This window comes from Phoxinus phoxinus (genome assembly GCF_949152265.1).
Source record: "Phoxinus phoxinus genome assembly, chromosome: 16".
In the NCBI taxonomy this organism is placed as follows: domain Eukaryota; kingdom Metazoa; phylum Chordata; class Actinopteri; order Cypriniformes; family Leuciscidae; genus Phoxinus; species Phoxinus phoxinus.
This window is the reverse complement of record NC_136891.1, coordinates 2,815,522-2,932,168: the sequence shown is the minus strand read 5'-3', so window position 1 is coordinate 2,932,168 and position 116,647 is coordinate 2,815,522. Positions and strand designations below refer to the sequence as shown.

Here is a 116,647-nt window from a genome sequence, read left to right as displayed (position 1 = left end):
CACATGACCTGGTGTAGCCCCGCCCCCCTCCCCCAGGGGGTGGAGTCACAGGCGAACATTTTATTTGAATATACTTTAAAAAGAGGAGAAAAAAAAAACAACAGCTTATTTAAGTGCTGACTGCCTTTTTAATCAACTACACAAAAATGTACAGTTAAAAAAAGAACAATTGAATTGTACAGATAAATGTGACCAGCACTCCTGCGGAATATGACCAAGCAATGAGGAGACATTGAACAAATCTGTATAATAACATTTTCTGTAATGATAAGAACCTAATGAGAGAGACTACAATAATAAAATCCTTGATCATTATATAAAAATAGCATTGTGGAATTTTCTTGTAATAAAATGAATAAAAACATAATTCCTTAAAATGTGTGTGATTATGGTCTACTAATTCACCTGTGCATTAGTTTTTTTTATTGTGTTTGTGTGTGTGTGTGTGTGTGTGTGTGTGTGTGTGTGTGTGTGTGTGTGTGTGTGTGCGTGCGTGCGTGCGTGCGTGCGTGCGTGCGTGCGTGCGTGCGTGCGTGCGTGTGTGTGTGAGGGGCAGGTTCAGGGGTCGGGTTAATGTGTGTGTGTGTGGTGTGTGTGTGTGTGGGTGTGTGGGGCAGGTTCTTCATTATTATATTATATTTGTAAATTACCAAAAAAAAGCATATGATTGGATGGATGTTGTCAATTTGCAGAAATAAAATAAAAATGCAGTAATTCAATTATTATTGAAATATGTTTTTTTTATGCAAATTACTATTTTATTTTTTCTCAAATTAAATTAAGGTACTGCTTCTTAATCTCATTTAATTAAATCATATGCTTTTTTTGGACTATATAGCCTATATATAATCATTTTATTTAAAAAAAAAAAATCCTCAAAGTGACTGCATCCATCCAATCATGCTTTTTGGGTGATTTAAAAATTTAAATAATAATAATAATATATGTAAATATTTACATTTTTGAATCACCAAAAAAGTAATTGGATGGATGCATGCAGTCAATTTGAGGATTTTTTTTTTTAATCAAATGATTATATATATAAGTAAACATGTATATAAACTTTTTTTACTACAAAGTTTTAATGTCAATTTGTAGTCTACACCATATGGGTTATGAAACTTGGAGAATAAGAAGAAGCGGATGGATTCTCTCAGTGATGAAGATGAAGATGAGATGTGGAAGCATTAACACCTGCACGCTCAGTCTCGTGTCTCTGACGGGTTTAAAGCAGATTACTGAACTCATGAAGTCACAGCTGATCAAGTTTATCCTCAGACACCTGAGCTGTGGACACTCACACTTCTACTGGACCTCAGTGAAAACACCACTGGAGTTATTATCACTCTATTGACCTTTAACAGCTGAGGGAGACCCGGGATCCATGCACACGGTGAGTAACAGCTGTAGGTTTCTTCACATTTATAAACAGTCGTTTACTTTTATGATTGCGTTGCTTTTGGTTCATGTTGGGCTGCTGTAGTTTAGCGTTTAGTGACCGAAGGTTCAAACGTACAAGACGGTACTAGAGGAAAGACGCAAGGTCAATTACTGCTGGATTTATGCTAGAAATGGTTGCAAGTAATATAATAACCGCATGGAATAAAGTGAGCTGACCAGAATTCAATATTTCACTCGATCCGTTGCAAAAATGCGCTATAGTATCCGCTGTTTCTGCCTAAATACCTTCGTTTTCTTTCTGTCATTTTATTTTTTTTACTTATTTAATTGATTTATTATGGTTTCAGACAGTAGCTGTGGGATTGTGTTCATGTTTGTAAGGGATGTTTGGTCAGCATGAAGTTATTTATAGGTTACTCTGTTTGTTGGTTTATTAAGTAGATCAACGGTCCCGTAATTAGATGTAAATAATCTGACGTTATTAATCGAGATTGACATTGGGTTTTAATGTGTAAAAGATACATGAACAAAACAGATGTTCATCTGAATCATCTTTAATGTGTAAGGGATAAGGAATTGTGCGCGTGCACGTGTGTGTGTGTGTGGCCTGGTGAACCCTAAATTATTGGGACAAAATTCCCCCACAAAAATGGCAAAATCTTTCAAAAAAGAGATGTTTTGCTCCCCATGAGGAAACCCGCTTATAAATCAGACTAGGTGTAAAAATGCAGAAAATGTTGTGTGAGGGGCAGGTTCTGGGGTCGCTGTGTGTGTGTGTGTGTGTGTGAGGGGCAGGTTCTGGGGTCGTGTGTGTGTGTGAGGGGCAGGTTCAGGGGTCGGGTTAGTGTGTGTGTGTGTGTGTGAGGGGCAGGTTCAGGGGTCGGGTTAGTGTGTGTGTGTGTGAGAGAGGGGCAGGTTCAGGGGTCAGGTTAGTGTGTGTTTGTGAGGGGCAGGGTCAGGTGTGTGTGTGAGAGGGGCAGGTTCAGGGGTCGGGTTAGTGTGTGTTTGTGAGGGGCAGAGTCAGGTGTGTGTGTGTGTGTGTGTGTGTGTGTGTGTGTGTGTGAGAGAGAGGGGCAGGTTCAGGGGTCGGGTTAGTGTGTGTTTGTGAGGGGCAGGGTCAGGTGTGTGTGTGTGTGTGTGTGTGTGTGTGTGTGTGTGTGTGTGTGTGTGTGTGTGTGTGTGTGTGTGTGTGTGTGTGTGTGTGTGTGTGTGTGTGTGTGTGTGTGTGTGTGTGTGTGTGAGAGAGAGAGGGGCAGGTTAAGGGGTCGGGTTAGTGTAAGTAGAGCGGAGAATATACAGTTTGTACAGAATAGAAACCATTACGTCAATGGTATGTCCCCATTTAGATAGGTGTGTGTGTGTGTGTGTGTGTGTGTGTGTGAGAGAGATTCTTAAGTAATCTCAGATGAACATATGGTCGTTTTTCACCGCCACCTGTTACTTTAAACACAACTGAAAGTCTGAACGTGTGACTGCTGAAACTTCATTGGTCCGTTCACAGGAAGTAGATTTCACCAACAGTTTTCAAAGTTGCTTGTATTGTGCAGTTTAGTGGCGCCAAAATCACACACTTCACCTTTAAAGGGCTCATATCTTCAGAAATCAAATTCTTCTTACTCTTTTGAGATCATCTTTCTCATCACAAAACCGTCCAAATCCAAAACAAGTTAGTTTTAATAGTAAGCATGTAGTTTTATGTCATATTTATATACAATAGTGGCCGAAAGTGAGCCAGCCAAGGAAAATTTCCATCTTTAAATATTATTAAAATGCTTATTTTGTAAGCATATTGCGCAGTTGTGCATTGATAACACGATGAAACATACCAAATTGTGGCGATATAATTTTTGGCCAGGCTGTCATATAAAGAACATGCAAAAACAAGAGAGAACCAATGAAATATGAATAACTGATTATGTTGTATTCAACTTTTGTTTTCTATGCATTTTTTATTTATTTTTTGCATAGTAAAATAAAACCTGTAGCTGTAATTTGCTAAATAATTTTGTGAGATTAAAACAAGTTTAGTTTAGGGTTTTGTTCTTCCCTCATACTAAAAAAAAAAAAAAAAAAAGTAAAAAAATGTTGCCTTCGTACAACACTTTTGGCCACTACTGTACAGTATGTGTGTGTATATATTGTTTCAGGGTATGAATATGCATCCATGTCTTGTGCTCTGAACTCTTGTAGTTTACTGTGTTGACCTTCACTATAAAACAGCCATGTTAACATTACACATGAACGGGGACATGATGGAGGACAGAGACGTGGACGCTCCCGACAAACTCCTCGCTCAATGCTGCCGTGACCAGACGGGAGATTCCCAAGACACTCCCGAGATGATGAAGGAGGAGGAAGAGGCGCGTGAGCAGGACATCGATGATCTGAAGTCTTCCTCGGGTCAGGAACTGACGCAGAGCAGCTTTGAGGGCAACAATCATCCCTTTTTTAATGCGATGGACGTTGGCAAGTCAAGCTCAGAAGTGGAAACTACCACAGGTGAGAGACACTAGACGGTTAACGGCAATTATCAAGCGCAGCGGCAGTTCTGGCGGGTCACGTTAGTCAAGCTCGCATCAGTGACTCTCATCTGATCCACGTCTACCTGTAGGAATACGACGCCTGTCACTGTATATATATACAGGGTGCGATTTGCCGGGGGGATGCGTGGGATTTCCCCCTTTCTGGTCAATGTATCCCTGCCTCTGCTTAATTATTTTTATCCCCGGTCCGGTGGGGATAAATGTATCCTCCCCTCAAAGTGATCATAGTGCTACTACACTAGTGGCGAGACGGATCACAGAACGTATCACGGATCCGTGCTTTGATTAAAGTAAATTTTATTTTAAAATGATTACTCACTCACTCTTGAGCGCCTGGCGCGAGTGATTTCAATGTTAAGTCAATGTAAAGACGCGTTTACGTGCGTCTAGTGGTCCTGCGGCGCGGTGTTTAGCGCGGCGCGGTAGACACCGCCTCTGTGTTAGCAATTCGCCTTATTCGTGCAAACTGGACGCGCGAATGAGGCGAATTGCTAACACAGATAATGTCTTTTCTATCATTTCACTGTAGCTCAGCATCGCGATGTAAAGTTAACGTTATTGCATGATCACAGTTCATATGTGTGGGGAAAGATAAGCTATTAGAGTAAAAATATTGCGTTAGGCTACTTCAGTTAATAAGAAAAAAGTTTTTACAATTCCTGCAAATGCAGTGATGAAGTTCATGTTCTCATGATTAATTTTTATGAATAAAAATGTTTCAAAACATCCCCCACCCCTGTTTTTTTCACAAATCGCACCCTGTATATACGCTCCTTCAGTATTATCAGCGGATTACTCTCCTCCCTCCCCAGCTCCACCTGTCTCCAGTCAGGATTTGCCGTTCTGATTCCCCTCCAATCAGAATAAATTCTCGTATTATGTTGAACTTTAAAATCTTGAATTAATGATATCTGCAAATACATTCATGTTGGTTCTGTTCTGTTAACCCTAAGGAGGGTTATTCCTGCTTTTATCTAGCCTGGAAATCCAGACCTAAAGATGAATGGTCTGGTGTCGATTAATGAAAATCGGCCAACTCGAGGGGCGGCACCAAGCATGCATTTGAAAATCTCACTGCACGCAATTGGCTAACACTACGACCAATCACAACAATACACGGGGTGACGTATGCATACGTAGTAGTAGTGGGAAGTTCAGATAATTTTACTGACTCGGATCTTTGAATCTCGTTCAGCAAAATGAACAAATCTTTTATCGAGTAATTTCGTTCACTTCAGCGTAATGTAATTAAAATGTCATGTTAAATAGCCCAACACATCTAGTACTTAGGAAAATGTTGATTACATTTGAAAAGTTGGGTCCAGCTTAAGTCCAGGCTATTGCAGTGTGTCAATCACCTCCTGATCCCCCCCATACGGAAATGTAATATATGACATATATGTCCCTATATCGCTAGTAACGCCGTCATATATGCTAAATATAAGACAATATATTGCTATCACATATATACATATCTCTACATATTTGTTGATATAGGTTTTTAACATATATAAATTTACCATATTAAATGCGTATATTGACATATATTAATATGATGTATATGATGATTATTATTTATATAATATTGTATGTTTTTGACCATATATGTCACCGATATGTTTAATTTATATATGCCAAACTATTTACTATTTAACTATTTATTTCAAGTCTACAGATCAAGTCTACATATCCACATTTCATTTCAATTTCTATCTCATTTTCGAATCTTTTATAAATAAAATGTATTATTTATTATTATTTAACCTCTTCTTGACCAGCTCATAAAAACAAAACAAATACTACACAAATTCTATTTGAAAACTGATAATTATATATGTGACATGTATATAAAAAACACTATTATACATACATAAAATATATGGGCTGGTTTTAGATGTCAATTGTTCCATTTTCTAATAGGTGTTATATATGGGCATATATACTTTATATATGTGGATATAATTAATATTTCCGTATGGGACGGCGTTCTTTCTTCTGCAACTTCGAATTTATCACGTCTACTCTGTTCCCGCCTCTCGTGTCTGTCTTCGGGTTCGAGCTTGAGCGGAGCTAACTGGTAGATTATACCTTTGCCGTATCCGGGCGGTATTCTTCCAAAGGAACGATTCGAGCGCCGTCTTCTGTTCCTCTTTTAGAGAAAAAGGCAAGTCTAAATCTTTCATTGTAGCGGCCAAAGCCGTTTCAAACAACTGGTGTTCATCCACAGCCATCCTGCAATGTTTGTCTACTAATGACTAATGTCATCTCACCTCTGGCCCGCCTATATCAGATAACCCGATGTGATTGGTGCAGCTCAGATAGAGGGGCATATTTAATGAGCATCATTACTCGACAGCAGAGTGAACTCGCTGAGCAAATTCAAATTGTGCTCTCGCGAGAACTCTGGATTTCCAGGGTAGCTTTTATCTATGCTAGGCCGCCCAGAACAGAACCATACCGCCAATCCAAACTGTATGCTAATGGTCAATCGTGTTTGACGAGAGTGATCCTGACAGAAACATGTTGAACAACCGGCAAAGGCATCATGTTCAGGAGTGATCTGGAATACTCTGAAAAAGCTGAAGTAAAAACGTGGGAAATTAGCAGAATTCACACTCTAAAAAATGCTGGGTTGTTTCAACCCAATTTTGGGTAAAATATGGACAAACCCAGCCGTTGGGTTAAAATTGTAATGTAAAAATTTAACCCAACGGCTGGGTTTGTCCATATTTTACCCAAAATTGGGTTGAAACCCAGCATTTTTTAGAGTGCAGTCAGTTCTCAAAAAGTACAGATTATTTTACAGACATACACTGCCGTTCAAAAGATTTTATAAAGAAATTAATACTTTTACTCAGCAAGGATGCATTATATTGATCAGAATATTCCATTCCATGATTGCATTTTAGATCATTTGAGCTTTCTATTTTTTATTTGAGTCATTTGTTTTTTTATCAAGGTTTCCACAAAGATATGAAGCAGCACAACTGTTTTCAACATTAATAATAATCATAAATGTTTCTTGAGCATCAAATCATCATATTAGAATGATTTCTGAAGGATAATGTGACACTGAAGACAGGAGTAATGATGCACTCTAAAACATGCACGGTTGTTTTAACCCAAATCTGGGTCAAATATGGACGAACCCAACCGTTGGGTTAAAATGTTTAATTAAAAAATGAAACCCAACGGCTGGGTTTGTCCATATTTTACCCAAATTTGGGTTGAAACAACCCAGCATTTTTTTTTTTTTAGAGTGTGCTGAAAATTTAGCTTTGATCACAGGAATAAATTACATTTTATAATATATTCGTCATAATTAAAATGTCTTAATAATATTTCACAATTTGTACTGTATCAACTAAATGCAGCCTTGGTGAGAAGAAGAGACTCCTTTCAAACATTAAAAAAATCTCACCGACCCCAAACTTTGAACGCTAGTGTAGTTCAGCGGGATATTATTTATTTATTTATTTTAAGCAGGAGAATCACATTGAGATATTACTATCTCTTCTTCCAGAGAGACCTGGTCAAGACGGCAGCACATAAAGTTTCACGCAGGAGAATCACAAAATGACAATACCACACTAAATATATAGTAGCAAATCAAGAAAAACAATTACAAGTGTCGTTTTAAACGTCCTGTGCAAGAGATGTTTAAAAGTGCTCAGGCGCATCTATCCATCACATGTGATTGTAGATCTCACCTCTGAACTCGTGTGCAAGACTCTTAACCTCGGGTTTCTCAGGATTGCCCCTGTAAGAAGTGCACTGCGCATCCCGCGGGATAAAAATGTCAATGACTGACGGCTTACTCGACACAAGATTATGTTGACTGGTGACAAATGTCCAGATTTCATTTCACAGTGTGGGTTTGAAAGTGAAACTTATGCAATGATTTTTAGGCAAAGCAATGGTATATATATAGCATGTAAATATGTGGTACAGTAAAAAGCCTTGAAGGTGAAGTGTGTGATTTTTGATATAATATTTTTTTGTCTTGTTTTCTGGACATCAAGAGAAATGTAAGAAAAAATGGGGTTTAGGAAATTAATCTTGTTTTCCCTTTGAATTTATTTTTTGACCCAGTTGTCAGATATTTTTTCATGCTTTCATTCCAAAATGTCATGAATTAACACTTCGTTCCCACAACTTACTAATAAGTTGGCATGTTTTACTAATTCATTCACTCGTTGTAGGTGAACTGTGTGCACAATATAATAATTTCTTTCCCACGTTTTAGTTAAATCGTGGCCATGTTGTACTAATTTGTTCCCTCATTTTGATTTAACTAAAAGGAACAAATGGGAACAAATTGTTAATACGTCACTTGATACGCTCCGTAGTATGTCACTTAATTTAGTTTTTTTTTTTCAGGAATTTTGAGTCATTTTGTTACTCAAGTACAGTAAATGTTGATTTAAGAATTTTTTGATATTTGTACTAGAAAACAAGACAAAAATTCTAAGCAAGAAAACATTTTTTTCTTTTTGCAGAGGTAATTGAATAGTACACATAAAATAGTTGTCATGGTATGTCATTCACAAGTTGTTATTGTTTTAGACAAACTATCTCTTAAAGCACGTTGATCTGATTGGTTACAAGGTAGTTTTTGACGTCAGAAACACCAGTGATTTTAAACCGCGTTTTTGAGACTCAGCAATGCTGTTGATTTATGAATTTACACATGGTTTGTCTTAAAGCACATTAAAAACAACATTTAAAAACTTGATTTTCACCACAGGAGGACATTAAGGAAAGCAACGTTTTCAAGATTGTTGAAAAGATTGCTGTTGTTATACAGGTGAAACTGGAAAAATTTAAATATGGTGCAAAAGTTCATTTATTTCAGTAATTCAACTCAAAAGGTGAAACTAATATATTATATAGACTCATTACATGCAAAGTGAGATATTTCAAGCCTTTATTTGTTATAATTTGGATGATTATGGCTTACAGCTTATGAAAAACACCAAATTCAAAATTAGAATATTGTGAAAAGGTTTTCATAAGCTATGAATTACTGAAATAAATTAACTTTTGCATGATATTAAAAAAATTTGAGTTTCACCTGCACTGTAAAAAAGTTCCAACCTCCCCAACTCAACATTTTCTAGTGACTGGTCACATCTAAATTTTTCAATTGGCCCGAGTGAAATTCTGCAAATTTTATTGTATCAATTTTGGGCCACTTGAAAAATGTTGATGTGACCAGTCACTAGAAAATGTTGAGTTGGGGAGGTTGGAATTGTTTACAGTGTGTATTAGAGACCCTTAAAAACTTGTTGTTTTAAAGATCCTTATTTAGTCATTTAAAAGTGACTGGAAAAGTCATTGAAATGCATGGGAATCCAAGGTCGTTGTTGTTGTTGTTGTAAAATCCTAATGAATGGTGTTTCCGCTGTGTCCTCAGAGCTGGAGGATCTGCTGGACTCTCTGCAGTGTCTTCATGAGTGTCTGACTGATGCTGAGAGCCAGGAGGATCTTCATCTGCTGCTGGAGCTCCTGCTTCAGACAGACTTCCAGCAGGCGTTCATCATGCACCGCAGCGTAGCTCTCGGCATGAGACGCCTGTGCCCGCCGTACCCGCTCACCACACACGCACAGCAGCTCCGAGACGAGGTACCACGCTACTGAACACTGGCCGTGTAGTGGAGTAGTGTCTCTCTTTTGTCAAATCACTTCTCAGAGATCTTTGATGCCAGAAATATTAGACTTTATTTTACAACAAAGCCGCGCATTTTCTGCAGATGATGACTCCAGATTTTTGTTTAGCTCACACATATATGTGACCCTGGACCACAAAACCAGTCACATGGGTCAATTTTATGCAATTGAGATTTATGTATCATCTGAAAGCTGAATAAATAAGCTTTCCATTGATGTGTGGTTTGTTAGGATAGGACAATATTTGGCCGAGATACAACTATTGAAAATCTGGAATCTGAGGGAGCAAAAAAATGGAAACATTGAGAAAATCTCCTTTAAAGTTGTGCATTTATGTTCACGATTGTGCTGCATTCACTCACAAAAATACATGTTTTATATATTTACGGTAGTAAGGCATTATACCACCCCTTTAATAACCTCATATGTTGACTTGATGCTGGAGAATTGCAGAACTGGTGTAAAAATATCCACATCACTGTGATCAGATGATTTCTGAACTGCTGTTTCTCACCGCTGTCATGTTGTTGTGTTTATTTTTGTTATTGAGAGGAAAGCGTGCAGCTCATATTTACATATTCATCTAAACGTCGCTCTCAGCAGCGTGGACGGCGTCTGGATGTTAACAGTATATCACTGCAAAGGTATTTCCAACTTATTTTTACTTCTAAGCAGGAAAAATAACTTTGCAGTGAGTATTTCGGTGCGTTGAATCACGCGCGGTACGTTACTCTTGCACGAGCTGTAAGTTGCAGTTCATTTAACGGCCACCGGTGTTGCTAATATCAAGGGTTATCTGTAATAAGGAGGTAAGGTGACAACGCCCTTCAGCCGTGACTTATTCACGATACAGCACTAGCCTCGAGTACCTTATTGCTTTTATAAAACGGTTACCACACAATACAACTATTAAAGCCGAAAAATATATATCTATGCAACTTTTTCTGAAGTAAAATCACTAAAAGCCTTCCTTCCGCTGGAAAAAATAGTCCCTGACCGGAAACAGAACATAACGTTACATTATTTTGCCAATAGATGGCGGCAAAGACTGTCTTTATGAGTGAGTCAGTCAGAAGACTTTTACCATAGATATCATATAATAAAGGCTAGATATCTCGTCCGCGCTGCTGGCCAATGGAGGTCGACGTCCGCACCTGGCGGCCATCTTGCTACAGTCGGCTCGCTCACTCGTAACATTGTGTTTTAATGGTGCATGTACTTTTTAAATAACCATAACTTGCTTAATTTTCTACCGATTTTCAAACAGGTTGGTTTGTTATAAACGTCAGAGATGTATTTATGACACTGCGTACTTATGAATAATTATAATGTTATATATTTCAACTTGTTCAAGCATCCAGACTTATAGCCACGTTAATAACGTTTGTAAGAAACCAAACCGTTTGTAAATCCGTCAAGATTTCAGCGAGATAAGAGTATTTGTGTTCGTGCAGATCACTCGCCTTACAGAAAGCTTGCCTGTGACAAGATGGCCACCGGGTGATGACGTAAGACATCTAGCCTTTATTATGTATATCTATGACTTTTACATTGAAAGGACTCAAACTTGTGATCACGGGGAAGGAAGACGCGACTGACAGATGACTATAGGCTCGGGAAAACCCCTTAACTGTTAAAAGGACAAGAAATCGCAGCGGACATTCAAACTGATTTTTTTTATTATGAATATAGGACTGACCTGAAGGAAAATGCTATATCTACTGTAAATGCAGGAACACTCGCTTACTCGATCTCTCACAATACTCGACTAGAGCTTCAATGAACAATATCGTTGAGATCAAACATTTGTTTGCGTTGCTAAGAGCGGTTGCTAGGGGTGTTGTGTAGTGATACATCGAACCGTTGGGTGAAGCGGTCATAGCTGTGTTTTATCGTGAATAAAACACAGCTATTGGCCAATCAGAATCAAGGATTGGAACTAACCGTTTTATAAGAATTCATACAGCCCCTTTAATGTTTTTAGAACATTCGCAAAAAATGTTTATATATTTTTTTTTACTTTTTTTATTTTTATTTAAATATACATGATATATATTTAAAATGTATATATCATTCATGGAACATTTTAATTGAACTTTAGTCTGATGTTTTGTTAAATGCTACTACTTTTTTTAAGATGGTTCAGACATTCAAAACGAACTTTCCCATAATACTTGCAAAACTACACTCTAAAAAATGCTGGGTTGTTTCAACCCAATTTTGGGTAAAATATGGACAACCCCAAATGTTGGGTTAAAAATGTAATGTAAAAATGTAACCCAACGGCTGGGTTTGTCCATATTTTACCCCAAATTGGGTTGAAACAACCCAGCGATTTTTAGAGTGTATATTATTTTCATTAATTGCATTAGTCGCTAGCGTGTCTCTTAGGATCAGGGGCGGGACGTTTACTTGTCCAGCTCTTTACTAGCTGGCCTCCGTTACACAGTGATGACGTATTGTTTTAGGCCATCCCGTAACTTGGCATCTCGACAACAACCCAACAGGATTTTTCCATTACCTCTTGGATTATTGCAGGAAATAAAGTCCGTGACTAACAAAAGCTTGTGAGTCTTGCACGTTTTGTGCATGACTTCAATGTCACCACAAGCATACTCACTGTAAAAAATATTTTCATGATTTGTTATCACAACTTTTTATCTTCTGTCAAATCAACTTTGATAACTAATGTGTGAAGATAACATACTATTTTGAGTTTCTGTTTATTAAACCATTCTTCTTCATTGTATTAACTAACATTTTTAATTACAACGAACTCAAAATTTTAAGGCAACGAGGTAACTTGCTTTTTTATGTTAAGTTTTTACAGTACAAGATCTCTTTCAGCCTTTTAAAAAAAAAATATATATATATATATATAGTCTATATAGTCATTTGCAAGAGCATGATTATGAACACTTTTGAAAGTGGACTAGTGATGAGTTTCCCTGTTTAATGTCCCGAGAGCCTCTCTAGTCCTCATTTAGACACTTGTGTTTTAAAAACCACTGGGTATTACTGATGTATTTTATGTCATAGAATAAAACGTGAAAGTGTCTTGAGCTTGTGTTCACCACAGACCTTATTTTTAAGCATTTGACCTAAACCCCATTTTTTTAAAAACATTGATTTCTGGATGATGGAACCGGAAGTGCTAAAATAATAACTCATTTATGGGTTTAGCCTACAAAAATACATCATCTCTGCAGCACTCTTTAAAGGGGTCATGACATGAGAAACCAAATTTGCCTTGATCTTTTGGTATATAAGAGGTCTTTGTACCATTAAAACGTCCTGCAAGTTTCATAGCTTAAGACGTCCTCCCCATTATAAACGAATCATTTATTTAATCAAGCTCTAAATACAGCTCGTTCTGGATCCATGGTAAGAAGTGACGTCACGGTACGAAGTGACGTACCAGCGTTTGCATAATGGCCGCCTCCAGCACAAGACAGCTACGCTTTAAGCGCAAGACAACTACGCTCATTTCGTATCGTTGTCGCGCCCGCGCCGCGCACCTTACAAGTGTTCAGTCGCCGGACAGCGAGTGGGTCTGTGTACAGGGAAATTACGATGCCGCAGATGTGCTGTTCCTGGCTGTGGACAAACAACATCTTTGAATACGCTGCGAAAGATCCAGACGTCAGGGAAAAATGGATGCACTTTATTTTTTGCGGACGTCCCAGTCACGGCAGTGTTAATGTAAGTGTTTGCTCTATACATTATTATAAGGATGACTGTTTTGAGAAAAAATCCCAATATGATGCTGGCTTTGCTAGAAAACTGTTGCTCAAAGATAAGTCCGTGCCGACTATTCTGGGCTCAAAACGACGTTGCAAACTTACTTTTTATCATGGCTAATATAAACACATTTGTATAAGAGAATCTTGAAAATATGTCGCTTGTCTAGTAACGTTACGTTGGCCTACATGTGATAGAAAATTAAAAATGTTGCCTTTATCAATGCTGCATCTTCAAATATGGCCTGTGCATGCATTTTTGTCCGTGGTACACCCTATCATGTCATTGAAATTAGTTAAATAATGTTAAACTGTTAGCAAATTAAGCTATAGGATAATTAGGCAACAATAATCCGTTTTCAAGTGTCTCGGGTTACAATTTTTTTATTAATTCAAAATAGTTTCACTTTCCATGTGGACACGAGCTGATCCAGTCTTCGTTGTTGTGGTCATGGTTCATTTTCCTCTGATTCCAGCTCAAACATAATAAGGTTTTATCATTGCAAGAGCCATCGCTTCGCATGCATCAACCGCTATTAAACAGTTGCGCCGAATCCGCAAATGTTCTGGCTGGGGTCGTTAATAATTGATGCATAGGCACTGACGTTAGCCAATCATATCAGTGGGCGTTAACACTGAACTCTTAAAGGGGAAACACCCCCAAAACAGACTGTTTGAATCAGAGGATGAGAAACAGGGTGGGAAAAGGTCATAAATCACTACATTTTAAAAGTTTTTTGTAAAAAAAACTATAGTAATACTATAATTACACCTAAGGGAACATAATAATAAAATAAAAAAACCCATGTCATGACCCCTTTAACTTCTAGATTATTTTTTCAATTGGAGAGTGAAGGTCAAGTAAAACATTGCATTGTGGGGCATGATATTCTATGCACTGTGATATAGTGTATACTATACCCTTGTAGTAAGTACTATGCATTTTATATTGCATTACTAGTAAAAATAGTAAGTTAGTATGTCATTCTGAACTTTTTTACCTTCTTATTCTGTGTCCCATTCAACTCGAAGGAATGCAATAGCGAACAACTCTATATGTCATACAAAAAGACTGCAGAGTTAACAGGTCACAAAGCTAACAATTCGCTATTTTAATATCCAAGTAACTCACAAATATAGTTTAGTTTACAAATTTAATTTCGTTTTTTATCTCTGTTTTTTAATTGAAAGTTTGAGGTCGGTTAGATTTTTTAAGGACCACAATGGAAATAAGTTAATGCAACTTTATTGTGTTTTCCTTGGCAAAGAAGTTGTAATGTAGTTGTATTGCTACTTTTTATGTCAAATAAGCTCCATCGAGAATGCAATTCCAGAATGCATTGCGTTTGAGTTGAAGTTATCTTAGAAGACAGCATAATTAAACCTTTGTGTTAGGAGCACACCAATGATGCCTTAAAAGTCTGTTTATTCAGGAAGCTCACTAGATTGTGCACCACAGCTTATATGAGACCCTGGATCACTAAACCAGTCTGGAGCCGCATGGGTATATCTGTGGCAATAGCCAACTATACATTGTATGGGTCAAAATTATAGATTTTTATTTTATGCCAAAAATCATGAGGATATTAAGATCATGTTCCATGAAGATATTTAGTAAATTTCCTACCGTAAATATATAAAACATGTATTTTTGTGAGTGAATGCAGCACAATCGTGAACATAAATGCACAACTTTAAAGGAGATTTTCTCAATGTTTAGATTTTTTTGCTCCTCAGATTCCAGATTTTCAATAGTTGTATCTCAGCCAAATATTGTCCTATCCTAACAAACCACACATCAATGGAAAGCTTATTAGTTCAGCTTTTATATGATGTATAAATCTCAATTTCAAAAAATGTACCCATGTGACTGGTTTTGTGGTCCACGGTCACGTAAGTGAATCTGTACTTTTTGAGGTGTTTGTAGTCGCTGTACTTGAGCAGAGACACCTGAGGTGCTTAATAAGGACGTGGTAATTGGTTGATCTGCCCTGTGCCAAAGCATGAAGCTGGAGGACGCCATTGGCTGTCGGAATGTAATCCGTCATTGGCTTACAGACTGAAGTGTGAAGCACTAAGACTTCCTGGAGGCCAGATCTAATGGATTATTACAATCACTGTGTGTGTGTGTGTGTGTGTGTGTGTGTGTGTGTGTGTGTGTGTGTGTGTGTGTGTGTGTGTGTGTGTGTGTGTGTGTGTGTGTGTGTGTGTGTGTGTGTGTGTGTGTGTGTGTGTGTGTGTGTGTGTGTGTGTGTGTGTGTGTGTGTGTGTGTGTGTGTGTGTGTGTGTGTGTGTGTGTGCGCAGTTTATTGTCAAATCCAACACAGAGAGGCGTTTCATCTCTTATTAATGAAACTGGCATGAATACATTTTTTACAATAACTATAGAAACATGTATTTAAAAAATTATTTCATATTGACTTTAAAATACAAAAAGTTTTTATCATGATTTGTGCCTCAACAATTTTGAAGGTTACCATATTATAATTAGATCTAAAAAAATATATATTTTTTTTTGTTTTAGAAGCAAACTGGAATTACCCTAATTTTACATTTTGGTTTTTCACTTCATCAGAATGGTACGAATCTTGGTAAAGGTTTTGGCACTTGTGAACACAAATAAAAAAATCATGGACATGATTTGAAAAGGTTAAATAGTCCTGAAAAAACTAGTCACACTTGTGCTGTTCACAGTCAAAAATGAGTACATTGGAAGTGAATGGGAAATTATTTTAATCTAGTGGAATCTTTTGGTACTGCACCTGAACAAAATCTTAATTTTTTTAAGATATCAACCTCAAATTTGGAGCACAGCTTGTTTACATTTATGGCTTTGATTTTCTCACAGTTTTAGAGTAAAACTAAAAAAAACTGAAAATATTAAATAAAATTTAAATAATTATAATACATTCATTTAATTGAAAAAAATCTGCCATTTTTGACTGCCACTCGAGGGTTAAATTTGTACAATTGGGTGGTGCAAAATGTGCATGAAATGTAATGAAAATGTATTTGACTTTAACGATTTTTTTAACGATCAATAGTCATAGTGATGCTTGTCTTGAGGCTTAAAAGGTCTAGATTAAACTCGACTAACTTTACTCCTCCATGTTCTTGACTCGTGTCATTGGTCCCCAGGTGGAAGGTGTCCTTCACTCCAGTAAACACACTGAAGCCACAGAACTAACCGGCCTGTTGACTTCACCACACCTACAGGTACATGAGGAGGGAATCCACACAACGGGTCTGTACAATAGACACACAACCTTTGACATCAGCCACAAATATATGGGAATTTTCTCCTCACATTTAAAAGCTGATCAGCCTTTTATTTTGCTCATAAATTCATCATTCATTCATTGCTATCATAAATATGCAAGATGATGTGTGACTGGATCACAAAACTATTCTGGAGTCGCACGGGTATATTTGTGGCAATAGCCAACAATACATTGTATGGGTCAAAATTATAGATTTTTCTTTTATGCCAAAAATCATGATGATATTAAAATCATGTTCCATGAAGATATTTAGTAAATTTCCTACCGTAAATATATAAAATATGTATTTTTGTGAGTAAATGCATCACAATCGTGAACATAAATGCACAACTTTAAAGGAGATTTTTAGAAATCTCCCTCAGATTCCAGATTTTCAATAGTTGTATCTCGACCAAATATTGTCCTATCCTAACAATCCACACATCAATGGAAAGATTATTTATTCAGCTTTCATATGATATATACATCTCAATTTAAAAAAATTGACCCTTGTGACTGGTTTTGTGTTGCACATATGGTTAAATGCAAATAATTGTTTGCATTGGTAACACTTTACAATAAGGTCCCATTAGTTGCCTAAAACATTATATTACATACACATATATATGATCAATCAGCCATTTGATCAAAGAATCAAGATCTGATCTGCTGTCCAACATGTTCAGGCCCGAATCAAACGCTAACAAGGCCATGAAAACAACGTCCCTGTGTGTCTATTTGTACACACCACAGGTTAGATCCAATTATCGGCCTTAGAAATAGATACCTGCCACAGACCAGGGCACAAGACTATTACCCTCCCTGCATAACAGAAGATGATCACCCCTTTCCCAGCCCTCCCGCTGCTTTCCCGCACACACGCACAGCGGGCATTTAAAGCAGTCTGAGTTCAACTCGGTCTTTCTCCTGAATGAGAAATTACAGGTAAGAGGTGATGTGATGATTGACAGCGCTGTGGGGAGATTATGGAGGATGGGATTTATGTTCAGGTTAAGCTGTGCGTCGTGTTTGGCAGTCTGGCATTGAGAAACTGATGTGGCCAAGGGTTATTATTGTGGGGTACGGTACGCCTGTCAACTTCACTGAGGTAAAGCGGCAATCCTGTGTCAGGGGGCTTTCAATGTGGGACAGAGTCTTGGGTTAAGCTAGCTTGAGTGCTTCTCAGCTTGAAAGAAGATTGTTTGCTTGTTTACAAGTAATTTAAGGCAGGGCTTGTTTTCAAAGACTTGAAAACTTGATTTTTACATTTTTTGAAGACAATAGGTGCTGAAGTTGCCACCAAGATGATAGGATTTTAAATGGTTGCTAGGGTGTTGCTATGCAGTTGAGTTATTTTAAATGTTGCTATGTAGTAATATGAGTAATATGTATAGTTGATATGTGGTTTATGGTGTTCTTATGCAGCTGCTAAGGTTTTATGAGTGTTTTAAAATGTTTCTATTTGGTTGCTATGCTGTTCTGGGGGGTTTTAAGGGTGTTGCTAGGCTGATGCTAGGTAGCTGGTATAGGGTGTTTTCTGTGCTTACTAGTGAGTTGATGGGTGGTTGCTTGGGTGTTGCTAGGTAACTGCTATAGGATGTTTTCTGTGCTTACTGGGGAGTTGATATGTGGTTTCTAGGGCGTTGTTAGGCAGTTGCTAAGGTTTTATGAGTGTTTTAAAATGTTGTTATGTGGATGCTATGGTGTTCTAGGTAGTTTTAAGGGTGTTGCTAGGCTGATGCTAGGTAGCTGCTATAGGGTGTTTTCTGTGCATACTAGGGAGTGGATAGGTGGTTTCTAGGGCGTTGTTATGCAGTTGCTAAGGTTTTATGAGTGTTTTAAAATGTTGTTATGTGGCTGCTATGGTGTTCTGGGTAGATTTAAGGGTGTTGCTAGGCTATTGTTTGGTAGCTGCTATAGGGTGTTTTCTGTGCTTACTAGGGAGTGGATAGGTGGTTTCTAGGGTGTTGCTATGCAGTTACTAAGTAGTTCTGAGTTGTTTACCATGTTGCAATGTGGGTGGTATAGTGTTCTGGGTAGTTTTAAGGGTGTTGCTATGCTGTTGCTAAGTAGCTGCTATAAGGTGTTTTATGTACTTACTAGGGAGTAGGTAGGTGGTCGCTAGGGTGTTGCTATGAAGTTCTTAAAGTGTTCCAAGTGTTTTAAAATTATGACATGTGTCTGCAATTGTGTTCTGGATATTTTTTAAAGTGTTGTTAGGCTAGATCAGGGATGTTCAACTTCGGTCCTGGAGGGCCACTGTCCTACAGAGTTTAGCTTCAACCCTGACAAAAGCTCTTTTCTAGTAATCCTGAAAACATTGATTAGCTTGTTCAGGTGTGTTTAATTAGGGTTGGAGCTAAACTCTGCAGGACAGTGGCCCTCCAGGACTGAAGTTGAACATCCCTGGGCTAGATAGTTGCGTTAGGGTGTTATCAGTGTTTACTATGGAGTTGGTAGATGTTTTTTTAGGGTGTTGCTATGCAGTTCTTAAGGTGCTCCAAGTGGATTCAAATGTTGCTATACGGTTTCTCTAATGTTCTGGGTGGTTGAATTTATGTTGCTTAACATTTATGTTGCTTGACTGTTGCTAGGGTGTTTTCTATGGAGTTGGTAGGTGGTTGCTAAGGTGTTACTATGCAGTTACTAAAGTGCTGAAGAGTTTTTAAATTGCAGGTGTGTTCAAAGTGGTTGCTAAAGTGTTGCTATGCAGCTACTGGGGTATTCTGGATGATTCCTTACTGGCTCAAGTCAAAAGGGTCGAGGCCGACATCTCCACTCACCAGTGTTGATGTTCATGGTTCTTCCTCAGGCTCTGATGGAAGCTCACGACTGTATAGCCGAACAGGAATCAGATGTTGAAACTATTGAAGATGTGGACCAGGATGCAAAGACCACCAAACTAGTTTCCCTGGAGAAAACTCGTGACATGCCTCTGGTAAGAGTCATTCATCGACATTCATCGACATTTATAGTCTCTAAGGGCAACAATGAGCGCGCGCGTGTGCGTAAATATTTTTTTACTCTGATTTTAAACTATACATTTAAATTCTATATTCAAACTGTATGTTTGAATTCTGTTGTATTGATTGTATGTAGACATGTGATAGTGTTTCTGTATATGTTTAGGGTGTGACGGTTCGTAATAAACATGACTGCGTCGTCATCAGCCGGGTGGTGAGTGGAGGAACCGCAGAGAAAAGCAACTTGCTCAGTGAAGGAGATGAAATCCTAGAGATTAACGGTGTTTCAGTTCGTGGGAAAAGTGTTAATGATGTTCACGACATACTGGTGAGATCTAGCAGGTCTAAACTCTTTGAAACGCCTCTTTAACCGTAACAATTTGCTTATATATTGACTACCATTCGAAAGTTTTGAGGTCTGTAAAAATGGTTTAATGTGTTTGAAAGAAGTCTCTTATGCTCACCAAAAATCTTGTGAAATAATATAAAAAATTTAAATAGCTGTTTTCTATGTGAATATATTGTACAATCATCATTACTCGTGTCTTCAGTGTCACATGATCCTTCAGAAATCATTCTAATATGTTTTTCATATTCTTTTTCTGTGTCTCTAGTCCAGCATGCATGGGTCCCTCACCTTTCTGCTCATCCCAAACTCTCAAAACAAACTAGCTCCTCACAGACCGGCTGTGGTACGACTTCGTCTTCATAATTTCTTCTTCCTCATTCTTTCTTTTGAGTGTGTGCTGCCTTTTCTAGGGGCCTTCTGGGATTTTTGTCTTTGACTCAGTTTGAAACCCTTGCGGGCTTCTTGTTACAATGCATTCTGGGATTGCCTTATGCATGAAGTATATCTGTGATCAGGGTTTTGGTTTAAAACTAACTTTTTCACTCATCTGGCTACTAAATTTTAAAGTTACCGGCTATTCAGAACTTCTACTAGCCAAAAATAAATAAGTGAAAAGAAAGAAACCAGATTAACTACGTCACAGCTTTTATATATATATATATATATATATATATATATATACATTTTTTATTTCATACATACATTTCTTATTCAAACAAAATCCGGTCATCCAGCCATCGCCTCCCTTCCTCTTTTATCCTCATCACCAAAAATATATTTTAGCTGGACAGATCAGTACAGCACAGGAACATCAAAAAAATTAGGATGTTGGAAATAACAATGTCTTTACTGTTAACCAAATTTTTTTTTGCCTGCGCTTTTGCTTTAATGCAATTGTACAAACACGTTCAAGTAAGCCAGATATGCACAGATTCTGCGGAATACAATGTATTTAATATACCCATGATGACTCAAGGGGTTGAGTATCCTGATTGGCTGATTGGTCCTTAACTCAATCCGCTTACAATCACATTATTCTCTATAGGGCACAGCTGATTGGTTCCTGCTGTATCAGTAGCCAATGAGCTGCTCAGCCTTCAAATACTTGGTCAGCATTTGCTGTAGCTGTTGCCGCGCTTTCAGAAACCATCCACCTTCCCCAGCTCCACCTGTATAGATCTGCTACTGGTAATTCATAATATGTGACCCTGGACCACAAACCCAGTCTGGAGCCGCACGGGTATATCTGTGGCAATATCCAACTATACATTGTACGGGTCAAAATTATCCATTTTTCTTTTATGCCAAAAATCATTAGGATATTAAGATCATGTTCCATGAAGATATTTAGTAAATTTCCTACCGTAAATATATAAAACATGTATTTTTGTGAGTGAATGCAGCACAATCGTGAACATAAATGCACAACTTTAAAGGAGATTTTCTCAATGTTTAGATTTTTTTGCTCCCTCAGATTCCAGATTTTCAATAGTTGTATCTCGACCAAATATTGTCATATCCTAACAAACCACACATCAATGGAAAGATTATTTATTCAGCAATAACACCATCAGTAGATCTATTCTGCCAAGACCAAACATATCAACATTTTCATATCCATTACCAAACACTCAGAGAGTTGTCAGAACTAAGTTTCTTCATCTAAATGTGTCTCCTCCTCATTCTCTTTCTTTACAGATGCATGTGAAAGCAAACTTCAGCTATGACCCATCTGAGGACCGATATGTGCCGTGCAGAGAGCTCGGCCTGTCCTTCCACAAGGGAGACGTCCTCCACGTCACTAGCCAGGACGACCCCAACTGGTGGCAGGCGTACAGGGAAGGACATGAGGACCGAAAGCCCCTCGCTGGACTCATTCCTGGTTAGTGTCTGCTTGTGTTACATCTCATTAACGACAAATTAATCCCCATGTACTATTTAAATCGATTGTTTGACAGCATAATGTTATTGTACATATATCTGACTTAGCATTGTATTACCAACCCCCACCACACCCATTTTTTTAAACAAAGTTACGCCACTACATATAATATAGTCTTTCTCTAACAAATGACGAGTATGTGTGGTGCAGTATATCTAAGGCCCCATCCACACTACTGCGTTTTCGTTTAGAAACGGAGACCTTTTGCTACGTTTGCACCTCCCGTCCAGATTACAACGGCAAAAACGAAGACCTAAAACGGAGTAGTTTAGAAACGCTGCCGACCCCGTTTTGCGTTTTGAATCTCCGGAGGGCGTTTTAGTGAAGACGGTCAGAACGGAGGACTTTAGAAACGCTGACGCAACGGCTCACGCTCGGCTCTATGATTGGGTGTCATCAGTCATGGCGTATCCTTCCCTGATTCGTCAGCCACCCATCACATGACCCGTCCCCGGGAAGAAAACATACAAAACCAGCCTGGACTACGTAACGTTAGCGACTGCAACATGGATAAGGAATTACAAGCGTTACTGACGCTGATGTCTTTGCTAGCAGCTGTTGTGCAAGTAAATTCTGCATTTTACAATCTTATAACTGCCCAGTGTTGGTCACGTGATCCGCGTTTTCAGTTGTTTTAATGTGGACGGAGATCAATTTAGGGTTGCCACCCGTCCCTTAAAATACGGAATCATCCCGCATTTACAAGTAAGATGATGCGTCCCGTATCAAATCAATAAGGGACTCGATTTGTCCCGTATTTTACATTAGGCCCACACATAGTTGAATAAAAACATAAGGATTTTGCAGTATGGATAATACTAATAGCAAATATAAAGAAATCAATTTCGTAGTAGAGCAGCTCATTGCGTGATTGCATTTTAGCATCTTTGTTTCTATAGCGACTGAGTCTCGTGAACATGCGCTGTAAACCTGCACGTTTTTTAACCCATTGTGCGCTGTTCGGGTCTTTTTGACCCCAAATGACGTTTGCTGAAATAAATAAAAAATTATATTTGTCCAAATGGCGTGAGACTTTGCACGGTTGACAACACTTTCTACATCTACAAAAAAATTAAAATAAATTTGAATAATATCTGTTGTTTATGTTAGTGTGGGGGGGAAAAGGCACACTTGTGTTGTTTCAACAAAATGTCATTTTAAAACAAGTTTTTTTTTAGGATTTATAGTTTTAGGATGATTTTTTATTATTATATATTTTTTAATTTAGGCTATATAAATAAATCTTTTTTATACAAAACTGGAGTTTTTTTTTAAGTAAAATTCACTTTATAAAAGACCCACATTTCTAATGTTCATGGATATGGATAATTTGACATGGTTTAGTCGTGTAACCCTTATTTTGCCACACTGAAGGTGGCAACCCTAGATCAATTCTAATACGCAGCTAAAACGCTGGTGTGGACGGAGATCGTATTCGTTTTAATTCTCCGTTTCCAGACTAAAACGCAGTAGTGTGGATGAGGCTAAGAGGCTTGTTGTGTTCTCTCAAGGGAAGAGCTTCCAGCAACACAGAGAAGCCATGAAGAAAGCCATCACAGACAGGAATCTGGAGTATAAAGGTGAGCTGGACAGTGTCTCCCTGCCAGAAATCCCTGCTAAAACTTATACTCGTATATATATATACTCATAAACATTGAGTTTGCAAAGAAAATCCTTGATATTATTCGGTTACCGTTGATCTTTGTGTGTAAAGTCTGTGAATGATAATAGTTCTTCTTTCTTTAGGGAAACTTTGGTGTGCTAAGAAAAGCAAAAAGCAACGACAAAAACTATTGTATAACCCTAATAAGAATATCGGTGAGTATGATCTTCTAAATTCTGTCATGAAATCTGAATTTATCCTTGATTGAGCTGAATGTTTCCTGGTCTTACACTGTTTAAAAATATTTTTACTTCATGTTTAATTCAATGTGTTACTTGCCATTTCTTTGTAATTATTTGTGAAATTTACTTGCAATTTCTAAGTGACAATTGTTTTGAATTTAATTCATTATTTTTGAGTGCTTTTTTAGTTGCTTACTGGTGCAAATGAATGATGGCCCACCATCAAGTCCCTATTTACAGCTTGGGTGCAAATATAGGGGATTCCCACCCGTTTAACTCGTAGAAACTGTACGTTTGATGAGTCTGAGGTGTGAACGGTTAAAGGTTGTTGGTAATTGACAGCTGTTCACGGAGGGAGGTTTCTTCTTTACTTCTTTTGTGATTTCTTGCATGCCTCTCCACACTAAAGATGGGCAAAATTAAATGACAATGAAAGCAGTTCTCATGCCTTATGGTCACAATTTGCATCAAAAAAGAAAAAGAAAAGACATACAAGGAACATTTAGATTTAGCGTTTGGTACGCAGCATTTACCCTTTTTTGTCTCATATTGTGGACCTTCATTGTTTGGGAAATTTCTCTGAGAAATGTCAGATTTAAGTCCTGTGATTTAAAGCGGTGGTTGATTATGATTTGACTTTTCTAACTGTAGTTAGTGTGTAATGTTGCTGTTTGAGCAGAAACAACATCTGCAAAGTTACAACGCTCAAAGTTCAAAGCAAAGGGAGATATTTGCTTTTAAAGAAATTGCTTTTTAAGAACTACAACAAACGGCTGGTAGAGACCACATAACATTACACCAGAGGTGGACAAAGTACACAACTTCATTACTTGAGTAAAAGTACAGATACTACTGGTCAAATATTACTCTGTTACAAGTAAAAGTTGTAAAGACTGATTTTTACTTAAGTAAAAGTACTCATTTTTAAAAGTACTTAAGTATAAAAGTAAATGTCAATGCATTGTTTTATTATTGTTGCATTGTTGCATGTAATACTTACAGTACCATATGCCTCTGAATCTGTGCCTGTCTGCCTACCCTCATATAATGTACAGATTGAATAAGTGTACTCAATAACGTCCACAATGGTTTCGGACACCCAAATGGCTGTTCCCAGTTTTTTGGCTTTTAGTATGAATATGTTAGCCTTGTTATCTATAAGCTAGTGTGCTCCAAAAAAACAAAACATTTAGAAGACCAAACCCAACGTTGAAAATTAAAATCAGGTTGATGTCAGAATCCAATGTCAGATTGACGTTAATCTCCAACATTGGACGGACGTTGTATTGTGGTTGAAAATCAGGTTGACGTCAGAAACCAACATCAGTCGAGTTACAACCAAAATGAAACCCCTGCAACCAAAATCATCCCGACTGACGTTACTACTTTCTACTGAAGGACCTTGACAGAAATGTAGTGGAGTAAAAAGTATGATATTTGTCTTTCAAATAGGGCTGTAACGATTAATCGCGATTAATCAAAATTCAAAATAAAAGTTTGTGTTTACATAATATATGTGTGTGTATTGTGTATAATTATTTTGTATATATAAATACATACACATGCATGTATATATTTGAGAAATATTTGCATTTATATACTGCATATATATTTTTATATGATTTATATTATATATAAATAGAACTATTTTATATATAAATAACACATTTTTATTAAATATATACATGCATGTGTGTGTATTTATATATACAAAATAATTATACACAATACACACACATTTATTATGTAAACACAAACTTTTATTTTGAATTTTGATTAATCGCGATTAATCGTTACAGCCCTACTTTCAAATGTAGTGAAGTTAAAGTAAAAAGTTTCCAGAAAAAATTATACTCAAGTAAAGTACAGATACTCAAAAAGTGCAGTACTCAAGTAATTGTACTTTTACTGCCCATCTTTGCATTATACACACACAAGCGTCATTTACGCTCATTGTAGTGACATCACAAACCCTAGAATTTACATAAACCCGCCCCCGGAACACGATTAATCGATCATGAATAATGACAGAATATGCTAATCAATGACTTGAAGATAACTACACATAAGCTTCATAAATTCATCAACTAATCATTCAGAAATGTCCTGTTCTTCTACATCTTGTCACTTCTTCTTGAGTCTCTCCATCATTGTCTGAATCCGGTTTGAACATAAAAGGTTAAAAGTATTTGAAGTTTTCAGTGCATGTGTGTGTGTGAGGTAAAAGGACACGACCTGTTGAAGCTCCGCCCCCTGTGCCGGGAGCAGCAGCTCATTTGCATTTAAAGGGACAGACACAAAACGGTGCGTTTTTTCTCACCCTCAAAAAGTGACAATTTTAACATGCTATATAAAAATATCTGTGGGGTATTTTGAGCTAAAACTTCACACACACACTCTGGGGACATCAAAGACTTATTTTACATCTTGTGAAAAGGGCATTATACCACCACTTTCATCTTGAGATGCTTTCAATAGCCCTAGTCTAGACTATATTGTGTAAAATCTCTCCAGTAAGGAACATTTGTGCTTGTTCAGAGCATTACAGTGAGGATATCCTGACCTATGAGGAGGTGTCACTGTACCATCAGCCGGCCGAACGCAAGCGTCCCGTCGCACTGGTTGGTCCCCCGAACAGCGGACATGATGAACTGAGACAGAGACTGTTGTCCTTACGGCCGGAGCGGTTCACCGGTGCTGTCCCACGTAAGACAGTCTTTTCTACAACAACACGTAATATGCATGTGCACGCCGTCAGTGAATTCACAGATCCACGTTTTTGAAGAGAGATGATCAAGTTTTTCTAAATGTTTACCTAATCTTTGCAACAGAAGTGAATCAATCAAAGCTAACTTTATCTGGATTAATAACTTTATTCTAGAGCTGCTGTAAAGCCAAAACCATCGCTGTTACTTTAATTTCCTATTATCTCTGTAACAATCTATATTGTTAAAAGCGCTATATAAATGAAGGCGACTTGACTTGAACTTTGGCATAAAGTTATTTAACATTAAACTTGACCACAATGGCTCACTATCTACATAGGCAGCATATATACAAAAATTAAATGTTATGAGAGACTGATTTGGTAGGTTTACATACACTTGTAATCATAATTAAGATTTTTAAATGTTCCTAAGAAGTCTCTTCTGCTCACTAAGGATGGATCTAAAATACAGAAATATTTGTAAATATTATTGCAATTTAAAATAACAGTTTTCTATGTGAATATATTGTAAAGTGTAATTTATTCCTGTGATCAAAGCTGTATTTTCAGCATCATTGCTCCAGTCTTCAGAGTCACATGATCCTTCAGAAATCTAATATGATGATTTGATGATCAAGAAACATTTATTATTAGATATTTATTATAGAAAACACTTATTTTAAATTGTATTTTTGATCAAACAAATACAGCCTTGATGAGCAGAAGAGACTTCTTTCAAAAACATTATAAAAATCGTAATTATTCTAAACTTTGGAAAGCAACTCGTCACATAAGCATGCACACAATGCTGCAAAATCATGTCTATGTGTGCAGTTTTCTTAAGCTTAGGAACAGAACCAATAATTTCCTTAAGAAAAATTTAGTTGCATATACAACAACGAATTAATGCATATAAACAGACATTGTTTTATACACTGCCTACTATTGTGCCATTCATATCTATTGTGTCATATATGTTTTTCGACAGCACTTGATCCAGTAATTCTAACACTTTATCTTCTATTTATTAAAAAATATATATGTTTTACATGTACTGCGTTAGATTAAACTGGGAAAGGTCATAGCACTTGCATATTGTTGTCCTATTGTTAGTTTAACTGCTTCTATTGCTCTCATTTGTAAGTCGCTTTGGATAAAAGCGTCTGCTAAATGAATAAATGTAATGTAGAATGTAAATATGTGATTTTGCACACGTTACAGACACCACACGAACCCCCCGCGCGCATGAGCTCAACGGAAGAGAGTACAACTTTGTGTCACGACAGAGCTTTGAGTCTGAACTCGCTGCAGGGAAATTCATCGAGTCGGGCGAGTTTGAACAGAACCTGTACGGCACACATACGGACTCACTCAGACAGGTTGTCAACTCAGGGAAAATCTGCTTGCTGTGTCTGCAGCCCCGGGTAAGACTGACTGAGGACGCTTCACTGGTTTGCCAAGTACAAGAAGCATGCAATTGGTTTGCCGCATGATGTGTGTGATATGAATAATAATAATAAAAAAGCAAACTAGAAAGGTCAGTCAAGTAATGATAAATAATTGACAATATGCAATAGGCTAACACTGTGCAATTTACAAATTGCATAACCAGCAAAATATGAAACCAGAAAGGAAATATAGCCTAATGTATATACAAATACATTTAAAAAAAACTGTGAAACATCATTTAATTTATATGCACCATTATAAAAATGCATACTAATAAAGAGCGAATATATTCTTCATTTGTTTTTTTTATAATAGTTTATTGGGAACATTATGACACAGCCACCAAGTCAAGGCAAAAAAAGGGTCAAGACAGCATAATTACACTGAACTAAAAATAATAAATACTTTACATGGACAAATATAAAGATTTGGTGTTGGTTCTTAAAATTCGTTTTCTCAAAATAATAGGGTCTGCTTTTTTTCACGTCGCTTAACTGATGATCTCAGCCTATCGTAGGCACGTCACTCACGATTGTGGTCCAATCAGATCGCCAACGCTAGTGGTGGGGGCGGGGCGTATGCAGAAACCTCACTGAGTCTGCGCGCGTGTTCTGCAGAAACTGAACCCGGTCCGAGGAGGCACTGAGGCAGTGTCTAGATCCCTCCGCATTTTTTTCCTGCTCGAAATGGCATCGCCGGAGGATGTCGGAGCGAAAAGGCAAATGTTTTATGAAATCGAGTGTGTAATAGAAGATTGCGACACTGAAGTTGGATACAAGCCTCTGTCAGACAGCGATGAGCTCGACGATTCGGCGGAGGAGGAGGAACCGCGCGAAGAAGAGTAAGTAAAACGTCACGTGTAGTGTTTTTTTTTTTTTTTTTTACCTGTTCTAGGGTAGACAATGTGTTTTATTGCTTACTAAAGAATGCATTTTTGAAGCTAGATAGAAAAAATACAGTGCTTGAAAGACACCGAAGTATAAAATCATTGTGTAAAGAATAGTGTTAAAGACCCCATGATATTAACTGTTAACTAACGTAACGGTATACACAAACATGACGGTTCAGTAATGTTACATCAGGGGAGAAAACTGAACAAAAATAGCTTAAAAAATAAAATGAAACAGTTGTTTATCGAACAAATTGTCTCTCTTTAAATGATTTCAGTTTTAATTAAAAATTTCCTAAGGATTGTAAATCTCTGCTAATGCTGTAAAATATATAAAGTTACTGGGAGCACTTTCTTGCACATTACTGTAATATCAGGCTAAAAATTACAATTAACAGAGCCCAAACTATTACAATTATATGCTATTTATTTCTTAGATATAATCAAAACTCAAATGAAAAAACAAAACACAAGCCAGGTTTTGTATTAACTAGCCTAAATTTAATTAGAAAATCTCCCATTTATTTTTGGAATATAATAATTTACAGTTACTGTTATCATACATTTTTTCATGACAAATTTATTGAAACATATGTTAAATAGGCTAATTAGCTAAGACATATATAACGAATATAGACAAATATATAAGCTAATATAGAGCATATATTTAGTAACATGCTGTGGGCACTACATGACTTGCCTGGGGTATATGAAATTAACCGTATACATTAATTTATTGGTACATTATAACTGTCTTTCTCATCTGGGAAAATGGCCAAAATCTAAATAAAGTCAACTTGCATTCAAGGGCATATCCATATTTTTGTTCAATAAAATTCTCTCTTCAATAAGAATGCCCAGTCCTCTAAACATTGAAAATAGTTGTTCATGGCTGACATAAAATAGGGATTTGCCCATCGATGTGTCCCACCCCAAATTCTTGTTCCAATAGGAAATATGTCGATATATAAACTGCAGCTGACATGTGATTTTCAGATATATTCTATTTCTTATAGATGCAGATATGACAAATTATGCATATCACTGGGAAAAAGCACAATGATCATGTAATAATAATACATGGAGCAAGCAGTCAGTTTCTCCATTAATTATAGTCGTTAAGATGGGTCTGACACTGGTAAAACATTGTTGCTATGCAACAAAAATAGAAATGTGCTGTGGGAGCTGTGCATGCATAAACTCTGCAAAAAACACACGTCTGGTTTTGAATGGCAGTCAATGGTTTTTGTAAGCTTATCATACGAAGATCCTGATCTTACAACATTCTTCTTATAAAATACATATCTTTTTGTGTACTAGACTCAAAATATTGCCATGCCAAACAACATTTAGGGGGCAAAAATAAAATTGTAATTTTTCTGATAAAAAATTGTGAGTGTGATTTAAATAGGTTTTGTTGTGCTTGTTTTTAGGGCAGCATAATTTGGACACCATTTCATGTATCTATCAATATGACTATATTGTAATAATTATTATGATTATTATTAGTAGTACTACTATTAAATAAAAAATATTTAACAAAATAATTGTTACTATTGTAATATTTCAGTGTAAAATATTTAAATATATATATATATATATATATTTCACAGTACAACTGTAAAATTACAATACTAATATTTATGGCAGTCTAAATTCCTAAACCAAACTTTTATTTTGGTGGAAATCTGATGCCCTTAAAGCTTATTTTTCTGTTGTTGACCACAGCCTGTTTATAAGTGTTGCTTCATTACAAGTTTGGGGAAATTATTGGCACATCTTGCTTGTTAAAATGCAAGCCGAGATTAGTGTGTGCGATATTGTAAAAAATATCTTTATATTTTCTGTGATTTTGTTGAGAACAATGATTAGACATATTTTTTTGAGTGTTATTATGCTGGTACCGTGGCAGGTTTAGCGCTGCCGTGGACAGCTGACTCCTGAAGTTTTTTGATATTCTTCATATTCTGTGCGCTGGTTAGTTTGCAGCACTGACATAAAATGTAAAAATCAACTTATTTGAAATTTTTATTTATCTGAATTTTTACCTTTTTAAGGGCAGTGTAGAAGTGAATCATTAAGCATGGCTTTGACTTCTACCATCGGGCAGCTAGTATCAACACACAGTCCAGTAATTCCTCTTTGAAATAGTTTATTTTTTCCATTTTGTTTTGATCGGCATAAACACAGCACATTTACATTGCTGTTGAAACTGGTTCGCTCCCCTTGCTGCCATTTCCTGCTACTAGTTAAATATGTGTCACCACAGGGGGGTGACGATATTATAATTTAATAGAAATAAGCCCATACATAGAATACAAAATGTAAAAAAAAATACAAATAAATGAATATCACAATTATTTTATGAATAAAATAAAAACGAAACATTAAGGTGGCCATAACAGGCCATTTCTTTGTTTCAAATTTTACAAATAAAACATTGACGATATATACAATTATTATAAAATTGAAAAGATACTTTAAATGTGAAACTAAAACCACCAGTAGGTGGCGGCAAGTCACTTTTAATGAGCGAGTAATTGAGTCATTCATTCAACCGATTCGTTCAAACTAGAGGTCGACCGATTCATCGGTTTTGCCGATTAATCGGCACCGATTGTTGACTGGTGGAACTATCGTTATCGGCAAAAATATATACCGATAGTTTTTCCTGGTTGCGTCCATTGCTGGAGCGGCTGAGAAGCGCGCGCTGTCATTCATTACACAGTGTAAGAGCTGAGAAGGGTCTGCTGGCATGATGCAGTACAAGAGCGGCCTCTAGAGGTGTAATAAAAACTCGTGCCTCGTGTTGTTTATTTCGACACGTGATTCTGCGTGCTGCACTGAGAGCACATGCTGCGTGGAGAGCGCTGACATCAGATGCGCGTTTAAAGCACCGACAGCAAAAGTTTGTGTTTACATAATATGTTTCTGTGTACTGTGTATGATTATTTTGTACATATAAATACACACACATGCATGTATATATTTAAGAAAAAGTTTATTTATTTATATAATATTTATATTTATATATAGTATAAATATATATACAGTATATACATGCGAATAGGGCTGTAAACGATTAATCGCGATTAATCGAATCCAAAATAAAGGTTTGTGTTTACATAATATATGTGTGTGTATTGTGTATAATTATTTTGTATATATATACACACACATGCATGTATATATTTGAGAAATATTTGCATTTATATACTGCATATATATTTTTAGATGATTTATATTATATATAAATAAAACTATTTTATATATAAATATTTTTTTTTAAATGTATACATGCATTTGTGTGTATTTATATATGCAGAATAATTATACACAGTAAACACACACATATTATGTAAAGACAAATTTTTGTTTTGGATGCGATTAATCACGATTAATCGTTGCCCCGCGTTAAAAAAGACTTGCTAGCGCAGTAGTTTTTTTCTTCTATGTTTCGTTTTCAATCGTGAGCCGATTTGTTCCCCTGGTTTTTATGTTTTCTGTTACCTAGAGCGCAATGAACCTCTTTAATGTGATATGACTATTATAATTAATTTGCAATTAAAGTGCATGCATATTAATTGCATTCATTATATGTTACAGTATTGATTCTTCTGAAGAATGGGAGCCTCTAATACGGTCAAAACTAAAGAGGAACGCATCCCCCTCGCCTTCGTCATCCTTACCACGACGAAGAGGACGACCACCTAAACATGCCTTGAGTCCCTTCCCGACGGCACCAGTGAGGGGCAGCACACCTAAAAACACCCCAGCTATCTCTTTACCTCGACGGAGAGGCAGACCTCCTAAAGACAAATCTCAAATCAAACTCTTTCCTAAACCCTCCTCGTTTGCCACAATAGTCCCTAAACCCCCACCTTTTGCCACGCTGATCCCTAATTCTTCATCCGGCATTAAATTCGGCCCTAATTCTACACCCACATTTACACTAGGGTCTAATTTCACTCCTATAAACCTCTCCAGTCCCACATCCTCCATTAAACTGAGCCCTAATTCTACACCCATACTCATCCCGAATGCCACATCCACTTTTAAGCTCAGCCCGAACTCCTCATCCGCTTCGAACCCGGCACCGATAGCCACACTCATCTGTACACCCTCATCAGCGGGCCTGCTGTTAGACGGGGACGCCAGCGAGATCAAGGCGGTGAAGGAAGAGGAACTATGGGAAGAGAGGTGAGTAAACAGAAATAGAGATTTTATTTCTTCCGATTTACATGTGTAATGTTTGGAAGCTTGTTTCCGCCACAGAATAAAACATAAAAAAAAAAATGTGCGACTTTCTTTCTCAGAATTGCGAGTTTTAAAGTGAAAATTGCATGAAATAAAGTCGCAATTGCGTGTTATAAAGTCAGAATTGAGAGATAAAGTCACAATTGCGTGAAATAGTCACAATTGCGTGTTATAAAGTATATAGACTTTATATCTCTCAATTCTGACTTTATAACACATAATTGCGACTTTATATATTTTCTCAGAATTGCGAGTTATAAAGTCCATTTCTAAGGAACAAAAAAGACTATTCTTTTTTACCTCGGAATAGTTTATATCACACAACTCTGACTTTATATCTCGCTTTTCTTACTTTATAACACGCAATTGCGACTTTATATCATGCAATTCTGACTTTATATCTCCTAATTGCGTATTATAAAGTCAGAATTGCGAGATGTAAACATGCAATTCTGAGAAAAAAAGTCTCAGTTGCGCAATTGCGAGTTTATATCTCATAATTCTGATTTTATAACACGCAATTACGACTTTATATCACACAATTCTGACTTAATAACACACAATTGCAACTTTATATCACGCAATTCTGACTTTATAACCTGCAATTCTGAGATGTAAACTCGTAATTGTGAGAAAAAAAGTCAGAATTGTGAGATAAAATGTCGCAATTACAGTTTTTATTTTTCACTCTGTGGCGGAAACAAGCTTCCATAGTAATGGGACCCAGACACATTTCAGTTATTAATTAAATGTTGTTGGGTTTTTTTGCTTTCATTGAGTCATTTTTGTGTTGTTGAAATAAATAATACTTTTAGTCAGCAATAAGGTTGCTAAACCTTAGAAAACATACTTTTAGCCAGCAAATATCGTTTAAATTTGATTCAAAGATATAATTGAAATAAAGTGTTTTAAGATTTTCAGATTTTATGTACAGAAACTAATCAAATGTAAAATAACACTGGACTTTGTAAATAAAATATACATTACAAATATAGTTACAAAAGTTATTCAGTCAAGAACGAGTGAATTTTCTCAGTCTTTTGTTGTTTGATTAGTGTTATTATAGAGATGGCAGGAATATTAGATTGTGACGGGAGCATGCATATGAAGTGTGTTTGGTTTGTGTTGCAGTGTGGATGCTCCTGAAGAATGGCCAGTTCCACTGGAAGAAAGCCTTGAGTTTTCCGAATCACCGAATGCAAAGAGGCAGCGACTCTCATCCACATTCCCTTCAGCCGCCATGACACATCAGAGAGCCAGACCCTTAATACACACCTCAAAAACTAGCCCTAGTCCTCAGGCTGAACTTGCCCCCATAGCCACTTCTGATCATCCAACCACTTCTCAAATCATCACTACTCTCAGCTTTCAACCCATTCCCACAACCAATGATGAACCATTGACCTGTATAGCCATCCCAGAACATGAACATCCCAACCCTAGTCCTGCACGCTCCCGGGTCGACAGCGACATCAACAGTGACCATGATGTTGTCTTTCACGACAGCGATGATATCAGTGATTCAGGAAGGGAAGAGGATCTGTGGGAGGAAGAGTGAGTAAGGAACTTTTTGTAGTTTTACGTATCTATGATTTACTCATCCTCATGACTACTTTCAAAACCTGGATGACATTCTTAACTCAGAACATCCTTATGCATTTAAAATGGTTTCAAGATATGTTTTTTGGTCATTGCATAATTGCATTATATGTTTTGCCCCCCACAATAAAAACTTCAGAGCTTTGATCATAAAACTAAACTTTTAAATATCATCTTACTAAGACTCAGTTTGCTTAGTTTGTGCCTCTGAATGAATGAAATGTTTTTTTTTTCCTTCAAGTATGAGCTTCATATTCTCTCCTTTGAGCCATAAAACTTGATGTATCAACAAACATGCAAATATATTTTAACTTTTTTTTTTTTTTTTCAATAAACTTCCATTAAAAACAAAGTGGACTATTATTTCACAGGGCTCTACATTAAGTGCTTGTCTAGGGGGGGGGGTTTGGATTAAATATAATTTATAATGAACCAATATTCTCATCAGTATTCTATCAGCTTTTACATACTTAAATCTGATTTTTATTTTAATTTTTTAACCCCAGGGTGTGCATCATCTTTCCTTTTAAGGGCTTAATCAATAAATTCAATTATAAGGTAATAATAAGACACTATGCTGTTACCAATCAAATAAAATAATTTACACTGCAAAATTACAACTGCAATAAATAATGTTATGAGCTTAATGTTTTACATTTTTGTAATAAATGTTGAAAAAAAAATGCAATGATACTTTTAGACAAGAAACTAAACCGCCAGTAGGTGGCAAGTCATTTAATGAGTGAGTCATTCATTCAAAATGCTGAATCATTCAGAAACAAATTCGTTTTTCAACTATTTTAGTTTGCGAAACAAAAGCAGTCAATATTGTGTCTAGAATGTAAGTGACTTAATATTTACTTGTTTATTAAACTATAAAATCAATGTAACTGCTGCAGTCATGATAGTATTAGACACACAGCTCCCTTGGTTGTTTTACATTGCTTGGCTTAAGGCTTAACATGACGTGTTATAAAAAATATTTTAAAAAACACAGCATTTTGAATCTTTACCTCAGGATGTTTCTTCTGTGAGTTAATTTATGCGGTTAGGCTCATTTGTTTTGATTTCTCTAACGACTAACGATTATTTTACTATTTGAGCAATTGGTTGATTTAGTTTGATGATTAATCGAGCAATCAGATATTTTTTGTGGTAATAAAAATTGACCTAAAAACCTAAGGCTTTTAAAATGACTTAAAATACATATATAATAACAATGAGGAAATAATATTTGGTTCAAATAAAGTATAAAAAGCAAGTAACAATATGGTTTAATAGAACAACACTGTAAAAATACATAATTATAAGCAATCATCTTATGTACATTATGTATCTAACAGGGCGCCAACATCCTGGTGTTGTTACACTTTACAACAGATAAAATCCTTGTTTAATATTGGCCAACCAACATTTAATACAAATGTGTTCTTAATCTTTAATATTTGGACACTTCTTTACGATAGAAATGCTACAGCCAGTGTGAATTCTTGAACAAGAATATGTGGACATCAAAACACTCAGAGCGAGGGACTTTTATTTTGAAATTTCGATGAACAGTTTGCATATTTAGAAACATATTGATGCATTCTCCTGTGTTGACGTATGTTTATAAATGATTTACCTTTCAAATCTGATGAAATGGCGCACATTGCGTTCCCGGATGAACATTATAAACAACCTATACTCGCAATATTTCTATATATATAGAGTTTGAGATGCTCCACGCATGTAAATGATAACGGTTTGTGTGGAGCAGCATTTACTGTGAACGCAGCCGCTCTGAGACGCACCTAACCTACACGCATGCAAATAATTAAAGCGCATATTAAACCGGCAGGCTATATATTTATTTAATTGAATTCAGTCTTTGTGAATTCACAATAGCACTATGCTATAGCAAGGTTTTTAAATGGTTTTAATCCATCCAGCCTTAGGTCGTGTGTCCACCAAAACGTTTTTTCACGCGGCTGGCGTGCTTTTTCAATTGTTTTCAATGGGAGCACCATATTTTTAAAACGCTGTGAGCGTAACGAGGCACTGAGCGTCTTTTTCATGGTGAAGCGCTTGAGCGTTCAGCGTTTTTTACAGGTCGCCGAGAGTTGAAGAATGTTCAACGTTGGGTAAAACGCACCGCTCCTCACTGTCACTTTTTACCCAACCGTCCAATCACAATGGAGGAGGGGCGGGTCTAATACCTCCTGACCAACCGCCACATTCTGCTTATACAACGTCAACAGATGACAACAACGAGCACAATAACGGAACAAAATAATATAAAACGAGTCAGAGAAAATATGTTACACTGTATCGACATTTTAATATAGAATCAACACAGAAACAAAATATGTGTGAAATTGCTAGTAACACTTTCGCGTATTCAACAAGTAAAATGTGTCAAAACGCTCTCAAGCGCCCACAGCTAGGCGTTTTCAGCTGGCTAAAAACGCTTTGGTGGACACACGGCCTTAGAATATGGTCTAATAATGCGGTTCATGGATTCTCGTCCATAGAACGAGCCACTTCCGGTATTTTGCCAGTTACTCAACAAAGGGAAATTGCAATCAAGGATTTTTTTTTAATCGAGTACTCTAATCTAATCGAGGAATCGTGACAGCCCTAGATTTCTCCACGAAAGTCTCTCACAAAGAGACAGGAGCGAGTCTTTAAAAACGCAATCTTGCTACCAGAAATATCAATCGGCGTTTACACTGAATGTAATAAAATCAGAATGATTCTCGCGTTTCGATGCTGCCCCAGTATTTTTTTGTCTCTGAAGTTTTAATCAGTCTACTTTTCCAGTTGGGAAAGTAAAATTCACATGCCCTGGACAAGCGTAATGTCAAGCCCTGTTTCATATGTCCAGCTTTAGTGTTAAAACTAGTTTACTGTTGTTGTTGTTGTTGTTGTTGTTGTTGTTGTTGTAACCAGTGTGTGGGTCCCATGTCATGGATTTGTTTTGTGTTACAGTGTTGATTCTGGGAAAGATTGGAACCTTCTACTGGAAAGTTCACCTGCTCAATCACAACGGAGATGCAAACCCCCTACACCCACCTCACCACGAGGCAAACTCACTGTTACCACTTCCGAATCATCTCCTGAAGCCGTAGCCACCATTAAACCTGCCCCTGAAGCCATTTCCACAACCCTTAATAATGCCACTCTTAAAGCCACACCTGTCCCTTGTCCAGCACCAACCTTACCGCGACGGAGAGGCCGGCCCCGTAAGCATGCTTTAAAACCCACCCTCACACCTGAACCTACCTGTGAACCCGCTTATCTAACACCGGCTGCTGATTCGACTCCCATAGCCATCTCTGATCCCACCCTAACATCAAGTTTGGAGCCCGCGTTCTCCACCAACTCCGAACCCAATCCAGAACCCGCATCTACCTCTGAAGTTATCCCTCAACCGACTTCTACCGGAGCGAGATTAAATCCCGCTGCAACTTCTTCACAGAGGCAAGCCAGAGGCCGGTCATCATCCGCCTTGGATTCACCCTGGGCGAAAGTAGAAAATTACAGTAAGCCAGATAAGTGGCTTGACATAAACGATGAGGATGTGGAACCGGTACTACCAAATTTCTCCCCTAAGCGTCCTCCAGGTCCGCAGCTCATGATGGACTCAACGTACACACCCTTACAGTTGTTCCAATTGTTTTTCACCAGCTCTACCATCAAGACAATAGTCAGAAACACCAATAGCAATGCCGAAAAGAAGGGAAAAGCTGGAAAGATGCTAGAAAGAAGTACCTGGGTACCTCTAACCGTAGCCGAGTTTTACTCGTACGTGGCGTTAGTAGTCTACATGGGTCTAGTGAAAGTGAAGACTATTGCGGACTACTGGGCTCAAAACCAAATGTACAATTTCCCCTACCCACAATCCGTCATGTCCCGAGCAAGGTTTCAAGCCATCTCCTTGAATCTTCACCTTTGTGATCTTCAGGAAGACGAGGAGAACAACAAAAAGAAAGGCACCCCAGATTATGACAGACTGCTCAAAATCAAGCCCCTGTATACAGACGTTCTTTCAGCGTGTAAGAAACACTTTCATCCCAACAGAGAGATTTCGGTGGATGAGAGATTTGTCTCTAGGATTGGACCGAAGCGACGTATGAATGACAAACCAAGTAAATGGGGTTACAAACTCTTCGTTCTTGCCGATTTGTCATGCGGGTACACCTGGAATTTCTTCGTTTATGAAGGAAAGACGTCTACGTCATTGCGTAAAGGCGTCGGGTACGATTCGGTAATGAGACTCCTGGATCACAAAGACCTCGGCAAAGGTTATAGGTTATACACAGACAACTTCTACACCACCCCGACTCTTTTCTTGGATTTGTTGCAAAAGAGTATTCTCGCTTGTGGCACTTTGCGTCAAACCGCCAGTTTACCGGAGACCAACGACATGAGCGAAAGATCTGAAAGAGGATCCATCCGCTGGTGTCGACAAGGTCCTCTTCTGTTTGTCAAATGGATGGACATGAGAGAAGTCCTCATGTGTTCAACAATTCACAAGGCTTTCGCAGAGGATACAGTCACCAGGAACGCCAAGGGTGTCGATGGTGTGTGGAAAACACGTCCAATCCCGGTTCCATCTGCTGTGAAGGACTACAGCAAATACATGGGAGGTGTCGATCTCTCGGATTGCCTTATAGAGTATTATAATGTCCTCCACAAGTCCACAAATTGGTACAAGGCCTTCTTCTTCCATTTTCTCGACATCGCAGTGGTCAACAGTTTCATCCTCCACCAAAATTTGGCGAAAGCTCAAAACAAGACCCCTCTCACCCAAAAATTGTTCAGGGAAGCACTTTTGTCAGAGTTGGCAAGTGTTGGCCGAAGCAAAAATCCTTCTTCACCTTCTGGCAAAGATCCCTGGACATCTGCACCCAAAGAGTCCAACACACCATTCGCCATTAGAAAGTCGACACATGTGGCTTCCACCCCTGTCGAATCGAACATGTACTCGGCATCCGACACGGAGTCGTCTCGCCCACCCTCGCCCGCACAGACGGAGCAATGCTATCCGGAGTATTTCGGTTCAGATGCTTCGCATGGGAGGAGATTGTGTGTCATGTGCAAACTACAGGGAAATAAAGTCAAGACTCCCATATACTGCTCCCACTGCAAGGTGGCATTGTGCTTCGTTTCGTCACGTAATTGCTTCAGGAAATGGCACATAGAGGGACACGTGGAAGATTCGTAGACATGTTGCATGTTTGGTGGTTTTTTGGCCTTTAATTATCATTTTTTTTGTATGAACTTGTTACTTGTATAGGTATGACTGTATTAAATGCAACTAAAACCATATAGTCTCTTGTTTTTCTTGTATTTTTATCAGGTGGCACTGCTAAAATCCAATATTAATTTTCAAAAGAAATGTTTACTAGTATTTAAAGACAAAGTGTGTCTTTTTGTACATTAAAATACCTTCTCGTGTCACAGTTCAACGTGCTCGACTTTAAGTTTGTATTTATTTTCATATTTTCCATTTTTTATTTTAATTTTAAAGTTTTAGTAATTTACTTGTGTTTGATGCTTTTTTTAGTATTAGTTATTTTAGTTTAACTAAATGATACTGATAAATGCCTTGGCAACTATAGATAAAATGTGGTTCAAGGATTTTTATATTTTATTTTATTTCCATTAACGTGGTTTTAGTTTTGGTCAACTATAATAAAAGTTGAAATTCATAATAATTTTTGCAGTTCTATTTGGCATTAGTGGCACAAAAATGACACACTTTGACCTTAAGAAGTATTCTAGCATTGCTTATTATGTGTATGGTTTGTTTTCCCATTCAAGATTAATCATGAGCAGCTCGTTTTGTATTTTTCCCATTTTTATTCCGACTTGGCAGTTGGTAAAGCACATGTATTATGACATTGCTCGTACATTTTTAATGGCCATTGGTATTCCAAAACTTTTTTGATCTCAAAACTTCAAAATATTTAGTTATCAGTAAAATAATTGTGTTTTGGGGATGCTTTAGGAAAACCTGCCAGGTATTTTCACAACTTTGATTTATAAATCTGTATATAATTGACTGTGACTGAGTTAAAAGGTTAGTTCGCCCAAAAATGTAAATTCTGTCATTACTTATTCTCCCTCATATCGTTCCAAACCGTAAGACTTTCGTTCATCTTCAGAAACACAAATGAAGATATTTTTAATGAAATCTGAGGGTTTTTTGTCCCTCCATTGACAGCTACGCAACTACCACTTTGATGCTTCAAAAAGTTCATAAAGAGATCGTAAAACTAATCATTATGAATTCAGCAGTTTAGTCCAAAGTTTTCTGATGAGACTCGATCGCTTTATAAACAGGTTGAATTTAGGCTTTTATTCACATATATAAAGCCTAAAAGCCGGCGGGCCGATGCCAATATAAGGGAAAATAACCAAACTTTAATGGTGCATTTTGTTTTATATATTGATGGATGTTTCATTGGCTATTTTAAGTTATTGAAAACAAATCCAATCTAAAACTATTGAACAGTTACAATATATTCAGCGCATTACATTTTTTAGACCATCTGTATTTGGCTTGTTTTGTTCTCTGGTTTACATTTGACTTGTTTGTGTTTTATATTTCATAGTCCCTGCGAGCGCTATGTTCCTCAGATCTTAAACCGTACATCATCTTCATCAGGCCTTCTCCTCCTCCTCTTCCTCCTCAGGAGCGATTCTCTACCCTGCTGGCCAGAGGAGTGAAGAAACACATGGTCTTCATGTCTCCTGATCATTTACGCTAGCAGTCAAACGTTTGACACATCTACTCAATCTTAATCTCTTCATAAAACTAAAGGTCCCAAAAGGGTTTTGCAGTGATGCCAGGAGAACCATCTTTAGTTTCTCAAAGAACCTTTCAGTGATCACTTCTTACAATAACATGAGGAACATTTGAATAATCTAAAGAACATTTTGTTGAATAGAAATTCCAATGAATGTCCATGGAACCATCCAATAAAGAACCTTTATTTTTAAGAGTGTAGGTCATTATTAACAACAATGTTTTTTTATATATGGTAATTATGTAGTGACCAAAATATGTTACACAAATAGAAATGGTGCATCCTTTAAATACAAATGAACAGGTTCACATGTATGATGGACACTTCACTATCTGATCCAAATCCTCCTTTTAAAAATATTTTTCTAAAAAAAAAATGCATGTGTAGGAACCATTTATTTTTGTCTTGAATAATAATTTCGAGCATTTAAGAGTCTTTAGTTAAAAATGCTTTTAACCCTCTGGAATGAAATGAATGTACTGTATTTCAATATTTTATTTTATTTAATATTTTGTATTTTTAAGGTATTTTATGGTATTAAATTATATTTATGGAATAGTTATAATTCAATTAATCACTTTTTGAGCATAGACCTGAAAATGAAATTTCCAACTTAAAATGTCATAAATCGAATGAATGCTTTGGAGCGCTCACTTAAGTTTGGTCTCTTTTAAAGACGACACTTTGCAGATTATGGCAACAAAAAGTTTTTAAAGTTTAAGTTAAAAAGTTATTTAAACTTTAAATTTAAACTTTTAATTTAAACTTGTTATTAAAAATGCACAAAAATGCTTTTGAATTTGATATGATATATATATTTCCCAAAACACACTTTATTCTAAAACTGAGAGAAAATCACAGCCATAAATCTAAGCAAGTTGTGCTCCAAATCTGAGCTTGATATCCCAAAAAATTAGCTTTCAGTGAATATGTTTAGCAGCAGTACCAAACGCTTCCACTAGAGTTTTTCATTTTTGACCGCTAACAGTATGCTAAAGTATGACTCCTTTTCATAACCTTTTTGAATCATGTCCATGATTTTTTTTTTTTTTTTACATAGCAAGTGCCAAAACCTTTACCAAGTTTCGTACCATTCTGATGTAATAATACAAAAAAAAAACGAGAGGGTTAAGATCATGAGAATTTGTTTAAAAAATTGGTAACGCTTTACATTAAGGTTTCATTTAGTTAACTACATTACTTAACATAAACTAAAAATGAGAAATACTTTATGCATATATTATTCTTAATTAATATTATTAAAATCAAAAGTTGTATCTGTTATTATTATTTAATGGACCTGACATGAACTAACAGTTGTTAACTAATGATAACAAAGATTAATTCTGTAACAAATGTATTTCTCATTATTAGTTAATGTCTTAACTAATGGGACCTTATTAGTGTGTCCAAACCTTTGACTGCTATAGATGAGCGGTTTGCATGTACAGGTGAAACTTGGAAAATTAGAATATGGTGCAAAAGTTAATTTATTTCAGTAATTCAACTTAAAAGGTGTAACTAATATATTATATAGACTCATTACATGCAAAGTGAGATATTTCAAGCCTTTATTTGTAATAATTTTGATGGCTTATGAAAACCTTTTCTCAATATTCTAATTTTGAATTAGGGGTTTATAAACTGTACGCCATCAAAAATATAACAAATAAAGGCTTGAAATATCCCACTTTGCATGTAATGAGTCTATATAATATATTAGTTTCACCTTTTAAGTTTAATTTATGCCATAAATGAACTTTTGCACCATATTCTAATTTTTTGAGTTTCACCTGTACATGTGTGTGTAATGGAAAAAAATATTTAATAGATTTTGACAAAAAATACTGATCAAATGTTTAATTTGATTCCCTGTCCCGCAGCCGGAGGAGGCGAGAGAGGCCGTGGAGAAAGCCCGTGAGATGGAGCACAGCTACGGTCACGCGTTTGATGCGGTCATCATGAACACTGAGCCGGAGAAAAGCGTCAGTGAGCTTCTGCGAGTCATTGATAAACTGGACCTGGAGCCGCAGTGGGTCCCTTCTGCCTGGCTCGGCTAAAATTAAACACTTTTATTGGGAAATATGATGCATTTTCAGTGTTTAAGGCTAGAAATGTTATAATGAGGATGGTTGTTTGGAGCCAATGTGTATATTCAAAATGGCCTACTATAAAACTTTTTTTTTTTTTGAAGTATGCATATTATACCATATGCAATATTTTTGTGTGATGCAGCATCTGCTTGTTCAATATTTTTTCGAACATTACCCAATATTGGAATTAAAAGTCTAATTAACCTAATTTGTGAGATTAGATTACTATATAATTCTCTTAGTAAACCATTCTGAGGTCATCATGGGTCATGTCATACATCATGCATGCAGTCTGTTAGTTTTCCATTTCGAACATGAACCGAGATGCTGCAATAGGGACTTTTCCAGAAGTTTTCTTGATTTTTTCCAATGTTGTTTTATTCATATTTTGTGTTTGTAGTATTTGACCTGTAACATTTCCATAACTTTAATAAAAAGCATAGAAATTCTAGAAATTATTTTTTTAACGTAGATGCATATGAAAGTATTTCTTAGTCCATATTTGTGAGCAGTTTCATAGAGCGTTAAATGAAAATTATGTCATCTTTTACTCACATTCAAGTAGTTTCAAACCTGTATATGAGTTTCTTTCTCCTGCTGAACACAAAGGAAGATATTTTGAAGAATGTCGGTAACCAGACAGTTGATGGACCCCATTGACAATCATAGTATTTTTTCTATGGACGTACGGGTCCATCAACTCTCTGGTTACCGACATTCTTCAAAATATCTTCCTTTGTGTTCAGCAGAAGAAAGAAACTCATACAGGTTTGAAAACACATGAGGGAGAGTAAATAATGACAGTTTTTTTTTTCCAACTTTCATTAAAGCTTACAATGACATTTAACATCAAACATAAGACACGCATGTATTGGGGAAAACATATAACAGATCTTACATTGTACAGAGTAAAACATTAAATTCTACAAACTATTTTTTGTTCCAATATAAGAGATGTTTTTAATATGTACTTCTTATTTCTAGTGATTGAATTCATGGAATATTTTAAGATCTTTACAAAAAAAAATTAAAAGTAGGGTGTTATAGACATTACTTTTGCTTTATGTATATGAAACTTCCCAAGAATAATTATTAACTTTAATGTGTTATCAATTATATCTGAGGCAGTACTGTCCAAGAAGAAGATAGCCTCATCTATTCTGATTATTTTGTATCAAAAAGCATCATAGATGCTTCCAAAAGTCTTCCGGGTATTTACAATGACAAAATAAATGAATGAGAGTTTCAGATTCAAGATGACAAAAACAACATTGTGGTGAGAAGTCTTTTTTAAACTTATTTAAGAAATGCATTAGGCTACAGGGATACCCGTGTAGTATTTTGAAATGAGTTTCCTTGACCTTATTTTATCAGTAAACGTTGTTGAATGTATTTGACAGAACCCAAGCCAAAACCAATGTTAAAATTGTTTTTAAGTTAAATTAATTGTGTTGAATTGTATTGACTACGTTTAATCGGCCGTGAATCAAATTCACCATTGAAAAAAAAAAAAGTTTGGGCTTTTGTTGTTGTTGTCGACATGCATTTGCAACTCAGTTTAAGGGAATTGTCTTAATTCATGAAGAATTAAGGCAATTCTGAAGGCAAAAGCGGGTCCATCCTCATAAAAGTGGCCTAATAATGTGAAATATTGCAGAGGCATGAAAGGCTATGAACTCTCAGCACCTCAACAGTGAACATCAATCATGCTAAATAATCAACAGCAAATCATGACCATTTACAATATTTATTGAAATCTAATCCACGGGAGCTTTAAGTACACACTTGCACGTTAGAGACTGGGCATGAAGAAGAATCTGGGCTGATGTTAGTCAGGGATTGTGTCGACATCACAGAATATTCACACTAGCTAATAAAGTAAAGTTAGATCGCACTGGTTTCACACACGCATGCAATACGACTGGAACCAGAACATGTGCACAACTCCATGGAATGATCACTTGAATTCATTTATACACTTTTAACTGTATTTTACAGGTTTCTGTTCAAACATAAAAGCCATTACGCTAGAAACAGTTACTTACGGTGAGCGGGAGGGGACATGTTCGGTTCACTTAGTTTGGTCGTGCCAACAACATATAAACTCGTCGTGGGAACGTGATAATATTGTTGCCACAAGATATTAATTCGTGGGAACGTGATAATAAATAATGGCCGCGTGGTTCCCTCAATTTAACTCGTGGCCACGACGAATAGATGTCGTTTTCTCAAAATATGAAGAAAAATATATCATTCCCTGCCCTTAACATGATCTCCACGACTTTACATCGCGTGGCCAAGACATAATGATGTCGTTACCTCAACAAAATGATCTCGTGGCCACGATTTATTATCACATTCCAATGTATTAATATCTTAATACGAGTTTATATGTTGTGGGCACGACAAAACTAAGTAAACCGAACGTGTCCCCTCCCGGTCACCGTAGTTTCTGGATTCTCAGACCTGCTAATTTTTGATATTCTATTCATCACAAAAAAAAAGTGACACAGCACCAACATATACACACAACAAGAGCTTCCTCTTTTCATGAGACATGTAAAGCTCAGCCTTACAGGCACACAGAATAAAGAATAAATATGATGTGGTGTGTGCGGGCTCATTCGAAGAGCATGTCCTCGTCGGCCTCTTCGGACAGCATGTTGGAGGGCTCTGAGATCGGCCCCAACGCAGCCAGACGCTGCGCGATCTCCTTCTCCGTCCTCTCGCGGAGCTGCTTCTTCTTCTCCTGGATCTTCTTCAGCCTGAGAGAAAAGCAATAGTTAATATCTTCTTTATGACTCAATATTTGATTTGGGCTGCTAAAGGCATTCTACACACACACACACACACACACCAAAATGTATTCAGACACCTTCAACATTTCTCACATTATCACAGTTTATTTGCCATAGTTTAGAAAATGGTAATACAATATGACAAGAACTCGTTGATATTTGACAGGTTTTGTCCATCGTTCTGTTAGACTGTCATTAGACTGTCTCACTCATGAAATATGTTGAATATCTGCGAGCTGTTAAATTTAACTACACAATTATATAATACCAGTTTAGGTCAACAAATGACCAAACAATGCTTCATTGTGTTCAGTCTGTGTGTAAAAAGAGCATTAGCAATTACAGAAAAAACACTTCAGCAAAACATGATCAGGTCCAAGTGTCGGAATAAATTTTGATCCCAAATTTTTATAAATTTTACTGTTATTCTTCACTTTAGGAAGAGTTTTTGGGTATAATATATCGGTTTACTTTATTTTGCTATCCTCACTTACATAAAGGAACTATAGTGTCCTGCACCCACTAGTGAAAAAAAAAAAAAAAATTATATCTGGTGTCTGAATAATTTTTGGTCTGACTGTATGTACAAATATAAACACGATAATGTAGCATACTACTGTTTGAAACATTCATATGTTACATGCACTCATTTTTGTCCATCCGAATTAATCCAATCCGATTTGAGATTCTGAAAGTTTTGTTTTTGTGAACCCTAAATTCTGCCATTTGATTCACATTTTCATTGACTTGTGCATTATATTCTGAATTAAACTTCCTCACATGGACCTGAGAAAGCCACCGCAATAATGTCACTGGAAATACATGAAATATATATTTCTCATTTTTGCCGTTATGACATATTAAAAGAAAAGCCGACTGTCAGAAAAGATTTTTTATATTTGTTATATTTAGTAAATATTCAGTTGTTTCTAGTGATGGGAAAAATTAATCTTTTTGAAACTGAATAGAATTTAACCAATTGCATCGCAAAATGATTCACGGTTTCGAAACGCCACATACTGATCAAAACTGTGAATGCAACAAAAACTTCAGCCAAAATATGCATAAAACACCCGATACACACCAATCACAAATGTTTCGCCAAATTAACAAATCATCAAATGCATTAAATATTAAGAGTCGTGATATTTTATTAATTTGTAGGCTTGGTTTATTTGTTTTATGGAGAGCTTGGTTAATCCGGCCACTATTAACACTTAACTTCAACCCTTGCTTTTTATTATAGAAATGTGCCATTAAAAATTCTACAAAACTGATCCGAGATCAGATAAAACCACAGGTTCATGTTCACAGAGATCATCGGGCCGTAGAGGGAAACCTTTGATCCGTTTCTAAAGATCACGTGACTTTGGCTGTTTTATAAGATTTCATAAGATGTTCATATGAAGTAAAGCGTATGTAAATAGAGATCTTATTATTAAAGGGATGCGCATCGCAGTATTGTGCACGTGTGCAAGGTCATTTTGAGTCCGATTGAGAAGATTAAGTGTTTACATGCTTCGTTTTTTCCTATCGATCGGATTATTTCATTAAAGTGTTTACATGAAGTGATGACATCCGTTCTAATCTACGGGTTATTTGTGTGCATGTTGTCGACACATAACCGCGCTATATTCTCACCTGTAGAATTCCTCTCGCTCCCGTTCATCCAGCTCCGTAATGATGTACGTGAGTGTGCGCTCGATCCTGGGAATAATCACTGAGAGGAAAAACACAAGCATCACGTGATCTATTATTATTTTAAAGAGGACCTATAATGCTTTTTTTCCATGTTCATCTGTCTTTAGTGTGTAATGTTGCTGTTTGAGCATGAAAAAAAACTCCTGAACTCCTGAAACGCCTCCATTGTAGTCTTGAGTTTCTTCCGGGAACAAACACGTCACAATATATTCCTAATTTAAAGAATTAATATGCAGAATAAAGGGGCGGGGCCTGGTTGAGTTAGTTAGTAGTGTGTTGAAACTGGCGGTTATGGTAAGGGGCGGGGCATTTCCCAAACACACTCGAAGCTCTTGACCAATCACAACACAATGTTTCTGTAAAAGGGCACAATAGGTCCTCTATAAAACAATCCTGAATGTTTACTGTCGTTCAGAGGAGGATCTCACCGTGCTCGATGGCGTTCACACGGCGATTTGTGATCTTGATGGCCTCGTCCAGCGTCACAAAAGAGGTCTGTATGTGAATCAATCACAAAAGACACGGATTAGAAATATTCTGCATCAAAACACGGAGATTTCTGTAACATGGATAGTCGTGACTGGACCTGCAGCGACGCCAGCTCTACGAGGAGCTCGACTGCTTTGGCGTAGTTTCTCTTCAGACGAGACAGCTGTTCTCCACCTCTGGCCAGACCCGTGAGCTCATAACCTACAGAGAACAAAACCAAACTCTAACCATGTGTTTGAATGACAGGTATTTTCTGTTAAAAAACATGACGGGAACCGGATTCTTACTGTCTCCTCCCTCATGGTAATGCTCAAACACCGGGAGAGTGACTCCTGAGGACAAACACGGAAAAGAGAACGTAAAGAAGGGATCTGACAATTCTTCATATTTGAATGAGATTAGATAGATAGATAGATAGATAGAGACAGATAGATAGATAGATAGATAGATAGATAGATAGATAGAGACAGATAGATAGATAGATAGATAGATAGATAGACAGATAGATAGATAGATAGATAGATAGATAGACAGTAGATAGATAGATAGATAGATAGATAGATAGATAGATAGATAGATAGATAGATAGATAGATAGATAGATAGTAAATTATATTTGCAGAATATATGAGTGGCTTCTGTGATTTACACTGTATGTCTCGCTTTAGCTGAACTTCCCATGAACCTGCGCCGGCATAACAATAGTGATCTCTTCTCTGGCCGTCAACATGAGATACATGTTTCAGAAGAGATCACACCACTGTTAGGGAGTAGCTAGAAGATTTGATTAAAACTGTGGATGAGCTCATTAAAAAGAGTTGGAAAGACTGAAGAGGCGAACTGCTGTATATGAGGTCATTGGTCAAAACTAGAATAATATTTCCGAGTGTGATTGTCAGATGTTCTGCATCTCGGCTGTGTTTCGCCATTAATAAAGTCTAAGCTTCAGCATCTGGAACTCAGTGACTTCAGTGATTTATTGCAGTAAAGGGAAAACTTTTCCTCCGACAACAGACAGCCAGACAGATCGGTAGTAAATGCTCCATCTGAACACCAGAGGGCGTCTCACACACACACACACACACACACACACACACACACACACACACACACACACACACACACACACACACACACACACACACACACACACACACACACACACACACACACACACACACACACACACCACTTGTCTATCTGAACACCAGAGGGCGTCTCACACACACACACACACACACACACACACACACACACACACCACTTGTCTATCTGAACACCAGAGGGCGTCTCACACACACACACACACACACACACCACTTCTCTATCTGAACACCAGAGGGCGTCTCACACATAGACACACACACCACATGTCTATCTGAACACCAGAGGGTGTCTCACACACACACACACACACACCACTTGTCTATCTGAACACCAGAGGGTGTCTCACATCCACACACACAAACACACCACATGTCTATCTGAACACCAGAGGGTGTCTCACATCCACACACACAAACACACCACATGTCTATCTGAACACCAGAGGGAATCTCTCACACACACACACCACTTGTCTATCTGAACACCAGAGGGAATCTCTCACACACACACACCACTTGTCTATCTGAACACCAGAGGGCATCTCTCACACACACACACCACTTGTCTATCTGAACACCAGAGGGCATCTCAAACACACACACAGACACACACACCACATGTCTATCTGAACACCAGAGGGTGTCTCACACACACACACACACACACACACCACTTGTCTATCTGAACACCAGAGGGTGTCTCACATCCACACACACACACACACACACCACATGTCTATCTGAACACCAGAGGGCATCTCTCACACACACACACCACTTGTCTATCTGAACACCAGAGGGCATCTCTCACACACACACACCACTTGTCTATCTGAACACCAGAGGGCATCTCTCACACACACACACCACTTGTCTATCTGAACACCAGAGGGCATCTCAAACACACACACACCACTTGTCTATCTGAACACCAGAGGGCATCTCAAACACACACACACACACACACACACACCACTTGTCTATCTGAACACCAGAGGGCATCTCTCTCACACACACACACACACACACACACACACACACACACACACACACACACCACTTGTCTATCTGAACACCAGAGGGTGTCTCACACACACACACACACACACACACACACACACACACACACACACCACTTGTCTATCTGAACACCAGAGGGCATCTCTCACACACACACACACACACACACACACACACACACACACACACACACACCACTTGTCTATCTGAACACCAGAGGGTGTCTCACACACACACTCACACACACACACACACACATACACCACTTGTCTATCTGAACACCAGAGGGCATCTCTTACACACACACACCACTTGTCTATCTGAACACCAGAGGGCATCTCAAACACACACACACCACTTGTCTATCTGAACACCAGAGGGCATCTCAAACACACACACACACACACACACACACACCACTTGTCTATCTGAACACCAGAGGGCATCTCTCTCACACACACACACACACACACACACACACACACACACACACACACACACACCACTTGTCTATCTGAACACCAGAGGGTGTCTCACACACACACACACACACACACACACACACCACTTGTCTATCTGAACACCAGAGGGCATCTCTCACACACACACACACACACACACACACACACACACACACACACACACACACACACCACTTGTCTATCTGAACACCAGAGGGTGTCTCACACACACACTCACACACACACACACACACACACACATACACCACTTGTCTATCTGAACACCAGAGGGCATCTCTTACACACACACACACCACTTGTCTATCTGAACACCAGAGGGTGTCTCACACACACACACACACACACACACACACACACACACACACACATACACCACTTGTCTATCTGAACACCAGAGGGCATCTCTCACACACACACACACACACACACACACACACAACAAATATGCCCCGCCGCTGGAGTAGATAACACGCATCATCCAGGAAACCCCTATCGCTGTATCTGAATAAACTGAAGATTGAAACGCTTTGATTGATCAAACTCGACTAATAAACACACGAGTCACGACTGCCTTATTCTGTGTAGGAAAAACATCGTCTCACAGAAGGAGGAGCTCATCGTCGTTATGAAGTGAGTTTGGCATAAATGCATGTTATTAGATAGATAGATAGATAGATAGATAGATAGATAGATAGATAGATAGATAGATAGATAGATAGATAGATAGATAGATAGATAGATAGGATAACAAACCTGCAACATTGTCCCTTTTTGCTCTGACCTTCACCTGGGCCTTGTTCACATTCTGAATGACTGTAGTACTGACAGGATCCAAACACACTCAGTGTTAAACTCATCCTCTGAACACATTATGAAAGCGCTGCTTTAATGACAGTTTTAACTGCGGTACCTGAAGTCACCAGCCGCGAACTTAGCCTCAGCCAATGAGAAGGCAGCTTCCCTCATCACCTCTCCCATCAGAGTCTTAGTCTAAAACATAGTTCCCAAAACCTCAAATGATAACAAATAAAACAAGTACAGATATCTAGAATAAAGGCATATGTATGATGAAGATGTTATACCTCAATAATTTTTCTAAGAATTTGGCGAAATCGCATGGACAGCGCATCAGCTTTCTTCTTCAGCAAACTACGGCCAGTTTGAGCTCCCTTCAGTCGGGCTTTCATAATGGTCTGAGCCCTGATGCAATGAAAATCAAATTAATAAAACATAATAATATATATATACAGAGGGGCTATGATTATTAGGGAACATTTATGACAATTTGAGCATACAGTTTTATTTATTTTATTTATAAAAATGCATATTTTAGCATTTTATATGTTTTATATGATTCATTGAATATATCCTGCTATTGTATATTACAACTATTATATATTTATCATGTATTTTAAGTTTTTTTTTTTTTTTTACAGTATGTCTTAGTTGGTCAATAGACTGTCAAGCAGTGAAGGGCTCACATGACTGTGAATAATATCACTTCCTCTTCTGAGTCCACTCGAAATTACTACACAATTTAGTTTCACATTATTTAAATTAATAAAAAGAAAACGTCTAAAATAGTGTAATCCATAATCCAAGAGTTATATGATATTCTGCAGTCAAAACGTATCTTGGTTTATGATATCGTACACTGATAATGTACAATCAATATTAAAATCTATATTATTATTGCTGCTTTAGTAATAAAATATACATTTTGCGTAATATGCACGCTTTCTTTGAATATTCATCTTTGAAAAATTCATAAATCATAAATCCTAGATGACGCACGACTCCAGGGCATTCCATTTTATCTTAGTTCGTGCTTTGACATTATATATAAAACCATTAACTCATTAAATATATATTTATCAGATGCTGTCACTCAGTTCTTTTCATGCACGATTGAAAACATTGAATCTGATTTGACGTCACGAGCCTCATACTCACATTCTAGAGGGAAATACGTCGATCCGTTCTTTTCCCGACATCTTTCTTCTTTAATTTAAACACTATATAAAACTACTGAGGCGCCTTGCCGATGAAATCGTACAAATATAGTGTCCGTTTATTTATTATCACGATTAAATGATTATAATACCATCGCTATGACCCGAGCTACAGGACGCAGGATTTGACGATCAGCTGACTGGAGGTCATGTGATTCCTCCCGAACGCGGCGATTGGTCGCGTCACTTCCGTGCGTGTCTGTAGCGGCTGGTTGGATTCACATTACAAAATAACGGTCGACTGTAATGCAATTTTTTTAAATAATACTATATAATATATAAACCTAGAAATATGTTGTCTTATTTTACTCAATGTTTTATTTATAGTGAGATGATTTTATACATTTTAAACAATGAACTTCAGAACGATAGGAACAAACAATCAGTATTTTTAAGTGATCGGTTGCTATATAAAACCCTCTTTAAAAAATATTCATAATATAAGTATTTTCTAGACAAAATTTTGTTAGCCCTAAAGAACGCTTGTGTGTTTATTTTGTTAAATGAACAGTATTTTTTTTACCCATACTCTGATTATTTTGACCTCTCAGCTTCACAAGTGCGTTTTTTCCTTCCACGAAATATAACGTGACTTTTATTTTGAAGTAATGCCATATTGATGCAACATCCCTGTTATTCACTGGTTGCTGCTCGCTTCATTCTTTCTCGGATCGCAGGATCAATGGCCAACTAACAGTCGCCGAAATACTAAAGTTTCTAGATATTTGAGGGTTTAAAGTGAGCAGTCTGTGACACCTGTCAGGTGGGATTGAGTTACCTCCACATCCGTGATAGTTCGGCTCATGTTGAGCTCATGTTTGGGATGATATGAGTGTTTAATTGCTGCTGTCATAGAGCATGTGCCGCACGCGCTCACTCGCTCAGCTATACAGAGATAATGTATAGACTGACAGTTGAGTGGATAGATTTACCGAAAGAAAAGATTAATACATACATTAACAGCCTGAATACATAGATTATTGAATTCTATTTTAACTATAAATACAATAATAAACCAATATAAATAATTAATTAACCAATGTAACTTCATTAAGAAAATAAAAACATTTCCAAATTATATTTGACACATTTATAAAATTAATTGATTTTTTTTACAGTATAAACTGGGTCTTTATAGATTAAAATATTTAGCTGCCTTTTAAATTTTGGGTGGAGGATGATCACATTTGGGTTTCCGGGTCAACAATAGACTATAATAAACAATAGACTATAATATGTTTAAAAAAAAGAAAGAAGTATGTATGTATATTGTTATGTTGAGTTGGTGTCCTTGTGTGTGGTGTACTGTATATTGAAGTCAAAGACAAATTTCCACTTGTGGACAATAAAGGAACTAAACCATGTAAACAAATCAGACATCAGATCTATTAAAAAATGAATGCAGTTAGTCTAGTGCTCATTAAAGAAGCGCTAGTGTTTGGATATGATCTAAGCTCTGCTTGTTTTTCTTGTGTAGAGATGCCGGGCCTCAGCTGTAGGTTTTACCAGCACCGTTTCCCGGAGGTGGAGGATGTGGTGATGGTGAACGTGCGCTCCATCGCAGAGATGGGCGCGTATGTCAGTCTGCTGGAGTATAACAACATCGAGGGCATGATCCTGCTGAGCGAGCTGTCGCGCAGGCGCATCCGCTCCATCAACAAACTTATCCGCATCGGACGCAACGAATGCGTGGTGGTCATCAGAGTGGACAAGGAGAAGGGTAAAATAAATAGCCTATTAATTTGTTAAAGGCACACTGTGAAGTATTTCATCAACTAAAATCAATGTCTTTATTCATGTCCTCATTGGTGTAAAATTACCTCTGCCAATGATCTGACTTATCCTCGTAAGCAAAGAATTTCTTATCTTTATTTACATTGGACGGGTAAGTCCAAGGAGGCTTCCATGTCGTTCCGCCATTTTGAAAAGCTATAATAGCAGAGAGGGACAAAAAATTATGCAAATTTACATAACGGCTACCATAGTTGCAACACGCATTTGAAAAAGCGAGGCGCTAGAGAGCACTATTTGTTTGAATGCAAAATACAATTTCACCGCTAGATGGGAGAAATTCCTACACAGTGCCCCTTTAAAGCAGTGTTGTTTTTGGCAGCCCTTTTAGTTTTAGTCTTAGTCTTTTTAACGAAAATACTTTTTAGTTTTAGTCACATTTTAGTCACTTATAAACTTGATAGTTTTAGTCAAGTTTTAGTAAAAAAAAGAAAAGAAAAAAAAAGTAGTCTTTAACAAATTAGTTTAGGTTAAAAAGTATTGGAAATGGGCTTAGGTTTGACAGGTTGCAGCAAGTGTTGCAATTCATAAAACAACAGTTAACCTTAAAGGATAATTCCGGTATTTAACACCTTGAGTCTATATTGTAGTTTGTTTTGGATGAACAAGAGTGGTGGACAACATTTTTTTGACAATGGTTCCTCTCTCGAGTTTTTGACTATAAAAGAATTGGCCATGGACCCATTTAACATTGGAGTCAATGGGCATGTCCGAAAATGTCATTAAAACAACCTTTAACATTAGTTTTCAAAACTGTGCAACTCACCGAGTGATTAGTGATGTTAGTTGATGTTCCAGAAACAAAAAGTGTTGCGAAATACAGTTTCTGTCGTGTTTTATTCGTCATTTTGTAAAATCCCATTGTTGAAAAAATAGTTCCACTATAGCTAAATAAACGGATTGGAATCATATATTGCGACGATATATTGTTTATAATCATCAACGAACACCACTAACCACTCGGTGAGTTTAACAGTTTTGTAAACGAACATTATTGGCTGTTTTAATGACATTTTCGGACATGCCCATTGACTCCAATGTTAAATGGGTCCATGGCCAATTCTATTATAGTCAAAAACTCGAGAGAGGAACCATTGTCAAAAAAATGTTGTCCACCACTCGTTCATCCAAAACAAACTACAATATAGACTCAAGGTGTTAAATACCGGAATTATCCTTTAAAACCTTTGCATAATAAACTAGACTTTCTGAATAATTCGATTGGTTGGTCCTTACATGCGCTTCGTGACGCACACACGCACACACACGCAAGGTCTCTCGCTCCCTTTCTCTGCTGTGCGCGCGCTACACATGCGCGCTCTTGCTCGCTCGATCTAGATTCTGGGAGATTTTAACTAATTTGCAGGCAATTCTGAAATTAGCTTACATTATGGGATTTTTTTCATTATTGATCGTACATCGTACAGAGGTCAAAATTATCGTACAAATACGATAAATATTGTACGTCTGGCAACACTGGTTGTTGTTGTGTGGAATCTGGTGCGCGGCAGCCGGGTGGTGGGCGTACCCAAAACAACGATTAGAATGCGGCATTGCTGATACTTATTTTAGCTCAAAACAGACCGATTTCACGCAAAATAGACAGAAATGACATGCATTGTGAACGTCAGACTTATAACCATTTTCGTTCCATCTCGTCTCGTCAACGAAAACGTCTCGTCATGTTTTAGTCACCTTAGAACCATTTTTAGCTAGTCGTCGTAACGTTATCGTCATTAAAAAAAAGGTGCGTCAACGAAATAATTGCGTTATCGTCATCGTTGACGAAAACAACAATGCTTTAAAGCAGGGCAAGTTTATTAAAGCAGGGCTATGCAGTTTCGGGAATTTCTTCGCTGTATTCTCGCTTTTTGCTCGCAGGTTTCTCTATAGAGCTCCCCCTACAGCTTCGGAATAAATATTTGACAACACTGCGTATACATAGCCTAGCTAACGTTAGCTGGCTACGATTTCAGTACAGTAATATCAAAGATCCTTGCTCCTTCTCAATTATCTGGTAATATTCTATTCACAAAATACAACCAAAAGTACGGTAATGTTAAAATTGACTTGTGAAAAGTAATCCCGGGCCCTATTTGCAATGATCCCCCGATTATAAGAGGAAAATGCTCCACAGTGCTCTGGAATCGAACTGCTGCTAAGCGGAAACTAGGAGTACGACCGGTTTAAGATGGCGGCCGTATTTCTCAGTGCCCAGCGGCCAATAGGGCATCTAGTCTCTATATAATATCTATGTTTAAACCAGGCCTATGAAGTTTCAGGAATTTCTTCGCTGTATTCTCGCTTTTTGTTTCTCTATAGAGCTCCCCCTACAGCTTCGGAATAAATATTTGACAACACTGTCGAAAAACTCGTTGGCGACTCTCAGATACCAGAGGCTAGTAGATCAACGACATCACAGCAGACGGGACATTCTTTACAACGTCTTCTTCATTCGGGTCCGAACAGCGTGAGGGAGCGCAATAATGACATAATTTTAGCAGATTTCTTTTTGCCGTAAAGCAATTCTTTACGTCGCGAGACCTGATATCACGCAATACTTCCTGACGCCGCGTCCGCTCAAAGTTGCAAGTGTGTTTTTTCCGCTCACATGTGAAACGACCACCATTGAACCCGAAAAAAGTAATATAACCATTCCAATGACTCCGAAGCTGTTCGGTTAAGGTAAAAAACTTGGATAGTTCACCTTTAAAGGTATAGCGGAGGATTTTCTTTTTCCGGGTGGGTAGCCTATACTATTGGTCCACCTAAGTGTCAATCATTCTGGTGATATGTTTACGTAAGGCCGTCGTACGTGCTCGTCCCTATGTAGTTTTCGCTTTCTGGTGTATTATGTGTGATGAGTTACGGTTTCAGCCATTCCTTTGAAAATGGCTGAGGGTCGAAAGAGAAAAAATGTATACGAAGTGTATGTTAAGAAGAGAAAGGCCGCAGAATATAGAAACAAGACCAGAGTGATTTTGGGTGAATATTTCACACGCTGGCGTGCGCTAAAAGCACAGGTTGGGCTTCCCACTGATGCCGCAGTCGCGAAGATTCTACTAGACAGGTAAAGTTTGTCATGCTATTTGGAGAAATCCATTTAAAATCACTGCTAGTAAAAGTTAATGTAAGCGTTCCCTCTTGGGAGCAAATAGAGTGTTGCGCATGTGCATTTTAAAAAAAAATTGGAGAGGGCAGGTCTTTTCTAAAAGGAAAGATCCTCCGCTATACCTTTAAGTATTTGGTGCTGTCAACACCAAAAATCTGAATAGCTGTTGTGTTCAGAAACAGAAAGTAGCACAGCCGAAACACTGCTTCTTGAAGGTTCGAAGCGTTTGCAAATCTTTTGTTTCGAATCAATGGTTTGAAGGTATTCTAAAAATGTAAATAATTCGTAATAAGGAATTATTCACTGTGTTTTGACCACATTAACAATACGATCCAAGTTCATTATCACTACACATTACGTATTACTTGCACATCTAATGTTGCAAAAGTGTTTTAATCCATTTGGCCAATTTGAGATTGTTTTTCTTCTACAGGATACATAGATTTGTCCAAGAGAAGAGTGTCTCCGGAAGAAGCCATCAAGTGTGAAGATAAATTCACCAAATCTAAAACCGTGAGTGGTCGTTTTTTAAATTAAAGTAGATTTTTCTTTGTGTGTGTGGTTTGAGGATGTTTTGTTGTTGTGCTGCAGGTGTACAGTATTCTCCGGCATGTCGCTGAAGTGTTGGAGTACACTAAAGACGAGCAGTTGGAGAGTTTATTCCAGCGCACTGCATGGGTGTTTGACGAGAAATACAAGAAACCTGGATACGGCGCCTATGACGTCTTCAAACAAGCCGTGTCGTAAGTGTCCGAGTGATGAAGGTGCGTTCATGCCGTGTCATAATTACCACTTGTTAAAAAGCTAGTAAAACTCGTAGTTACAACTAGAAACGATTGACAGGCGATCTGACCAATCATAATCCGCCATTTTGTCCGACAAAGCAGTCAGGAGAGTTAATGGCGGTAGATTTGAACTTGAGAAACTGAAGTCTTTCCGCGGTTAAAACAACATTCCTTCTGATGTTCATTCATGTTTATTTGATGCTATAAATGAACTAGAAGGAAGAGATGATCGGTTCACGAGCGGCTTTAACTGAGCGATCTGTCAGACACATTAAAGAGCCAGAAAACGGTATTGTTTAAATTTCTTTAATAAATTACCAAATTTGACAGTTGAGACTGTCTGTCAGTGTGTTGTCAGTGTCCTCTCTGCTCCACGATGTGTTTTTCACTGCGTGAGAACATGGTGTGGGGTGAGAGAGGCGTGGCTTGTCGGACATAGCAACAGTAACTAAAGGGGGCGGGTCTTTGCGAACGGTCAATTACGGTAATTATGACATGGCGTGAACGCAGCGTAAACAGAGCAAGACTTTAAACTGAACATGAAAAATGTTGACTTGCTTGCTTTTTGTTTTTTACAGTGATCCCGCCATCCTGGATTGTTTGGATTTGACTGAGGAAGAGAGAAGCATGCTCATCGACAACATCAACAGACGGCTCACTCCACAGGCCGTCAAAATAAGAGCTGGTATTGTATTATAAAATGTTCACAATACAGATAGTTCGAATGCAAAGTAACTTAAAGTTGATGATGGATTGACTCATTTAAATTATGTACATTTTTAACCAAAAAAAGTTACATAAAAAAATCTTGCATTGCACCTCTATGTTAAATAAATATGTATAATATCTAGGGCTGTCAAAAGATTAATCGCGATTGATCACATCCAAAATAAAAGTTTGTGTTTGCATAATATGTGTGTGTGTACTGTGTATAATTATTATGTATAAATACACACACATCCATGTATATATTTAATAAATATTTTCATTTATATAGTGTATATACATTTATATAATTTATATTATATATACATATTTTATATATAAATAAATATAACCAATTTTTCTTAAATATATACATGATTGTGTGTGTATTTATACATAATAATTATACACAGTACACACACACATATTATGTAAACACACTTTTATTTTGGATGCGATTAATCACGATTAATCTTTTGACAGCCCTAATAATATAGTTTCATTAACCTTAAAATTGCTATAATATATTCACTAGTTTTGGGTCACTGAATATTTTTTTCACAAACATGAATATGCATTAAATTGATCATGATATTAAAATGATTTCTGAATTATTGTGTGACTGAAGACTGGCTAAGAGGAATATATATATATATGAGGAGCTCTTTTCCAAAACGCTATAAATCCATTTCAATAGTTTTCAGGAAAATGACATTATTTACCTAGACCCATACATTTTGTGAATATTCAATTTATCCTGTTAAAATGGTTGTGTGCCTCAGTCTGAACATGTTGAACAATGATTATTAAATCAAACAACAATATTGTTGATGATAAATTCAAAGTTAATTTATTTATTTTTCAAAACGCTATAAATCCATCAATTGTTTCCAAAAAAATGATGGTTTGTCTTTAATACTTTAATTTAATTTAAATTAAACAAGTGCAAATGCATGAAATAAATAAAAGCCCACTATAATAAATAGTTAAATAAAATAAATAGTACAAATAAAATAAATAATTCCAATGACATTTTAATATTGTCCAGCACATAACACTCATACAAATACCAGTCCTTAAATACAACAATGTTAAAAATGTATTTAAATTATTTAGTAATTTAGGCTAATTGTAATTTGGTGCCGAACCTGAAAAAAGTAATGATAGCCTAGTAATGATAGCCTAACAATATTCAATAAGTTATTTAGTAATACATTCAGAGTCATTTTTAGTAAAGTGTCAAACCTGTAACAAATAAGACCAATTTGTCCACTACATATGCATGAAAAAACGAATTATTAAATAATGATAACGGTATTCAATAGGCAAGTCAGTCAGTAATAAATAAATACAATAAAAATCAAGATAATAAATAAATATCAGATCGTCCGGTGACAGCCTCTCGGACTGACAGAAACCTGTGGGAGCAGCTTTGTTGACATCCCACTGTTGGTATTAACGCGCCTCCCGCGAATCTTCTTTTGTTGTTGTTTTTTTGTGATTATCTTTGTCCAGACTGCGTTTAGTAAACTTTAAAGCACTCATTTTGAGGAATTAATGAAATAAAAGTCTGTTCAGATCGCCGCCTATTTTGATTGCTTAGAACGCGCCCGAATTCTGATTGGTCGAGAGGATGTATCGCGTTTAGGCTAAAAATAGGTTTGGCGCTTATCGCGTTTTGGAAAGAAACTGCATCTTGCAGTACATTTTAAACCAGGATATATCGCGATTTTGGCATGACACATTGATGGAGCAGTGAATAGGTACAGTACACAGCAAAATGACATGATAAACTCATTTTTTTTTAAATGGCGTTTATCGCGTTTTGGAAAAGAGCTCTTCATATATATATCCTGTTGTATCTATTAATGGACACTCTATGAAGCAATGCTTTTCATTAATTCAACAAGGATCAAACAAGAAAAAACTAAAAACGTATATATGCCATATGTTACATTCATGTATGTTTAGCATAATGTTTGCTTTGACCCCATCGACAGACATTGAGGTGGCGTGTTACGGATATGAAGGCATTGATGCGGTTAAAGAGGCTCTGAGGGCGGGACTGAAGTGCTCCACCGAGGCCATGCCTATCAAGGTGTGCGTTCCTGCTGTACATTCGGCTGTAAGCTTCAGGACCAGTTTCATGATCTGCAGATTCTGTAATTGTATTTTCTTGCAGATAAATCTGATAGCACCGCCGCGGTACGTCATGACCACCACGACTCTGGAGCGCACAGAGGGACTGTCGGTGCTCAACCAGGCCATGAGCGCCATAAAGGAGCGGATCGAGGAGAAACGGGGAGTCTTCAATGTCCAGATGGACGTGAGAAACTTTCAGAGTCACCTTCATTTATATATAGCGCTTTTAACAATATGTGACCCTGGAACACAACCAGTCACATGGGTCAATTTTTTTTAAATTGAGAGGTTTATATCATCTGAAAGCTGAATAAATAAGCCAATAAATAAATAGGACGATATTTGGCAGAGATAATCTGAAAATCTGGAATCTGAGGGAGCAAAAAAATGTAAACATTGAGAAAATCTCCTTTAAAGTTGTGCATTTATGTTCACGATTGTGCTGCACTCACTCACAAAAATACATGTTTTATATATTTACGGTAGGAAATTTACTAAATATCTTCATGGAACATGATCTTTACTTAATATCCTTATGATTTTTGGCATACAAGAAAAATCTATAATTTTGACCCATACAATGTATAGTTGGATATTGCCACAGATATACCCGTGCGCATGTGACTGGTTTTGTGATCCAGGGTCTCATATAGACTGTTTCAAAGCAGCTTTACAGTGATAATAGGAAATTAAAGTAACAGTGATGGTTTTGGCTTTACAGCAGCTCTAGAATAAAGTTGTTGTCCAGCTAAAGTTAGTTTTGATTGATTCACTTCCAAAGATTAAAACACATAGTCACTTACGGCCTATCCCTCCCTTTTCAAACTGGAAGGAGAAGCTATGGTGGCCGACGTAACCAGCGCATTTCTCCCCACATAGCAAACACACAACACAGCGAGGGAGAAGATTCAGCTGGCTAATATGAGCTGTTATGCTGTAGGCTAACGTTAGTGTTTTACGGTCAATAGTACTAATCAGCTGATTGTCTCACGAACGTAACCAGCTCATTTATCCCCACACAGCAAAGCCAGAAGAACTAAGTCACATGAAACAATATAACTACATATTTTACACCACTGACAAGGGAAAAGTCACTTCTCACGGTGTCTATGGCTAGCTTCTAGGTAATGCTAACATTATGAAACAACAGTTTTCATTAATATATACAATGTATAGTTGGATATTGCCACAGTTTGGTTTGTTGACGGCAAGTGCTTCGTCATATCATTACGCCTGCTGCACCCATGGTACGGCCGCACAGTTCCTTGATTCTTACGCCGGAATGAGAGGATAGTTCCTAGCCATATAGGCTTGGAAAATCGCAACTTTTCATTTTCCGTTGATCTTAGTACACGGTTTAACTACAGAAGAGTCAAATTTTAAATAGGAAAAATATTTAAACTCGTTGATCATTTTGAAAGAAATTCTACTGGACCCATCAGAATCAATGATCTATGCTAAGCTATGCTAAAACTGGTACCGTCAGAACCGGAGGAAATGGATTCGAAAACGGTAAAACTCAACTGTTTAACACTGGGGGAGTTGTAAAATGAGTCTATTTCCAAAAAAAGTGGAGTATCCCTTTAAGGTTGGAATACCTTACCTATCCAGCAGAAAAAAGGCAACTTCGGCGTTGCTTTGAAAGCCTTTTTCCCTCATAAGACCCTTCGGTGAAAAGCCACAGCACTGAAAACATAGTTATGGATCTTATATTGCATTTCTGTCAATAGATCCTCAGAAATATTACACATTGCACCTTTAAAGTAACCTCTAAGACTAAAAGGAATCAGAAATACCATGCAATGTTTTATAAATGTCTTTGCTCTGAATGCATTCTCATGCATGACTGTTTCTGCTCAGCCCAAAGTGGTCACGGACACGGATGAGACCGAACTGCAGAGGCAGCTGGAGCGCCTGGAGCGAGAGAACGCAGAAGTGGACGGCGACGACGACGCGGAGGAAATGGAGGCCAAGACGGAGGACTAGATGACAACCAACAACTCCTTCAGTGCAGAAATGGATTCAAATAAACTTGTTTTTTTGTATGGTAGCGACAAACCAGTGTCGTTGCAGCAAATTAATATTTTACACAAGTGGAAACAGTATAAAGCAGTGAAAACCTGATTTTTTTTATTTATTTTTTAACCGGTGGCCTTTTAAACCGTCACAACTATGATCAATATTAACATGTCAGCTGATTCATCGATGCAGAGTAAAAAAAAAATATTTTTCAGTTTTCATTTTCTGTGAATTAAAACATATTTCTCGCTCTACTTCAATCTCAGTAAAATCCTGGAAAGTTGTTGGAAGTTTTGTATTCTTTTCCATTTCTGTTCCCTCTCAGACTCCAGAAGATCATTACAAATCACACTGTACGATAATGACACCGACTTAATGAATCGTAGGCTACGACTCAATTTATGCGCTATTGGTAAACAAAAAGAGAGCAAGATGAATCGCACTTTGTCAATTGAGGGTTTTATGTGCGGAGGAAAAAGGAGGAAGCGCAAGAGGAGAATATGGACGTGAGGAAAAGAGGCCGACTTGAGACACCAATTTTGAAAATGAAGCGTGAGGGAAGTAGTATTAACAGGGTTCCCACGGGTCCTTGAAAGTTTGTGAACCTGGAAAAAAAAATTAAAGGCCCTGGAAAGTTTTTGAAAATAAACAAACATACAGATGAATCTCGAAAAATTAGAATATCGTGCAAAAGTTTGTTTATTTCAGTAATTCAACTTATATTATATAGACTCATTACATGCAAAGTGAGATATTTCAAGCCTTTATTTGTTATAATTTTGATGATTATGGCTTACAGCTTATGAAAACTTTTTCATAATTGTTTTTTTAATATAGGGGTTTCATAAGCTGTAAGCCATCAAAATTATAACACAGGCTTTAAATATCTCACTTTGCGTAATGAGTTAATATAATATATTAGTTGCACCTTAAAGAATTACTGAATTAATTACTGAAATAAATGAACTTTTGCACGATATTCAAATTTTTTGAGTTTCACCTGTAGATACAGGTCTTTGGAAGTGCTTGAATTTATTTTGTGCAAGAAGTTTTCTGGATAAAATTCCCTATTACTTCCTCCGGAGTCCGCTAATGTGTTATTTTTCATCAACACTTCGTGGCGCACACTAGCTTGCTTGATTTACATTAGTTACGCGCATTTACGCGTTACGTTCGGTTACGTGTTTCCAAGTAATAACTTTGTGTTGTACGTTGCCATGACGCTCGCTCACGCACACACGAAACAACTACGATGGAACCTCAACGTTTGTTGGTGTTGGACACAACAAATGTGTCCCCACATTAAGTCCTTGAATTTGAGGGTATTGGACCTGGAAAGTCCTTGAATTTTAAGTTAACCAAGCAGTGGGAACTTGGGAACCCTGTATTAAATTTCAGCGCCATATCACATTGATCAATACGGAATACGCCATTTCATGTTACACTTTTATTGGCTAACGTTAGTCAGGAGACGTACTGAGACGATCAGGCTAAACGCCCGTTTCACACATACTCCGTATGCAGTGCGTTTGCGGTACTGGAGCAGCACGCGCTATAGAGCTGGTAAGTCCCGCCCCTTCCGTAAAACCCCGCTGGACCTCAAAGTTGAAAAAGCGTCAATGCAAGTGAATGGGAGAAAATAATTATTTTCTGGTCCCGTTTGAATTGTGCCATGAATGTGAACATATGTTGTCTGTGAATTTTTTATATAATCTTTCATGTTACAAGTTTGACAGTATATGGTATGATTCGTCGGCTAGCAGTTGTGGAAAAGACATAACGAGAAAGACTACATGTCGCCTATGTGACGTCACACCATAAAGTTGACTTACCCGTGATTTTCGCCAACCTCAACGATTTTGTCCTCTCCCTGAAAGAAGGCGGTGAAGTGCACCAAAGACACAGCCATGTCTAGCGGGATCCGTGAGCTAGAGCCGTGTGCTAGTGGTGTTGACGTTTCAAACGCGTCGAAAGCAGCGAAGAGTTGTAGTCCACAAAGTGCTCTCACACAAAGTCTACCCGTATCAAACTTCTACCCGCTAAATTGTAGCATTCTTCACACGAAAGATTATATAAAAAATTCACAGACAACATATGTTCACATTCATGGCACAATTCAAACGGGACTAGAAAATAATTATTTTCTCCCATTCACTTGCATTGACGCTTTTTCAACTTTGAGGTCCAGCGGGGTTTTACGGAGGGGCGGGACTTACCAGCTCTATAGTGCTTTCACATATGCTGCGTTTGCAGTGCGCTACTGATACGTAGTTTCTGTGTCACAAAATAAAAAATGGGTAGGCTAAGTAATTTTGATTTTAAAACCAAACTTTAACTTTGCCATTGTTACAGACATTACAACAGTATGAAATTAATTTTAATCATTGTGATTCTTTGTTTTAGTTCGAGTTGTTGACAGAAGAAAAGCTATCACGCTATATCTGTTGCTAAGCTATAATACACAAACATTTTAAATTAGAATACAAATGTATAAATACTGATTATAAATGCATATTTTAAGACTGAAAAAAAATAAGAACCGGGAGAGGGCTAGCCCCCAGAAGACAAAGGACCTTTTTGGAAATTAACATTTGAATTGATATAATAATTATTGTTAGCACATGCCACTACATTAAAACGAGTATCCTCTGCTATAAATAAGGCTGGCTGTAGCACCAAAAAGTTAAACATTTTGATTTACAATTACATAGTCAAAATTAATTATAACTAGCCTACATAACTATAACAAACTTATAATTACACCCTGTTTAACTTCTTTATATTCAAAAATAAAACTATATAATATGATTTACTTATGAATTCATAGGCTACAACTACATATTCAGATGTTCATTTACATTTAATAAATTCGCATGACATGAAGGTTGAATGTGACGATAAACAAAATAAATAAAAAGGGCAACACAGTAGGCCTACATATTCATGTTTAAATAGAACAACATGCAGCAATAACAGTGACGGACTGGCCATTGGGCAATGTGGGCAAATGCCACTGCGGCCGCCTGGTCTCATCACTTGTTGTGGCCGCATCACAAACAAATAAATAGGCTAAATAAAGCGAGGAAGCGGCCGCCTATTGGCGCAATGGCTGCGAGCGGCAGCACCACCAGCGGCTCGCTCGCCACTCATCACAACTTGTGGCGCACAACCATATAAAAAGGCTAAATAAATCAATAAAGCGGAGATGCGGCCGCCTTTTGGCGGATTGGCCGCCCGCAACCGGCAGCACAGCCAGCGGCTCGCTCGGCGCTCATCACAACCATATAAAAAGGCTAAATAAATAAATAAAGTATAATATATGAACTGACAAAATGTAAAAATGTGTACCTTGAATGCAATGTAAGTCGCTTTGGATAAAAGCATCTGCCAAATGCATAAATGTAAATGTAAATATGAATAAAATAATAATAAATTAAGCGGAGCTGCAGGCGGCCACAAAAAAACAAGGAAAAAAGCAAACAAACACCACGGCCTATCTCTGAAAAATAATAGCCCTATGAACTAAATAATAATAATGACTTTTTATTTCTATTTTTCCTGTGAAGGACAAATAGCCTAAATGTATGTAATCTCTCTATTTATAAGGTATTTTGAATTTCTCGCGATCTCAACTTCATGAAATTCGCGAAGGAATTTCTCGCGATCATTGACCTGATGAGATGATAGATAATGACAAGTGAATGATGGGTAATGAGAGCATATCAACAACACGGAGTGAAAGAAAATGGATCGAGGAATGAGAAAACGGCGAGTAGAAAAGGGTGGAGCAGAAAAAAAGAGAGAGAAGAAGCGTAAGGCTTTATTGGCTGAAAGTGGGAAAAGCGCCAATAATGTGGTCTATCTGCTAAAATTGCCAGGGCCTCTTTTTGGTGCCAGTCCGCCACTGAGCAATAATATATATTTATATTCTCGTTTAAAACGTTTTTAATTTCTTGATCCTGTAATTGAGTAAATGTATAACACATTAACTGTAATTATGAGTAGCTATGATCAAATTATTACAGTTGCTTGTCAATCTATATTTATTTCAATGTGAACAATACGCTGCAGTGCGGTGCAGCACAGCAGAAAATAGACTCTGTGCGTAAACGATCGCTGCACTGCTGTATACGCACCGCAACTGGAACGGATCGCCGGACCGCATCCGTGTGCAGTGTGAAAGCTCTAACCTGTTAACATGGGTACGGAAAAAAATACGCACCGCAAACGCACTGCATACGGAGTATGTGTGAAACGGGCGTAAGTGTCTGACACTTGTCAGAAAATGATCACAGGCTATCTTTGGTCGCAAGAGACCGTCTTTGAACCTCTCTAACTATATGATATACGACCACCGTTCAGGAGCCACAACCACAGAAATCGCCACGATTGGTCATCTTTCATCAGCCCTAGAAACTGTTCTCACGGAAGACACGGAAGTCTTTTGTTCATTCCCAGGATATGAATTCTTCAATGTTCACTAGTTAATTTTAATCCTTAATTTGAGGAATTAGATTTCTATTAGTAACAATGGCACTTTTTTATACCAGGAATTGCATTTCCACTTGTAAAATTGTGAATTCTTGATATGAACAATGAGAAATACAAATTCTTGATATCAAGATTTAAATTTCAACAAGTAAAAACTATAATTCTTGATATCTGTAATTGTATTTTCACTAGTTAAATGTCACCATAGGCTCAGTATTTACTTCTATAATAATTGTAAATTCTAGATAACCCTAGAAATCTGGATATTAAAGACCTGAACAACTTAAAACACGGTAAACTTTTCCTGTCAAAATAAAAGTGCAGTAAAAAGCGCTTTTTTTTCCCCCCTTTGTAATTTGTATGGAATTTGTAACTCTTACATTACCAGAGTACAAATGCCACAAATTAATACGTATACGTGTAAAAGTATTTTACACCACTAAAACATTTTTTTTTAAATAATTTAATATTCAAGAGTTAATTTTACTGTCACAGCGATTGGTCCGTACTCTGGACCACAAAACCAGTCACATGGGTCAATTTCTTTTAAATTGAGATTTATACATCTAAAAGCTGAATAAATAAGCTTTCCATTGATGTGTGGTTTGTTAGGATTGGACAATATTTGGCCGAGATACAACTATTGAAAATCTGGAATCTGATGCAAAAAAATCAAAACATTGAGAAAATCTCCTTTAAAGTTGTGCATTTATGTTCACGATTGTGCTGCATTCACTCACAAAAATACATGTTTTATATATTTACGGTAGGACATTTACTAAATATCTTCATGGAATATGATCTTTACTTAATATCCTAATAATGATTTGTGGCATAAAAGAAAAATCGATAATTTATTTGGCTATTGCCACAAATATACCGGTGCGACTGGTTTTGTGGTCCAGGGTCACATATGCAGTAATTAACATGCAGCATCAAAGCTGAAAGCAGGACCGAACATTATAATAATATATGCACACACAAAATGATTTTACTAAAAAAAAAAATTACTTTTATTCAAAACACATCCACTGGTAAGTACAAAAACAAAGACAATCGTTTTCATGTAATTCAGTTTAGTGAGAGACCGTCTGAACAGTGTTGGGGTCCAATCAACTGGTTTTGTTTTAGCGAAACAACTGGGGAAAACTCTTTGGTACGGTTGGTGAGGGTGACCAAAAAGAACACAAAAATGGTAAAATCACAACCTGGACATGATTGGCAATCAATACAATGAGGAATTTACAATGGGCACTCACAGAAAGAGACGCTAACCGGGCAAGATGACGCTACTCTGAAGATGGATTCAACAGGAAGGCCCTGAGAAATCAAACCTCTTCCTCTCGGTAGCTAAAAACAGACGTTTAGAGTCGGTGCCGAAGTCTTATGGACGCGTCTGGGACGTGAGAAATCAAACGGCTCAATATTTATTATCTCCAAAGGTTGGAAAATGGTCGAGTTTCCCAAGTTGTTTTTAAACCTAGATGAGCTGTCCAGCCCAAACGGGAAGTAAAAAAAGCAAAGTTCATCTGCGTTCAATGCTTGTTCATTTCCCAAGTCCAATCTTCTTGGCTTCAGTTTCATAAATCAATAGCCTCCACATTTTAACTATGAAGACCTCAGCCTCTTCATCCAGCACCTGAGGAGACGAGGGGAAAGAGTTAGATGATGTGAACATAATTGGAGCCGGTCTTTAAAATGGTGCGACAAGCTTAAACTTACCATCGCGACGTCATCTAAGATCCCTTGTGGTGTACTGTGGGCCATTACCTGAGAAGAAACAGCAGCAGTCGAGCGTAAACAATAATTGATTTATCTGGAAGTCGCTTTGGATAAAAGAGTCTGCTAAATTATTTGGTACGCTTCAAGCCCCGTTCACTTTGTCACTGTATGTCACTAGTCTCCGTACTGTGTGGTCGCTTGTGGGCGTTCCTAGTATTGTCGCTCTAATGTGATTGGTAGACTGCACGTCTGGCCATATCTATACTTCAAAACACCATCACAAGTGATATATACAACTATATAATTTTAATTTGACTAGGAATTAGGCTCAAAAGAAACAGTATGCTGTTGGGAGAGTGTTTTTATATTACCACAGCAGTGTTCAGTGGATTAAATCATTTACTAGATTACCGATCGATCAATTAACAAACTAAACTCACTCATACTGTCATAAATTACTAAAACGTCATTCGAATTTGACAAATAATACATTTTCTTGTCTCGAATAGTCAACATAATGCAGGGGAAACTGTAAAGTGAACTACAGTGTGCTAAACGCATCATAAAATTACAACGCTCGAACTATAAATGTATGTATTAAACTCACTGAGGCTATGTTCACACTTAGCGTCTTTTTTCAAACTGCCAGCGTCTGTTCTACATTAGAACCCTATGGAGTAAACCGTTTTTTCAAAAAAGTCCTGAGCGCTTTTTTAAACGCCACCGCCGGCGTCTTTTTCTGCAGCTCAGAGCGTCTTTTAAAGTTGAAAAAAGTTTAACTTTTCTGAAAAGAACGCCCTACGTCAGGCGCCTTTTTGACAGCTGACCAATGACAAGCGAGTAGCGAGACCTGTCGTTTCCATAACAACAAGAAAAATGGACAAGGTGCCGGTAGAAATACTAATCGTCCTTGTTTCGGCGCACAAGGAGCTGTTTGATATGAGTACACAACTCTATCATAACATACATCACAAAGAGGCTGTGTGGGCACACTACTGTTGCAGCTGTTGTTATAGCAACAAAAGACGCGCTCGGCTGCTATTTGTAACCGAACGCGCAGCGGTTTTTTTTTTTTGCTAAAAAAACGCCGTTGTTAACTTTTTTTTGTCAAAAAAGACGCTAAGTGTGAACGTAGCCTGAGACTGTCGACAGTTTATTTTCTATGCATCATTTTATTATATTGGTATGTGGTTACTGTAAAATCATATAAAACAGTGAAATCGCCCTCGAGCTCTTCTGTCTCGCCTGCACTCAGATGGTGACGTAACGTGAGCTCCACTGAAAGGCTTCTTTCCTATTGGTTGTTGCTCGCGAAAATTGCTTCTCATTTGCATAAAGTTGAAATTTCTGAACTTTTGTCGCATGTCTCGCGTCGCTTGACACACCCCATTCTGTCGCCAACGGTCACTGTCGTATACATGATATACCACAGATATACCCGTGCGACTCGAGACTGGGTTTGTGGTCCAAGGTCACATATTTGTGATATTTACCCCAAAAGCATTTTTTTTCCTTTATAAATGGCTTTTCCCTCCTAATCTTATTAAATTTATGCCTCATCTCTCATTTCAAATTCTTAAATTTGATCAATAAATTCTATTAGAATAATAAGACACTAGATGCATTTCCATTACAGATTTGCGCGAAACTTTTAGATTTTTTTCTAAATGTCGACAAAAAACTATTGCGAAATAATAATAATACATTTTATTTATAACGCACTTTTCATCAGAAAGATCTGAAAGTGCTACAGGATTAAAACAACAACAAAACGACAGCGTTTCCATTAACCGATGTTATGTGACTAAACCGTAATTTCTTCCTCTCGCGATAATCCTTCCAGAAATCATGGCAACGGCTGTTGGTATGTTTATATATATCCCAGTCACCGCACTGGCCATTATTATTAATGGAAGGAGACGTGTGTGTGTGTTATCCAATCATTAATGGCGAGGAAAGACTCTTATACTTGTGAGTGTTTCTCCCTCATTTCTGCTTTGAGGCGTAGAGACTTTTTTGCGATAAAAGGGAGTTTTTGCGAAATTGATGCGTTTCCCTTTTTTTTACCCCAGTATGTTAATGGAGTTTAACAGACTCTAATGAAGAAAACGGTCTTACCTTGGAGCAAACAAAGTCAACTAATGTGGCTTCTTCTTCACCAATGTACTCTACGATCTTCTTATTGATCCATGGTCGAATACGCTTCTCCATAAGAGCCTGTGAATGCCGGGAAAATTCAAAAACACAAGTTATACAATATTAAAACGCAGCTTGGGAAATGAGCAGCCACTCCTCCATGAAACGGCAAACACCGCTCGTACCGTGTCGACGACGGACCAGTCGAGCGGGTAGTTGAAGAGCTCTGGTTTGGCAGTGGGAATCTTCTCGATCAGACTCTTGATGTGTTTACGCTTCTCTTCCGTATTGACTCCTTTGGCTCCGTCAAGCGCTCCCACATCGACTCCCTTCTCCTCATCCTCGTAGTCTAAAGGCACCAGCTTCCTTTTCCGAGGCGCCTCGTCCACCTCGTCGTCGTCGAAACGGTTGAAGACGCTTTCCACCGGCAGCTTCTTCCGCTTGGCTACGCTGGGCTGTCCCGGGCTACCGGATGAACCTTGCGATGGGATCGAAACAAACATTTCTTTAAATATTCGCTTTATGCAATACGGATTGCTTTCAAAGCAGCTTCACAGTAATAACCAAGAATATAACAGTGTTAGTTTTGCAAAGTTGGTGAATAATGAAACATTTTTTTAGCATTAAGGCGAGACACTACAGGTGAATAGGGAAATATTTGTAACTAGCAGATATTACCATGAAACTTTCCCAGTTGATTACCTACATTAAGATGAGAAAAAAATTTATTACAAGTTTTCTGTAATTTATTGTTTAAATATGCAAATTAGGCATTATCTAATTAAATATGCACTAATTTGCCTATATTTTAAAAAACAAAATCTCAGAATTGGATAAAGCCAGGTTCAAAATAATTTTTTCATTGTGTTCACATATTAGATGGGAAAAAAATTACAGAGGGATTTATGGATATCTACTTTTGTTATCCTGTAAAACAGAATATTCTGTCAATAGCCTTAAAAAAATGTATTTTCGCCATGTTTTTTGGAATAAAATGTTATATAAATCAGGCTAGGAATAATATATTTACAAATCCCTCTGTAATTGTCTTCATAATATAACTAGTTACAAGACTGGAAAGTTTGGTGTGTATAGGTGCTACTGAAGAGGAGATTTCGGACTTGGAGTATGAGAGAAAAGTCATTTTGAGAAAAAGGCATTTAAAGATTTGTAATGTAAAAAAATCATACTTTTTTAGTGGAAACAACTATTTACTGACACAATATCTCATCAAATCATTAGCAACAACAATACAAACCACCTAAATCACATCAAAACTTATAAACACAGCATTTATGGCCTTCAACTGAGCAGAAAAACAGTCAAAAACACACATCTGAGTGTCAGAGCGCGTCACGTGATGCATCTGAACGAATCACGTTGTCAGAAATTGACATCAGCCAATGAGATTTCGCTTTTAGGGTTAAATGCCCATTTTACTTTCACGATTGGTTACTGATTAAAAGGAAATTACCATATTTGGATCCGACAGCATTGTACAGAAGAGAGAGAGCTTTCCAGACATGTGCGTGATTAAAGGAAGAACACAGAGATCGCGGAGCAGCGCGTTGATTTAGAACGGCAACTTTTGTTGAATTTCAGAGAAATCTACAGACGCAAATAGACAGTTAGTAAAATAAAGACCTAAATGTGTATTTTGGACTTTTTTTCAGCACAAGTCTGAAAGAAGAAATGTTATTGAAGACAAATAGCCCAAAATCTCAAAATTGACCAGTGAAAAAAAAACTATGTTTTTGCCTGCCGTGTCTCGCCTTAAGGCCTCAATTTTGAGATTTTGGGCTATTTGTCTTCAATAACATGTCTTCTTTCAGACTTAAAAAAAATAAAAAATCAAAAATACACATTTAGGTCTTTATTTTACTAACTGTCTATTTGCGTCTGTAGATTTCTCCTAAATTCAACAAAAGTTGGCGTTATAAATCATCCGCTGCTCCGCGACCGCTGTCTGCACCCCGTCATCACACACACACACACACACACCGTTAGAAAGCTCTCTCTCTCCTCTACAATGTTGTCGGATCCAAATATGGTAATTTCCTTTTTATCAGCAACCAATCGTGAAAGTAAAAGGGCTGAATGCGCAATCTCATTGGCTAATGATAAATCTTTAAAGCCCGTTTTCTCAAAATTACTTTTCTCTCATTCTCCAAGTCCGAAATCTCCACTTCAGTCGCACCGATATACACCAAACTTCCCAGTCTTGTACCTAGCTATATTATGAAGACATTTACAGAGGGATTTGTAAATATATTATTCCTAGCCTGATTTATATAACATTTTATTCCAAAAAACATGCTGAAAATATTTTTTTTAAGGCTATTGACAGTATATTCTAGGGGTGTAACGGTACATGTATTCGTACCGGACCGTTTCGGTACAGGACTTTCGGTACGGTGCACATGTGCACCGAATGCAATCTTTCACGTAAATTAGGCTAGTTTTGTGTGCGGAACATAACGTTACATCAATTCCGAGTTTCCACACGAACATATTAAGTGTCGGAAGTCTCCGCGTTGCACTGATTAAATCTGATTAATCGTTTTTGTGATTCAAATACATGTAAAATATTACCATAACATCTGTCTTCCTGTGTGCGGAAATTTGTTTATGTTGCTGTGACAACAAAACACGTGCAAGCGCGCCTGTGTTAAGAGAGCTTGTTGCTCCATGAGTGCTGATGCGCTCATCTGTGGACATTTCCGAATGCCTTTCTGTTAAAAGCGGGCTTTCCACACAAACAAACGTACATGTGTCATTAGTATGAGAAAAAGAAATTGGATTTTAACTCTCGGGTCGGGCTCGGACATAAATAAAGATCACCACATACACGGCACGCTCGCTTTAGCCCAGCCTCTCGCTAGCTAGCGTCACGGCCAATATTGGTTTGAGAGTATTTTATTTAGTGGAGAACTTTGCAGCAGTATTTTATTTCTTATTCTTTTTTTATATATATCTTTTTTATTTATTAGCCTAACGTTATATTTGATTAAAAAGTGTGTTTAAAAAAAGTGTAAACAAATTGTTAAAAAAAGAGTTTATAATAAACAACCAGCAGTTTGAAAGGTCTAATGTTTTGCGTTTCTTTCCCTTACTGTACCGAAAATGAACCGAACCGTGACTTTAAAACCGAGGTACGTACCGAACCGTGATTTTTGCGTACCGTTACACCCCTAGTATATTCTGATTTACAGGATAACAAAAGTAGATCTCCATAAATCCCTCTGTCATTTTTTCCCATCTAATATGTGAACACAATGAAAAAAATATTTTTAACCTGGCTTTATCCAATACTCAGATTTTTATTTTATGTATGCAAATTAGCGCATATTTAATTAGATATTGCCTAATTTGCATATTTAAACATTGAATTACAGAAAACTTGTAATACATTTTTCCATCAACTGGGAAAGTGTCATGGTGATATCGGCTAGTTAAAATGTTTACCCTATTCACCTGTAGTGTCTCGCTTTAAAAAGACATCCTGATCCAAACCCTTTCTGAAGTCAAACTCACCTAGTTTGAGGCTAAGGCCGATCTTGGGGCGGTTCTCGTCCTGGAGCAGGACCTCTGGTGGCGAGTTCTCGTGAGGGATGATTATGCCACAGGGCGACTCTTCTCTGGGCGTGTTGGGAGAGGCGTTCCCGCTGGCTGAAGACACTGAGGGCGCGGACATGATGGGTCTCATGGTGGGTTTGAGGCAGGGTTTAGGCTCCTCTTCATCCTCTAGCTCCTCCCCTTCCTCAACATCATCGTCAGAGGGAACGTGAGTGTGAACGTGAGTTTCTACGACTGCCTTACGCCGATCTCTGTCTCGTTCTCGTTCTCGGTCTCGTTCCCTGCCTCGGTCTCGCTCTTCTCGAGAGGGTTTGTGTTCTCTCTCCTCCTCAGGCTCAGGCTTCACGGGCGGCTGCCGTAAACGCTCTGCCTCTTCCTCCATCTGATCAACACACACACACACACACACACACAAATCAGTAAGATATGACACAAAAAAACAGCACAGCAGTGATGAAGATGGTTCGAAGCCACAAAACACACCAGCCAGCACTGAGATCAATCACAATAAACACTTTGATTTGCAAAAAGAAAGTATTTTAAAGTCTAAAAAAAGAGGGTCCCATGAAACACTGGAATTACATTTTTTTAAAAAGATAGCATAATGTACAATTACTGACTCTCTATGAAAAAATATATAAAAAAAACTTGTAAATTAATTTATTTTTTCATTAAAAAAAAATAAGTAAAATAATTTTAAAAGAACTATATTCAAATATAGTACTTTATAATTAATTTTTTTTTATTAAAGGCCCACTGAAGTGCCTCGAAAAACGCAGCGTTATTTAATGTGTAGACGTAATTTCCACAAACAGGAAGAAAGGGCGGGCCATATCAAGTAGCTCCTCCCCTTTTTAAAATAGCCAATAGCGTTTTGTTTATATCACAGCTCAGTTGAGCTCGGTAAAGCTGTGTTTGACAGATTATGACAGTCTAATAGATTCTCCTTTCAGATTTAATATGAAAGCAAATCAGTGAGCGTGATCATGCTGAGGATGTGTAGATTGAAGAGTGTGTAAGTTATGTTGGTTCATGACACCGGTGTTTTCTCTTCTGCTCGTCAGTGCCGTTTCTAATGCAGAGTCTGTCTAACCCTTTCTCCTCATAATCTCCTCCATATCGCTTTAAAATACAGCAATCTGTGCTGAATTCACATGTGTCTGATACGGTTTCTGGTCAGCGGCGGTTCTCATGACACTCGACTTGGTACTCAAACATTTTATCACTAGCCGTGTTTCCATTACCCTTCAAATTGCGCAAATGGAAATTGCGAATTGAAAATACGCCCAATGGAAACACGTAAATTTCGCAAAAGAGTTTTTTACGCTCGCATGATGAGGTTTTTCAGGCAATTCGAAAAATAAATATTTCGCAAAACTGCAAAGGAAACAGTTTTTGCACATTTACAGTCACCTGACGTAGATGACACGGTGTGTTTGGACAGAATACGAGACAGAGATCTTTATTCAACTCATAAAAGACAAAAGAATTACAAGAATACTGGATTCTAAACCTCAAAGAAATGCCACAATCACAAGCAGAAATGAGGAGAAACACCCAGAAACACTCAGTATAAGAGTCTTTCCTTGTCATTAATGCTTGGATAACACACACACGTCTCCTTCCATTAATAATAATGGCCAGTGCCGTGACTGGGATATATATATAAACCTACCAACAGCCGTCGCCATGATTTCTGGATTGACTTATCGCGAGAAGGAAAAATTACGCTTTAGTCGCATAACATCGGTTAATGGAAACACCGTCATTTCGCAATAGTTTTTGTCGACATTTAGAAGAGAAAGGAAAAAAAAGAAAAAACGCAAAAGTTTTGCGCAAATCTGTAATGGAAACAAATGAAAATCTAATGAGAAGCTGAAGTGCAGTGATGTCATCAAAATCATTGATCTTTATTGGTGGAAGTGAGAGACTAAGATTTTGCTTATATATTAGGCGAATTCTCTCATTGTTTTGGAGCACACTAGCTTATAGATAACAGTAAGGCTAACATATTCATACTAAAAGCCAAAAAAAAAAAACCCATAAATTTAGATTTTTATGGGGACTTTAAAATGGTTATTATTTTATCAACATATTAAAATAAATGTAAAAATAAATACATTCAAATATGGTATTTAATTACATTTTCAAATACAATTTTTACTCATTTAAATATATTTTTTTAGATTATTTCATTTGATTAAAATGTTTTAAAATAAATAAATGACTATAAATATGTGCAAAACCAGTAAGAGAGTGTCTCTGGAGCAGTGCAGTCGTGGACTCACTCTGCGCAGCTCAGCGTCTGGATCAGGGTGTCCTTCTGCTAGCAGCCTCTGTCTGATCTCCTCCAGCTCTTCCTTCTCTCGCTTCCGGTCACGCTCATCCAGCTCGACCTCCTTCTCTCTGTCCCGCAGGCGCTTCTGAAGAGCGCTGCCCCTGCAGGCAAAGCAGAGGAACACACACCGTTTAGGTGTTGCATACTGTACTCAAAAATGTCATGAGATAAATCTGATATTACATTTCTGAGAATCAGATTGTAAAATAAAAATGGCAGTGTTTGCAAGTTCCCAGGCTGCCACAATGAGATATTATTATTGTTTTGAGGCCCAGCCATTAATTACATGAACTTTCTTTTACTCGAAAAATTTGAATATGGTGCAGAAGTTAATTTATTTCAGTAATTCAACTTAAAAGGTGAAACTAATATATTATATAGACTCATTACATGCAAAGTGAGATATTTCAAGCCTTTATTTGTTATAATTGTGATGATTATGGCGTACAGCTTATGAAAACCCCAAATTCAAAAGTAGAATATTGCAAAAAGGTTTTCATAAGCTGTAAGCCATAATAATCAAAATTATAACCAATAAAGGCTGGACATATTTGCATGTAATGAGTCTATATAATATATTAGTTTCACCTTTTAAGTTGAATTACTGAAATAAACAAACTTTTGCACCATATTCTAATTTTTCGAGTTTCACCTGTATTCCATGTGCTCTTAAATTGTTTTATAAATAACTTACACTACAGGTTTGATTGTATGAAGCCTGATGTATTTCAGGTTTTTCTGTGTATCTGTTTTACACCACCTGTTTTTTTTTGTATATTTTGTATAAAATGTTGTCTTGAGTATGTGTTATGTTTCGCTGGAATCCTCCTCACACAGTGGACAGACGAACATGGACAGTATCTTTGCAGGACATTATATCGATGAAACTCTCAACTTCTCTTATGCATGGATCCAATGCTAAGACTGTGAATTTATAGCATGCTGCTTTTAATATTGTGTCAACTTTTTTAACATCCATGTAATACATTCTATATTTGTACTTGTAATTTATTTTTTATTTATTTTTCTCTCTTGAAGTCTACCAGGGATGGGTTCTAGATTTGTATAGTTGCTTTTTGCTTTGTATTTTTTTGTTTCTTGACTTTAAAAAAGAAAACTCAATAAACAGTTTAAAAAAATAAAATTAAATAAATGTATGTTTGATACATTTCAGGGTTTTGTTCTACAATATCCTGCCTTGTCAAACTCTTAATAAAACTAACTACCAAGGTAATATGCAATTTCAGATACATCTGCCTCTTAATGTGGTGTAAAAAGATAAATTAAAGATAAATACACACAGTGGCACACAGACAGAACTCACTTGTAGTATTTGGGGTCGTCTCTGTCATCATCATAGTCTTCCAGAAACTCCTTCAGCCGTTTCCCTTCTTTAGCCTGAGAGGATTATATAAAAGAAACATTCAGACATTAAAACAGAAACATTCTCTCTCTCTCTATATATATATATATATATATATATATACACAGGTGAAACTCGAAAAATTTGAATATGGTGCAAAAGTTTATTTATTTCAGTAATTCAACTTAAAAGGTGAAACTAATATATTATATAGACTCATTACATGCAAAGTGAGATATTTCAAGACTTTATTTGTTCTCATTTTGATGATTATGGCTTACAGCCAGTAATCCAGTGTGAATAGGGCTTAAGCCTCTTCTTGTTGACTAACATTTGGTCGACTATTAGTAACATCCCCTAAAATACACTGAGAACAAAGTTGTTTAACCATTTCACGCCGGCGTTCCTCCTCCCTCTCGATCTCCTTGCTGTAGTCTCTGGCTTTCTTCCTCTCTCTGAGCTCCCAGTTCTTCAGGCGCTGTTGAGCGACAGTAAGTAAAGAAAATAAATAGCCTATCGAAACACAGCTAATCATCCAATAAGGTGATCAGACAGACTGAACACAGAGAAAGAGAGATACTCACCTCCTGATACGCCGCCTCTTTCTCTCGCAGCTTCCTCTCCAGTTTGCGCCGTTCGTACGCCTCTTCTTCATCTTCCTCACGATCGCGCTTCTTATCCTTATCTCGGTCTCTATCGCGACTCTGTTCTCTGAAAACAGACCGCACCCAATCACATGTGATACGTGTCATTTATCGTAGACCCAGAAATTCAGTTTTTGACCCACAACATCTGAATATTGTTGCTATAATGCTTTATATAATGTTACTAACTACTTGTTGCTATATTGTTGCTGAATATGGATGCTGCACACTAGTGGTGGATTGAGGAGAGATCCCTGATATAATTATAAAGCGCTTTGTGTGTACAGTAGTACATATGAAAGGCGCTATATAAATGCCTCATTCTATTCTATATTTTGGCTTTTATTTTTTATAACTCTACAAAAAATATTATACAAAAAAGATAAGCAATATGTATATTGTTATAAATGTAAATTATTATACATTAATATTAGATCAACATAAATGAGAAAATGTGTGTATACAGTCAAACCAAAAATTATTCAGACACCAGATATAATTTTTTTTTTTTTTTTTTACTGATGGGTGCAGGACACTATAGTTCATTTATGCAAGTAAGGATAGCAAAATAAAGTAAACTGTGAAATATTATACCCAAAAATTCTTTATAAAGTGGACTAACAGTAAAATGTATAAAAATTTGGGACCAAAGATTACTCAGACACTTTGACCGGACCATGTTCTGCTGAAGTGTTTTTCTGTGATTGCTAATGTGACCTTTTTACACCACAGACTGAACAACATTAAGCATTGCTTGGTAATTGGTTGACCTAAATATGTATTAAGTAGAGATGCACCGATTGATCGGCTGGTGGTGACCGGAACGACTGGCCGGTCAAATGCACTCGGGCGCCGCATGATTAACATTGCGCAACATCAGCATCACACATGCACACGGAACGCACATGTAGGAAACCTTGTGAATTACGGCCGTTTCACACCGCAAGCGTGAGCAGCGCGTTTTTTCCCCCAGCGTGCATGACTCGTGAGCAACAGTGAAGCGCAGGTTTCAGCGCCGAGTCTATTTCTGCTGCGCTGCTCACGCTCAATAAAGTGAAAGCACACTTTTGATGGACAAAATAAATATGATTTCACACAAAAAGTGCCCGAAATAAACAGAATTTGCATGTCTAGTGTGTTTTAACAAGAACTGGAGTAGCTAAGTCAGAAAAGAAAATCAAGACTTCAAAAATATTTATAGAAAATGTACCCATTAAACTTGTTTTCATTATTCAGTTTGGGTAAAAGTATATGGTGTTTTATTTATATTAAAAAAACTAATATATATATATATAAAAAAAATATTTGTGTGTGCTGTAAAGCGGTTAGAAAAAATAAAATGGGAATCGGGTAAAATCGGTATCGGCCAAGAAAATTGTAATGGTGCATCTCTAGTATTATCTAATTGTGTAGTTAAATTTAACAGCTGACAGACCTAATTAATTTGTGAGTAACAGAAGGATGGCAAAAATATCAACTGATTTGATAACAGATCTTGTCATATTTTATTACCATTTTCTAAACTGTAGCGAATAAACTGTGATAATGTTGAAGGTGTCTGAATAAATGTTGGTTTGACTGTATCAGTGCTGTCCCCTAATAGTCGACTAACCGACCAACTGTGTTGGTCGACAATATTTTTTGTAAAACAATATTTACAGTTGTAAAGACCAACTGTAAACGAGACACAACACAACGTTTCTTGTACCTGGATCGGCTGCGGTCTTCACTGATGTCACGACTTCTGTCTCTCTCCCAGTCCCTCTCTCTCTCACGCTCTTTCGTGCGCTCGCGGTCTCGATCCCTCTCTCTCTCCCTCTCGCGTTCTCGCTCTCTCTCGCGCTCCCTCTCTCGGTCCTTCTCCCGCTCGCGGTCTCGTCGCTCGCGCTCCCTCTCGCGCTCCTTGTCTCTCTCCTTGCGTTCGCGGTCCAGCTCTTGCCTCTCCTTCTCTCTCTTTCCCTTTTCTTCTTCCAATTTCTGTGGGAAAACGGGGAGGGAAGTTTTCAGATTAGCAACTGCTCATGCACAACATGAGTACATAACACAATATCAATTTATGAGGAAGTGGTTTACAGTCCATGCCATTCACATATCCGCTCATATTAAGGGACCAAAAGTCTAAGACCATTAGAGGAAATTATTCTAATTAGCATTTAGTTTTAAATTTGTATTATATTATCAACATAAGAAGTGAAAAATTTAAAACAAAACGATGATGAATCTACAGACTCACATCATCAAATATTATTTGATAACTAACAAAAAAATCTAAGATAGAACATAAAATAATAATTTAATTTTGAGTTTTGAGTTTGCAATTCCTTTTGGTAGTGCTAGTGAGATAGAAATTACACACTTTTAAAATGTTCTTCATGCATGTCAGGATTGTCTTACAATTTATGTGGAGTCTTGGACTTTTGATGACAGATAAAAAAACCAAGCAACTGTTCAGCAATTAATCAAAGGAAACCTGGAAACCACTTTTAAAAAATATAAATTTGACATTGCTGCAACTGAATTAGATGAGAAACAGTTGAGGGCGCTGTAATATCCTTCTCATCACATGATCAATAGAAAGAGGCTTCAATCCTTGTGAAACTAGTTGTTTGTGCACTTACAGGTGTTGACTAGCCACTCACAGCGCTTCCGTGGCCCTACAAGCCTTTAATGTTAGGCCTGGGAGGAAAAGCAGGTCAAAGGATTCACAAGAACAAAAAAATAAAAACTATTCTCTTTGCTTGCAACAATCTGACAAACAACATTTTGAAAACATTGTGACAGGAGCATTGCATACTGCATTTGTTAAGATTTGTTTCTTTTTCTTTGCAGTTTCTTTGTGGTTTGGATAGAAAAAGCAACAAACGAAGGTGTAGAGACTGCTTACCCCACTGCAGACGACACGGGCCTCAGAGGATCTGACCGAGCAATTATGAAACGCACCGAAGCCCAGCATGACACCCACAGCTTTAGTCTCATTTCAACAGCTCTATTATTAAAATATCCGTCCAGAGAGACGTCCATCAACAGCTTCTACTTCCCAGAAAACTAAAGTCTCATGGATTCATTATAAATACAATTTAAAGTGTCTAATTTTACTCACGAACTATTTTATAAACGCTGAACCATGGGTGTTATGCAACTCTGAGCATCAGCAGCAAATGAACATGTAGACATGAGGTAAAGACAAGACAGAAATTTAGCAGAAAACAATTACATAAACATATTAAAAGGACGCTTCTGCATTGACTTAGATAAAGATAAAGTGACGCTGTTCTTAAATAACGTTTCTACTGGTTAATTTGGGTTGTATTTAACAGGGAGAGCAAGACAGGATAGATTAGTAGGCTATGTGAATCTTTAGATCGTGGTTTATATCAAGTCTTTATTAACTAATATTACATTAATAACAACTTGCGCATTTAAAAGTGTTGCTTTATGTTCTGAGTGGTTTGTAGCATGTTGCTACTCACTTGCGAGGGTGATGTCAGTGGTTACTAACGAGTACAATTAATTTAAAAAAAGCCTACAATAAAATAGATCAATATGCTAATATGATGATTTGCTGCTCAAGAAACATTTCTGATTATTATCAATTATGAAAACAGTTGTACTGATTCATAATTTGGTGAAAAAAAAAAAAAAAAAAAGATTAATCAAGGATAAATAAAATTGTGCAAAAAATTATTTTTTTAACATTGATTATAATCAGAAATGTTTCTCAAGCAGCAAATCATCATATTAGAATGATTTCTGAAGGATCACATGACACTGAAGACTGGAGTTATAATGCTGAAAATTCAGCTTTGATCACAGGAATACATTATATTTTACTATATATTCACATAGAAAACTGTTCTTTTTTAAATTTGTAATAATAGATCACATTAATACTGTATTTTTGATTAAATAAATGATTTATTTTAAAAACATGAGCACTTGCTAGGGTGATGGGAGTGGTTACTAACTGGTCCAAGTCAAAAATATCCCACAACGGGTCAATTCTGGTATATTGCTCGTGTCCCTCCTTCAATACAAGTCTATGGGACTTTTTGCAAAATTGTAATTCTGATCAATTAAAAACTCAAACTGCATGATTTGAGGAATTAATCATTCATGTGTTAAGCACAACTGACGCAAGATGAATGACGTGTCGATGTTTAATGCCTAGTGTTTCTTAACGAATTAGCTGTAATTTTTTGTACTTGAAAAAAGGGGTTTTATTCTGTGCGACTTTAGCTGTACAAAATGTTAAGACGAAAGAACACGTAAAAAGTAGACATTCAGTGAACACACAAACACTTAACAGGAAAAGAAAAGAGTGCAAGCAAGCAGGAATGTGGAGAGATGTTGACAGACTCAATCACAAAGCGAATTCATACCTGCAAAATCTTCAGAAAGTCCGTGTGCTGTGGAGGGGCGCCCCCTACTTTTATAAGAGCCGAATGGGCCAAATCACTGTTATTCAAGTCAGCAGTATTTATTATAGCACCAACATCACTTTTACTAGCAGACCCACACAGGTTCACCGGCCGCCCATATCTTCTTGGAGAACCATAAAATATGCAGTTCACCAGCTTATCCCTTTTATAAACACCATAGAGTTGATCTCACACACATTTTTGACACCCCTTGAAATGATTTCGATGTTAAAAACCCAAAACGAGAATATCAGATCGAGTCGGTGCAGTTGCCCCTGTGCAAGTCCTCCTGAAGGGGGCGCCCAGTACAAGTAGAGAAAAATGGAAAGCTCATACTTACATCCTATCCTTGCAACATTTTCCAAAGCTGTGAGATTCATCTTGGTTTAGTCACCATATGATCTCTATCATAATGGTGGGGTTTAATGAATAGATTAGCTTTTAGGGAAGTGCACAGAACGTCCATGCATTGTATGTGTGACTACATTTCCCACCCTTAACGCGTAACTCTCGTCAAAATGCAACCTAGGGTCTTTTTGTGAATCTACCCTGAAGTTGTAATTTCAATGAAAAGCATGATAACTTAGCCACTTAGCTCATGGCAATATCTATTCACATAATAATAATACACTTCATGACATTTACTCATATGGAGTCAGTTCATTCGCATTCGGAGATCGACTATTTTTGACTGACAAAATGCCGGCGGCCGGAAACAACAACAACTACAGTGAGTTGTTCAAAAGCTTTCTTTAGTAAACTCTGTGTACACAAACAATGTAGTCAATGCTGGAGTTCATGTGTAGAGCCCCTGGTGATACTTCGAGCAAATTTTAATGTTGTGTCGAGCCGCATTAGTGTTTAAAAATAGCAATTTTGATGCTATCATAGTAGTGTCTCATGCACTCCCATTCAAAAGGCAATTTGACCCAAAACGAAAGAACGGTTAATCTTAAATGTGGCGTTTCCATCCTAATTATGCTTTTAAACGAAAGTTTGACTCTGGGAAGATTCACAAAAAGACCTTAGGTTGCATTTTGGCGAGAGTTACGCTTTAACATGGAGGCCACGCTACAGTTTACACAAACCAGTGATAAAAATGCTCTGGACTCAAATGATGCCTAACTTCTGCACTATATCAAGGTAAATCTTAAATATACCGTAATAAAAGTTTTGCTGTTTACAGGCTAAATATCTACTCATGCTGGTATGTTGTCAAACTAAACTAGATGTAAGAGGCTGTTGTGCTCTACCTGTGATGTGGAGTAAATTAGCATGTATTTTACCTTATGGGTATCGCGGAATTTGTTGATCTCCCTGGAAATCAAATCTCTTTTGTCATCTTCCATTTCCATGGCATTGATGTCATCCTAAACAATGACAGAAAATGGAGAACATGGTCAACCTGTGACCCTGTATCTACTTATATAATAGTGACATTATGGAAAGCAAACATGTGGTGATCACTGCAAAGAGATGTGTCTGACATTTATTTGATCAAAAGGGAAATATTAAAATTTTAACTAATGGTTTTCTATTTTAATAAACGTAAAAGCTGAATTTTCTGCATCATTACTCCAGTCTTCAGTGTCACATGATCCTTGAGAAATTCTAAAATGCCAATTTCCTGCGAAATTATTATTGGTGCGAAATTATTAATATTGGTTCTTATCATCAATGTTGAAAACAGATTTTGCTGCTTAACATTTTTCAGGATTCTTTGATTAATAGAAAGTTTAACTTCAAGTTAAAATATTGAAATACATTTTTTGTAACTTAACATGTCTTCTTTACAATGACTTTTGATCAGTTTAATGCATCCTTGCTGAGTATTAATTTTTTTAATTGATTTGATCAATGATTTAATTGATTGATTTAATTAATTAACTGTTTTTAACAATTGTTTCTTGAGCAGCAAAGCATCATATTAGAATGATTTCTGAAGGATCATGTGACTCTGAAGACTGGAGTAATGATGCTGAAAATTCAGCTTTTATCACAGAAATACATTTTAAAATATATTAATTTATATAATACATTTAAATAATACATATGACTCTGGACCACAAAACCAGTCACATGGGTACATGTTATGCAATTAAGATTTATAACATCATCTGAAAGCTGAATAAACGCTTTCCATTGATGTATGGTTTGTTATGATATGACAATATTTGGTTTATTATTAACTATTGAAAATCTGGAATCTGAGGATGCAAAAAAAAAAAAAATTTTGAGAAAATCTCCTTTGAAGTTGTGCATTTATGTTCACGATTGTGCTGCATTCACTCACAAAAATACATGTTTTAAATATTTACGGTAGGAAATTTACTAAATATCTTCATAGAACATAATCTTTATATCCTCATGATTTTTGGCATAAAAGAAAAATAGATCATTTTGACCCATACAATGTATTGTTGGCTATTGCCACAGATATACCCGTGCGACTCGTGACTGGTTTTGTGATCCAGGGACACATATATACAAATGTCTTATAAAAAAACATTACAGAGAAGGACCAGCCAAGATGAACTAAAGCCAACCTCGCCCTTCTTGTCTCTCTTCTTTTTGCGGCGACTCGACTCGTCGTCCTGTGATGGAGCATTGAGCTCGTTTGAATACTCCCGGATCAGGCCGTCAATGGCACCTTTGACAATTTGGTCCCGCTTCTTCGTTTCTTCATCCAGAACCTCCTCTTCCTCGTCGCCAGCATCCTCTGCCTTGCCATTCTGCCAGATACACAGAAGATCATAACTCAGAATCTTTTTGTAGCAGAACGCATCTGACACTAGCTATGTTTCCATCTCAAGTTGGTGAATTTAACTTTCCGTATTTTCTGGACTATAAGCCGTACTTTTTTTTCATAGTCAGGTGCAACTTATATATCAAAATTAATTCATACTGACTGAGATGAACCAAGAGAAAACATTACCGTCTACAGCCGCGAGAGGGCGCTCTAGTTAGCGGACTTGTTCAGAAGCGACACCGAGGAAGAACTCAATGTATTCAGTGTTGTGGAATGAGATCGGGAGCTTGGTGAACTTGCTGACCGGTAACTTGTTGGTCTCGCTGGCTAATGTTAGTTTAGCCTATTCAGCCTCCCAGGAATATATTCTTTATGCTATTGTGGAGCTGAATAACTGTTAATGTGTTACGCTAACACACCGGACACTATCCAGCTGTTGTTCTGTGTGCTGTTGTGGAGCTGAATAACTTGCCTTTCCAGATTAAATGTCTGTTATTGGATTTTGTGAAATAAATTTCTAAATAAATGAGACTTATAGTCCAGTGCGACTTATATATGTTTTTTTCCTCTTCATGACGCATTTTTTGACTTATAGTCTGGAAAATACGGTATGCGCAAAATGGGAATATCGCATAAAACATTTGCGAATAAAACAGCGTTTCCACACAGTTAGTCGAAGAAAACATAATCGCCACTTCCTGATAAACAAGTGCTAAATATCACCAAGAAAAGTAGGAGAAGCTACTGTATATAATAATTTTGGAATAAAATAAATTACTTGCATCTCAGATCGCGCAGACGAAACGCAATAAACGCATTTCGGAGGCGGATGCCTGATGTTTGGGAACGCAGTCGTGTAAGACTGGGAGGGAATTATACTGAACCACTTTGATAAACTTTGCTCAGGCATTTCAGAATCACCTGTTATGGCAATTTTTTATTCTCATTGATCAGTAGTAGATATTACAAGGTAGTCTGTGTCACATGTTTCTATTGTATGCATGTTTGGGTACCTGGGGAAGTGGCTGAGTGTGGCACTTTGGGAGCATATGGGACAGGACCTTTGACCCTAGTATTGACTTTTGGTGGTCTTAAGTGACAACTAAGTGATCAAAAGAAACTTGTATAACAATGGGTCTCTTATCTATAGAGGGCATGGCAGAAAGAAACCTGCTGGAGAAAGACCTTGAATATGGTATAAAGGCTGCCCATTGCTTCCTGTCTGATGTCTCACTCACCCTGCAGCGTAACAACTATGTGGCGACTGAACCTTCTTGCGAAAATAAATACCTCTCTTTTTATAAATTTGACTGAGTGTCACTTACGCAGTGATAATGTTTAATGAGTTTTTTTTTGCCACAACACACCAAAACAGCATTTCAGATGCTGTGCAACGAGATCGGTCCGCTCGTTATGCCGACCCATCGCAAAGTCATGTGACTTTTTTGATGCACATTGCGGCAAAATGTAATATGCATTTGAAGACACACATACTCTTCTCATACAAATAAGTAAACACTGTTTAAAGGGTTAAATCACCCAAAAATGAAAATTCTGTCTGTAATTACTCTCCCTCATGTTGTTCAACCCTGTAAGACTTTCGTTCATGAAGATATTTCTGATTAAATCTGAGAGCTGTCTCACTCCTCCATAGGATTCTATTGTAATTTGAAACTTGCCGGCCCAGAAAGTTAGTAAAGACAATGTTTAAAATAGTCCAAGTGACTACAGTGGCTCAACCTTAAGTTTATTAAAGGTGGGGTATGTGATTTGCAAAACGGCTGGCAGATTTTGAAAATACACAACTCAAATGGTCCTACCTTCTTTCCTTTGACTCCACCCATTCAAAGAACATGGACATGGATGGGGGGAGGGGGGGTGGTACGACCGATTGATTGACGCACTTACTGTCCAATGATTCTAGGTGGTCTTGGAAATGATTGGCTGGAGTTTTTCGAGTCCTGCCCGTTCCACAGATGATTAAATTGCTTAATTTTTAATTCAGTGCTTCTAACTCAGTGGCTGTAAGTGGGTTAGGAATAGGATTTTAAGTGATTTTGAAAAAATGGCCAAAAAAGATAATTACATACCCCACCTTTAAGCGACGAGAATACTTTTTGGGCGCAAAAAAACAAACAAAACTAACGACTTTATTCCACTATTTATTATATTCTCCGTGGGCCTGAGTGTGTTTGCGTAGTATATCTGCGCAGCGCGTCTGTGTTGTACGTCACCACGTAGGCTCCCTATTGGCCGACGCTGGTCATGTGTCTGTTACTTGTGACGTACAACATAGAAGCGCTCCACAGATATACTACGTAAACACACTCAGGCCCACGGAGAATATAATGAATAGTGGAATAAAATCGTTTGCTTTGTTTGTTTTTTTGCGCACAAATAGTATTTTTGTCGCTTGATAAACATATGGTTGAGCCACTGTAGACACTTGCACCATTTTAACGATGTCTTTAATAACTTTCTGAGCCGGCAAGTTTCAATCCCTTAGAAGCCTATGGAGGAGTGAGACAGCTCTCAGATTTAATCAAAAATATCTTAATTTGTGTTCCGAAGATTAACGAAAGTCTGACGGGGTTGAACAACATGAGGGAGAGTAATTACTGACAGAGTTTACATTTTTGGGGTGAACTATCCCTTTAAGTAATTAAGTAAACAGCCCTTTTTTAGTTTAGTATCGGCTGGATATCAAACTGGTCTCATACTAACTCCATTTTCACTGGTGCTTTTCTTCTTTGCTTTCCACTCGTCCAGTTGTGCTTTGGTTTTGGCATCGACTTTGACCAGAAGTTTCTTTTCTCCAACCTGCAACTCGTGTAGCAGCCGTAGAGATCGTAGAGTAGATTCAGGCTCTTTATACTCGCAGAAACCAAACGCTGAACGCAAATGAACAACAACAAAAAAAAATCGGTGAGCAGCCAGTCTGACATATTCACAACTTTCACAGTCAGGCAAGGCAACAGACTGAGCTTAAATTAACTGAGATGTTGTATGTTTAAAACATATTTACCTTGCAGTTTACCTGAGGCACCTTGAACTCGTTTCCAGCTCAACACCAAACCACATTTCTGAAACACAATTGGTCATCGTCAATATCAAACTTTTAAACCAAGAACTATTTCACTTTAGATTAAAACTCAAATTATTATCAAGTGGAACTATTTCATGATCTCTGGTGCAAAGTCCTCTACATTGCTGAATGCATAACGGCCATTTCACACCGCTAGCGTGAGCGGCGCGCGAGTAGCGTGTCAGCGCGACTACATCGTCACTGCAGCTGCAGACTCGCGAGTATTCACACCGGAAGCGTTTGTACAGTGTCACAGCAGCGGTTCCCAGGCTATATATAAGCAAGCATTTGCTTATATGTACACCTGTAAATTTGTTTTTACAAGTTGGTCATTAATTAACTTGAAGTTTGTTAAGATGGGGAGGTGTACAACAATTGTATTGATGTAAATGGTAAACAGCAAAAACATCCAAGAAAACAGCTTTGATCTTGTCGTTTCAGTCATACTTTATATATTAACAAGACAGCAAACATAAAAAAAAATATATATAATAAAAAAAAACCTACTCGGGTTTGATTTGGGTAGTGCTATAGGCTATGTACCTGTCTGTGTATTACATAAGCTAAAAGCAAGCTTGCATATATATATATATATATATACATACATCATATTTTATGGCTAGTTTACTAGTTTTTTTTATAAATATAATACACCAGACTTTCACCCAAACTTAATTAAAAACAAGTTTAATGGGTCCATTTTCTATAAATATTTTTGAAGTCTTCATTTTCTTTTCTGACACAGCTACTCCAGTTCTTGTTAAAACACACTAGACATGCAAATTCAGTGCATTTTGGGCACTTTTTGTGCCATATTTATTTTGTCCACCATCTAAAGTGTGCTTTCACTTTAATTGAGCGTGAGCAGCGCAGCAAATATAGACTCGGCGCCAAAACCTGCAGCTTCACTGCTCGCGGTGTGAACGCACTCATTGGTTAACATGCACGCCGAAAAAAATATGCGCCGCTCACGCTTGCGGTGTGAAACGGACGTTAGACTGTATTGTTATTCTGGATGTGGTGATACTTACGGCCAGCAGTTGTCTGATGAGCATGTCAGAGGCTTTCTCAGAGATGTTTCCTACAAACACGGTGGTTGTGGGACCGTTGTCATCGTCGTCTTTTGCCCGAGCAGCCATGCTTTCCTTCCTGGGAGCAGCAACTTTACTAACCACAGACATCGCCGTGGGCAAAAGAACCTGATACATCACAGCACAATTAATACTGTAGCCATGTGACGAAAAAAAAAAGTCCTTGTGACTTATATAAAAATGGCATATGGTTTCTCTCTGAAATACTGATTCAAAAGTTCATTACTCAAGAAATGCATGGAAGCATTTCAATGGCATATTTTTGTGTATTAAAATGTTTCTGTACAAACATATCGTCGCTGTGCGTCGGAAACCTTGTATGTCCAAAACCGCTTTGATTATTTGGAATCAAAACCTGGACTTTTCAAATAATTAAACGCTGTGTATATGTGGTCAGACACTTGCATGTGTCGTTAATTAATCAAATAAAAACCAAAATCAAGCTTCAAATAGAGTAACGAGGTTTTTGACCAGCAAATTTCGGAGAATTTCGGACATACTAGTTTTGTCTGTCATTTGAACAGCCACATCTGAGGCAGTAAGTGCATCTCATTTTCATCAACTTACTGGTTATAAAGATAATTGTAGCCATGTGGGCGCTCCGTCACATGGCCAAAATCTCATGTTATAAAAGTGCTTTGAACAGACTAGCATTGGCTATGACTCGACTACAAATGCTAGACTAAGACACTCTTCAAATACATAACACATTAGCCTAAATATATATATTGTGTTTCTTGAGTAAAGAAAACACTGTACATATTCAAACAACCAGCTCTTTATTTACCGTTGAATTGCAAACAAGCAGAGACGGTCCAAACTGCGTCCGCCACTTCATTCAAGATTCAAGAAGCGGGTGGAGTTTGAGTGACAGTTTGAGGATCCAATGGAGATACAAGGTTTAGTCACAAGCTCTTTTTAACACTTTTCATGTGTTAAATATTTGCAAAACCCACAGAGAGACATAGGATGACCAAAAGTAATGATTTATATATATATATATATATATATATATATATGTAAAAAAAATTAACGAAATATGGTTACGAAGTTTCTGTACGACAGCGACGATACGCAATTAAATATTGCAGTTTATTACTGTGCATATCATCCTTTCTTGTGTTATTTTATTGAAAACCCTGCCTCGTTTTAACTAAATTGTTACCGTCTTAGTTCTTCAGTATCAAACATTTTGAATTTAATTTGCTGCGATAAAAAAACATTCTTTTAAGCGCATTTCTGAGCAAAAGTCATCAATAAATAGAGATGGATGCTTCAGGAAAAAAGGGGAAATTGCTTACATACATTTAGACTGGATATTACTAAACATCTATGAATAATTTTTCCCTATAATAAACGAATATTACCGTAGGGGCTTGAGTCATAATCCCCATGTGGACAGGAATCATTGGGGTTCCTAGAGGGAGAAAAAAACAACAACAAACACATCAGAAAATATTCACCCTAACTTGAAATTGTCATGTTATAACAATGCAAATCAGATTTAAGACAATTTAACATAAACAGTTCAAAGTTCAACATGTTACATTTCTCAAAAACATTTGATCAATTCATAACCAACTCAAATAGGGCTTGTTGTGAATTAAAGATTATTAATTAATCAACTTTAACTTTATAATGGTCCTTTTATGATGATTTCATTTCTCTGTGCCGTTATGGTTATAGTTGTGGTGTGGACACTGCTATTCTTTTATAGAGTCAGAACTATATCATTATCGACTTTGAATACACAGAGCAAGCAACACAATGCTGAAATAATCAACAAAGTTGACACTAAATGCTCGGGACTCCCATTTACAGGTGAAACTTGAAAAATTAGAATATTGTGCAAAAGTTCATTTATTTCAGTAATTCACCTTAAAAGGTGAAACTAATATATTATATAGACTCATTACATGCAAAGTGAGATATTTCAAGCCTTTATTTGTTATAATTTTGATGATTATGGCTTGAATCTTATGAAAACCTTTTCACAATTCGGGGTTTTCATAAGCTGTAAGCCATAATCATCAAAATTATAACAAATAAACGCTTGAAATATCTCAGTTTGCATGTAATGAGCATGTAACGCTTTTATCCAAAGCACTTCAAGGCATACATTTCTCGAGCATGTGTTCCCTGTGAATTGAACCCATGACTTCGCCATTGCTAACACAATGTGTCTACAGAAGGTCTGATTTATCTAGTTTATCTTCATTACCGGGAGGCATCGATGGTGGAAATCCAGCAAACTGTGGTGGAGGGATTCCTGGTGGCATCGCTGGGATGCCTATTTGTGGCCGGTTGAGATGAGGAGGGAAAGACATCTTGGGCAAAACACCCACCTTAAACAGAAGAGAAACACACTTCATTACCAACAGGGGCTTGTCAAGATATGCCAAACATGTTTGGGTTTAGTTCTGCAATTCCCCTCATATTTTTAGTATGCAACGGATTATTTTACTAATACAAACACAGATGAATTGAATGTACATACAGGGTTAGTAGTACACCCAAAAATGAAAATTATCCAAAAATGTACTCAAGCCATCTTATTGACCCACTCGAGTCTTATGGATTACTTTTATGATTGATGGATGGATGCACTTTTTTGGGCTTCAAAATCTCAGGTACCATTCACTGCCATTATAAAGCTTGGAAGAGCCAGAATATTTTTGTTTAATATAACTCAGATTTTTGTCCTTCTGAATGGCTTGAGGTTGAGTAAATTAAGGGATACTTTTCATTTTTGTGTCAACTATTCCTTTAAGTATAAAGATGTTAAATTGAACATTTAACAGGGTTATAGCAGATAGTCAAACACCAAATCAGACAAGCTGATTTCAGGATCACTGACAGCTCTAAATCAACCAGAAATCGACCTGAAATCAGTTGAGATGTCTGAAATTATCTAAATGAGCTGAAATCACCCTATTATAATTAAAAAGACCTCTAAACAAGCGACTATAAACATGTGAACAATCTGAAAGTGCTGAAATCAACTTGAAATCACGTGCACAGACTGAAAATCAACATAACATGAGTTTGAATCACTGAAATCGAGCTGCGAGTAACGGGAAAAGCTGGAATCAGCGGAGTGCTCTTAAATCAATTCAAAGGCCGATTTCACATTGCTATAACGTCTTCCAATGTGACTAATCATTGACGTTAGCTAAGCAAGTAAACAGGTGTATGATAGCTAACGCTATAAAGTGCGTAAATTATATTGCTTTAGTTGTATATAATAATTTCAAGCCAATAAATCAGACTGGTTCGTCAGAAAATATCAGCGGGAATCAGTTCAGTCAGACCGGGTTACAAGCTAGCCGCAAGCTAACGTTACCAAAAAGCCTTTATTTTGACCTTTCTCAGCGAATTATTTCGTTTTATCAAACTCATGTGCGAGACAACGAAAATATGAACTCAGAAAGATAACTAATAGTTTAATATATATTACTCACTCAAACCAAATCGATATCCACTCGCTTCTCGCACGGAAAGTTCACCGGATCCGTGGTAAAAAGCAACGAGCGATCGAACCTGCAGTTTCCCGTGAAATGGAATTCTGGGAAAATAACCGGCAAGTTAAAAGACCTCTGATTAAAAAAATAAAAACTATTACAAAAGAAAACTAAATTAAAGAAACACATTAAAAGCAAATGGAAAGTCAGCACAACAACCAATCTTGATTTCGTTCATTGATTTTCAGCATATTTCATCTTTTACATAGAATTAGATTCAGGATGTACCTCATTTAAATAAAAATAATTTATATAGAGAGACATTTTTCGTTTATTTGAACGAAAAATAGTTTATAGATATAGTTTAAAAATATATTATAGTTTTTAAGCATTCAAATAATTAATTAAAAGAACAACAGCAATATAGCATGATAATAGTTACCATTCTTTAATTGAAATAATTTGGATGAATTGTTCATATTTAATATTCACCATTGCAATATATATATATATATTTGGTAAATGTAAACATTTTGTTTTATTCCCTGCTGTTATTAGCAAGTCATCCCACATTATGTCCCTATAAATTGCTGGTCTATTATTGTTGTACTTTTTTTTTTTTTTTTTTTTTTTTTTTGCCTATTACAACTAACCATATTCTCTATTGATTTAACAAACCATGACTTTGAAATGTCCGACTTAGCCGAATTATTAATTAAGTTCTAAGGTTTTATATTTGTATTGAATTAACTGCACATTAAATATAAACAGCACAAATAAAACGTACCAATTTAATCTCTCCTCACAACACGGTCAATACATTTCAAGGTCAAATTTACCTCAGAATTAAGAAAATGAAACGTATTTTTCGGGACACTGAGATTTAATTTCGTGTTGTTATATTTTTTCTTTTGATGTAGGGGTGAAAATATAACCAGGACATTTCTAGTTCAGATTCGCCCATACACTGCATTTGACTGACAGGTGACGTCAACGGAGGCGGGATTTTCATGGAAAGTGCTGGAAAGAGACAAAGTACCGCTAGTCATAACGCCTGATGTTCTTCCGATGCGAAACGTAGTGCAGTCGATTATGATTTATTACGTGCATTTCTTTTACTAAATTTTCTGACAATTTGACTATTTCATGTTTATTATGACAAACACTATTTTGAGAACGTGAGGATTGTATAAAGACCTTCCTATCAGTGAAGTAAACATTTTGCGGCCATCTCCCCCAAACTGATTTTTATAACCGTTTAGTGGTCAATGTCTAACTATCTAACATGTATTAATTTCTGTCTCCGATCTTGTAGACTATTACAAAGAGTCATGCACGCATGTTTTGATTGTATTAATAATAACGTGCAAGGAAATGTAATATACTAATATTTTTAATATAAACCTGCGATGTTTGTTTAATAAAATTAGACTCGTTCCAAAGCCTTGAGACTTTCTCTATGAATCTCTAACAAACTATCTCCTTACAAAAACGTTTTCAAATTACAAAATAGTTTTTCTAATCATTTCTTATTTAAAATATTACTATATTATTCCAAAAATGTAGAAATCATTTATATCTGATGTAGCTAGTAAAGACACTGCATTTTTGGAAGGGAATAAATGCGATTTACACAGATAAAAGAGTACAGTCTGTCTTTGTTAAAAGAGTGCAAGTGTCTCGCGCATGCGCAGTGAGACCGCGCGGAGGGATACAGTCGCACAGTCATAGGCGGAGTATAAAGAAAAGAGCCGCGCACGCTAGGTTCTCTCCTCTGCTTCCCTGAGTCTCAGTATAGGGGAGATCAGCTGTTTCTGTGGCGATTAAACCATCAAAAATCATCGAAACTAACCAAGGTAAACCCTCGATCTCAATCTAAAACGATTCCATATGATTTCAAGCATTAATTGAAACCAACAGAATCATGTTTAATCGCGTTACTCATCACTTATTCCAGTCGCTATTTGGCCGGCATTGTAACGATGCGGATGACGGTTAAAAGCCTATTTTCTCCGTCATTCAAACACCGCCATTCGTCCAAAGACTTAGTTATTTGTCGTTTAAAAAAAAAAACGTGTTTTAATATCGAATATAATGTTAATTTGTTATTATATGGCTGTTTTTTAAGTTGACGAGCAGGTGCAGTGGTTTACAGTGCTATAAAACTGATGCTCGTGTTGTTACTGATCATCTATTACAGCTTCTTGCTAATTTATTTGATCGTAATTCATTTCTATATTTATCCGCCGTCACGCTGCTAGCACCGATGACCCGACTGGCTCGTTGGTTTATTAAAAGTCATCGTAACCTTTTCTTAAAAGCAAGTCTATATGCGTTTAAAGCTGTTGCAGAAGTATTACGAAAATTGCGTTTAGTCCGTTCATTTATAAAAAGCGAGATCCATCTAAATCGGTTAAATTTCAAGGATTGCAGCAGTAAAACACGTGTTGCGCGCATTGTCCTTCTGCGCCATGTTCTTCCGCATCCGGGCCTTTCATGGGCCTGTTTTTCTTGTGTAACGTAACGTTAACTGTACTACAACTGATGGAGTGAGTCACACTTTCATTTTCTTTTAACAACCCTACTTGTCCAACTTCGACATATGAACCGAAATCACTTATTTTAAAATGTGTATTTTATGAGTTAGTTAAATCTCATTGATGGGTATAATAAAGATGTACCGACTCTGTAATTTCTCAGATGCCTGAAGAAATGCGCCAAGATGAGGAGGCCGAGACCTTTGCCTTCCAGGCAGAGATCGCCCAGCTGATGTCTCTCATTATCAACACCTTCTACTCCAACAAAGAGATCTTCCTCAGGGAGCTCATCTCCAACGCCTCTGATGTAAGACCCATTATAGACTGTTTTACTAACATTTGGCTTACTTAAAGGGTTAGTTAACCCAAAAATGTAAATTATCCCATAATTTATTTCTCTAGCCATGCTAGGTATATGATTTTCTCCTTTCAGCCAAACACACACACATATATATTATGATCAGAGGTCAATCAAGTGATCCCAACGATATAATTTCTATGTTTGGTTATTGTTTAATTTGTGGTGTTGTGGCCTTGTAGTTCCTGCTATCAATCTATTTTGTTTTCTCCACTCAACAGGCTCTTGACAAAATCAGATATGAGAGTTTGACAGATCCCACCAAACTGGACAGTGGCAAGGAACTGAAGATCGACATCATCCCCAATGTTCATGATCGCACTCTTACCATTATTGACACCGGTATTGGAATGACCAAAGCCGATCTCATCAATAACCTGGGTACCATCGCAAAGTCCGGGACAAAGGCCTTCATGGAGGCTCTACAGGTGATGTGTCTGCCAATGCAAGCTTGTTTATCAATACATCTACATTACATTTAGTCTGTAATATTTTTTTCCCCTTATCTTTCCAGGCTGGTGCTGATATCTCCATGATTGGGCAGTTTGGTGTAGGCTTCTACTCTGCCTACCTGGTGGCTGAAAAGGTCACAGTCATCACTAAAAACAACGATGATGAGCAGTACGCCTGGGAGTCGTCCGCTGGCGGCTCTTTCACAGTCAAGGTTGACACCGGTACGTTACCAGCTTGACTTTAAAGACATAGCCAAACAAAATTATTCCGACAACTTCCTCACATTATCACAGTTTATTTGCTATTGTTTAGAAAATGGTAATAAAATGACTAGAACTCATTGATATTTCACTGGTTTTGTCCATCCTTCTGTTAGACTGTCTCACAAATGATTTGTTGAATATCTGTCAGCTGTTAAATTTAACTACACAATTAGGTGAAGCAATGCTTAATTTTGTGCAGTTTGTGGTGTTAAAAGATCGCATTAGCAATTAAAGAAACGCTTGCAGAACATGGTCAGGTAAAAGTGTCTGAATTTGTTCCCAAATTTGTATAAATTTTACTGGTAAAACACTGAGGATAGCAAAATAAAGTAAACTGACATTATACCCAAAAATTCTTCACTTGCATAATTGAACTATAGTGTCCTGCACCCACTAGTAAAAAAAAAAAAAAAAAATCAAATTATATCTGGTGTCTGAATAATTTGATTTGACTGCACATACCATATTAAGGGTGACATTGATTTTCACTCACCTGTCGGTCTCCAGGTGAGCCTATTGGCCGTGGAACCAGAGTCATTCTTCACCTGAAAGAAGACCAGACAGAGTACGTCGAGGAGAAGAGGGTGAAGGAAGTGGTCAAGAAACACTCCCAGTTCATCGGATACCCAATCACTCTCTTCGTAAGTGGGATTATTCATGCAGACCTACTTTTCTGGTCATCGAGTGTTGCAAAGATTAATGGTAATAAAACATCACATTTCCATGCAGGTGGAAAAGGAACGCGACAAGGAAATCAGTGACGACGAGGCAGAGGAGGAGAAGGCTGAGAAGGAAGAAAAGGAGGAAGTCGAAGGCGAAGACAAACCCAAGATTGAAGATGTCGGCTCAGACGATGAAGAGGACTCCAAAGACAAGGACAAGAAGAAGAAAAAGAAGATCAAGGAGAAGTACATTGACCAGGAGGAGCTGAACAAAACCAAACCCATCTGGACCCGCAACCCTGACGACATCTCCAACGAGGAGTACGGAGAGTTTTACAAGAGCCTGACTAATGATTGGGAAGACCACCTGGCTGTCAAGGTAACGTAATGGATTCTACAGAATAATATTCAAATTAAATGTTTGAGAATTGATTAAATATTTTTTTACACTTGTCCTGCAGCATTTCTCTGTGGAGGGTCAGCTGGAGTTTCGCGCTCTTCTCTTCATCCCTCGCCGTGCCCCCTTCGACCTCTTCGAGAACAAGAAAAAGAAGAATAACATCAAGCTGTACGTCAGAAGGGTCTTCATCATGGACAGCTGTGAGGAGCTCATCCCAGAGTATCTGAGTAAGTAGCTTTGTCCATAGAGATCGTTCACCCACAAATAAACATTGTCATTTAAATCACCTTAATGTCATTTCAAACCCTTAAAGCTTTAATCCGAGGGTTAATTTTTGAAACCTGAAGATATTTTAAATGAAATGAGTCTAAATGAAAGCTGTCCGTCCATTTGAACGTCTAGGTAACCAAAATCCATAGTCATCAGAATATGAATCAAGCGGTTTGATCTCAGAGTCTTGGGAAGATTCGATCGCTTAAGAATAGATTTAATGTAGGCTTTTATTTACAAACGCATGTATGGTGAATAAGGAAGCTTAGTATGTAATGGTGATCATTTAGATGTGAATAAAAGCCTAAATTGAATCTATTAATCATATGAAGCAATCATATCATATTTTGGATCCAAGTTTGCTTCCTGTACTTTCAATGGATGAAAGGAAACCTCTCACAATTCACTTAAAAATATATTCATTTGGGTTTTGAGGATTAAACAAAGGCTCATGAGTTTGGAATTACATGAGCGTGAGTAAATCCCAATTTTAATATTTGGGTGAACAATGCCTTTTTAAATTGAGCATGAATTTGCACTTTTCGGTTTCTGCTGACATGACAAAGTCTGAGTAAAGTTGTCAAAAAGCTTTTTCCTCATCCAATCCTTATTGATTTTAAAAGTCGTCCTCTACATTATTTCCTGCTGATCTTTTTTGTACAATTACAAAAAGTCTTTACAATTGAACGCATCAAAGGTGCAACGTCACTAAAAGCTTTTCTTTCTCCAATCATTGTCCCCTCCAGACTTTATCCGTGGTGTTGTGGACTCTGAAGATCTGCCCCTCAACATCTCCAGAGAGATGCTGCAACAGAGCAAGATTCTCAAGGTCATCCGCAAGAACATCGTCAAGAAGTGCCTGGAGCTGTTTGCTGAGCTGGCCGAGGACAAGGAAAACTACAAGAAGTTCTACGACGCTTTCTCCAAGAATCTTAAAGTAAGTTGCGTATTAGAGTGTTTGGCCTCGTTTCACAGACAAGGCCTTAGTTCAATTAGGACAATAAGTAGCTTTTATAAACATGCCTTTAGAAAAAATGACCAGTGTGCATCATGAGACCAAACAATTACCTATTTTAAGTGCAAGTTGTGTTCGGTTAAAACAACTCAAACATGCATTTTAGTCTTTAGTAGGGATGCTCATATTGACCGTTTAACCGAAAGTAAAACTGACTGATTAATACTATCAGTTAAACGGTTTGTAGCAAAATTAAAATAAAAACGTTTAACTGTTATAGTTTAAAAAATATACTATATAGCCTATATTCAATTCACGGGGCACGTCGATGTGTGTAGGTAGGAACGTGTGCCTACAGACATTTCGCTGAGCAAGCAAAATGAAGCGAGCGAAAAGTACTGTGTGGGACCATTTCGACAGAGGGTGACTTGCAAAATATGCTACGCGGTATTAAAATATTGCAGTAGTACAATGCAAATGAAAGGCGCTTCTCTAAACTAGCCACTCGAGCGAGACGTTATCTCAGTATTCTGGTTGTCGGTCGGGAAAATAAACCGAAATTAGCATCACTAGTCTTAAGTCTTGTCTGTGAAACTGTTACTTCCAGTGAAGATATGATTGAGAAGCGGTATTAACGTGTGTTGTGACCTCCAGCTGGGCATCCACGAGGACTCTCAGAACCGCAAGAAGTTGTCAGAACTGCTGCGTTATCAGAGCTCGCAGTCCGGCGACGAGATGACCGCCCTCACAGAATACGTCAGCCGTATGAAGGAAAACCAGAAGTCCATCTACTACATCACTGGTAAGATTTCATCCGCATCAATCCTGCCTTTAAAGTAGGACTCGACGATTGAAAAAAGCAACTCGAAAAATTAGAATATGGTGCAAAAGTAAATTTATTTCAGTAAGTCAACTTAAAGGTAAACTAATATATTATATAGACTCATTACATGCAAAATGAGATATTTCAAGCCTTTATTTGTTATAATTTAGTTGATTATGGCTTACAGCTAATGAAAACCCCAATTAGAATATTGTGAATATTAAATATAAGCCATAATCATCAAAATTATAACAAAGGCTTGAAATATCTCACTTTGCATGTAATGAGTCTATATAATATATTAGTTTCACCTTTTAAGTTGAATTACTGAAATTAAACTTTTGCACCATATTCTTTAATTTGAGTTTCATCTGTGTCTATATATATAGTCAACATTTGAAGTGGATCAAAAAGTTAATTTTAAAAGTTAAGTCAAGAATACGGGTATTGTTCAAAATGTATAACTTTGAATTGTTTTGATCCACTTCAAATGTTGACCACTGTAGTTATGTTAATATAACCCTTGAACTTGAGTTGCAATCTTTTCTCCCAAATCATGCAAGGTCCGTTGAGCTTGCGGTTCATGTTAACGATGTTGTCATTCTCTCTCCAGGTGAGAGCAAAGACCAGGTCGCCCACTCCGCTTTTGTGGAGCGCGTGTGCAAGAGAGGTTTCGAGGTGCTGTACATGACCGAGCCCATCGACGAGTACTGCGTCCAGCAGCTGAAGGACTTCGACGGCAAGTCTCTGGTGTCCGTCACCAAAGAGGGACTGGAGCTGCCGGAGGATGAAGACGAGAAGAAAAAGATGGAGGAAGACAAGGCCAAGTTTGAGAACCTCTGCAAGCTCATGAAGGAGATTCTGGACAAGAAAGTAGAGAAGGTGTGTTTGCTAAACGCATTGTTTCAAAAACACTTTCACGGTAATAAACTGGAAAGTAGCAGATGCAAAATTAATCAAATGAGACCAATTCAAATTCTGCCATAAAGCAGCTCTTAAAAACAATGGTGCCATTCTTCAGCTCAAGAAGTGTAACATTAGTCGACGTCCACTTTAATTCTTTCAAAATTGTGTTATAAACAGGATTCCTAGTCAGAGTTGCACAGATGGTGAGTTTACATAATGGACTTTTGCGCCGCTTGATGTGCCCAAATTTTGCCTGCAGACTCAAAGTGTGACAACATGATTCTGGTTTTTGTGTGCTGATTTTTTTTAAAAAGCTAACAACTCTTCCTTTTAGATGCATTTGTGTTGAGTGACTAACACTGACCCATGCAACCCTGAGTATTCAACCAGAACGTACCTTAGTACAGTCAACATTTTGAAGTGGATCAAAATCATACATGAATTTTGAACAATACCCGTTCTTGTCTTAGACCTTTTTTTTTTTTTGATCCACTTCAAATGTTAACTATTGTAGTTTAACACTGTTTCCTCATTCAATTTTTTTTCTTTTCTCCAGGTCACCGTATCAAACAGGCTTGTTTCTTCCCCCTGCTGTATCGTGACCAGCACTTACGGTTGGACGGCCAACATGGAGCGGATCATGAAGGCCCAGGCCCTGAGGGACAACTCCACCATGGGCTACATGATGGCCAAGAAACACCTGGAGATCAACCCCGATCATCCCATCATGGAGACCCTGAGGCAGAAGGCTGATGCGGATAAGAACGACAAAGCCGTGAAGGATCTGGTCATCCTCCTGTTCGAGACTGCGCTGCTGTCCTCTGGATTCTCATTGGACGATCCTCAGACACACTCAAACCGCATCTACAGAATGATCAAGCTGGGATTAGGTACGTTCATCATTTCTGTTTTAGTCTTGCTGTGTTTGGGTAAATACTAGTCAACATTTAAAGTGGATAAAACCTTTCATCAAAGTTATACATTAATTTTGAACAATACCCGTTCTTGTCTTAGGACAACTTTTGATTATTATTTTTTTTTATCCACTTCAAATGTTGACTACTGTATTTTCCGGAGTATAAGTCGCATTTATTTAGAAATTTATTTCACAAAATCCAAGAAAGGATATTTAATCTGGAAAGTTAAGTTATTGAACTACACAATAGCACACAGAACAACAGCTGAATAGGTGTCCGGTGTGTTAGCGTAACACATTAACAGTTATTCAGCTACACAATAGCATAAAGAACATATTCCTGGGAGGCTGAATAGGCTAAACTAACATTAGCCAGCGAGACCAACAAGTTACTGGTCAGCAAGTTCACCAAGCTCCTGATCTCATCCCACAACACTGAATACATTGAGTTCTTCCTCGGTGTCGCTTCTGAACAACTCCGCCAACTAGAGCGCCCTCTCGCGGCTGTAGACGGTAATGTTTTCTCTTGGTTCATCTGTCAGAATTCATTTTAATTTATACCATGGTCTGGATGAACCATGGTATAAGGTGCGACTTATAGTCCGGAAAATACGGTACTGTATTAACCCAAAGTTGTCCTAAAACAAGAACATGTATATCTTTGATTAACTGTTTTTTGATCCACTTGATTACTTTAAAATGAAGTTTTGTAACGAACCTTTTTGTCTGGTCTAGGTATTGATGAAGATGAAGACGTTCCCGTGGAAGAGCCGACCTCTGCTCCCGCTCCTGAAGAAATCCCACCTCTGGAAGGAGACGACGACGCCTCCCGCATGGAGGAAGTCGATTAAAATCCATTCGTCTGTAATTCCCCCGTCAACTTTCCGTAGTCATTCCGTAACATCTTATCGTTCCCTTTGACCTGTAGAAGGTTAATCTGATTCTCTGTAATGATTCCTTAAAAGTATCAAAATGTGTAACTAAAGCATACTGTCCACTTTTGCTCAGTTTTGAGCCGTTATGTACTTTTGTTTTTTTTACATATGTTCATGGGTTGCTGCAGTATTGTCTGAGCACAATAAGCACTGTGTTTCACTGATACTGAGTCCGCTGGCTGTGCTGGATTGAATCAAGCATGATTTCATTCTGCATGGAAAGGGAAAGACCTTTTGCCTGAGTACAGGCATGTATTGTCTTGGTTTTCAGAAATTAAAACACAAAGTGAAACCTGAATTTTGGTGTCTTATTGCTTTTTTCCCATTCATTTGGATTACGCTTTAAACCAAATTAGAAACCTTAAACAAGTCTTTGAATTTAGATACATTTAAAATTTCTAATATAAGTTCAGAAATTGCTATTAAGAAATAAAAATCATGTTAAAATGTATCAAATTTGATCCATAAAGCTTTATGTTCATCTCTCTATTGCATGCTTTTAAAACTACAGAGCTAAGCATTTAAATGTGACGACCACACAACCAGTCACGGGTATATTTGTGGCAATAGCCAACCATTAGAATACATTTTTCCTTTTATGCCAAAAATCATGAGGATATTAAGTAAAGATCATGTTCCATTAAGATATTTAGTAAATTTCCTACCGTAAATATATAAAACATATAGTTTTGTGAGTGAATGTAGCAAAATATTTAACATAAATGTACAACTTTAAAGGAGATTTTTATTTTTTTTGCTCCCTCAGATTCCAGATTTTCTAATAGTTGCATCTCAGCCAAATATTGTCCTATCATAATCATACATCAATTGAAAGCTTATTTATTCAGCTTTCATTTGACATATACATTTTTAAAAAATTGACCCATGTGACTGGTTTTGTAGTCCAAGGTCACCAATATCTTCCCGAGACATTGGCAGCTGAAGAGTGACGACTGATGTTCATCTGCATCTTATGCAAGTATATATGGTTATAAAAATCTCTTTGATGAATAACAAGCATCAGATTTTTTTTTATTCATCTTTTTTTGGCTCCATTTGTGTTTTTCCTCAAACATGAGCTTGATATTCTCACTATATCATGCTATGGCCTGGTTTCACCAATGGGGCTTAGACATTTAAGTGGCTTTTATAAATGTGCTTTAGAAAACTGCTGGTGTGCATCATGAGACCACAATGACAGACATTTTTAAGCTTAATCCTCAACTCTGAAACTAAGCATACAGTATGAGCCATAAATGCATGTCAAATATTTGATACCATGCAAAAAATTCCATTTAATTTTTTTTTTTATATTTCTGACTCATTTCATGTCAGGCTTTACAGGAATAATACATTAGTAAAAATTAACTAAGAATGACCAGTATATTCTTATTCTTATAGCCAGCCTTATAGTTTTAGTAACTGATTACGTAATCACATTTTATAATTTAATTAATAGCTTTTCATTAAACTCAAGAACCCCCTGCAGTTCCATTATGAACCCCAGTTTGGGAAACCCATAAATTTATATTTAATGCACTCCATATTATTCATAAAGAATGGAGTATATTTTCTTTCTCTGTATTTTTTTATCAATATTGGCACATGAGTATACTATCCTACAAGTTGGTCAAAAGTCTCCGATTATTTTGACCTTGAATGTGTAGTGATATGGACTACGTTACTAACTACGATTTTTATCATGTTATTTGTAATCAGTAAGCAAATATAATTTTTATAACCCAGCACTGGTTAACTTAATTATTTTTTACTTCTCATATTTGCTTAAACAAATATTTCATATATGCTGCCATTCTGGATTACAGAAGAATATGTTGCCAGGAGAATAAAGTTCTACACTCTCACTTCAGCAATACAAAAAAATACAAAAAATAAATGTGGTTTAATAGTAATTTTTGCTTATTAGTATGGTCTGCACCTTACTCTCTCAACATGGGGGCAGGAGAGCTGTAAGTCAATACATGGGAAAACAAAGTTTATATAAAAAAGTACTCAGATATTTTGTAAGTAATGTTTAGTAATGCGTTACTTACAAGTTACTTAAAAAAAGTAACGTGTACTCACCTTCATGTATTTGTGTCCTTCATGTAATTCACAGTTTGTCCACACAATGGGAGTGAATAGGGACTGGCGCTGTCGACACTTTTTTTTTTTTTTAAATAAAAGACACTATAAAATTAGTCCTATGATGTATTTCAAAGTCTTCAGAAGTCGTACAATAGCTTTTAATTAGGAAATGTACATCTTGTTATCCATGCGCATTATTTTCTTCACTGAAAAACTTTCACTTTTTTTTTTATTAAGAGCCTCGCGACATGAACGCTGTTTTAATCTGTGCCACGTAAATATATATATATGTTAACTTCAAACCAACACGCACCGGAACAATGTTGGTATTATAAAGATTGGTCAATAAAGATTATTAACCAAGGCAAGTCTCGGGACGGGATGAACATATTTGCATTATACGGAGCGCTTGGCTGTTTTTGATATTCAGCTAAATAAAATTTAAAAATCATACAGGTTTCGATGATGAATATATGAGAGTTTTAGAATGAACTATATGCAGTTTATAGATGTTGTTGATGTGTAATAAGAACCGCAGTTCTGCTCTTCGCCGCCAGGGGTCTCCGTTTGACCACCTTAGACTCTCCAGAAAGCAGCGCTGGGGTTAAATCTGTTTTTGTGTTCAGTATTCAACCACAAAGTCAAACAATAGGAAATACCTTGCATAAAGAAAAGGAAGTGGGTTTTTTAGGCATAAATATGATTTATTTTCATTATGGTATTATTTTCATAAATTAAACACATTTGCTATATTCTCATGACTGTAGTCTAATAGGCTACACAATTGTTTTTGTCCCATATGTATTAAAATTTGGATACTAATAAAACCAAATAATACTATTATGATGTATACTTACAGTTATACTTTGAAAATGTACTTTACAATTTAACAAACATTTGAATATATAACTTCATGAATATAAATGTCAATGCAAATCCAATAATAATAATGTTACTAAAAAATATATATTCCTTTTTTGCTTTTGATTTGTGGGTTAAATTTGACCCAGCGATATTTCTTAAGTTTCTGTGAGAAATGAGAATCACCCATGTGTGCATAAAAAAGAGAAGTGGACCTTACGGTTAATACTGCCAGTAAAGTAGAAAAGGTTATCAGTGGTTTTTAAAGTGTATTTATTGGAATTGGTCTGACCTGCTTTTTATTAATGATGAAAAAAACAGTCAGAGATGAGTGTCTTCAAGACCATCTGTGTCTCTTCTCGGTCACAAGGCATTAAGGAAACGTTTAACCTTTTCAGTTCTGCACTGAACATCCACAAACACTCAGTCATTGCGTCTCGATTTCTTCTAAGTCACATGAGTTGTAGTAAAAAGGCCTCTCTGAGGAGGGGTTATTCATTTCAGCACAGGTGACTCTGATAAAGGCTTCTGTCCGCGTGGGTGTCTTACTACGCGAGTCATATCTCGAGTCAGAGAGGCGGAGTGTGTGGAGTGACCGCAGAGATACTGATCGACCTGGAAACTCAATGCAACTGCAGCGTCTGCAGGAACGGCCCGAGTCTGGCAGTCAGACGCTCACTTTGAAGAATCACACGCTACTACTGTGACTGATTATATTCATGTTTTTACAAGGTAACTTGTGGTGTTAGCGTAGCATTTGTCCTGCAAAGTGCCTTTGGAGATCTTTTGGGTTGTTTGTTCATAGTGAGTCACAGTGTAAACTGTAGTTCTTTTGTTTATTTGAGGATGGACGGATGGATGGACGGAAGGATGGATGGATGGATGGATGGATAGATTTACAGGAGGATGGATGGATGGATGGATGGATGGATAGATTTACAGGAGGATGGATAGATTTACAGGAGGATGGATGGATGGATGGATGGATAGATTTACAGGAGGATGGATGCATGGATAGATTTACAGGAGGATGGATGGATGGATGGATGGATGGATAGATTTACAGGAGGATGGATGGATGGATGGATGGATGGATGGATAGATTTACAGGAGGATGGATGGATGGATGGATGGATAGATTTACAGGAGGATGGATGGATGGATGGATAGATTTACAGGAGGATGGATGGATGGATGCATGGATAGATTTACAGGAGGATGGATGGATGGATGGATGGATAGATTTACAGGAGGATGGATGGATGGATGGATGGATAGATTTACAGGAGGATGGATGGATGGATGGATGGATAGATAGATTTACAGGAGGATGGATGGATGGATGGATAGATAGATTTACAGGAGGATGGATGGATGGATGGATGGATAGATAGATTTACAGGAGGATGGATGGATGGATGGATGGATAGATTTACAGGAGGATGGATGGATGGATAGATTTACAGGAGGATGGATGGATGGATGGATGGATGGATGGATAGATTTACAGGAGGATGGATGGATGGATAGATTTACAGGAGGATGGATGGATGGATGGATGCATGGATAGATTTACAGGAGGATGGATGGATGGATGGATGGATAGATTTACAGGAGGATGGATGGATGGATGGATGGATAGATTTACAGGAGGATGGATGGATGGATAGATTTACAGGAGGATGGATGGATGGATGGATGGATGGATAGATTTACAGGAGGATGGATGGATGGATGGATGGATGGATAGATTTACAGGAGGATGGATGGATGGATAGATTTACAGGAGGATGGATGGATGGATTTACAGGAGGATGGATGGATGGATGGATGGATAGATTTACAGGAGGATGGATGGATGGATGGATGGATAGATTTACAGGAGGATGGATGGATGGATGGATTTACAGGAGGATGGATGGATGGATGGATAGATAGATTTACAGGAGGATGGATGGATGGATGGATGGATGGATGGATGGATGGATAGATTTACAGGAGGATGGATGGATGGATAGATTTACAGGAGGATGGATGGATGGATGGATAGATTTACAGGAGGATGGATGGATGGATGGATGGATAGATTTACAGGAGGATGGATGGATGGATGGATGGATAGATTTACAGGAGGATGGATGGATGGATAGATTTACAGGAGGATGGATGGATGGATGGATGGATGGATGGATAGATTTACAGGAGGATGGATGGATGGATTTACAGGAGGATGGATGGATGGATGGATGGATAGATAGATTTACAGGAGGATGGATGGATGGATGGATTTACAGGAGGATGGATGGATGGATAGATTTACAGGAGGATGGATGGATGGATGGATGGATTTACAGGAGGATGGATGGATGGATAGATAGATTTACAGGAGGATGGATGGATAGATAGATTTACAGGAGGATGGATGGATGGATAGATTTACAGGAGGATGGATGGATGGATGGATGGATAGATAGATTTACAGGAGGATGGATGGATAGATAGATTTACAGGAGGATGGATGGATGGATAGATTTACAGGAGGATGGATGGATGGATGGATGGATTTACAGGAGGATGGATGGATGGATAGATAGATTTACAGGAGGATGGATGGATAGATAGATTTACAGGAGGATGGATGGATGGATAGATTTACAGGAGGATGGATGGATGGATGGATAGATTTACAGGAGGATGGATGGATGGATGGATGGATAGATTTACAGGAGGATGGATGGATGGATGGATGGATGGATAGATTTACAGGAGGATGGATGGATAGATTTACAGGAGGATGGATGGATGGATGGATGGATGGATGGATGGATAGATTTACAGGAGGATGGATGGATGGATGGATGGATGGATGGATGGATGGATAGATTTACAGGAGGATGGATGGATGGATGGATGGATAGATTTACAGGAGGATGGATGGATGGATGGATAGATTTACAGGAGGATGGATGGATAGATTTACAGGAGGATGGATGGATGGATAGATTTACAGGAGGATGGATGGATGGATGGATAGATTTACAGGAGGATGGATGGATGGATGGATGGATATATTTACAGGAGGATGGATGGATAGATTTACAGGAGGATGGATGGATGGATAGATTTACAGGAGGATGGATGGATGGATGGATATATTTACAGGAGGATGGATGGATAGATTTACAGGAGGATGGATGGATGGATAGATTTACAGGAGGATGGATGGATGGATGGATAGATTTACAGGAGGATGGATGGATGGATGGATGGATGGATGGATGGATGGAAGGACAGATGGACAGACTTACAGGATGGATAGAACGATGATAGATAGAACGATAGAACGATAGAACGATAGATAGATAGATAGATAGATAGATATATAGATAGATAGATAGATAGATAGATATATCTAGTGTAGACAGTTGTGTTGTAGGAAACAGCACACACACACACACACACACACACACACACTGACAGCATCAGACGCTCTGAAAGCTTGATCTTGATTACAGAGATCTGCCCACGTTCTCCAAATCACTGTACAACACTATCACACACACACACACACACACACACACACACACACACACACCGCTTCCTGTGTGTTTTCCATGACGTGTGTGAAATCGAGGTCAGGTCGTATGCGCATGTGAGTCTCTGTCAACTTTCTGCGTTGGCATGAAGGTCGAGACGCGTGGCGTGAAAGAGGGGCTGATATTTACAGTATCTGAGAACAGTTGTGGCTCTTTATCAACACACACACACACACACACACACACACACACACACACACACACACACACACACACACACACCTCTGGAGGAAGAAGTTGGCGGGTGATTTATCTACTGTCACCAAACACATCTGCATGCGTCTTGTGGTTATTTTGTGCACTAAGAATGAAATCAAAGTTGATCAAGCCCTTGGCAAAATGTGAATAAAAATCCCACAGACCAGAATATCAGTGGGAAACCACCTAGCAACCACCTAAACACCCTAGCAACCACATATCAACATGCTAAACCACTTTAGCTACTGCAAAACAATATTTTAGCAGTTATACTTGTAAGAGCCCATTCAATATCCTTTCAATTTGTATTATTATTATTATCAGCTTATTTCAGTTTTATGTACAGTGCTGTATTATTTAATTTACACAAAATTGTCCTTGTATTTTTTACTTGAAGTTTTCTTTGTATAATTTACTTGAAGTCACTCCTCATATGTTCATATATGAAGTAGGCCTATGTGCTGATTTAGCTAAAGGGATTCAAGAGAGGAACACTGTAAACCCGAATAAGTTGGCAGAACTCAAAACATTTAAAGGAACACTCCGACTTTTTGGGACTTTAGCCTATTCACCTTATCCCCCAGAGTTAGATAAGTCCACACATACCTTTTTCATCTCCGTGCGTGCTATAAGTCTGTTTGACGCACCCACCGCTAGCCTAGCTTAGCACAAAGACTGGATGTAAATGGTTGCAGCTAGCATACTAATCCAAGTATTTGTTTTAGAAACTTTAATGCTACATCAGTCATTCATGGTTAGCATGCGCTTTTATTGATAGTTCTCGCACGTGCACTGCAATTAATTAGGAATATACACACCGGTTTGTTTATGGAAATAAGCTTGTAAATACTGATAGTTGCAATATTGACAAACTGAGTAAAAACTTACCACTGAGAAACGTCCTGCTCAAGTCGTCCTTGGTTGAATAAATAGTTCTTCCAAATGTTTCATCGTCGGATTCGCGGTCGAATTAATATGGTAAAAAAAATAACGTGATCGTTATTGTCTTTACAGTGTGTAGTACATTACAGTAGAGCTGACATTCAGTTATGGTAATGGGCGTTTCGTTTCCGACACGCTCAGTAAGTGGTCGACCAATCACAACCGAAAAGACTGGGCCATCTGACGAATCAGAGCAGAGCATATTTTAAGCTTTTATTTAATATAATTTTTTATGATTATGGTTTACAGCTTATGAAAACCCCAAATTCAAAATTAGAATATTGTGAAAAGGTTTTCATAAGCTGTAAGCCATAATCATCAAAATTATAACAAATAAAGGCTTGAAATATCTCACTTTGCATGTAATGAGTCTATATAATATATTAGTTTCACCTTTTAAGTTGAATTACTGAAATAAATGAACTTTTGCACCATATTCTCATTTTTCGAGTTTCACCTGTAGGGTGAATTATTGATTGGAACACTTTTTTCAAGTCATCTCAATGGGAAAAAGTGCCACAATTACCTCAAATTCACCCTATATTATGGGGAAAAACTAACTTTTTTTCTTTTTTCTTTTTTAAACCTGTTTAGGAGACACCAAAATAAAATTAGGAACCTTTAAAATAGCATAACAGGGGCACTTTAATGCATTAAATATAAAGGTTTTAGGTAAAGTGTTACCAAAATTAAACATTAAAAAGCTGTTCTCAAAGATTTTTGAGGTATTTTCGACAAGAAAATACTATTTCAGTCTTTCTACTTCCCAGTTTTGCATTTAATTCAATGTGTTTGTTGAATTTATTAGCGAAAAATCATTTCTACGCCACTTTTTCCTGTGGTGTACGAGACCAGACATGCATAAACGTCATCGACACTCGCTGTGGTTTCGAGTGAACTCATTCATCTGATAAATTATGTTTAAAAAAAAAGCAGAGACACTTCTGATAAAATCATTTTTGAATACCTTTCCAGTTAATCACAGTTTCTCTTAGATTTGAATCTAGTCAAGCAGTGATATTGAACTTTTACTTTTCATTTGATATCATTTGTGGTAAAATCACTGTAACGGATGCATTTGTTTGTATATCAGCTCAATATATTATCAGAGATTTCATTTGGACAAACTCAAGAAACGACGTGTAAAAAAACATGTATTTAGTAGTGCTGAACTGATGACTTTAACACACAGATCATCATCATCATTAATGAACCAGAGCAGAACAAAAATGAGGAAAGCGAGGATGTAACACAAATCTGAGACAGTTTGGTCATGTGATCAAATTAATTTAATCTAATGTATATATAAACAAAGTTAATAAGACTAATAGTCCTTCACATTCCTTCACATTAAAAGGCAGGAATCGACACACATTTATGTGAGTGATCAGACTTACAGACATGATTCATTAAATCCCCAAAACATTCGGCTTTACAAGAAATTCATATTCCAGAGGACAGAAAACAAAACCTCACGGCAGTCTGGTGAATCTCACAGAACATGTTCAGGTCATATTTCACCCCAAAATAATAAAAAAAGACATTATATTTTCCCTAAAGGAAATTTAGGAGCATTAAGTGTTTCATGACAATTAAGCAATTTCTCCCATTAATGAGAAAAATGCTGTAATGCAGATTTTAGTATTAACTGTTCATACTTCATATACTGATGTTTTAGTTCAAATTATTATTTTTTTAATAAATAATATATTTCACATTTATTATTTGTTGATTTAATTCAAATGTGCTAATACATTATGAGGATCATGGAAGATTCATAAAAAATAATGTTTTTATATCTCGAAATTCAGACTTTTTTCAGTTTTTCATACTTTATTGCCCAGAATTGTAAGATAAAAATGACCTTTTTTATTTCGTAGCAAAAAAAACAAAAACATTATGGTAAATGTCATAATGCAAAACAATCTTGATGATCCTAAAATAAGCTACATTTTCTTCATAAATAATCAATTTTATTGTGCAATGAAATGGGACCTGTTTTCATGAGGTTCACCTGCTAATGCCTTACTAATATATCAATTAATGCTTTAATTATCACCAGGAGGGATGATTTGTGTTGCTTCGAACGGGAACACTTTACTGTAAATTTGCATTAACATCATTAACATGAACTAACAATGACAAAATCTTTTAAAGCATTTATTAATCTTATAGTTTCAGCAATTACCAATACATTATTCAAATCAAAAAGTTGTATCTGTTATAATTTAATGGACCTAATTTGACATGAATTCACAATAAACAGTTGTATTTGTATTAATAAACATTATTAAGAAAGAGGAATAAATACCGTAACAAATGTATTGCTCATTGTTAGTTAATGTTTGGTAAAGTCTTGTTAGCTAATGAGAGCTTGCAGGCCCTGTTGAAGGTTTAGTTTCATTCCTGGTTAGTGTTTAAAAATAATTCTGTAACATGCAAATGGACGTGCTGATAACAGTGAGATTTCACCTCAATATTTTGGTAAACATAAGCATATTTATGCTCAAAGAGTCTGAAAAACTCTGAATATTCTGACGTACGAATGACAAAATCAACACATAAAATCTGATCCAGGAATCAAATCTATGCTTAAAAGCATAATAGAAGGCAGATTATTATTGCACATCCAAATAAAACAAGTTTAACCCACTAAAAAGACCAAAAAGTATGATTATAAGGTTATTTCCCTAAGAAGAACCTCCAGTATAATGGAAAAAGGTTATATTGGTTTCAACAGTATAAATGAGACGGCTGTCATTCGTGTTGTGAAGCGTGAGAGCAAACCCTAAAAATAAACACCGTAAAACTGGATTGCTGGCTTTTCTTCAGCGTCTTATCACTGCTGCACATATTTTTAATGGTAGATAATTAATAGAAATATAAACAGACTCATAGTGTGGAACTTCCCGTTCCGTGACCCTTCAGTGTCTTCCTCATCTGAACAGAGAAAAACAAAAAATCTTGCGTTCAGCAAAATAAAACATCATTATTCACCCTCATGTCATGCTAAACTGTGCAACAACAAAAAAAAAAAAAAAAAAAAAAAAGGCTGAATAGTCATGCTTTATTTCAATAAAATGAAAGCATGTGATGACCAGGTGTAAAACACATCCATAAATGATGGTGCATGAAAAAGAAATACGGGTTTGGTGCGACATGAGGGAAAGTAAAGGATAATCTTAGTGCATAGATGAACATTGCCTGTGATTATAATGTCATAATAAGGGTATGTGTTAAAAACTGCATGAAAAACACACACCGCCGGTCTTCATACAGTCACTGATGCGTGGAGGGTTCTTTAAAAAAATACTTCCTTAAAAAAAAAAGAAAAGCAAAAAAAACAAGTCCTGTTTTAGAGTGACTGTCACAAAACCGGTCGAGAACCGGTTCAGCTCATTATTAACCGCATCATCAAAAGAAAAAAATATAATAAAGAAAACAAAATAAAGTCTATTATGTATTTTTGCAGTGTACAAAATATAAATAATAAATTATAAAATTGTACAGTATGATTGCATGTATGCATCATGATAGTATTTGTTGCATTGTAATAAAGTCAATGAGTTATTGTGTGTGTGTGTGTGTGTGTGTGTGTGTGTGTGTGTGTGTGTGTGTGTGTGTGTGTGTGTGTGTGTGTGTGTGTGTGTGTCTTCACGAGATTCACTTACACAAAGACTGAGGTGTTAATTTCAAAAACCCAAACTAGCCATATTTCACTATTTTAATACAGTGTACTCAGTAAACACTGTTGTTGTTGTTTGTCATTTAACAGACACCATCAATGCTTTTAAATGTTTCTACACAACACCTATTCCTCAGATGTATCAGGCACTGGTGGTTTGATATGACAGATACACCAATAACCAACACGACAGCAGGAATATTAGGGGGAAAACAAGCCGAGATATGAGCTATTTAAATACAAATTAGTTATTGGCACCAATTAAAAGCTGCACGATTTTTCGTGAAAAGAATCAATATTTTTTGGTTTAAAAAAACGATTCTGAACAGACAACTAAACAAAATAACATGTAATTTACTAGAGGTTCTGACAAAATGCTAATAGCTGCGGTTTGCAAACAAAATTAATAAATTTTAATTAAAAAAAAAATATTTTTTTTAATCGGTTTGAGTGAATGATTAAATGACTTGAGTCGAATCGTTGTAATTTAGGAATAAGATCACGTGTGTGTTTGAATCGAGATTAACTTTTAATCGTGCAGCTCTAGCTCCAATAATGCGTTTTATTTTTTACAATAATCAGAATAAGGGCTTTATCGCAGTAAGATGTTCACAAGACACGAGCAAACCTCTTCACTCCCGTTTACATTCAATTTTATTATTCCGGTATATGCTCAGAGGTGTGGTTATTTATTTGTACCGCCATTCTTCACATAATAACCCATAATGCATTGCACAAATGATTAACTTCATCTAGATGTCTGAAAACATGCACACTTTTGGTAAGAGCGATGATGCGATTAATGTGTTAACATGCCGGTTTATTGCGATTAAAATCGACGTACGCCACACAGCATGATGCGATACTACGATTATGAGCTTAATCTCGTTAGTTTAATCAAAGTATTGCGTTTACACGTTTAATCGCAATATTGCCAAAATCCCGTTATGATCGCATTATGATCGCGCATGTAAACGAGCGTAGTCATTGAGGATGTTCAGTTTTATGATTGCTCGGCCGTATTTCACACAAAATCTTAATATTGCATCATAATATTATG

General features: G+C 37.1%; 5 protein-coding genes across 14 annotated transcripts; 3 read left to right on the top strand and 2 right to left on the bottom strand.

The window, feature by feature from the left end:
* Positions 1 to 1,158: 1,158 nt before the first annotated feature.
* Positions 1,159 to 44,765, top strand: pals1b (protein associated with LIN7 1, MAGUK p55 family member b). 9 transcript variants are annotated; one of them, XM_079583459.1, is made up of 14 exons: positions 1,159 to 1,393; positions 3,622 to 3,900; positions 9,361 to 9,569; positions 16,493 to 16,570; positions 19,427 to 19,552; positions 19,744 to 19,905; positions 20,192 to 20,269; positions 21,625 to 21,808; positions 23,380 to 23,448; positions 23,615 to 23,686; positions 26,252 to 26,419; positions 27,642 to 27,844; positions 41,217 to 41,342; positions 43,295 to 44,765. In XM_079583459.1, exons 2-14 carry the CDS (start codon positions 3,624 to 3,626, stop codon positions 43,469 to 43,471), a joined length of 1,929 nt encoding a protein of 642 aa, XP_079439585.1. In that variant the 5' UTR covers positions 1,159 to 1,393; positions 3,622 to 3,623; the 3' UTR covers positions 43,472 to 44,765. The 9 variants fall into 9 exon arrangements, 8 of the variants coding, with proteins under 8 accessions (XP_079439585.1, XP_079439588.1, XP_079439587.1 ...); XR_013794324.1 differs by lacking the exons at positions 41,217 to 41,342; positions 43,295 to 44,765 and adding exons at positions 32,365 to 32,958; positions 34,147 to 34,957 and having other exon boundaries at positions 1,162 to 1,393; XM_079583462.1 differs by lacking the exon at positions 3,622 to 3,900 and having other exon boundaries at positions 43,295 to 43,953.
* Positions 44,766 to 45,237: 472 nt separating this feature from the next.
* On the bottom strand, positions 45,238 to 53,333 carry atp6v1d (ATPase H+ transporting V1 subunit D). The gene is made up of 9 exons (XM_079639565.1): positions 53,053 to 53,333; positions 52,182 to 52,299; positions 52,010 to 52,089; positions 51,853 to 51,920; positions 48,780 to 48,824; positions 48,590 to 48,693; positions 48,432 to 48,498; positions 47,944 to 48,022; positions 45,238 to 46,269 (listed from the first exon to the last, which is right to left on the bottom strand). Exons 1-9 carry the CDS (start codon positions 53,091 to 53,093, stop codon positions 46,125 to 46,127), a joined length of 747 nt encoding a protein of 248 aa, XP_079495691.1. The 5' UTR covers positions 53,094 to 53,333; the 3' UTR covers positions 45,238 to 46,124.
* A 380-nt stretch (positions 53,334 to 53,713) lies between these two features.
* eif2s1b (eukaryotic translation initiation factor 2, subunit 1 alpha b) lies at positions 53,714 to 63,948 on the top strand. The gene is made up of 8 exons (XM_079639556.1): positions 53,714 to 53,874; positions 54,589 to 54,831; positions 58,448 to 58,527; positions 58,606 to 58,757; positions 59,378 to 59,484; positions 61,505 to 61,602; positions 61,687 to 61,830; positions 63,507 to 63,948. Exons 2-8 carry the CDS (start codon positions 54,591 to 54,593, stop codon positions 63,630 to 63,632), a joined length of 948 nt encoding a protein of 315 aa, XP_079495682.1. The 5' UTR covers positions 53,714 to 53,874; positions 54,589 to 54,590; the 3' UTR covers positions 63,633 to 63,948.
* Positions 63,949 to 69,142: 5,194 nt separating this feature from the next.
* Positions 69,143 to 95,008, bottom strand: rbm25b (RNA binding motif protein 25b). 2 transcript variants are annotated; one of them, XM_079639363.1, is made up of 19 exons: positions 94,740 to 94,876; positions 93,500 to 93,623; positions 92,646 to 92,695; positions 92,066 to 92,110; positions 91,219 to 91,386; positions 90,128 to 90,185; positions 89,827 to 89,993; positions 86,900 to 87,085; positions 85,640 to 85,723; positions 81,644 to 81,912; positions 79,876 to 80,002; positions 79,680 to 79,769; positions 79,253 to 79,326; positions 77,879 to 78,029; positions 75,549 to 75,972; positions 72,200 to 72,492; positions 71,997 to 72,095; positions 69,879 to 69,926; positions 69,143 to 69,795 (listed from the first exon to the last, which is right to left on the bottom strand). In XM_079639363.1, the coding sequence occupies exons 2-19, from the start codon at positions 93,603 to 93,605 to the stop codon at positions 69,703 to 69,705; spliced, it is 2,532 nt and encodes an 843-aa protein (XP_079495489.1). In that variant the 5' UTR covers positions 93,606 to 93,623; positions 94,740 to 94,876; the 3' UTR covers positions 69,143 to 69,702. The 2 variants fall into 2 exon arrangements, with proteins under 2 accessions (XP_079495489.1, XP_079495490.1); XM_079639364.1 differs by lacking the exon at positions 92,066 to 92,110 and having other exon boundaries at positions 94,740 to 95,008.
* Positions 95,009 to 96,386: 1,378 nt separating this feature from the next.
* On the top strand, positions 96,387 to 104,515 carry hsp90ab1 (heat shock protein 90, alpha (cytosolic), class B member 1). The gene is made up of 12 exons (XM_079639362.1): positions 96,387 to 96,595; positions 97,440 to 97,583; positions 97,856 to 98,062; positions 98,149 to 98,308; positions 98,858 to 98,991; positions 99,080 to 99,391; positions 99,474 to 99,639; positions 100,429 to 100,619; positions 101,292 to 101,439; positions 102,074 to 102,342; positions 102,923 to 103,256; positions 104,018 to 104,515. Exons 2-12 carry the CDS (start codon positions 97,440 to 97,442, stop codon positions 104,131 to 104,133), a joined length of 2,181 nt encoding a protein of 726 aa, XP_079495488.1. The 5' UTR covers positions 96,387 to 96,595; the 3' UTR covers positions 104,134 to 104,515.
* The last annotated feature ends 12,132 nt before the right edge of the window (positions 104,516 to 116,647 follow it).

Coding starts and splice junctions, on each gene's coding strand:
- pals1b (XM_079583455.1), top strand. CDS start 27,666: ATGAGCTCAACGGAAGAGAGTACAACTTTGTGTCACGACAGAGCTTTG. Junction 32,959..34,146: donor GAGGAACTATGGGAAGAGAG/GTGAGTAAACAG, acceptor TTTGTGTTGCAG/TGTGGATGCTCCTGAAGAAT. Junction 34,570..37,584: donor GAGGATCTGTGGGAGGAAGA/GTGAGTAAGGAA, acceptor TTTGTGTTACAG/TGTTGATTCTGGGAAAGATT.
- atp6v1d (XM_079639565.1), bottom strand. CDS start 53,093: ATGTCGGGAAAAGAACGGATCGACGTATTTCCCTCTAGAAT. Junction 48,499..48,589: donor TAGAGCTGGCGTCGCTGCAG/GTCCAGTCACGA, acceptor ATTCACATACAG/ACCTCTTTTGTGACGCTGGA. Junction 48,023..48,431: donor TGTGAACGCCATCGAGCACG/GTGAGATCCTCC, acceptor TTTTCCTCTCAG/TGATTATTCCCAGGATCGAG.
- eif2s1b (XM_079639556.1), top strand. CDS start 54,591: ATGCCGGGCCTCAGCTGTAGGTTTTACCAGCACCGTTTCCCGGAGGTG. Junction 54,832..58,447: donor CAGAGTGGACAAGGAGAAGG/GTAAAATAAATA, acceptor TTTCTTCTACAG/GATACATAGATTTGTCCAAG. Junction 58,758..59,377: donor GTCTTCAAACAAGCCGTGTC/GTAAGTGTCCGA, acceptor TGTTTTTTACAG/TGATCCCGCCATCCTGGATT.
- rbm25b (XM_079639363.1), bottom strand. CDS start 93,605: ATGTCTTTCCCTCCTCATCTCAACCGGCCACAAATAGGCATCCCAGCG. Junction 92,111..92,645: donor TTATGACTCAAGCCCCTACG/GTAATATTCGTT, acceptor TCTTGAATGAAG/TGGCGGACGCAGTTTGGACC. Junction 72,096..72,199: donor ACTGGTCCGTCGTCGACACG/GTACGAGCGGTG, acceptor CGGCATTCACAG/GCTCTTATGGAGAAGCGTAT.
- hsp90ab1 (XM_079639362.1), top strand. CDS start 97,440: ATGCCTGAAGAAATGCGCCAAGATGAGGAGGCCGAGACCTTTGCCTTC. Junction 99,392..99,473: donor AAGACCACCTGGCTGTCAAG/GTAACGTAATGG, acceptor CTTGTCCTGCAG/CATTTCTCTGTGGAGGGTCA. Junction 102,343..102,922: donor TGGACAAGAAAGTAGAGAAG/GTGTGTTTGCTA, acceptor TCTTTTCTCCAG/GTCACCGTATCAAACAGGCT.